The sequence below is a fragment of the Vigna unguiculata genome, chromosome 3, assembly GCF_037176805.1.
Source record: "Vigna unguiculata cultivar grain cowpea cultivar isolate G323 ecotype 2 chromosome 3, ASM3717680v1, whole genome shotgun sequence".
Classification (NCBI taxonomy): Eukaryota; Viridiplantae; Streptophyta; class Magnoliopsida; order Fabales; family Fabaceae; genus Vigna; species Vigna unguiculata.
The window spans coordinates 61432507-61563972 of record NC_140794.1 but is presented as its reverse complement, the minus strand read 5'-3'; the positions used below and the strand labels follow the sequence as shown (position 1 = coordinate 61563972).

General features: G+C 30.1%; 5 protein-coding genes, 3 long non-coding RNA genes, 1 other non-coding gene and 1 pseudogene across 27 annotated transcripts; 4 read left to right on the top strand and 6 right to left on the bottom strand.

Moving 5' to 3' along the window:
- Positions 1-6988: 6988 nt before the first annotated feature.
- Positions 6989-8685, top strand: LOC114178582 (Bifunctional inhibitor/lipid-transfer protein/seed storage 2S albumin superfamily protein). The gene is made up of 2 exons (XM_028064582.2): positions 6989-7745; positions 8455-8685. The coding sequence occupies exon 1, from the start codon at positions 7028-7030 to the stop codon at positions 7739-7741; it is 714 nt and encodes a 237-aa protein (XP_027920383.1). The 5' UTR covers positions 6989-7027; the 3' UTR covers positions 7742-7745; positions 8455-8685.
- A 15868-nt stretch (positions 8686-24553) lies between these two features.
- Positions 24554-31050, bottom strand: LOC114177591 (Tetratricopeptide repeat (TPR)-like superfamily protein). 3 transcript variants are annotated; one of them, XR_003603153.2, is made up of 7 exons: positions 30547-31050; positions 29507-29593; positions 28456-28647; positions 28258-28344; positions 28089-28160; positions 24846-26851; positions 24554-24737 (listed from the first exon to the last, which is right to left on the bottom strand). XR_003603153.2 is itself a non-coding variant. In XM_028062995.2 (6 exons), exons 1-6 carry the CDS (start codon positions 30748-30750, stop codon positions 24905-24907), a joined length of 2589 nt encoding a protein of 862 aa, XP_027918796.1. In that variant the 5' UTR covers positions 30751-31050; the 3' UTR covers positions 24554-24904. The 3 variants fall into 3 exon arrangements, 2 of the variants coding, with proteins under 2 accessions (XP_027918796.1, XP_027918797.1); XM_028062995.2 differs by having other exon boundaries at positions 24554-26851; XM_028062996.2 differs by having other exon boundaries at positions 24554-26851; positions 28456-28638; positions 30547-31049.
- A 10891-nt stretch (positions 31051-41941) lies between these two features.
- On the top strand, positions 41942-49499 carry LOC114176218 (uncharacterized). Of its 4 annotated transcripts, none has more exons than XM_028061177.2 (11): positions 41944-42045; positions 42196-42302; positions 42411-42478; positions 42554-42619; positions 42722-42871; positions 43547-43723; positions 45382-45594; positions 45965-47655; positions 48169-48243; positions 48332-48401; positions 48742-49499. In XM_028061177.2, the coding sequence occupies exons 5-11, from the start codon at positions 42836-42838 to the stop codon at positions 49423-49425; spliced, it is 2946 nt and encodes a 981-aa protein (XP_027916978.1). In that variant the 5' UTR covers positions 41944-42045; positions 42196-42302; positions 42411-42478; positions 42554-42619; positions 42722-42835; the 3' UTR covers positions 49426-49499. The 4 variants fall into 4 exon arrangements, 3 of the variants coding, with proteins under 3 accessions (XP_027916976.1, XP_027916978.1, XP_085526700.1); XM_085670574.1 differs by having other exon boundaries at positions 41955-42091; positions 42554-42615; XR_003602979.2 differs by having other exon boundaries at positions 41942-42302; positions 42554-42615; positions 48332-48612; positions 48742-48949.
- Positions 49500-51809: 2310 nt separating this feature from the next.
- Positions 51810-54188, bottom strand: LOC114178420 (uncharacterized). Its single transcript, XR_003603321.2, has 2 exons — positions 53292-54188; positions 51810-52148 (listed from the first exon to the last, which is right to left on the bottom strand). It is a non-coding gene; the product is annotated as an uncharacterized LOC114178420 (long non-coding RNA).
- A 72-nt stretch (positions 54189-54260) lies between these two features.
- Positions 54261-57192, top strand: DIN10 (Raffinose synthase family protein). 2 transcript variants are annotated; one of them, XM_085670413.1, is made up of 3 exons: positions 54261-54458; positions 54564-54617; positions 54701-57192. In XM_085670413.1, exons 1-3 carry the CDS (start codon positions 54273-54275, stop codon positions 56975-56977), a joined length of 2517 nt encoding a protein of 838 aa, XP_085526539.1. In that variant the 5' UTR covers positions 54261-54272; the 3' UTR covers positions 56978-57192. The 2 variants fall into 2 exon arrangements, with proteins under 2 accessions (XP_085526539.1, XP_027920101.1); XM_028064300.2 differs by having other exon boundaries at positions 54282-54456; positions 54578-54617.
- A 571-nt stretch (positions 57193-57763) lies between these two features.
- LOC114178419 (Small nuclear RNA activating complex (SNAPc), subunit SNAP43 protein) lies at positions 57764-66212 on the bottom strand. Of its 9 annotated transcripts, none has more exons than XM_028064306.2 (10): positions 66116-66207; positions 65948-66013; positions 63230-63499; positions 62771-62862; positions 62521-62647; positions 62142-62255; positions 59648-59846; positions 59489-59534; positions 58621-58696; positions 57764-58116 (listed from the first exon to the last, which is right to left on the bottom strand). In XM_028064306.2, exons 4-10 carry the CDS (start codon positions 62831-62833, stop codon positions 57899-57901), a joined length of 843 nt encoding a protein of 280 aa, XP_027920107.1. In that variant the 5' UTR covers positions 62834-62862; positions 63230-63499; positions 65948-66013; positions 66116-66207; the 3' UTR covers positions 57764-57898. The 9 variants fall into 9 exon arrangements, with proteins under 9 accessions (XP_027920107.1, XP_027920103.1, XP_027920102.1 ...); XM_028064302.2 differs by having other exon boundaries at positions 62771-62855; positions 63401-63499; XM_028064301.2 differs by having other exon boundaries at positions 62771-62855; positions 63401-63499; positions 65948-66212.
- Positions 66213-68750: 2538 nt separating this feature from the next.
- LOC114178113 (zinc finger BED domain-containing protein DAYSLEEPER pseudogene) lies at positions 68751-74125 on the bottom strand (annotated as a pseudogene). The gene is made up of 2 exons (XR_014993537.1): positions 73846-74125; positions 68751-72785 (listed from the first exon to the last, which is right to left on the bottom strand). The product of XR_014993537.1 is annotated as a zinc finger BED domain-containing protein DAYSLEEPER pseudogene (transcript).
- A 7869-nt stretch (positions 74126-81994) lies between these two features.
- On the bottom strand, positions 81995-82072 carry TRNAI-AAU (transfer RNA isoleucine (anticodon AAU)). The gene has a single exon. It is a non-coding gene; the product is annotated as a tRNA-Ile (tRNA).
- A 19356-nt stretch (positions 82073-101428) lies between these two features.
- LOC114177917 (uncharacterized) lies at positions 101429-102376 on the top strand. Its single transcript, XR_003603243.2, has 2 exons — positions 101429-101735; positions 101893-102376. It is a non-coding gene; the product is annotated as an uncharacterized LOC114177917 (long non-coding RNA).
- Positions 102377-105411: 3035 nt separating this feature from the next.
- LOC114177916 (uncharacterized) lies at positions 105412-109502 on the bottom strand. 4 transcript variants are annotated; one of them, XR_014993840.1, is made up of 3 exons: positions 107986-109493; positions 107095-107558; positions 105412-105657 (listed from the first exon to the last, which is right to left on the bottom strand). It is a non-coding gene; the product is annotated as an uncharacterized LOC114177916 (long non-coding RNA). The 4 variants fall into 4 exon arrangements; XR_014993839.1 differs by having other exon boundaries at positions 105412-105660; positions 107986-109492; XR_003603237.2 differs by lacking the exon at positions 105412-105657 and having other exon boundaries at positions 107205-107558; positions 107986-108106; positions 109092-109502.
- Between the last annotated feature and the right edge of the window lie 21964 nt (positions 109503-131466).

Sequence of the window (131466 nt, the reverse complement as noted above, 5' to 3'; positions counted from 1 at the left end):
TAAATAAGTTTACTTCTTTTTTTAAATACTCTCCACTTCTTCTTCTTTCGCTATCATACTTTCTCTCTCCATATTTATACTTATTTCGTTATTTGTTGATTGTCCATAAAACATGCAACGATAAAAAATTATCTTTTATAATATTTGTGTTTTTTATTTTTTGTGTTCTAATCATATAACTTTTATTAATTTAGTACCCCACATTTGTGGATCTGTCGGCTTCCGGTCCACTTATAATGCTTGAATTATTACAATATTAAATAAAAAAAGTTATGTCTTCACTAACAGTAATTTATGACCAAATTAATAATCTTTCAAGTCTTTTTTTTTTTTTTTTTAATTTTATCGGTAACTCACCTTATAACTCTGACATAAATTCACTTTATATATAACTTGACCACCGACAATCTTTATAGTTTCTTCATCCATTCTTAAGTTTTTTTTTTTTTTTTACTAAAAGGGTATATGTAGAAACTTAGTTATAAAAAGGATTGTAAGGAAGTTGGATTTAACAATAAAAGGATTGGGAGGAAAGTTACAGAAGAAGCTATACATTTTCTCTTCTCTTTCTGCTTAATTTCTTCATCAGTTAAAACTGAATACCTATTGAATTCCTCATACATATACCTATTTTTGCCTGTGAGCTACTTCTCTCTCTATATCATTCAACAACTTCAAATTTATTTTGTTAAATAAAGGTAGAAAACAACGATGGATCAGCATGCATGTGACAACTGATGACCCTTTTATAGCATTTTACTTTGTCATGCATATATAGTAACTCATTTGGTATTCGTAAAATTAGTGTAGGATTCACAAAAATAATTTAAAAAAGTTAATATATATGCATCACAAACTTCCACGACTCTGCCTCTTCAGAATGTGTATCCAATTAACTTTATCCTGAGCTGTGGTGGCTCTAATTCATCCATCCATCATAGGATGCTTTTTCAAGAATAAAAAAATAAATGTATATGGTTTTATGGTTATTTGATGTCATGATGATATAACAGGCTAACACATACAAATATAATGAATGCAATTGAAGTTTCACTTTCACTTCAAGACCACACTGTACTCTCTTTTTCTAAAACCCCTGAAGGTTTCAAGAACCTTTCGTGTACTTGTCACATTGTCTTGCCCTAAAAACAACGTTTTTAACTCTTTACTGTTTCTTTATGTTTATCAAACAACATTACAGAAGAGGTTATGAATGAATGAAGAAACTTGTCAGACATAGAAAAGAATGAATAATTATAAGTTGTAAAGAATCATCAACAATACTTGATAATGTTTTCTACTATGTCAGGACAGAATTACCACAGTTGTGTCTCTTCATTTACAACATGAATAAATACAAAATTAGTAAAAACAATGAAGAATAATAAAAAAAAAATTAGAAGAAAGTAAATGATAAAAAAACTACGTGAATGTGACACATCCCATGCAGTCTTCTTCACCTCCTCCAAGCCTTTACCTGTCACCATCACTTTGAATGTACTCGCAGCTTTGTATGATTAAGCATGCGCATGTGAATACAAAATGCATTTAACAAATACAAGTTTTATAAATAAATTTACCTTTCTACCAAAGTATTCAAATCCTTTGTTTGTTGGTGGTAAAGGGAAAGAAACAGTGTAAAACAAGGAAAATAATAACCAACTCCAACTAACTATTATCATTGTCAGTGAAAGTCCTATAATATATTAATTTACCGTTGGTGGTGATAGCATTTGAATTTGGAAGTAAAAGGGGCAAATGAATCAAATGTACTTGTCCAATTATTTAATTTGAAAAAGAATATTTTAAGTAACAATTATACTTTGAAAATTTACTTAGATAAATGCAAAATGCAAAACATTTCTTGTAGGCCCACCGATTAAAGGACACCCTTGCCAATAAAATCATCGGCAATATGAATCTTACAATATTCTAGTATTTTCTTTACCGTTATAGATATGTTTAATAAGATTAGTGGAATCATTACAAATGGTAATTTCATTTATTTTTAAGCAAGCATTGAAAATTACTTCAAAAATAGCAAATAATTAATTAAAGGGTTAAATATATTTTTTGTCTCTCAAGTTTCAGTGAATTTTGAAATTAGTCTCTCATCAAACCTTTATACCAATTTAGTCTTTCATCTTTCAAAATGCGTGAATTTAGTCCTTTTAACCAAATTTTGTTAAGTTTATCTGACGTTTCAAGCACATTTCATGATAGTATTTAAGTTAACATTGAAACAAAAATGTGTCAAACAATGTAAATAATTTAAATACTACCATGAAATGCGCTTGAAACGTCAGATAAATTTAACAAAATTTAGTTAAAAGAACTAAATTCACGCATTTTGAGAGATGAATGACTAAATTGATCAAAAGTTTTGATGATGGACTAATTCCAAATTTCGCTGAAACTTGAGAGACCAAAAACATATTTAACCCTTAATTAAATAACAGTATATAAATGAACCTCTAAACGTAATTTTTTTTTTTTGCTAAGTGAAAAACATGGTGAGCATCACCCATTTTCTCATTACAATATCATATATTGTAATTGTTTCATCAACTCCATTTTTTTCACCCTTCATAAACACTAGTTCACCCTACATAGAGGCCTCTGCCATTTATGTAGAGAGTTCGCGTCTCCATCATGTCTTTTCTTTATAGTGCAAAACAGATTTTTCCATATGGACTATTTTAGACAAATTATGTCATTTATTAAAATGACAAAAACATGGGATATGTAAAAAATAGATTATTCTATTTCGAATCATGATTATAACATGTATATGTAGAAGGGGTGAAATTCTAATATGTTATGTTTTTAATATATAATTTCTTTAATAGGTTATGTGATTATTCTATATGTCAGTTATAGTTGTAATTGAGGTAAACATGAGTTTTTTAATATATAATTTCTTTTTAGACTAAACTATAAAGTTGTTTGACGAATATATAAAATATCAGTCAAGAATAATATATTTAAATAATATTTTAAATCATTTCAAATATTAAAATGTCTATTTTAATTTAAATTGCCTAAAATATCGTACATGATATAACACTTAATATATCGTAGAAAAAAAAGTATCGATTCACATCCCAGAAAAGAGAAAACAAAACTATTAATCACCTGTGACTAAAAATAAGAAAGAGAGAGAGAAATTAATTGTTATATTAAAACGTTTAGTTGAAATTTAGTCCATATGTCTTGGAAATATCTCATGTTGGAAATATCTCATGTTGACTAAAAGTAAAATCATATTAATATATAATATGTATGATAAGTGTTAATAACAAATAAAGTTTTCATTTGAAATTGACACTTATCATATATCAAATTGTGTTATTTATGTATAAAACAAACTCATTTATCTTAAGATATAGAATTAAGAATGAGAGTTCATGAATTGTAATGATATTTTGTTATTTTACAGTGAATATAAAAGAAAGTATCAAGCGTCCTCACAATATTTGGCATTGAACCATAGAAATAAAGAAGATAGAACAACATATTTTGACTTTTTGACTGAGCGCCACAAATTATAGTTAGATCTCACGAAAATATCTTCTTTGCAAGAAAATATGGGTTTGCAACTTTCTACTTCATTTTGTACTGGAATATTCTAAATATATATCTTTTTAATATCTTTTGATACTCTATATATTTGATGATTTGTAACTGAAGTAACAACTTGATGAATAATTGATTTTGTTAATAATTTTCTTAAATTTAATATATTTTTATTTATTTACAAAATATAAATTAAATATTTATTTTTTCAAATTTATTAAATAAAACCTGAAATATTTTAAAAACATAATAATAAAAGATAAAAATAAACAAAAATAAAAATATAATAATGTTAATTATATATATATATATATTATATTATAGAAGGGTCTTTCTTTTATTTTTTAAGTTTAGGAAGTTGATGTAAGAGGAACGAGAGCTTTGTTTTGTTGCGAAACAAAAACAGGTCGTGAATATTGGTTTAGTTGACATTAGGGAGGGCAGGTTCCACCTCAAATGAATATGTATTGATATCACATTGATTACATAGCATAAATAATGGATATAGTTTTTTTTTTTTAACTGATACATAGTGTAGGAGTGTGTTATATACTTTTGTTTTAATTTTTAATTTTAATTTGTATCAAAAACTAATGTAAAAGATGTAAAATAATTATAACAATCTCATGTGTTTCCTTAAAAAAAAATTATAAAATAATGATATAGTTTTTCATTATTGCTTGTAAAGAAAACGGTGTGCAAGTTTACTTAAATTTTGTGAAAAGTTGTGCTCACACAACGTCCAACAACTGTTTGAAGATGACTAAAGTGGTTTTATTCTGCTATGATAGGATGTATTTTGGCCGGCGACTTTCAGAATAAATGCCACAAATTGTATTAATTGTGGTGCTTTCAATAATGGAATAAACTTCAAGATATTTTATAAGTTAAAGGACAAAAGTTGTAAGGAAAAAAAATCTTCAATAACAAAATTTGTGAAATTATAAAACTTTTGGTGGTAAAAAATATAAATAACTCTAAAATTTATAATTAAAACGTCATTATATTTACTAAAAGTTAATTTCATGGATACATATATGGTTGCTTGACAAAAAAAAAAGGCGAGGAACTAGAGAAAAATTGAAAAAGTGACTTAAGAGTTACGAATTACTAAAGAGGAGTAGAAATGCTTAGTTAAAAACAATTGTATTTAACTGATAAAATATTTTATATATTTATTATTCATAAACTAATTAATTCATTTGTAATTATATTTTTTCACATACGTATTCATAATTTAATTTTGTAATTATATCTTTAATATTTTCCAATCAGTTTTAAAGTAAAATAAAATAAATTTAGATAAATGTCATATGTTTTCAATATAGTGTAATTAATGTTTTGAAGTATAATGATACAAACAATTGAATAAATATATAAATAGTGTATTGGTTAAAATAAATAGTGAAATATAAAAAATACTAAAAAAAGTAAGACAAATTAAATAACTTATCACCTATTAATATCAATATCTTAAAATATAATTCTAAAACAAATATTATATTTAACATAATCTTTAAAATAAACAATGTAGTGTTGAACATCAAATAATTAAAAATGTAAGAATATATATAAATCGTATCTAGAATAGAAAATGATAAAAAAGAGTCTAGTCAATATTTTGAAATATATATATTCATAAGTCAAAAAATTAGAATTTTGTGAAGAAAAAAATAAGAGTTAGATGAAATTACGTCCTAAAACTTACCGAGATAATGAATGCAACATAACATATACTATCAATGCGTTAAATGTGAATATATTATCATATTATGCACATCAATTCAAAATATTTGGTTAGACAACGATCATTGTATAAAGATAATTTGAATTATTATATTTTTTATACCTATAAAATGAAATACAACTTTACTTTGCAAAAGTTTCTAAAGTTGACATTTCTCAAATCTTGACATATGACATGTTAAGACTAAGAGCTAGTGTGCTTTACAAGGTCATAGTGCCCCTATATATAGGGTACACAATTTAATTAAGTACATGTAGTTCTTCTAGGATGACATATAATCAAACTACACCAATGGATCAAGTCAAAATATTGTCATTCAGAACAACTAAATCCAAAATTAATCACGCTAATTTGATTATCAGGTAATTAAGTGACTTGGACCAAAATTCAACTAGGTAAGATCCATGAAATATAATATAAAAGATACATTTTACAAAGTATATTGATTGTGTATTTATTAGTATTTACACTCTGATACATTACACTAACTTTGACATTGAAGTATATTTTGCACAATAAATTTTTTAATTCATAACATTATAATTTTATTTTACATCAACCTTTTTTTTTCGTAATTGGATTGAGTTCATTATCTTGACATTTGATAAGTGGAATGACGAGATAGTACTTCCGGACGATGATAATAAAAAAACAGAAAGAGTAAATTTAGATCATACAGTAATATACGTAAATAACAGGAATAATTTTAAATTATATAACTTTTAGAAACGTCACTTAATTAGCATACATATTTTAATCTTAATCGTGTTGAAAGATTTAACAGTCAATTTTTATTTCTTAATATTTAAGAAAAAAATAAAGAAAATGTACGTGTCATGGAAGTATGAAACATATACCCCAAAGACAGACTATTTTTGTATGAGAAATAAAACGAAAACCGAGTTTTACAATTCCGTAGGTGTAATTTTTTTTTTATAAATTGATTAATTTAGACTTAAAACTCATTTTTTTTTTATGGATAAGTATTCCCGTACTAAATCCTCAGAGACAGAAAAAGCATGGTTTATTTGTTTGTAAAAAATGGTATTCGAGATTTAATGTCTAAATGAAATATTATATATTTCTCTGAGTTTTATATAGAATAGAAAAGGTCTTTTAGATGTATATATTCCCTGATATAATGATAAGATTTAAAAATTATTATATGATGAGTTTGATGATTGGGATATTATTGTAGAAGTGAGATTGGATTATCTTAAGTGTGAAGTCTGAAGCAGTATAGAAAGAAGAGAAAGATGGTAATAATGTGGCCTAGCCTAGGAAATATTTGACGTTAACGCGAAGGAAGTGGTGCGAATCCCCTGCGTAAGGAAGGTGAAGAAGGTACGGTAAGTTCTTGTACTTTAACGGGGGTTCTTCATAGTTTCCTTTTCCCTCACGCCCACGCTTGAGTGAACAGTCACAGAAACTGGAACCAGGGTTAAGTGTGTGCAGGGAGAGAGTGAAGTACCCTAGTTCTGGCACATGGTAGTTGATGGTTTTTGTGAACTCATTCTATGTTAATCATGGTGTGTGTGTGTGTGTGCCAGCTTGCAAAACTTGGCACTGCCTTTTGAGCCTAGCTAGCCCCATCTTCACGTGATCTGCTCTTACCCTCTTTTGTTTGCTTCTCCTTGTTTCTCTTCTTATATATCACTCTCTCTTCTTCTTCTGCACTCTCATCTTCTCTCTCTTTTTCCAACCATGGAGTCCTCAAAGATCCATGCTTATCTCTTCCTTTGCATGCTCTTCGTCTCCTCCGCCACTCCCATTCTAGGCTGTGGCTACTGCGGCAAACCCAAGAAGCAAAACCCAAGTAAAAAACCAAAGACCACACCCGTTGTTAAGCCCCCTGTCACCCTCCCTCCCATCTCTCTTCCTCCCGTCGTTAAGCCACCGGTCACCGTTCCTCCCGTCACCGTCCCTCCCATTCTCAAACCGCCCGTCCTCCTTCCCCCCGTCACTCTCCCTCCCATTGCGAAACCGCCAGTCACCGTTCCCCCCGTCACCGTCCCCCCAGTTTTGAAGCCACCCATTTCACTCCCCATTCCGCCGATAGTGAAGCCCCCGGTGATTCTCCCGCCCGTGCTTAACCCACCAAGCACTCCGGGGAAGGGAGGGTACAGTCCGTGCCCGCCACCCAAGTCTCCGGCACAGGCTACGTGCCCCATTGACACTCTCAAACTCGGTGCCTGCGTGGATCTGCTTGGCGGCTTGGTTCACGTTGGCCTCGGAGACCCGGTTACCAACCAGTGTTGTCCGGTGCTTCAAGGACTGGTTGAGGTTGAAGCTGCCGCCTGCCTCTGCACCACTCTTAAGCTCAAGCTTCTGAACCTCAACATTTATGTCCCTCTTGCCCTTCAGCTCCTTGTTGCTTGTGGCAAGTCCCCTCCCCCTGGTTACACCTGCTCCCTCTAAACCAGTTAAGTCCATCACCTTCTCCTTTCCTTTTCTTTCTGCAAATCCTCTTCATTTTTGGGATTCAATCATTTAACTTTCACCATGCAAGTATATTTGTTTTCGGAACTAATACCTTTATCTTATCACCATGCATGCTTATCTACTTTTCTCTTGTATTATTTTTCTCACAATCTCTACCTCGGGAAGCTAATCGTGACACCATGCATGTTATCAAGCCTGTCACCAAGAGCCTCAAGTTTTTTTTTTTTTCAAAGTAATGATCATGACTGGATGTCGTTTTCTGAAGTGTTTTTAGAGGTTGTTGACCTTGTCATGAGCAAGAAAAGTTTCCAATAATTCATATCCACCAAAGTAGAAATTGTTAAATTGATTAAAAGATTAATTTCGATGCTTGTGATTCTGTTTAAACAATTCTCAATAATGACATAAATCCGACATTAATTCTTTTCTCCAAATTTTCCAAGCAAAGTAATAACTTTTTAGAAAATATCTTCTTCTTTTTTTCTGTCTGTTCCTTTTTCTTGAAGCTGCTGCTATATATGTATGATTTATGATTGGTGTTGAGGAAGCACACTAAGTAGATCACATGAAATTATGGAATGGTGATTATTTTGATTTTTTATGAGTAAAGTAAACATATATGGTGGTATTTTGAACCCGTGAACTTGAAAAGTTTTGTCTCATTGTATGTCACGACCTATATTTTGCAGGTGAAAAAGGATTGAGGAATATATGGTCAAAATCGACATGAGAGGATGTCGAAGGAACCCGATTGGAATTGCTGTTGTTTGTTTTTCCTATTATTTGTAAAACCATTTGTTTTCTTCAATTCATATTGTTGCATGTATGTTTTAATCCTAGGCAAGTAGCAGTAAACATGCTCCTTTTTTTTTTGTGACATTTTCAATTATTAATTTATATCAACTGTGCTTTGTTGAGTATATCAGTTTCGTATTTCTCTCTATTCATGTATAGATTTTCTTCGATCACAATTGGGGATTTACCTCCTGTTCAATCTAAAATCTCTCTCGAAACATATAATAATAACCATATACATTTTTTTTTGTGGACATAGATCGTTTGCGGTTTTTTAGAAACTAAAAAATAGTTACCAATTAGTGTTTCATTTCATATTCGCATTGAAAATAAAGTACTCCATTTATTTTATTGTTATATATTAAAATGTTACGTATATTTTTAGTTCATGAAGTTTGACTCTAAATTGAAATTCATGACTATCTAGAGTTTGGATATATTTTTGTCCTAAAATTTAAAAAATAAATGGATATAATTTTTTTAATCCAATTATATTAAATTTTGTTGGTGTGTCAAACTCGTTTTTCAACTTATATTGAAGCAGAAATATTTTACCGGTATAAACAATTCAAACGACATAAAACATGTTTGATATGTTAAAAAAAGTTAATGTAATTGGGTTGAAAAAATTATATTCATTCATTTTTAAAGTTTAAGATATAAAATGTATTAAAATTTTGGACAAAAATAAATTTTAATATCGCATCAAAGTTCACCAACTGGATAGAAATTTAACCTTATATTAAATAATAAAAAGTGCACATTATTAAGTAATAAAATGTATAATTTGGAAGGGCATATAATTTCCCTATTCATTTTATATTATCTTATGCATCGTACAAACTTATAATTCCAAAAGCATTTATTTTAATCTCAATAATGTGACACTAAATTTATTACTCAATATATAAAAAAAATATTATTTAATGATATTTTATAAGGTCACTCATATTTTGGATTTTACACTTTTTTCCTCCATTCCATGGAAGCAAAAGTGACATCCTTTTACTTATTTTTCTCTTGCAATTTAGTGGGAGTCAAATAAGGTTAATTGAGCTTTGTTTAGGTTAAGGAGTAAAAGAAAAATAAATAAATAAAATACAAAGTTAAGTTGTTTAATTAAAAAAAAATGTGATGAGAAAAGAATAAAAAATTTGTGAATGATATGATTAATGTCATAAAATTAAAACAAATTATAAATTGATATGTATTTAAAAATTATATGTCTTTATGATAAAAATGCAATATGATCAAGGGAAAATTATACTTTGACTCTCATTTCTTTGACTTTCATCCTTTATTTAGTGACTTAGCTTAGTGTGAATCATTGACTTTTTTTCATTTTTTCAAAGAAAAAAATAGTGGTACATTAATCAATGACACACACTAAGTCACGTCAATAAATAAAGGATAGAGTCAACAAGTAGAAGTCATAGTATCATTGTTCATGATTAAATGTTAACAGATATTTAAATATCTATTGTTTCCATTAGATTAAATTCTTTGTCTCATTACTAATAAAATAAGGGAAAATGGTAACCAGTGCTCTAAGGGCACTCTTTAAGATGTAGTTAATGAACATTAAATTTTGTAAAAATTCATAAATAATTGTAATATTAAATAAATCACAACTTTAGTAATTATTTGGAGGACAAAAATATCCATGAATGTTATATATTTTATAATTGATAATTTATTTGAGAAAAAAATAAAAAATAATTAAATAATACAATAACTATATTTCAATATTTTTAAAAATTAAAATATAAATAAACACACATAAAAAATTAACAGAGAAAATAAAATATTGTTTATTTTTTTAAAACATACAATATTATGTTAATTATTTCCTTATTAAAAAACAAATAATATTTTATTTTTCTGTTAATTTAATTTTTGTGTGTTTAATTCTATTTTAATTTTTAACAATATTAAAATACATTTATTTTATTATTTAATTACTATTTAATTTTTTTATCAAATAAATTATCTATTACAAAATGAATAATACTTATGGATATTTTTGTCATCTAAATAAAATAAAAATAAAAGTATTCTCCTAATTGCTAAAGTTATGATTCGTTTAATATTAAAGTTATATATGAACTTTTACAAAATTCAATGTTCATTAATTGTACTTTAAACAGTGTTCTTAGGACACCGATTAGTATGACCCATAAAATAATCATCAATTATTTGATACTCATCCATGCCTTTAATTTTTTTGAAATAATTGAATATGGAAAATTAATTTTTAAAAATATAAATTGAAATAAATATTAAATTTAAATGGAAAAAAATTATAAAACTTAGCATTAGTAAATATTACAACACAGACGAACAAATTAAAACTAAGTTGCTTCGGCAAACTATCAAAATTTAAATTAAGTAATTTTATTTTGAATAAGTTAACATAATTGCACTATTTTAAAACGATAAACATGTAACTGTAACAGTTAACCGAATAAAAGTAATTTCACATCTAAAAACAATTCATGTAAATTATAAATTAACATCTTAAATAAGAGCAAGAACTAGAATAATGTATAAAAAAAAAAAAATAGTACATCAGAGACATTCAAAGAAAAAAAAACGAAGAAATATAACGTGTAAACATAAATTACATTACAAGAATTTAAATTAAAAAAAATAAAACAATAAAAAGAAGTCATAATTATTTAAAGGACTAATTAATTGAAGGTTTTTTCAAGCCTATCAATTTTTCTCTTCTGTGAATTCTTTCAAGACGTTGACGAAAATTTAAATTTAAAATATTTAAGTATTACTTAATTTTAGAGTTGTCAAAACGGGTCACCCGACCCAACCCGGCTCGACCCGCGACGGGTTGACCACTTAGTGGGTCAACCCAACCCGGTTCACTTATTAGCGAGCCAACAAAATTAGAACCCGACCCGACCCACCACGGGTTGGCGGGTTAAACGGGTTGGCTCACTGGTTCACTTAATTAAAAAAAAAAACACACACACAAATTTTTTTCTTCAATCTCAAAAAAACTAAATTATAATTCCGATTAAAATCTAAATAAACTTCAATACAATCCAAATAAAATCCCAAATTATGTTAAACTCCAAATACAAACCAAAATCACAAAAATATAAATTACTATCTAACATCAAATCATTATTGTCACTTATCAAACTATAATATTATAATCTTGAATGAATAAATTCACAATATTTTCATCTCTTGAAACATCTTCTTTATCCTCATCTATAATATATACATATATATATATATACATATATATATATATATATATATATATATATTATATATATAATATTATATATATTATGTATATTATATATATATATATTATATATATATATATAATATTATATATATTATGTATATTATATATATATATATATATATATATATATATTAATTTAATATTTAAAATTTATTGGCGGGTTGGCTCACCAACCCGGCTTATCACGGGTTCAACCCAAATGAGTCGGGTTCTTAGTGGGTTGGGTTCATTTTTAATTTGTACTGAAATTTGTAATTTTTGTTCAACCCAACCTGATCCGAACCCGTGATGAGCCGAGTTGACTCGCAGGTTATAACCCATTTTGACGGCTCTCCTTAATTTTTTAATATCACTTCAAATAGTAATTAACTATATGTTAACATCGTGGGTCTTCATCATCAAAATATTCTTAATGATATTGATTAATCTTACAATGTAGTAAAACACTCTTAACTTATATTAATGACATTCAATTTTTTTAATGATCTTCCATTAAATCAATTTACTATCCAGGGTGTGGTATGTGCATCAACAAGCAGGTTAAATGATAATACTCCTCCAAAATGCTAAGTACCTATAATAAGAATGTGGACAAGAAATTCAATCTTACTTTTTTACGGCGCATACTTGTAATGTGGAGCACTAACTAATTATGATTTGTTTGGTTTTGCATATTCACCGTAAAAAACCACAAATCTCATGCAAGGAGGGTTTGAGATACAATTGAGAAGGATTCCATTATTTCTAATTTAATAAATTTTGTAAAACTCTAGAAAATAGTTTCTAAAGTGATACTAAGTTAAAAATGATATCTCTATGATAATTTGAACTTGTTCTTCATCTATTATTTGATTAGAGGTCACCGTTGAACTCATTGTGGAGAATATTATTATTCTATCCGATCATATTTATAAATAGAGTAAGTTCTGTTTTTGTCATTTTTTAAAGTCAAATATGTTTTCTATCCCATGTAGGGGTATATTGGTTGCATGTAGCTCAATATACTCAGAGTGTGTCTTTGTATGTTTGTAGTCATAATGTTATGTTCATATTGTTGATTTGATTTTTCTATGTGTAGATAGAGTTACCTATGAGGGTAAGTACCTTAAGAACTATAAGAGCATCAACTTAAGTAAAGGAAAATAATATTAGTTATGACTTAATTGTTGTTGGATAGTGAGTTTATCCTTAGATTGTCTGATGATATAATTTGAGTTGCTTGATTGATCTAATTTGTGAAAACTATGTTACTTGAATCTGTTGTGAATGAGAATTATGTTAATTTGGGTGTATATGCTTAATGGTTGTTTGAATTTATGAAATGTTTGAATGTGATTATTGGAGTTTGAGCAATTGGTTTGTAATGGTACACTTTAAAATTGATTTGGCACCAATTATAATTTATAAAAAGGGTAAAAGTATCAATTAGAGTGAATTGAGCAAGTTGAGATGCTCAGATTCACTAGTCTTTTGATATAGGGTGGGATGATAAGTTGGTTGAGATTGATGTCACCTTTAAATTTGAAGTCATTGAGCTTTAGTGGCTATAGCATTGAGTGTCATCCTATTACCGTCAGGAACTCACTTAACAGTGAATTCTAGTGGTCCAGGATGTTGGGTGCCACGTTAAAACTGTTGGGCGTTGGGTGCTACCTTGGTGTCGTTAGGCACTACCTTGGTGTCGTCGAGTGTTCACTTGACAATGAGTCCTAAGGGTCCAGGGCGTTAGACGCCTTCTGTTACCGCTAGGCATTGTCCTGTATTTTGGTACTCTTTATTTTTTGTCTAATTTATGGGATTTGTGTATGTGTGCTGAGAAAATTGATAGTGTAGTTTGATATGAATTATATGAAATGAGAAAGTAGTGATTCCTAAGGTGGGAATACTACTATGTGTGGTGACGTGTGTAATGTATTGATGACAAAAATTAAAATGAGACCATCCTGATTCTACTAGTATTGGATTCATATAGAGGAGTAGAGGGATATCATATCTGGAGTTTTGACAAGAGATTGAACTCATGAGATATAGAATTTACCATATCACACTCTACGCATCAGGATGTGGCTCGAACATGATATAACTATAGCTCCTGATATGCATAAGTAAATGAGTAATGACGAATGTAGGATCTCATGATTCTAATTGATACATCATTCCTTTGGAGGTTATGATATCTACATGTGAAATAGTCATGAGAGCTTTTGGATAGGTGTTGCAAATTATATGATGGATGTTGAATTCAAAGTTTTATAAGTATTAAATTATCGCTAGCTTACTATGTGAGCTTGTTTATGATTTTGGTATTTGCTTACTATGATCAGAGAAAAATGTTGGAACTGGTGAGGAGCAACACTAAGATTGTTTGGATAGAACAAATGTTTAGTTTAATGTTAAATATGTAAATATATTTTGTATATTGTTAGTTCTTTGTAATTGTTTTAAAAAAAATATTTTGAAATATCTTGTCATATAGAATTTATAACTTAAAATAACCTACTAAGTAGATTTTCTCTACTATATTGGGTTTTTACAAATTTCAAGGTTTTTCCAATTTAGAATAATAATAATAAAGTCGGGATCACCTTGAATCATCTAAACAAGTAAAACTAAAAATCAGTATTTACATATGAAAGCATAAATTTTGATCACATTCACAATAAACGAATTGATGAATTAAAATAAAAAGATAGATGATGAATTACGAACTAAAATAAGAATGATGATTATATGTGATGAATTACGATTATTTTTGTTATTGAAGAAAAGAGAAAGATTTATGATTCAAATAAGTTAATTGTTGAAGAAAAAATAGTTTAAAGTTTGAATACTGTTGTTATTGAAAAAAGAAAGATTAAAAAAAATTAAATTTGTGAAGTTTAAAAGCAACTTACTATATCATTTGAAATTAAAACGAACACAGTAAATAATTTAATATAATAATTTTAAAATATACTTATTATGTGAATTGTAATTTTATTTGATATAAGAAATTTGAGATTTATTAAGACAATTGTAATCGCACTACTTTATATGTCGCATTATTATTATAATAATAATAAATTCCCATCATTTTTTATTTTTTATTAGTGTGAATAACAAAATTCATCCAAGTGAACAATCTCAATTGCAATTAAAAGTGTCAATTCATTCAAATTAAATTTTAACCCATTAAAATAGAAAAATAAGAAGAATTTATTTTCATCTGTTTCTTCAGACGTCAAAATATAAAGAAAACACAGAGAGCATGAAAGTGTGTGTGAATTTGTTGAATCCGTGAGTTTAGGACATGGAAGACATGGAATGACGTATGGTTCCATCTGATGGAGATAGAAAGGGGAAAGGGAACCTGGTTTTGCTTTTCAATGGGCTGTCAAAGATTCACCACATATTTTATACTTTTCCTACAAAATTCCTCATCAAATTTTTATAACACATTTTTTAATATTAACATTTTATTAGTTAAATATATATATATATATAAGTCTTTAAATTTGACACAAAATTCATATTCTCATAATTTTAACTAGTAAAAAAAATACATTGTCAAATTTTTTTTCATTTTTAATATACATAGAAACAAAGAAAAACAAGTAAGGAAAAGTAGGTAGTACTGCAGAATTCAGTGTGTGCCCCCACAATTTCACTACTCACACTCTTTGTCTCTCATCACTCATATCATCCCAACACTTCATGCAAAAGTCTGTGCAACTTTTTTAAGAAGCATTGTTCGGGATATTCTTGTCTCGATACAGTTTAAATATTCACTGTTCAAGTTTTTTATTTGGTTATAAATATGTAGTAAAGTTATTCATTGAAGTATACCATAATTATAAAACTATTGAAAAAAAATCTTAATATGATATTTTTATAGTTTTTAATTTATTTTATTAAAAATATATATTTTAGTGTATTTATGATTTTATTTTTGATTAATTTTGTATGAACTAAAAAAATAACTACAAGAAGTAATGTTTTACAAGACTATATTCAATTAGTTTATTATTATAAGTCAACCATAAATAAAATTTTCAATTAATTGAGATTCATTTTCTAATAAACATCATTTTTCTTAAATATATTTTAAACCTTTTATTTGCCTTTTTTTTAGATATTTGACTATATCCTTTATCTGTTTGGTCTGACATTAAGATTTACGATCCTAATAAGTAGTTTCTTAAATAGATTTAAATAGAGTAAGTTTATCTTTTGCCATCTTTTATCTTTTAAGAAATCTATTTGTATGTAGATGTCTATGCTCGGTTAAGATTGTTAGAGTGTGTTCTAATCATTGATCAAAGTTCTCTATGTGCACGTAGAGCAACCTGTATGAGGTGGAAGTGTGTGAAGCTTGTGAGAGTTGAACCTATTAAAACAACTTTTGGGAGTCTAAAAGCGTAGTGATTGCCTTGTTCTAAAATTGATGAATTTGAGCTATGATGTTATGATTTTAAAATGTTGATATGCTTGATTTTTGTTTGGATGAGTTGATTTGTTTGACTGTGGTTTGTGCTTGTGGAATTGGTTAGGTTGTGTTAGAATGTTAGTAAGGTGGGAATTTTACTATTTGAAACATGTGTGGAGTGTATTGATGTCAAAGTTTGTAGCAAGAGTATCCTAACTCTACTAAGTATTGGACTCATTCAGAGGAAGATACTTAGAGTGAGAGTTAAATGAGATATTCATCGATAGATTTGACAATGAAGGTTAAATCTACAAATGGGTGATTTACCTTGTTATACTCCTTTGTATGGGATGTGACCATGAGATGGCAAGAACCCTTGAAAAGTGAGGGTAAGTATAACAGGTGCAGGGTTTCAGATCTAATCAATATATTGAGTCCTGCGGAGGTCATGCTTGATGTATAATGGTGTATGAAAGAGCCATGAGGGCCTTTATGTTGTGATTTTCTTTGGATTTTAATTATTGAACATGATATCTGGATTGACAATAAGAAGTATTATTTGTAAAAACTTAATATTTTAAAATAGTGAATAGATTTAAATAACTCTTGCTTACCTTGTTGTTTATTGTGTTGTGGTTTGTCCACCTACAATAATCATGTTATATGTGAATAGAAGATAGTGCATGTGGGAGAGTGGTAAAGCAATAGAACTCTTAATCGTCTTCCTAGAGAAAGTGGTGGCTATTTAGATATATAATTTTTGTATTGTCAGATGGGTCACCAATTTATTGGGCTCATACTTATTTAATTAAAGGAAATAAAATAGGTATTTTTTATGGGTTCCCGCCCATTATGCAATTTAAATATGCAATCATTGCATCAGATTTGTTATGAGAAAAAAATAGAGTGAGAGACAAAAGTTGTGAGTGCCTCCTATGAGAAAAGAACCTATAAAAGAGAGTAAAGAAGAAAAGAGCAACCAATTATCTTGTACAAGCCTCTGCACAAGTTACCTTGGAGAAAAGGTTTTATTGCTCATCTCATGTATTGGGTTCCTTCTGTTGTTAATTTAAAGTACTAATTGGGGTTTGTTATTGATAAAGGTGAAGAGAATAGTGTTTTGTTGATCCTTAGAATCTCCAATAGAACTTGTAGTATACTCATTAATTATTATTAGTGGAAGATTTTACTAGATTAGTCTTGTGGTTTTTCCTCCATCATATCAAACGTTAAGAAATTTTTGTGTTTACTAGTTTCTCCTTTCTCTATTTTATGCATTTTATTATTTTGTATATTATTTATTTAGGAAAGATTTGATCTGAGTTTTGCTTCCGTTTATTTATATGTTAATTTTGATATCTTCTCAACATGTATATCATAGGTCCTCTGGTTAATAAAGTATTATTTATTTTTTAAAAATTTTATTTTATTTTTCTCGTGAAGGATTTGTATATACATATTATATACTTATTTGTTAATTTATTTTCTTTTTATCAATGCAATGCTTTAATCAGGTGAATCTCCTAATTTGGGTATTACAAATGTTAGTCTTTTCTAATTTGTATTCTTATTTTCATTACTTTAATTATATTTTTATTTTTAATTATGATATTTTTTATTATATATTCTACTATTCAACTTAGATTATTCTTGAATATTTTCAAAACATTTAAAATTAAGTAAAAGTAACATTTAAGTAATTGTATTTCTATTATTTCAATTAATTTAATGATTATAAAAGTGTTAATTTGAGATTTCATCGATTTTTTTTTTCTTTTTAGTATATATCTTAAAAATTCTAAAGTCTTTGTTTTCTAAAAATCTAAAAGGATATTTCTGTCTTTATAAAATTTGTTATGTGCATTTAATAAATGCACATAACAAATTTTAACTATTATACTTAATTATTTCAATTTTCAATGTAGAAATGATGATATCAATACACATTAATTATTCCTTAACCAGTATCCTAAGAGCACTGGTTGGCATTCTCCAATAATTATTAGAGGTAAATAAGATCAAATACTTACACTAACAAAAGATTAAAAAAAAAAAAAGCGGGCCAGCCCGTCGGCCCGCCCTAAAACGGAACAGATTATAATATTCAGCCTGTTTATTTGTGGCGGGCCAGACCAAAACGGGCCGAGCTGGCATGTTTTGCCACTCTTATGTTCTTCTGAACTATATTAATAAAATTCAATGTTCATATAAACTATGTTTAATCATACTCACTCCTAAAATAAATTAATCTGCTATTAACTAAAGTTACAGGTGATTTCCACCCATTGAGGGACAAGTAATAAGATACTACTAAATTATTACAGTAACATTTAATTTATTAATACTCAATTATGTATGATGATTAATCATTGTTCATTAATAAAGTCCAAATTAAGTTGTGGAAAAGTGTTTTCCTTTATGAAACGTAATAATAACCATGCCACCTTCAAAAGCAACACCTTAGCCCCACTCTTACTACAATTTTCTCGTAATTGACCGAAATTCTCGCACTTTCACACCATCTGATCCAATAAATACAGATACACCACACTTTTATTTATTTATGATTTAAATATATCTTTAGCTTTTAAATTTGGATATAAAAATTAAAAATTATTCTTATTTAAAATTTTAATATATTTGGATCTTTAAATTTTTAAAATAAATTAATATAATTATTTTAATTCAGTGGCTTTAACTTTTTTCTTATGTTACTGAAACATGTTAAATGATGTCTAACAATTCAAATATCAACTTAAAATACTATTTAATATATTAAAAAACATTTTATGCAATTGAATCAAAATAATTATATCTATTTAGTTTTATAGTTTGAAAATCAAATTATTTTGACTGTACCAAAATTAGAATTTGTTTCTAAACTTTGATAGATATATTATATCAAGTTATTCTAATTTTACATCAAAAATTAATACCTAAAATATATTTAACTTTTTATTTATTTATTTAAATATGACATGTAAATAACAATATTTTTTTACACAAAAACTGAGAAAGCTCGAAAAATGTATTATGAAACTGCATAACGTCTATCAACAAAATATATTAAAAATAAACTAAGTCGCAATCAACTTTTATATTATTAGAAAGATGAATTTTTAAAGTTATTCTTATCAAGTGACATATAGTTTGTCCAAATTTAATTTTTTTATTCATTTTACGTATATTTATTTTAATTGGTAAATTTATTTGGTTTAAATCTTAATGCATTGTATCAAATTGAGGATATTTTTAAACGTAAACTAAATTTTGATACTATTGTAATCCTAAAAAAATTGTTAATTATTCATAAATTATTGAACATATAATTGTAAAATGGTTTAATTATGATTTTAGTTTCGAAAAATTATTAATTTAGACACATTTTATTTTTTGAAGAATGGTTACAACTGATTACTGTAACGTTTTTTTTTTAACATGCTGTTTATTTAGAAATAACTGTTGAAGGATGTGATATCATATTATTTTGGAGTAAAAGAATTATTAGCGAAAGTGCGTTCAAAATGAAAAGTAGAATATATGAATACTCAATAATGGTTCTTACATAAAGATTACTTAGTGCTATTAAGTAGGGATGGCAACGGGGCGGAGCAGGGACGGGTTTCACTATTCCATACCCATTTTCGTAAAAAAAGTTCATCCCCATCTCCATACCCAAACCCAACGGGTATCAAACTTTTATCCCATCTCCATCCCCACCGGGTAACGGGTATAATCTTGTACCCGTACCCGTTTTCTTACTACTTTAATATTAATTTTAATTAATTTTTATAAAATAATAAAAAATTACGGTAAAGGAAACATAATATTATCAAATATTCAATATTAGGAGTATGGTTATTTTTTCGATATCAAATACTTTGAAATAAATTATAATTGTTTACATTTTATATTAGAATACCAAATAAAATTTAATGAGAACCAAAACATTTATTAAATTTGCAAACATTAATGAAACCTAGTTGATAAATTTTAAAAATATTTTTAAAAAAATATAAAAGGAAAAAAAATTCTTAAAAAAATATAAAAGGAAAAAAATATTTAAATTAAAATATATTTTAAATGTTTGTTTACTTCAGTTTTTTAAATTATAATGAATCTATTTTTTATACACTAATAAAAGTTATAATACATCACTTGATTAAAATAACGCAAAGAACAAATAATAAATATAATAATAAAATTTTAACATAAATCTTGTATATTTTAAACCACAATATATGTTGGATGGTGGTAAAAAAATATTCATGGCAATTACATTAAATTTTTATATTGTAGTAAATAAAAATTATTTATACAATTATAGTGAAAAAATTAAAGCATGATTGTAATGAGTTAGAAAATAAAAAATAATTAGATAAAATTTATCGAAATAGTATTCTACATGATGAAAATAAACAAAAAATAAAAATATAAAAAAATTAACAAATGTGTGTCTTATAAACAATTTGGAGACTATTGGAAGGAATCACACAAATGAAAATAAATATATAATTAAAGGTATGATAAGATGAAAATATCTTAGAGATCTAAGAAAACTTTTCAAATATCAACATATATACTCAATGTTTGATAAAAAAAATGACGCAAAGAACAAATAATAAACATAATAAAATTTTATCATAGATCTGGTATTTTTTAAACTCCAATATATGTTGGATGGTGATAAAAAAATATTTATGACAATTACATTAAATTTTTATATTGTAGTAAATAAAAATTATTTATACAATTATATTGAAAATATTAAAGTATGATTGTAATGAGTTAGAAAATAAAAAATAATTAGATAAAATTTATCGAAATAGTATTCTATATGATGAAAATAAACAAAAATAAAAATATTAAAAAATTAACAAATGTGTGTCTTATAAATAATTTGGAGATTATTGGAAGGAATTGCACAAAGAAAAACAAATGTATAATTAAGGGTATGATAAGACGAAAAACATCTTAGAGATCTAAGAAAACTTTTCAAATATCAACATATATACTCAATGGTCGAGAAATAACAAAAATTATTTTAGCGAAACAAAAGAGTTCTTCAAATGAAACAAAAATTAATAATAATAAGTAAATAATTTTTTTTATATTACCTAGTAAATGAAATGTTTATGCTATTAAACACTTAAAGTGAGAGTATTAAATATTCTCATGTGAAAGGAAAATATACAATAAAAAAAATATTAAAAAATAATAGAAATATTCAAATGTTAGACATAATTTTTTTTAATTGACATACATCATTTTAACATAATTACATAAATGTTGTGATAAAATAAAAAATATATTGGAGATGCGAAATGATTTTCATGACAAACCAAATATTTAAAAGAAATAAAAAATAAAAATCATCCTCATTTAAATTATTAAAATATTTACAATTAATTAAGTAACCCTATATATATATATATATAGGGTTACTTAATTAATTGTAAATATTTTAATAATTTAAATGAGGATGAGAATATGGCGGGGACGGGTATTATGGCGGGGATATATTCATCCTCATCCCCATCCCCATACCCAATTGAAAAAATCGGGGATTCCCCATACACATACCCATACCCAGTCAATGCGGGGATTCCCCGTCAAAACGGGGACGGGTTCGGACAATACCCACGGGGACGGGTTTGTTTGCCATCTCTACTATTAAGTAATAATTATTTTCTTTCTTTCTTATTATCTCACAAGAAAGCATGCCAAAAACCACTATCACGAAGAAAACAAGTTAGTTTTGTATTGATTCAGCTTGTATACAACACATTGGTTTTACTTATCTGGCTAAAAATGTGTTAGACAAATATGTTGTTACGTCCTTTAATAATTTCTAGTTATTATTTGTGGTAATTTAGAGATTATTTTTATCCATCATCACTATTTATGAAATCATTTTTATTATTTAACATATTTTTAATTAAAAAATAAAAAACTCATCGATTTATATTAAATATGATATTATTTTTGCATTATTAAGTAAGAAATTAAATATTGATCACATTATTAAATAAAAATGACATTATTCAATTAAGGCACAAACTAAATTATAAATATTAAAATAGAAAACATAAAAATTCTAATTATTTAATAAATAAATAAAAATTAATAAAAATATAATTAAAAAATATATAAATTTATGAAGAACTTACAACTTAATTAAGTTTAAATTAATATATATATATATATATATATATATATATATATATATATATATATATATATATATATATATATATATATATATATTATGTCAAATATTAGTAGATATTGTCTGGATACATATTCTCATTTTTTTAAGAGATTTGAGGACGGGTACATATGTATATATTTGTTCGATCTCTTGTATATAATCCTATACTCATCTTAATATACATCTTTTTCTTGTTTAAATTACTAAATTTCTCATTATTATTATTATAATATATATATATATACTCTTCTAATTGTTTGACTTATATAAAAAAATTCACTTACATGTAGAAGACCTTTTCCCTCTCAATGAATCAAATAATTTGTAAGTTGTACATTTGATTACTTTTACTCCTTCTAAATTTTTTATTTATTTTTTATTTGTTAGCATAAAAATATTTAGCACTTAAATTCAAGTATTCAATTGCATTGTAATATAATATAAAAAATTTATCCTTTTTATTATTTTTATCCTTAATTTTTGTTTTATTCAAAAAAAAAAAATCTCACTAAAATAATTTTTATTATTTTCAGTAGTTCAACTATTTGAAAAACTTTCTTAAATTTTCAAGATAAATTTCATAAATATACAATATAATTTCCATCTTATATACATTTAATTGTACAATTTTTTTTCTTTGATCACGGAATGAAATAAGAAAAGTTTATTAATAAACATAATAAATATTTTTCGTCAATAAAAAAAAAACTATTCATTAAACATATATGCTTAGGTATTACTTTTAGTATTTATGTGCATATCTCTAGCTGTCCATCTACACCAGGAACATTCATTATTTATAATTAAATTCATAAATACTGTATAAAATTTTTGACCACACAACCGCATAGTTCCTTTAAACATTCATTAATAAACGTGCAAATAAAAAATTGTATATACTATTTTTATTTGAAATCAATATAAGAATTTTATATATATATATATATATATATATATATATATATATATATAAAAGTTTTTTACAACTATCACGTCATTAATTTCATATCTCACTATAAACTTTTATATAATTATATTAAAATATATATACACGTAATCAAATTTTATGTTGGTATATTTTATCGTGGCCTAATATATAATTATTTGTAGATTAAAATCATATTATTTAAATTTTATAACGGCCAAATTGACGTTTATTTCATCTTGAGTTTAATGTTAATCTTGAAAGCAAATGCATCTATAAATAAACAGGCGACCAAGTAATTTTAGCAACCGAAAAATTGACAAGATCTTAAATCAATTATTTAAATTACTCTATATTACACGAATTGAGAGACACAGGAGCATGATGGAATATGTAAATCACTACAATAAGAACTAGTATTTAACTAGTAACATTTGCGGATAAAAATACTTACTCATGAAGTGATTATTTGAAATTGAATTACTAATACAGTATAGGTAGTTATCAATATCTTCTAAAAAATACAAAACAATAAGATAGAATGACAAAAAAATAGGGGTTACAATGTTTTACTAAGATGAGAATAAAAACACCGAAGGGATATTTGCTGACATGTACCGAGGTTTAAGATATAAATTTCTTATATGATGTGTATGAACTTGTCTCGTTAGTAAGAATCAATAAACAATCGATATAAAAGTGTTAATAAAATAATTTGATTGCAAATCCAATGATTTGTAATCTTTAAAATTTCAATATCAAATTGTAAAAGAAAAAGACTACTAAAAAGCAAATAAATTATACTTAACTAAACACGGGAAAAAAAACCAATTATCTCGACAACAAGATTAAGAATTTTGCTCAAGGTATATTTTAACATAAGCAAAAGAAAAAAACAACTACTATCAAAAATAAAATATTAATTTAAAAACATCATTAATCATCTTCATAATAAATAATTATAAAAAACCAATGGGGTACCAAGGGTACCTGGTCCTACTAATCAAGTAATAAAAAGAACACATTCTATACAAATAATCGTTGCCATGTTAAAATACGAGTCACCAGCCAGTACATAACATATATACATTAGCAAAAAGCACAAGACACGATCAAATTCATCTGGATAATAACACCCGCGGAGTGAATGAGAACGAGAAAGAACGAACTCCATAGGATTGAAAATGGAATTCCGAAATAACTATCAACCTTTCAGTTTTTTCAATATAAGCACAAGGACATGACCTCTATTCTTGAATATAAACCAAATTAGCCTCTAAAAAGTAAAAACACAATCCGAATCTGATCTACACCTCAAATTTCAAAGGTGGGCACCAGCACTAACCAAAACACAGCCACCACCTGTAAGTGAACCCTAAATTTGAGAATTATAAGGAAAATGAATCATAAAAAATTATTCTCTGAATTGAACTTATATATGTTACAAATGCTATGGAAGGATTAAACTACCTGCTAACTAACGCTGAGACGTTGGCCAGGCACAATGACAAAACCCAAGCATACAACACTCAAGAAGATTTATTCAATGTTACTCCACTAGGAAGGAACCTAATACGGCTACAACGTTTTAATTTGGTCAGAGCTTCCTGTGGCTTACCGAGCAAAAGATCCAAATAGACTGCAGTAAGTGTGGCTTCTGGACTGTTGGGTAATATGGACAACGCCTGTGTAATCAAAATACTGGATTTCTCAAACTCACCCTGCATTGCGGACATTACAGCAAAATTTGCATAAATTGTTGCTCGCGCCTCCTCTGGCTTGAGGAAAACAATACTCTGAGCGCCTTCAAGAGAAGAATTCTTGGCAGCAACGGATCCTACATTCAACTCTTCAAATTCGGCAGTCCTCTCTGGTTGCCATTTCTCACAGTCCTCAAGGCTGAAAGGCAAGTCAACATTGTTTCCCCCAGACAAATAAAATGACAAATGCTCAGCCGCTTCCTTTGGTCTGTTCAGCAAGCAGAGAGCCTCTGCTGCATAAACATGGCCTAGAAAGATGTAAATTCTGGAACATTCTGGAAGTTCTAAGAGAGATCTTGCAACTGATAGTGCCTTCAAAGGGTTGTCCAATTCCAGCTCCACATAAGCTAAATTAGCAAGAACAGCTTGTTTAACCAGTTGATTTTCTCTTTTACGGACATTCTCATAATAGGATAGGGAGTTCTGAACAAGCTCCTGACTATTTCCTCCCTTTTGCTCCTTAGTGTCCCCGTTTGCATTGACCTGACCTAAACCTACTCCTACTGAAAATGCCTTTGAATCAATGCCATGTAAGGTTTTAAGATTTGAATTCTTTGAAGGTGACACTTCACTTCCATCATTTTCCTCCACGGAAGAGTTAGAGGGCAAACCAGATTTCAAGCAATTTGCACTGTTGGAATCCAGCAAGTTCAGAGCATTCAAGAGGCATTGCCGGGCAAGGGACATCGATAACTTGAGTCGCCCATCTTCACTTGGACAAGAATCATCCTCTTCAGATGAGTCCATATGTCCCTTTCCTGGAATCTGATCTTCCACGACTAGTTGCCTCCATTTTCCAATTCCAACAACACACACTCCTACCCCCAACTTATCTGATGGGACCCGACTTGATTTGATGAGGCCCTTTTCTAAAGCCATCAAACAGCATTCTGAGAGTCTGAGCCACAAGAGAGGTTGTTTGTAAAAGACCAGACTTGCCTTCTGGAAACATCGAGCAGCAAGTATTGGCTTCCCACATGCTAAGTACTGCACACCACAATTATAAATTATAAGGAGAGAATTGTCCTGTGAGAAAGTGGGTAGCTTTAAAGATTGATCCTTTCGCAGTGATGAGCAATTGGTTAATGCCTTTGAGAAAAATAAAGAGGACGTCTGATATTTTCCAAGCTGATAATAAATGCAACCAAGATTGTTGTTGAAAATGCTTGAAAATGCTGTGTCTGTTCTATTATTTGATGCCATCAATAGCTTTACAGCTTTGCGGTGGTTACCACGGGCATATTCAAGCTGGGATTTCAAAAGAAGAGCCATTGATGAATCTCTTCCACGTGCAATGTTCATGGCCAGCTTGACTTCTCGTTTTGCCAGCTTCAAGTTCCTAGTAAGAAGTAGAAACCTAACCTTGTAAAGTTGCAATTTAAGCTTTAAATCAACAGTAGAAAACCTGTCAACCAAAGCCCTTGAAATGTCATTTGAAGATGGGCCCATTGGCCTTGCTAAATTTTGTCCACCCATATCCAAAATCATGGCTTCATAATCAAGTGTATCCTCAGACAAAGCTCTGGATAGATGATTTTCAGATGCATTTGCACTTGACCCTAAGTCAGAACTGGATGCATCAGTAGCTGACGCACTAATGGCAACAGGTGCAGACTTGGTAACTAAATTTGCAGCTTGTTGCTGTGCTGTGTTCCCACTGTCACCTTGACTCACACTACTAACACCAAATGCTTTTTCCAGATAAGTCAACACATCCTAAACAATAACAGATTCCAGCTCAGAATAGTGCACTTGTACAATTAGAGAAACTAAAAAGATGCTTACGTCAAATTTTTAGGCCGCTCACAAAACAAATCATTCAGGATAAACATATACTACAACTAGCAGGGTAAGAGTTCAATAAATTATGCCAAGAAAGTTTAACATAGTATTTTATAAAAGAAAACCATCAAAAGCAAGTAAACTAAATCTTAATTTTTTCAGTTTGACCCAAGTTAAATAGAGATAATGGGGTATGGCTCTCGAATTAAAATTAGATCATCTCAGTTTAGTTCAAAATACGACCTCCTTATTGTGACCAATGTTATCAATTGCAGATTGTTAAATATGGCAGAATGTTAATAATCTGCTATATCATATAGCATAAGTAACATAATGGTTTAAATATATGATATACACACACATATCAATTATATATGTACAAAACACTAAGTTGTATGCAAATAAAGATAACATGCATAGAAGAAATTGGTATAACATTAACTCAAAAGTTCACTTCATTGAAGACTTGTCAAAGATGACAATAGGATCAGGACAAATGTTACAACCACAACAACTATAGTGGCCACAAGAGCACCCAGTGTTGCAATTATGGATTCAAGAAATTCCACTACACACTAGCGGCTACACAATAGTGCCACCGTAGTGGCTTTTTAACACTGGTTGAGATAAGCAGTAAAATATACCACCACCTACATGAAATGCACATTTTCTACATAAGGACCAAATGTCATGTCAGCCATGCCTAGAGTGATAGAGGTGTTATGTTACAAACTGAAATCCTAATAACCGATGTTATGGTTAATTTTGCAATCTGTAAATTAATTTCCTACCTCAGATGACCAAGCATTACACATTTAAGTATATATTCAAGCATAATAAAGAAAACATCGAAATAGCTACAGATAAAGGATTGAGACAGATCAAATGGACAGATGACCATTGAAAACATTCAGTGGGCATACCCAACACTGACTTGAGAAGAAAGATTTAGTTATCAACAGAGAAACGAGAGGTTCATGGTTGAACTGACCAATTATAAAATATGTAATAACACTCACAATATTCGGTTAACAAGTAACTAGCAGCACTAATATGTAAGTGAAAAAGAATAATACATTCATGCGACATGATAGAGAACAATGCATTAGGCAACAAGACTTGCAATAGTTAAAAAGTAAACAAACTAATCACAGTATCAAATAGAACTTACAGCTGATTTTGATGCATCATGGCAAGCAAGGCTAGCATCAAGCAGCAGAAGACAAATATGAAGAGCCGTTGTCTGCTTTAGAAAAGAAAACACAGTAGAGAAAAACAAAGCAATCAACATATCAGGGTAAAATTAAAACCAAAATCAAATCAAATCATCTATGACATACCTCATCTATAGGTTCAATATTTTGAAAGAGAGGTTCCAACACAGACAATGTCTTTGCATAGTCATGGAGATGGAACCAAATGATGGCCTAAAGATAATGAAATAAAAAAATACGTTAACATAGGTAATTAAAAGCATACATTAAAAGAAACAAAATGGGAAATAAATAAAATTAATATAAGGAGAAAAATGAACATACAATATTTAGCATTGCCACGGAAGAGTCAAATTCATCTGAATAGATGGTGCCAGTGCTGTTTGAACCTGAAAACTGATGTGCTGAAGCATTACTTCCTTTGGATCCCAAAACAACTTTATTTCCAACATTGTTAACTGACTCCCCTTGATCTCCCAAAGCTAGAGCAAGCTCATCATTTTTCCTCTGAATCAACTCCAGCAATAAAAAAGAATAAGTATAAAATTACAAATAAGTTGAGCTAAGGCTTCGAGCTACAATTACTTGATCGAAAACAAAATAAATCAATTTTGAGAGTAAAAATAAAACCTTCTGTTTCAACGTGATCCCCACCTGACCACTTCACCAGGGGGCAAACACGAGAGAAATGAGAACTTAAAGCCAACATAAAAAAAGTCTGAAGCTTAAACAACACTCCTGATTTCTACACTGAACTTCATCCGATAAAGTTATTCAACAAGGAAAACCTATTCAATATCCAAACACTTTGCACCACCGTTTCCTAACTCGTAATATTATTGTTGAGGTGGTGGGTGATATGTATGTCCAGTTTCCTCCTTTAAGAATATCATAAATAAGATACCCAAAAGAAGGAAGTTAGGAAACAAAACTATCCCCAACTATACATACCAGGTTCGAAAGGAAGTTAAATCTTGCCCACATCCTTATTCCAATGGAGACTTCTTTCGTTCAGAAAATTCATCTGAAATTATCAGTATCCAATAGGGCCTCCACGATCTTAAACACTCATTTCACTGATTCAAGCCAAATGCCAAGACAGCATTTCACTGACCCAGAAATACTTAAATGAGCCAGCATAAAGGCTCAGAAAAAAAATATAAAAGAGCCCAAACTATTTAGACCCAACTTCATTTTAATATTGCAAACTTAATATTGGGGTTAGTGTCATGCAATTCCAGTTTTTAAATCCATAAAGGTAAAAAGAAGTGGAAATGGTTTCCTTCAAATACATCCATGAAAAATAAAAGCTACTGACCATAAAAAATGTCAGTTAGCAGAAATAAAAAACAATGTCGAATTTAAAATAGCATACCTTGACACCATTTATTACTTCAAGCAACCGTTTGGGATCTGAACAACCGTCTCGGAAGAATTCCGCAATTGCAATATTATGAAGTACCTGAAATATTAGGATTTAAAACCTTAAACACTAAGATGTGGAAATAAAGGTTGCCTTACACAGTATCAAAAAAACAACATAAAGATAAGACAGCATTTGGCAGGTTACATTAAGTTGTTAACCCACCAAAGCAAGTCTTCCCTTGCTCATAACAGGCCTCAATAGGGTTAGCAGAGAATTTTATTGCTCAACAAACATTATTGCATTCTCAAATGCAATCCACAAAATAACAATATGCGTTGACTTAGTGTCGTTTGTACCACCAGTAGCTATCCCGCTTATCATGTTACCGTTAAGAACCAAAATTACACATCATGCTACTGGTATCTATCCGGCAAATCAGGTTACCACCAAAGAAACCAAACCAAAGTTAACAAAGTGACAAACAAATGTTGAACAAAGAAATATTTCCTTATCCATAAAATGAGCTAAAAACCCCTATCTCCGTTCAAACTTCCCATGTTGGAACCACTACAACAATTCCTTCTACAAGCCTTACAAATTTCTCCAAACGCCCGGCACTCTAAGTAGATACACACATCACATAGCGCAAATGCATTCTCATCAACGTCCACTGCAAGAAGCTCGCAACACAACTTAATCAGCTCATTCACTTTCTAATAGAGGAAATCCAAACAAACCAGGACGCAAATTCACATCTACAATCACAGTCGTTACACTGCATCTGCAAGTGCTCACTAGCTATAGTTCCAGCTAGGTACCGAAATTGAAATTCAGCTCATAAAATAAAGAACCGAACAAACAGATCAATCACCTGACGCATATTAATTAGTGTAAAGTAAACAGTAGCACCGAGCAAAGAAGCAAGAAAAAACAAACACCAAAGAAGGAGCGTCAATCAATAACTACGAGCACGGAGCAGCAGATAAAGAAATGAAAAGATGCCGGTTAGATCACTATCGAGGGGGAAATGGTAAAGAAAATTCAAGTACCTTGGGATCATCCTGCTTCTTCTGCAGGAGCTGGTTCAAGACCTCGGCGCACTCGGCGAACTTGCCAGACTGGAAATGCAACGCGGCATCTTTGGCGAGTGCCACGGCGACGGTGAAAACGCCGTCCTCGGTCTCGGTGCCGGAGGAGGCGTCGCGGTTGGCGGTGGACGACGGGGAAGACGACGGTAAATCTCGGGATTCCATGTCGAGATCGAGTAATCGGATTGCAAATCGTTATGGGAGAGGGTTTTGGGGAAGAAAGAGATGAAAAGCCCTAAAGTTGAGTGAAGAGATGCGAAGTGAGATGAATCTGAATTACATTCAAAATCAAAGTAAAGAGAGAACTATAGTTGACAATTTTGAAGTGAGAAACCCTAGGATTTGCTTGCTTCGATGGTATCTGGTTTTGCTGTGATAGAGAGAGGAAAGAGTGATACAAGGAAATGAAAACCTATTCGCCGAATCGGGGGAGGTTCAGATAGAAAGAGAGTGGAAGGTTTTTTTAACATTTTTTTCTTGTGACATATAAATGGGTTAAATTAAAATCAGCACATCATCATATCCGTTTATCTTCTTCAACTGACGTCCCCAATCCCTAATGGACTATTTTACTTCTTTTTTCTAAAACGTAGATAAAAGTAAAAAGTTTTTTCTTATACTTAATATTTTGTTTTTTTATACCTAATATTTTGTATTAATATAGTATACAATGTTTAAGAACTTTTATCTTCAAGAACAAACTACAGAACTCTCACAACAAATTATTTTCATCAATAACTCGAAGAAAGTAAGAAAAAAATAGTTATAACATAATAAATTTATAAATTATCCTAATTAATTACTATTAAGTTGATTCTATTAATTTGAAAAGTGCAATGATTATGATCTTACACATCATATTATTTTTTTATTTTATTGATTTTTAAAAGTCTTTTACAAGTTAAATACAAAAAAATAATCTTCTCGATCATGTTTTCTTGACGCAATTTATTGGTATTATTTTCTCGCTATTGTCTTTTTAATATTTTCTTATCAATCAAATTTCTCGATTTTATCTTCTCAACCTTTTTACATTTTTATCGAAAACCAAATCATCACTTAACATAACTAAATGGATATTAAACATAACTAAATAGATATTAAACACAAAGCAAAATCTAAGAGTTTGTTCTTTTATAAAGATGAATTTGAAGAAGATGATTGAATGAATTTGAGTTAATTTGGAAATAAAACTTTTATGTTTCTTTTAAATGATTTGGAGGTGAGAGTGGGTAGATTTAGAAGTAATTTTACTTATGTGATAGATAAAAAATAAAATTTTAATAGATTAAAATATAAAATTACTATTTTACCTTTATATTTAAATTTAATATATTATTACTGTTATTATTATTATTATTATTTATTTTTACTAATTATTATTATATATTATTAATATGGTTATTATTTATTATTATTTTTATTTATTACTATATCTATGTATATATATTCAATCACGTTAAAAATAGTGGTAAATAAATGTTTCACGTCAAAAGCAACGCTTCATGGAGGGATATCAAAGTAAATAAACACTTCACCCTCACAAATCTCTTCTCCTCGTTGGGATGAAAAATGAACCAAATCCTGCAAATCCATCATCCCTCTTATGTTCAAATCCCTGAAAGATAACACACTAAATCCCTTCAAATCCATGTTTTCTATTCCCCTCACACAGGAAATCATTCGAAAGGAACACAACATGGTTTAATTTAGTTGTGATCGAGTTATCCCTAATCACCTAAATGACAAAAGTTCAATAAAAAACTCTATAAATGGGTAAATAATTTATTAAAAATGGTTAAAGTGTGAGTTAATGTCTCACATTAAATAAAATAGATAAAATTAAATACTATATAAGAATTAAGACTCATAAAATTATTATTTTAAAATTTTGAGATTAAAGTGGTTTATATATATATAATTATAAATCATATATATTTATCTATCTGATGACAAACTATGGACACAGCAAACTATGGACACAGCAACTGAGGTTGACAACCGAAAATCAGAGTAAATGACAGTATATTGGTTTTGTGAGGTTGATTCGACCTTATAGAAACATTATCTAAAAATCTAAAAATATTAATTAAAAAATTTCCATATATTTTAGATTAAAACACATTTTTATTCCTATATTTCCATTTTAATATTTTCTTACGACTATATTATTCAGCTTATCACCTTGAGTTTTGATTGTTTTGTTTTGTATAGGTATAATATTTTTATTAACCCAAACTATTAAAAACTTTGTAAAATACAACTCGTTTAATTTCAAAACTAAATAATTAAATTAAGTTTTTTATAAAAAATATGATAACTGGATTTTTTAAAGAATAATAAATTTTCAATATCATTAATCGTAAGTTACTTGAGATAACATCGTTGCTGGAACTTAGAAAAAAAGTTCAGATGTTAAATTAGATTTTTTTTTTAAATTTATTATATCTAATTATAATAATTTTTGAAAGTTGTTGTTCACTATCTTTGATCAGTGGATTCACATTAAATATTTAAAGTTTAATTGTATTTTTCTCATCTTCATCCCAAGTCTTCTTTTTGAAAAATAAATAATCAATTCTTTTACTCTTTATTATAATCTTTATAATATAAATTTTATTACTATTCACCTAATTAGAAAGAGGTAAATTTATCACTTTTAAGTGATACACAATATACAAATTTACCACATACAAGAAAAAAACATGTTACTTTAAAAAAAGTAGAGAATGAATTTATTCAACAGAAAAAATTAATCGGTCAAAAATGTTTATTAACTTCTCGATTCCACCTTAATGTAATTTTATTTTAAAAATGATACGAGATTAAGAGTGAAAATTAAAATAAAAAGGGAAAAAGAGAAAAGAAGTGAAAGTAAATAAGAAAGAAAAAAAAACTTTGTATGAAATTTAAAAAGAAATTAAAAAGTTAATATGAATAATATAATATATAAAAATAAATTTTAAATAAAAAAAATTGAATAAATAAAAAATGTGGGAACCGTCCCCTATATCATGTTCAAGGTCTGATATTGATTGTCATTATGTTTGTGTTTCATTATCTTAATTAAAAATTATTGAAGAGGTATTGTTCATTTTAAGATCGAAATTTTGTAATGATTTTGTCTTTAAAACTTTTAAGTAATATAAGACTTTTAGTAATATCAAAATCAAAAAAATATCATTTTTTTATGAAATTAAATTTATTATATTCTATCTCTATTTTCCTTTGGAGAAAGTAGTATCTGTGCTCACTACCTCAAATTTGTTCCATTAGAAATTGGGAAAGAAAAGTCAACCTATAAAACTCATCATTTTCACTCCAAAAATAACCTTTGCCTTTGTTGTTTTCAACCAACTTAAAACTAAGTTTCAAAAATTTAAATTCATTAACATATATACTCAACCAAAATAAATTACTTAAACATCAAATCTCAAGTTTTACCAAGTAAATGATGAATTTTGTGTGGAAGACATATTATCAATCTGAAAGAATTTATAGTAGGTACAAAGATAAATAAATGGATATATTTACCTCTTAAATTATTGCAAACACGAATAATTTAATTAAGACAAACGTTATTTTTTTCTTTACCTTAAGTTTTCCTATCATGAAAGGTATTTATACTTTGAAAGAAAATATATGGAGGAAAGAATAGGGAATGACAATATATCACTTAAAATAATCTAAACCTAACATACAAACACACCATAGCAAACTCGAACTCACATGGAAAATTTTCCACTATGCAAGTCTTAGTAGGAAGAAAAGAGCTTGAAATTTTAGGAAAAAAGAAATATCCCAAAAAAATGTTCTTACTGAATTATGTAAGTAAAATTTATAAGAAGTAAGAAAAAACTTTAGTTTTATATATATATATATCAAAATTCTTTGATTTAAAAAAATCAAAATTTGAAACATAAATATCATTATTTATTTTATTTTGAAACGTTTTCACCGGGACGGAAAAATACCAGCCCTTAAAAAAAAACCCAAAGATAATATTTTATTTGAAAATATATAGAGTACGAGGATAGTTTAGTATGATACGAAAGAAGAAGACTAACTATAAAAAAAAAACGTATAACAACAAATATATACGATTATAATAATTGTAATATAATAAGTGAATTTTTTTATAAATGTTTTGAATTTATTAAATATAATCTATAACGATATATAAAAATGATTTTTTCTTTTGTGTCTACATTTCAAAATACTAATTTTACCTTTTAAAATATAATTATTTATTAAATTTTTTAAAATTGACCATTATATTTACAAGTTTTTTATAAAATTGTTTATCTTTGCTTCTTCTTTTTTTCTCTATTTATCAACAATTATTCTCTCATATTTTCTTATATAATTCACTTTATTTTAATAAATATTATTTTATTTTATATATTAACTTAATTACATTACATTATCATCATTTACTAATATAATATCATACATATTAAAATGCGTACACACATGCGCGACACTAGTATATTTAATATTAGTTCACGAAAACATTTCATTTGTTATGTATAATTTTTAAATCACAAATTTTAACTTAAAACCTTTGATATTTTTTTATTCTCGACATCACACTTATTTTTACTATCATTTAACATGGCTCTTCATTACTATTCACTTTTTATTTCTTTTATAATATAAAAAATATTTTTTGTTAAGACTATTTTATTTTTATAAGAATTATTAAATGGTCGGAGTAAAAAAATCTTTTTCCTTCTATTTTTTCACTCGAACAAAACATGTAAACTTTAGAAGTCATCTTTGACCTTTTAAAAGTACGTGGATGTACTCGTTGTTGTTTTAGAATAGGGTGTTACATCATAGGTTGTCCTAACTTTTATGACATGTGTTTGTATTTATTGTTACCTTGTATTTGGATGAAAGATTTCCATAATGTCAAAAAATTAGAATACTTAGTAAATGAATTATCTTAATTTCTTAAACAATAGTCATGATGGAGTAATTTAAATATTTTTATTTTTATTTTTTTTTGTTTGGATAAAATAATTTAATTTTTATTTTACGGTGAACTCAACTTTATCTTCAGTTAGGGGTGACTCAGCTCAAAATCATTGTATGGATCTTCAACCTGAACTAACTAGACTCGACCTACGGTTCAAATTGACTTGAATCGACTTGCGATACAGGTCGATTAGACTTAACCTTTGGTCCAAACTGACTTAGTTTATAACCATCTCGTCTCGACCTTCGACCAGAGCTTACTTGGTTCGACCTCTAGACTAGACCGATTTAATTGTCATTCAGTGTTGATTTGACTCGATCTATGCATATTTTAGTTTTTAGGTATATGATTAACCTTGTATCGTAGAATGTGTAAAGTTTATGATAAAGATATTATATATCTTTTGCTTTTATTTATATTGATAGATATATCATATATTTAATTCTCTTTTATTATTATCAAATATTTTGTTTTAGTAGGTTTTAGTTTTCCCTTTATATGATGAGGTATTGTACTCTATATATTGAACAAAAGTTCTAATAAATCAATAAGTAAGCAAACTCTCTTTGAGTTGTTTTTCACCAAACATTTATTGTGCATTTATGTACGCATTCTTGTATGCATAATTTCTTCTTTCTCTCATGGCTTATACATATCTAACATGGTATTAGATTTAAATCGCCTTCAATGTTTTCTCCTTTCTTGTTGATTTCCTGCCATGGCCAATACTACATTATCCTCTTGTTCTCCCGCAAATCTCGTGCACCATAACCCATGTTTTGATCATCTCACAAACCCCGCCCATCCCCTGTTTCTTCATTTCGGTGAGAATCCTGCTCTTGTCTTGGTGTCGCCTCTTATTTTCGATAACAACTATCCGCAATGGCGACATGATATGCTCGTTGTGTTGGAAACCAAAAACAATAATTGTTTTGTTATCAGCACCCTTCCATGTCCACCTTTTAATGATCCCTTGCATGAAGCTTGGAAACACTGTAACAAGATGGTAATTTTGTGGCTCACTCGCTAAATGATGCTCGCTATTAAACAATCCGTTATGTGGATGGAGTTTGCGTCTGATATATGGATCGATCTTCTTCAACGGTTCTCTCATGGGGATAAGTTTCGCATTGTCGATTTACATGAGGAAATTTAGAGTTGTCGACAAGGTGATTCCACAATTTCTCAATATTCCACACGACTTCAGATCCTTTGGAAATAACTCTTTTTGTATTGCACAATTCTTGTCTGTACCTGTGCTTCTCCTTGCACATATGGCTTGATTTCTAAGATTCAAAAAGAGCATAATGATGATTGTGTCATCAAATTTCTTCGTGGCCTGAATGATGAATTCTCTCAAGTTCAGTCCCAAATTATGCTTATGGAACCTATGCCTATTATGGTGAAAACTTTATCTTTGATTCTTCAATAATAACGGGAATTTAAGGCTACTTTTCATTATAATTCTCAAGATTCTATGGCCAATATTGTCTTTCACGAGGGACATGATAAAAATTTTCGCAGTGGTTTCTCTGGCAATCGTAGACGAGGACGCTTTCCTCGGTCTGGTGGCCGTAATCCCAGATATTGTGACCATTTTCACCGAACCAATCACACCTATAATTCTTGTTAGATTAAGCATGGTCTACTTCAAGGCTCTAACCTACACACTAAAGTCCACCTCCTCCTTCCAAGCCCTCTACTCGTGCTAGTATGATTGATATCGTCTCCTCTACTATCGATCTGTGTTGGGAAGGATGACAAAGCTGAAGTTCAGTTTGGTTTCTCTAAAGAGCAGTATGAAGCTCTTCTCGCCTTGATCTAAAAATTTCAAAATGATTCTTCTCCCACAACTACTGTTATTCATCAATTTACTACCAAACCCACATATTTTGTTTTTCCTTTTTCTTATAGGATTTTAGATAGTGGTGCTACTGACCATATTTGTCCTTTTAAATCTTTATTTCAAAATCTCAAACCTATTTCTCCTATTTCTATATGATTACCAACCAAAATTCTGTCATTGTTAAATTCTCGAGTACCATTGTCTTGGCCAATCTTATCCTTAACAACACCCTTTTTGTTCCTAAATTTTCTGTTCAACTCATCTCTATTCCTAAATTGCTTAATTCTACTAATTATCTTATGGTTTTCTCTTAAAATACTTGTCTTATTATGCAGACAGATACCTTCCAGACAATTGGAACAATTAGAAAACATCAAGACATGTTTTATCTCTTAGATAGTTCTCAAGACAAACATAACTTGAGTATATCTGACACACATATTTCTTTACCACATTTTGCTCTCATTAATAATGTTAGTCCTTGTAACTTGTGGCATATGAAATGTGGTCATCCATCTAATAAAATTTTACAACTTCTTATTTCTGATCATTCTGATATTTTTTTCCTTATGTTATTGCTTGTGATGCTTGTGCTTTTGTCAACAAAAATGTCTGAAATATTCTTCCATCACTAGTAAATATCTTCAATTTTTTGAACTTATCCATGTTGATATTTAGGGCCTGATTTTAGTCTCTTCCATTGATGGATACAATTGTTTTTTTTTTTTACTATGGTTGATGATTATAACATATTTACTTGGTTTCTTTTTCTTTTTAAATAAAATTGAAGTCAAATCTCTTCTTCAAGACTTTATTAATTTGACAAAAAACCAGTTTTATTGCAAGCTTAAAAAAATACGTTTTGATAATGGCAAAAAGTTTCTTCTTAATGATTCTTATATTAGTAAGGGTATTTTTCATGAAACTTTTGTATTGCAACTCCTCAACAAAACGAGATTGTTGAGAGGAAGCTTCAACATCTCCTTAATGTGTGTCATGCTCTTCTTTTTCAAGCAAAAATACCAAACATTTTCTTGTTCTATTCCCTTAAATTGGTTGTTCATCTAATTAATAGGTTACCCACTCCCATCAATTTCCTTATGAATTGGTCAATTCTACTAAACCCGATTTTTCCAATCTAAAAGTTTTTTGTTGTTTGGTTTACGTCAGTTCTGCCATTACTGGAAGAACTAAATTGTATTCTCGAAGCTTAAAATGTGTTTTCCTTGGTTATGAATCTAGAACAAAAGGATATATTTTGTGTGATCTTCACTCAAAGTCTATTTTGTGACTAGGAATGTTAGCTTTCATGAAAATATTTTTCCTTTACTCATTCTCTTTGTCATCTGATACTCTAGTGCTTCAATTGATGATTCTCCTAACTGTGATATTAGTCTGTATGATTTTCTAGCTTTACCTGTTTCACATGCCACTAACCTTACTATGGACCTTGTTACTAACATTGTTTCTGATAATGCTGAAGTTTCACATGCCACTGACCTTACTACGGACCATGTCATTGAAGTTATTGATCTTGATCTTAGAACTTCTCATAGAGTGAAAAACAGGCCTTCATACTTATATCAATATTATTGTAGTGTTGCTTCCACTTCATGTTCTACTTTTTCCACACCTTATCCAATACATTCATTTTGTTTCTCATGATAATTGTTCTTTTGACCATACTGCTTTTTGTCATAATATTTCTGCCCAAGCTTAACTTTTCTCCTTTGAAGAAGTTGCTCAACATGACTACTGGAAACATGCTATGGATGCTGAGTTACATGCTCTTGATAGAAACTAAAATTGGACTTTAGTTCCTCCTCCTTCTAGCATCAAGCCAATTGGTTGTCGTTGGGTTTACAAAATCAAACATAAACCAGATGGCACAATTGATAGGTTTAAAGCATGGTTGATAGCTAAGGGTTTTACTCAAACCGAAGGGCTTGATTATTTCAAAACTTTATCTCCTATTGTCAAACCTACTACTGTTTGCATCCTTATAGCCTTGGCCACTACCACTGCTATTGATTGGATTATTCATCAGTTGGATGTTGATAATGCTTTCCTTTATAAAGACTTACATGAAGAGATCTGTATTAAGCCTCCACCTGACTTTCTCTTCCTTGGCCAAATCTTGTTTGTAAGCTTAAATAGTCTCTACATGGTTTAAAACAAATCAGTCGTAATTAGAATAAAAAATTAACTTCAGAGCTACTTCTTCTTGGTTACACACAAAGCTCTGCTAACCACTCTCTTGTTGTGAAGAAATTTGCCTCTGTTATTATTGTTTTATTGGTTTATGTCGATGATGTGGTTCTCAATGGCAATAACATTGTTGAAATTAATGTTATAGAAACTCATCTTCATTATAGATTTCATATTAAAGATCTTGGCCCTATCGAATATTTTTTGGGCCTTTAAGTTTCTTGTTCTCTTGATGAATTAGTTTTGAATAAAAGGAAATATTGTTTGGACCTCATTTCAGAGGCAAAAATGCTCTGATGTAAACCTGCACTAATGCCATCTGATCCTTCTATAAAACTTCATGCTGACAAGGAAGCTCTTCTACCAAATCCTTCTTCATTTCAGCATCTGATTGGACGATTACTTTACATGACTAACACCAAGCCTGATATTTCTTTTGCTGTCCAACAACTCAGTCAATTTGTTTCTTCTCTCGTGAACCACACATGCAACAGGTTTTACGAATCATTCGATACTTGAAAAATGCTCATAGATATGGTCTTTTGTATAAATCAAACACCTTTCTTCTTTCTTAAAATTCAGGCGTTTTCTGATTCTGATTGGGCAACATGTGCCACTACCCGAGGTTCTGTTTCTAAATATTGTGTTTTCTTAAGCACCTCTTTGGTTGCTTGGAAGTCTAAGAAATAAACCCTTGTTTCACGATCTTCTTTTGAGGCTGAGTATCGCGCCTTGGCATCCCTGACATGTGAACTACAATGGATTCAATACCTTCTTTAGGATTTGCATTTTTTTGTTCCCACTCCCTACATTGCTTTTTGTGACAACAATTCTTCTATTCACATTGTCAAGAATCTCACTTTTCATGAGAGAACCAAACATATAGAACTTGATTGCCACATTATTTGATAAAAGCTTGTTGATGACCTTATTCATCTTCTCCATGTTTCTTCTAGAAGTCAAGTCAACTTGCTGATATGTTTACTAAGTCCTTATATCCTTCTACTTTCCTGTTGCTACTTTCACGTTGGGCCTTTCCTATCTTCATGCCCACTTTGAGAGGGGTGATAAAGATATTATATGTATTCTGCTTTTATTTATATTGATAGAGATATCATATATTTGATTCTTTTTTATTATTATCAAATATTCTATTTTATTAGATTTTATTTTTCTCTTTATATGATGAGACATTGTATTCTATATATTAAACAAAAGTCGTAATATATCAATAAGTAAGCAGCCTCTTTCTGAATTGTTTTTCACCAAACATTTCTTGTGTGTTTCTATACGTATTTTTGTACGCATCATTTCTTCTTGCTTATACATATCTAACAATTTAATATTTTGTAATCCATGTCCATTACTTTTGTCATCGTAATGGAGTGCCTTTAAATAACATTACTTGCATAAGTTAAGATATTCACATAACATATACAAAATATTTTGTGAATTATGTATTTTATACTTTTTAGTTTAGTTCACCGATGGGGTCTACTTTTTGAGAAGTAAAATAACACTGGTTATAAGTATTGGAAAAGCAAAACCCATGTTACAACAAGTCATTTGTTATTAAAATAAGGATTAAATATGTTTTTAGTACCTTAACTTTCAGTGAATTTTAGAATTAGTCCATTTCGAAACTTTAGATCAATCTAGTCATTTATTTTTCGAAATACGTGGATTTAGTCTTTTAATCAATTTTATTAGGTTTATTTGATGTTTCGTACGCATTTCAAGATTGTATTTGAATTGTTTATACTTTTTGACCCATTTTTGCTTTAATGTTGAGTCAAATATTATTATGAAACACGCTTGAAATGTCAAATAAATTTAAAAAAGTTTAATTAAAATGACTAAATCTACGTATTTCGAAAGATGAATGACTAAGTTGGTCTAAAATTTCGAAATAAACTAATTCCAAAATTTACTGAAAGTTAAGGGACCAAAAACATATTTAACCCTTAAAATAAACTATTAAATGACAATATATGAAAAAAAATTAATCACTATATTAATTAATTTAAATATTTAATAATAAATTAAAATTTATTAATCTTTCAAATAATTTATACTATAAATAAAAAAATATTTAGAATCGTTTTTAAAATAACAATTCATATTAACTCGTCCAAAATTCTCAAATTATTTTTATTCATCAGTCATATTTTTTTACATAATTTAAGAAACAGATAATCAAATATCCATTTAAAAATATTTATTACATAGAACTACACACTTCATTTATATAATAAAAAACTAAAAATATCAATAAAAGAGGGTCAGTACCACATTTTTAAAGTACTTATTCTCTCAGAAGACTGATTATTCTGATAGCATTTTTCCCGCACGAGGGGTTTACCGCGAAACCGGGTTTTGGCGCGAAGGATTGGTTTCTGGCATCTTTCTCCGTCGCGCCGACGAGGTAGTGTGAGACTGCAACTGAGTTGTTTCTTCCTTCAGAAATCTTTGTAAGAAAACGATGTCAGAAGAGATTCAAGAAATCCGCAGTTTAATTTCTTCAAATGACAAGTTCAACAAATCCTCAGGCTATTCTTCCCTCTTGCAATTTCAGCAACATTCTTGCGTCAACGCTTCTTCGCTCCAATTCCTCGCTCACTCCGCCCAATCCATAATCTCCTCCATTGTTTCCGACATCGTCGACGACCACGACGAAGAAATGTGAGCACCAACTTCCACTTTCTCACCATTCAATCGTTTTGACTTCTTTCTTTGTTCTCTCTGTAGAATTAGGATTTCCATTAATTAATCTATTTACTTATCTGTCAGTGCCACTCAAGCGTTGAAGTGTTTGGGGTTCATGCTTTATCATCCATCCATTGTTTCCGTCCTTCGAGGTATCTAGTTTCGCTGTTGTTTTTCAATCTATCGATTTGGTTTTGTGCAAAGCTGATTTTTGCTTGCTTTTGCAGTGGATGATGTCAATTTGGTTCTGAGTACATTGCCCAAACTTATTACAACCACAAAATTAAAGGCTCGTATGATATTCTTTTTACTCTTGATTAGTGTTTTCAGTTTTAGTTGGGTTTTTATGTATTATGTTTAGTTGTTTACATAATCTGTCTTGACTGTTGCTACAGTCTGCTTGTAATTTAGGGGTATGGTGCTTGTCTGTCCAACAGTTGGATGCAACGTTTCTTGTTACTCACTTTCATTATTTGTTACGGGCAATTGTTCATGCCCTGGACAATCCCATGGGTTCTTTGTCCACAACATTTGAAGCTACGCAGGTACAGTTCCCTTTCTTTATTGTTGGTGCTTTACGAGGTCAAATAATATTTGAAATAACTTATATGTAGTTCCTTAGTTGTTTTTGCTGTTTCCCAATTAGTATATTTAAACTTCAATAATTCCATAATAAAAATTGTATTTAAAGTCACCACAGTTGCATGATTCACTAAGATGAAACTTTAATTTGTTTTATAGAATAGCTTTAAACGAACCTAAAGAACTGCTTTTAGGTTTTTGTCAAATAAAATTAGGAACAAAATAAACGAACTCCACACTTTTTAGTGATTTTAAAATGTTTATAGATCAACCAATTCCCCCTTGTGCTTTTCAACAATGCTTACCAAGTTGATGAGCATTTTTCCCTTAAAATATATTGCAGCGAGGATAAAAATAATCAGTGTTTTTACTCAGCGCTAAATATATATCTTGTCAGTATCACAAGTTACTACAACCTTGAAAACAAAACTGTGCCCTTGTACCTTATTTCAAATTTTTTAATGTTATATTAGCTTCTTGATCATTTTTTTCAAACACTCACTTAATAAGAGATGATGTTCTTTTATGCATGCCTGGTGATTTTAGTGGTCTGGTTCTCGTTGCATATTTATTCTTGAAAGTCGTCTTTAGGTTAGCAGTTTTCTAATGAAACTGATATTTTAACCTTTCAATTACAGGCTATAATGAAGCTATCAGGTCAACTAAGCGAGCAAATGAAAGGCTCATCCCATGTATGGGCTCCTCCAATATACAGAAGACTTCTCAGCACAGATAAAAGGGAGAGGGATGCCTCAGAAAGGTGCCTGTTGAAGATCAGATCCACAGTCATTCCTCCCTCTCTGGATCTTTCTAAGGTACCAAAACAATTTTGTGATTTCAATATAAAGTGATGGATTCGTACTCTAGTGGCATGGCCATGATTATATTATAGCTATTTAAGCTGTCAATACTACTGTTGCTTTTGTGCTTATGCAAAGGATGCCAAACTACAATGTTTTATCTTGGCAAGTTTGTCTCGTTGTGGGTAGTTGTAATCCCTGCAGCCTATATTTTAGGTGTGTACAAAAAATCCAAATATTGAAATTGAATTCATATCACTGATATAAATCACTTTAAGTCAATATTAATGGATCTGATTCAAATTCAAATCCATATCTTTGGGTTTTTAATTCACTCCAGTTAATTGGATTTGGATTTAAAAAGAACTAAGATCAATGTTCATCCTAAGAAATCCTTTGGTCAAGATAATTTTAAGCTGGTTTTGCCTGATATTTTTTTTACTCTATGCAAACTGTTTCTTTGGTTTAGAACATAGTTGGGGTGTTGATGAGTTGACCTTGGATGGGACATCTTTGGCACGGTTTCGGCCAATACGTCCTTAACTCAGCCTTGACCGAAGTATTATTGGTACCACCTCAGGTGGGCTTTTGTTGGCCAGGCCTCCATTGGGACATTATTGGCTCGGCCTCAACTGAAGCATCATTGACACAGTCTCATTGAAGATGTCCTCAACCTTGGCCAGGGTATCATTGACCTATTTACCTATAGCAAGCCTCTTTCAAAGCCTAAGAATGATCGTTGACAGTCTCATTCAAGGCGTCCTCAACCTTGACCTGGACATCATTGATTTATTTACCAATTAGAAAGCTCTTTTTAAAGTTTGTTAACATGACCTGAGTTATAGAAAAACCTATACCCGAGCAAATAAGCTGAATTAGGCCAACCAACTTATAAAGGCCTCTGGCTCTTGTTCATCAGATAAATTTGTATATTTCAAAAGACTGATATTAAAGGGAATAAGAAATTTTCTGCAAGGAAAAGTCATTATATTAAAATTAGATAGACGTATAGAGCATATATAAGTGCTCATCATATTTCCACATGATCAAAATATGTGAAAATTTTTTAATGTAAAAATAATTAAACAGTGAGAAAAAGTAACACAGGAAAAAAATGAAAAACTTCAATTAGAATCACCAAATACATGTATCTTTTTGTTGAGTCATCGTGCTAATAACACCTCTATATGATCACTCTCTTTCCCAAAATTACCAATTTAATTTTGAAAAATATCTTCTTTATTTAGTAAAAGAAAACCTAAATTAATTTAAATAAAACTGAAATTGAATCCATGAACTAAATTACCTGGTTTTGATGCCACTTCTATTCAAATTAAATGGATATGAATTTAAATTAATTTAAATCCAAATATAAATTATATTAAATAAATCATAATCAATTTTGTCCAACTAAATAGATTTGGATTTCAATCCAATCAATTTTATTGGATTTGGATTGGATGTAGATTAGTTTTATTTTTATTTATTTTTTAAATCTAATGCCCATCCGTACGATATTTTTATATAGATTATTTTATGGTAGTGCAAAATGGAAATAAAATTTGTATTGTCCGTGACATATCATGCTTGGTCTGTAAGGTTCACATAGTGGTTTGAAGTTTAAAGTCGTTGTCTTTGGTGTCATTGTCAACTTACCTTATTTTTTCCATTAGGTTATTATCAAAGATATGAAGATAAAATTGCTCAGTGGGATGAAGGTTTTGCTAGAAAATGGTATGAAGACGCAAGCTGTTTGTGCATGGGGATGGTTTGTCCGAATGCTTGGATCCCATGCTTTGAAGAGTAGGCACCTCGTTAATGATATGCTAAAAATTCCTGAACGTACATTTACAGATCTTGACCCTCAAGTTCAAATTGCTACGCTGGTATTATATGAGCTACTGGTTTGCTTTTATCTCATCCATGATTCACAAAGATGAACTATTATTTGGGGTGTAAACCTGTTCAATATTTAAAGGGACATGATAGAAAGTGGCTTAAAGAATTATGGTTGACATTCATGCTGTATTTGTTTTTGAGGAAATGAAAATAGAGAAGAATTAAGTTGAGAAAAGGGAAATAAATAAGAAATAAAATTGAATATTTAGTTTGATAGAGTAGAAATGAATTATTTTTTCTCTTCTCTCCCTCTCCATGCTCCCCCCTTCACTCTACCAATGCACAGAACACTTACTAGGTGTTAACGTCATTTACTTATTGTTGCTTATGTAACCCTTTCATGTACCTTATGGGCAGGTTGCTTGGGAAGGTCTTATTGACGCTCTTGTTCACGGTCCAATGTTGGTTTCTGAGAAAAACGCATCAGCAGAGGAGAATTCTCTATCAGGAAGGAAAATTTGTGATGATCAAGCAAATGGCCTTTCGAAAAGCATAAAGCTAATAATGACGCCACTGATTGGCATCATGTCCAGTAAATGTGATGTATCAGTTCATTCATCCTGCTTAAACACATGGTGTTATTTGCTGCATAAGCTTGATATCTCTGTCAATGAACCATCAATGATAAAAATAGTTTTAGAGCCTATACTTAAATCAATATTTCAGAATGGACCTGATAGCAAGAACATCTGCTTATGGAGCCTGGGCCTTGATCTGCTCACTGATAGTATTTCACAGAAGAGTAGGGAGGTCCTCTTCCAGTCAACTGGCCTGGTAAGCCACAGAAACTCTGAAAACGGACATTCTCAATCTGGAAAATGCTCTTGGAAGCAACACCAAATTAGATGGATGCCCTGGAATATTAATCAATTGGACTTTTATCTGAGTACGATTTTTCATGTTTTTCATCAAGCATCTCTGCCAACTGTCACTTATGATCATAGAAGTCATGTTTATGATGCAGCTTTGAAGTTATTTATACATACTCTGAAAGGAGTCAAACTGCATGTTGAAAGTCCATCTACTAATTATGGAGGTATTATGCAGTGCTTGACCTCATTAATAACATTCATCAAGAAAGTATGTGAAGATTCGTGCTCGGATGTTGGAGAAAATTATGATATTTATTGTACTTCCGTTCAGTTCGTAGATGCTATCACAAAGGAGTTAGGTCCTTCTATCTTGGGATCTCCTCTGTATAAAATTTCTTTAGATCTGAAGTACTTTGAAGACACGCAATCAGTTGATAATAATAAACATCTAAAATTTCTTAGTGTCACTAGTGTTTCTTATATGGATAAGGTTTCTCCATTGGTTTATTTGATAGCACTGTACTTCTACATGATGGTTCAGTTAACCATGAAATCCCATCAAACTGATCACGTATCACAAGGGATGTGTGAATATTTTAAATTTATGTTTTCTTCAAGTGATCCCCTGGAAGATCTCCTCACCAGCATTATTTTCTTGTATAGACACGTTCAACCAATTTACTTGAACATATGGGTAGCATTAGCTCAAGGTCTGAACTACTGTGTATCTGATCCAAACTGCAAGTCATTACAGGAAGCCTTGTCTGACAGCACTGTATATTCCTCCATATGCCATCTTTTAATTTACCCCATCCTGGCACTTTCTGAAGTTCCAAGAATGACCGTGACAGCTAGTGGCTCTTTGGACAAATATTTTGTATCACCAGAAAGAAAGCCGAGATTTGAACTGGTTATTCAGACGTGGAAAGCACTTCATGGATCTCTTTGTACTTTGTTCATTCGATGTTCATCAACCACCAATTTCTCTGGGGACCTGTGTTTGTTGTTAAGCAGCTACCTTGATGAAAATAGTGGCATGGTTGAGAGTGGTGCTGATTTTGACTTAACACGCAATGATGTGGATCTTGGTTTCCTTCATTTATCTGGCAATTTCTTGATTTGCATTCTAGAACAGATTCAGACTTTGGAATTAGTTTCTGAATTGGACAGAAGTAAATTTGACCGTGATAGGAAAATATTGTTCTGTATAACGAACTGCTTAAAATTTGTTACCAAGTAAGTTTCAACATGCTTTGTAAGGATATGATGAGCCTTTCTAGTTGTTTAATACGTGATTGCCATGTCTCTTTTTGATTGTGTGGGGTATCTGTTTCATATCTTCAGATGATAAAAGTTGAATGGTAGAAACAGTGCATCTTCAGAATGGATGTCTTTTATTAGCCTGACATTTCTATCGTTCTGTGTTGAGTTGGGGATGTAAAAGCAATATCACTGGCATTTCGACATATGCTAGTGTTTTTGTTTTAATTTTATAAATAGGCATCTATTCTATTTCTTGCGTGAAGTTATTAGCAATTTTAGATATTGTCATAACTTATTCAAGTAATTGACTTGCTAATTTGTATTTTGCTGCTTTACTTAGCTTGTATAAGTATTATTTTGATTGTAACACGACCTTTGAGTATTACCTAACCTACTCTAATTGCTGTAAATGGATGTGTCAAGCATGTGCAAAATGAAGATTCGTGTATCTAAGTTTCTACTGATAATTTTTATGTCACATTTCAGGTATATGAATTTATTGAGAACAAAAATGGTGCGAGACCCGGTGCCTGAACTGCCTGGATTTGTTGGGACCTCAAGGTAAGTAATATAAGTTGTCTCCTGTAATGCATTCTTTGTTGTTCAATTAGTAACTAACTCTACTTGACTTTCACTTCATAAATATCAGGCTATATTCTGCGTTGGCATGCTTTATTAGTTGCCTTCACGGGAAGCAAGATATTCTTCATTTTCTAAAGGTTGTTCCTTCTATTCCTACTTAGTTCGTTGAAGTAGCTTTTATGAAACATGTGTATTTACTTATATGCTGCAACTGGAAGGGTGAGGGTTTACTTCACTACTACTACTAATTAGTCCATGATAGAAGGTTCAACTCAGTTATGATACCGGCTAAAGAATAAAGAGTCTTATCACATTCTGTTTGCATTTTCATCCGAAAACTGCACAAAGGTGAATGCCTTAAAAACAATTAGTTTGTGCTGATGACTTTCATTATGCTTTATTATACCAAATTGACAATTACATGATAATTTTCGTTTCATCAAACTAGCCTTTAATATTCCTTATACTTTTCTGCAGATTGTTTCCTTCCCACTGCTTGAATGGCTATCAAATATGGGAATGCAGGATGATAAAACAAACAACCAACTCCAACTTCTATGGACCGAAATTCTAAGCTGCTTAAGAAGAAGTCAACCTCCTATAAACTTTGGTTCCGCTTTGCTCAAACTTCATGAACCTCTATTGGAAAAAACTCTCAATCACCCATATCCCTCTATTTCAGAACCAACCATCAACTTTTGGAATTCTACATTTGGTGAGCAAATTATTTTGGATTTCCCCTCGAATCTTCTTTGTGTCTTGGACAGGTTATCCAGAAATGGAAGATTAAAGCTCCAGAAGAGAAGCCTACCATGTCTTGAGAAATGTCAATCTCCTGAGGAAGCCATTGATGCTCCACAGGGATATAAGGTCTCTGCCAAACATAACAGCACTTCTAAGAGGGTGGAACTAGTGTTGGATACACTACAAGAGGCACCTCCTTTAAGTTGTAAAAAGAGGAGGCTAGAGCTGACCGAACATCAAAGGGAAGTTAGGCGAGCTCAGCTAGGAAGGGAGAGGGATACTGGAGGACATGGCCCAGGTATTAGAACTTACACTAGTGCTGACTTTACACAAGGTAACGATGATTCGCAAGAAAGCCAGGAGGAGATAGTAAGAGATCCTGAAGCTATATTGCAGATGCTGCTAAAAACTATTTGACTTGCTTTGAATGCTGCTTATAGATGGTATTATACATCGAAGCCTGAATTATTATCAGGTGAAATTTATTTTAACCTGTCTTGATTACCAAATTCTAAATCGCAAAATATTTAGGAATGTCAAAATATAATAACTTCTAGTAACTAATCAATTACATATGTGGGAGTTAGGCTATTCACCACTCCGAGGGATCAGTTTTCTTATATTTACATATCTATACCGAGTAGTTGGCTTTAAAGACCGATGAAGGAAATGTTATTATATCAACTAAAATTAATTTAACAATTTGTTTTTATCGATCGAAAAACACATCACGTACTAGAAAAAAAATGCATGAAATTAGTTTAATTAATGTCATAACTAAGAATTTTTTCATTCTAAGAATTGTAATTCTAAAACTTACGCGTTATAAAAATGTTGTATTACAAGATTATTATATTAAACAACATAAAGGAAAATTATTGATCACAAAAATAAAATAACATTATTATATTAAATATTTCTATCAAAATATGTTCAATTTACAAAGATATAATAATAACATCCACATGATATTTTGATTATCCATTAATATATTTTATGAGATGTATGATAATATTTATGTGATATAAATACAATCTACTCATAATTGGGGATGACAAAAAAATTTGTACTTGCGGGTATTCGCGGATAAAACCCGCAACGGGTAGGAAATGAATATTAAAAATGGATACCCGTTACCCGTGGGTATGAGTATTTTTGATACCCGTATGTTAATGGGGCGGGTACGGGTATCATAGTACCCGCTAAACTTTACCTTATATATATATATATATATATATATATATATATATATATATATATATATATATTAGTAAACAACATTTTGAGTTTTCATCCAATAATGGTGGTCAGATTCTTACTTCACGAATGAGTAAATTACTTCCATATATTGTGGAGGTATTGATGTGTCTCTAAGACTGGTTATGGACCAACATGGAAGGTAATGAAATTAATACTTTTACTTAGATATTTTAATTAAGTGATTGTTAGAAATTTTTACTCAACTTCTTATGTTCTAAGGCTCTTCTAGATTAAAATTGGACAACATGAAACTTTATACAATGTTGCAAGAGGTGGACATTGATGAAGTTAGTAATTTCTTTAATATTTTATTCAAAAATAAACTACAATATAAATTAGTAGTGATTTTTTATTTGTTTGTTTTTCTAGAATCAATCGGAGAAAGGGGACTTGTTGATCTAAGCACTAATTATGGTTAAATATTTATTTTTTTAAATATTTTTGTAAATACCCGCGGATACTCGCGGATATGAAAAAAATATACGGGTACCCGCATAACAGATACCCGACGGATATGGGTACGGGTACGAGGGAGCTACTACCTGTACCCTACTCGTCCCGTTGACATCCTTACTCATAACTAACAATATGTATGTATCATGTATTATGTCTGTTTTATACTATGTATATCAGTATGTCTCCAAAAACATATTATCACAAGCATTACATTATCTTATAATTATCTTTATTTACAAATAATGCTCTTTTTACTTAAGCGTTAGAATCTTTGCCTATTATTATATTAAATATTTTTATATTGTATAACTTTATTTTAAAAATAATATAACATTACAATTCATAAAAAATAAATTAAAAACCCTATGATGGAGATATCATTATATGATTATTTAATGTCCCTTGACATGTCTTTTGGCTATGGCCAGGTATAAGTTACCATTATCTCTCTCACGACTCTAGGCTTATCCACAATTCCACAACCATCAATCAATCCATGAGGTCCTAAATGAAAGTTTTGGACCACAAAAGAAAATTATTTTACGTTCAAGATAGCAACATTTTATTTTAATGAAATTAAATTAATTTTAAAGAACTTAATCCCCTGTATTCCTCTATCTTAAATTTGTTGTGAGCCTCTTTCAGAAAAAAAAAAAAAAACTGGTAAAAATTGGAGGAGCATTTGAATATTAAAGGTCCAAAGAAAAAAAAGAATTTTTGACACCACAAACAATGCTAGTTTATATTTATTCCATTTTTATAAGGAAAATTGCATATTAAAATATTTATTTCACTGGTTTTATAATGTAAAAAATGATATAAAATCTCATTAGTGATGATTGTAATAAAGTTATGCATAAATATCATTTAGCCAGGGAATAGTCCAATTATGAGTCAGAAGTCTCACTTGGATAAAATAGACAAAGTTAAACACTATATAAGAATAAAGTCTTATAACACCATTACCTTAAAGTTAAAAGTGGTGTTAAATGTCTTATATGTGTAAGACTAATGTCATATATATCTAGAACCATAGTCTCTCAATAACCATAACTCATATGATAAAATATAAACCCAATTAGTGGTATCAGAACCATAACTCATGTGATAAAATATAAACCCATCAAAAGTCACATGGATCCAATCGGTCAATATTACATTACTGTTTTATCACATGGATCCAATCCAAGGTCCAAAAGACCTATAAATACATATAGTATTCCCAAGTAATATAGACACTCTCTCATACTCATTCTCTCTTAATCTAAAGATTCAAACTCTCTTACTAACCTGAGCGTCGAATAGTCTTTTGCAGGTAGATATTTTCCCTGTGTTCCAGCCCTTAGGAGCTTACATTAGGATTCTTCAATCCATTCAAATATTGTCACATGTCCAAAGGTCCACACGTTGAATTTCACTAAGAACTATAGATAAACATTAACGGTGAATAATAGAGACAAATAAGTGAAATGGGTTAAGATAAATAAAGAATAACGACTATAAATGATGAAGATAAAATAGAAAAAGATGCACCACCGTCATGACCTATTTAAGAGTGTCTAGGTTATGCTAACTGTAAGTAAATGACAAACAAACATAAGAAGAGTTAAAATATTTTACTGGATTTGTTGTTGTTATTTCCTGTAGAGCATTAAAATACTTTGATATTGGTACTTTAAAAATCTTCTTAAATTTTAAAACATCAAAATTAGCATCCATCAATTTATTTTAAGAAACAATACAAAACAAAAAAGAACTCGAGAAAATTCAAATTCACATAAAAATGTGTCTTAGATTTATCTTGAGTAACTCATGAAAAATATTATCTAACCTATATAAAAGTATGTTAATTTGAATTGAATCAAATTTGATTCAATCATAAATAAAGTCAATATAATTTAAAATCTGATTAAGTCATCAAATAACCAACTCAATTAACCAACTCAATGAATACTTTTGTTTTAGATATAAAGTTGAAAATGTTGTAATTAATGCAATAGAAAAGTTCTAACAATGATACCTTTAACCTGTATTTTTTTTTTCCTGACCCGTGATTAGAATTAACCTAATCAAGACTCAATCACTTTTAATTTTAATTACTAACTTGTTTAAGCTAACTAAATGTTAGGTTTCAGAGTCATCGACCGACTGACTCAACCACATAATTTGTATAAAAAACCTAGGTAAAATTTTGTGTACCAATCAATTGACATCAACTGAGGAGGCCGTTCGATGTTGTCGAACAACCCACATTGTAGTTCCCATTTAAGCCAAGGGTGGTGAGAAACTGGGTAAGATGTTGTCGGACACTCAATACTATATCTAAAAATCTTCTTCAGAAGTAATCTCCACAATTGATTTTTGTTAAGTTGATTGATCGAATTGATCTTTGTCGACAGACCCATGACTGACCCATACAGAACAACTCTTGTACTAAGTTATTTTGAGAATTTATTATTAAAAATATAAGATTTCAACAAGAACCAAATAAATATATTGTGTGCGGACAATATATAAACTCTTTAAAAGAAAAAAAACAGTGGATTAGAAAATGAAAGAGTAAGTACCTTGCATCTAGTTATTTTCTACACTGTCTCCCACATCCATTGATCCTTGAAGTAGAATATGTAGAAATGGCTTGAACCTACTCTCATCAACAAGCCACAAAATCTTATCCTCCCTGGCAAATCCAACATGCAGGAATAATTTATTCAAATGATTGAGTAAAAAAAAATCATAACAAAATCGAAAGCCCGTTTTATATAACTAAAAACGATGAAATGGTTTAGTGAGTGTGGAACTTGTGCCCGTATCCAATATCCAACCACTAGCCACTTGGCCAAGTGGATGGACCTTTTCCATCTTCCCAAGTTATTTGCAATTATGTTCTGCAAAATCACGTCAGTTCCACCTAGCTAAACTATGATAATGTACTTTTTTAAATCCAAAATACGTAACAATCAATGGGCTCTCGTGACGTACATACTCCAATTATGGACACTGAGCCAATAGGAATTGGTCACTTACAATCATTTTTTTCCAATAATAGGAGTATATGGGAACTTATGTCAAATTAGTGTGTTAAATTAAACCTAATAGCTTGACTACCACGACAAGACAAGAAAATTTAAAAACCAATTATAAAATTCTTATACTTAACCCATAAATTAAACACTAACATATCAGGCCAAGTAACGCGGTTGTGTATTTGAGCTTCACAATACAAAGGGTAGGCGTAAACAACAGAGATGAATAGCCCTAAAAACCATTTTCTTTTGGAAATTTTAGTTTTACCCAACGAAAATCGCACAGGTGTGCAACATAAGAAACATCGTGTCGTATCACGTTTTCCAGTTTTACTTGGTTTTATTTATTTCTTAATTATTAAGTGGTATTGTGAGGGCGTGGATCCAACGTGGCGACCCCATCCAATGTCAAAAAAGAGCAAGTTGGACCAGCTACAGTTATTTTGTTTTTCTGTTTTTTTTTTTTTTTTTTGCAAAAAGATATTATATTATTTAAGATAGTTAACAATAAGTAAAGAGAGGATGATGTTCGTTGGTTATTTGACGAGAGTGATAAGGAAGAAGATGTTAACAATGGTTTCCAATCTATGTCACACTACATCCTTTCCTATAAATACCGAATCCCGATCTCTTCCAACTCATCCAAACACTATTCTTTCAGGCATTCATCTAAGATCGCCAAATAAGAAGCAACTCCCAACTTCTGGTATATGATTCATCGTCACATTAATCTTGTTTTTTTTTTTTTTGATGCCGTTTTATCTGTTCAGTTGTTTTTTATGTTGCTAACGGCAATGGTTTCCATCTCCATGTTTTCGAATTCGCAGACATTTCTTGAATCGAGTGTTTCCAGTGGTGTCATTCAAGGTATGAATTAATAAAACCCCTAAATTCCAAATTTCATTTCAGTTCGATTGGGTTGATGAAAAATTGGTTTGATTTAATTGCAGAGGAGCGTAAAGGGAGCTGAAGAGATGACGATAAAACCTGGTGTTCGCGTTTCGGAGGGGAAGCTGGTGGTGAAGGAGCGAACGATTCTGACAGGAATACCGGAGAACGTGGTGGAGACATCCACGGTAGAAGGATTGTTTCTGGGAGTGGATATGGAGAAGGAAGATAGCAGGCACGTGGTTTCGTTGGGAACCTTGAGGGATGTGAGGTTCATGGCGTGCTTCCGGTTCAAGCTGTGGTGGATGGCGCAGAAAATGGGGGACAGAGGGAGCCAAATTCCTTTGGAGACTCAGTTTCTATTGGTGGAAACCAAAGACGGGTCCCACCTCGAATCGGAAAACGACACCAACAGCCAGAATCAGATCGTGTACACAGTTTTTCTCCCTCTTGTAGAAGGCTCCTTCAGAGCGTGTCTACAGGGGAATTCCAACGATCACCTTCAACTATGTCTCGAGAGTGGTGATGCAGACACCAAAGCCTCGTCGTTTAGCCATGCAATCTTCATTAGCGCCGGCACCGACCCCTTCGCCACCATTCATCATGCTTTCCGTGCCGTCAGGAACCACCTCAACACCTTCCGCCTCCGCGATGAGAAGAAGCTCCCCGGCATCGTGGACTGCTTCGGCTGGTGCACTTGGGACGCGTTCTACCAGCAAGTTACTCAGGAAGGAGTGGAGACCGGAATCCAATCACTCCGCAGCGGTGGCACGCCGCCGAAGTTCGTCATCATCGACGACGGTTGGCAATCCGTCGGCGGCGACGACGACGACGGGAAGGTGAAAGAATACTCGAACTCGTTGCAGAGGCTGACGGGGATAAAAGAGAACGCGAAATTTCAGAAGGAGGAACCGGGATTAGGTATTAAGAATATCGTGGACATAGCGAAGAAGAAGCACGAGGTGAAGCACGTGTATGTGTGGCACGCAATCACGGGTTACTGGGGCGGGGTTCGTCCAGGAGTGAAGGAGATGGAGGAGTACGGTTCGGTGATGAAGTACCCGAAGGTGTCGAGTGGAGTGACGGAGAACGAGCCTACGTGGAAAAGCGACATTCTGGCGGTTCAGGGTTTGGGACTTGTGAACCCTAAGAAGGTATTCACGTTTTACGATGAGTTGCACAGTTATCTGGCGTCGGCGGGTATAGACGGCGTTAAGGTGGATGTGCAGTGCATTTTGGAGACTCTGGCTGCGGGTCTTGGGGGAAGGGTGGAACTGACCAGACAGTATCATCAGGCACTTGACGCTTCGATTTCTAGAAACTTCCCTGACAACGGGTGTATCGCCTGCATGAGCCACAATACGGACGCGCTCTACTGCTCCAAACAGACGGCGGTGGTGAGAGCTTCGGATGATTTCTACCCGCGTGATCCGGTGTCGCACACTATCCACATTGCGTCAGTGGCGTACAATAGCGTCTTCCTCGGGGAGATCATGTTACCCGATTGGGATATGTTTCATTCGCTTCATCCTGCCGCCGAGTACCACGGCTCTGCCAGGGCCATCAGCGGTGGGCCGCTCTATGTGAGCGACGCGCCGGGGAAGCATGATTTTGATCTGCTTAAGAAGATGGTTTTGCCCGATGGGTCGGTGCTTCGGGCCCGTCTTCCCGGGAGGCCCACTAAGGACTGCTTGTTCAGTGACCCGGCCCGTGACGGAGTGAGTTTGTTGAAAATATGGAACATGAACAAGTTCGGAGGGGTGTTGGGAGTTTATAACTGCCAAGGGGCTGCGTGGAGTGCCGCTGAGAGGAAGAATGCGTTTCATGACACGGTTTCCGGTGCCATAACAGGGTTTGTGAGAGGTGGTGATGTGCATCTCATTGCGGAGGCTGCTGGTGATGACGATTGGAACGGTGATTGCGCGCTCTACGCGCATCACTCTGGGCAGCTCATTGTGCTTCCGCGCAATGTGGCTCTGCCGGTGTCCCTTAAGGTGTTGGAACACGAGGTGTTTGCTGTTGCGCCTGTGAAGGTTTTGGGTCCTGGGTACAGCTTTTCCCCTCTTGGACTTTTGAACATGTTCAATGCTGGTGGTGCCGTTGAAGGGCTGGTGTATGAAGTGGGGGATACCCAGGGGTTGGTTCGTGTTGAGATCAAGGGGTGTGGCAAGTTCGGGGCTTATTCGTCGGCAAGACCAACTAGGTGTCTGCTGCAAAATAACGAGGTTGATTTCAATCACGATGTCAATTCTGGCTTGCTAACCTTCAACATAGATCATTTGCCGTCAGAGGGACACAGGTTTCACGTGATTGAGTTACTTTATAGTCTATCTAGTTAGTTAGTTAGTTAGTTATTACATAATACCTCATTGAATTTGAATCAGAGGGAAAGGGGACAAGAAAATGGGCATATTGTGGTATTTCTTTAGATAGAGTAGAGGGTGGTCTTGAAAACTTTCCCTTTGTACTAGATTTAACGTTTATTATACCAGCCAGCTACTTGTTTTTGAAATTTGACTGCAAAATGAATACACGTTTCTACCATTTTCCCTTTCGTTTTAGAGTTATTTAAACACGTTTCAATCTTTTGTTGCTTACAATAATATAAAATATAAATATTATTATTAGTATACGGTATGTTTACCATAACCAAAACCGAATTGATACAAGTCCATGCACTTTCCAAAATTGTGGCGAGTCACGTTACCTCTTCTTCTCGAGATTGAAGTTCGCTTTGCCATTGCAGAGGTCGTTTTTTTAGATGAATTAAGATAAGAAGCTATCAAATGACCTTTTCCGTGTATGCCTGGCACTTGTTTGTTTATTACTAATTGAACAGGATCTGCATATGTGCGTTCAAGATAGAACACTTTAACAGAAGAGTTTCCTCCATGTAAAAGGTCATTTCTGCCGAAACCAGTGCCTGAGCTCATGCCAGTGTATTCGACGGATCATATATTGCACAGCGCATATAGGCAACGTTAGGATATTTAATTTAATAATAAATCAATCTAGTGTATTCCTACTATATGGACATTTCATAATGTAAGTAGCTCTTTGTGAAATCATTTGAGAAGGGAGCGGACGAAATCAAACCAGTGATCAATCTCCAAATAAACATGGAATAATGAAATGAAACATTATATTATCAAATTTTGTTTCATTCGATTACAGGAAAAAGTAAAACACATCACTTCTTTGAGAGTCCCTATGAATCCCCTAACCATAAGTAACTCCTCTTACGACTCAGATTGTTGTGTTCAATCTTGGTTAGAATCTCCATTATGTGGATGATGATCTAGAAGTAATTGCTCCAGTTCCTTCTCATATTCATCGTCCTCCCCCAATCCTGTTTGTTTATAAAATGCTTGTTTCTGGGCATGCCAGTCATTAGCAACCTTCTCTACTACATCTCCAATCAGTTGCTTATCTTCTTGTATGTGCTTTATGTTTTCAACGTCTAAAATACTGCTTGCCTCTAATGAAAAACGAGGACATAGAATTAGATAATTGACAGCATTAATGATATCATGTATTGCCAAATTCAAACAGCCAGACAATAACAACCAAAACATCCCCAGCCTCCCCTTAAGGTCAAGAATTCCACAAGTCTTGAGGGCAGCATTTTGTCCTTGTATAAAAAATGGGAAGCAATTCACAATTTGGAAAACCGTGAACCCCCCAATGATATAAGTGGTCATTCTTTAAAAAAATATGACTGCACTTAAAATAGGAAGACAGGATCTTTCTAGTTTTAAAAATCAGAAAAACCAACAGCTTAACAAGTCGTGGTAAAAAGAAAAAAACAAAAAAAAACTCAGGACAAGCGTTCTTCTTGGTTGCCCCGCACTAGTCTTTTCGGATAACAAGAAAAAGGCAAAAAAAAAAAAAAACTTGCTTTACACCAGCAACCACTCCAAAAATTGAAAAGTATTTTAACCGGCAGGCACCTCGTTATGTAAAATAGGATAGGAATAAATACCTTGAATGGCCATATTCTTGGCTGCAGCATATCCCAATGACTTGTTCTTGAGCAAATCGAGTTCAACTTCCAAGCCCTGGCATGTGGAAAAGAGAAAGGGAGTTAAATGCAACAAAATCACAAACAATTAAAAATACAGTCTTTTTTTCTATCAACAAATGTTAGTTGTTAGTTCTTTGTTAATAAGGAGAGTTGAACCCATAACCTCTCTCACCCTCCTTTCTAAACTCAGCAAACCAACCATATTTCTTTAAATTGTTAGCAAGGAGATCCAACCCACGTACCTTTCCCTCCCTTCCATCTAATCATAAGTCACCTTATCACTCCTAAAAATAATATACAGTCTATAGTAGGAGTTTGCGTGAAATACATCTCAAGAAAGATATTAGCATCTGAAAGTATAGATATCAAAATATACCCAGAGCCAGACGAAAGCAAGGATTGAATGGCATTTTGCACGAGTGTTTAATTTACAGAAGTTGCGTGGATCTTACAGGCATTCCTTCATATTCAAAATAAGCAAATAATATAAAGTACCAAAACCCCTCCAAGTTAATAGGCACGAGATATAAGCCCCAAGCGGCCTTCCCCCGCTAAAAAAGAAAACAAAGAAATATGATAACTAGAAACATAAAATTGAGTAATACGTAAAATATTTTTTATTGGAGCCTTTAGGTGGTTCCAGAAGGCATGTTATAATTTACATAACAACCTTCATGTTTATAATACCATCATCAGAGCCCTTGTAAATGCAAAAGAGTAATATATTTTTCATATAAACTTATCATTAAGAAATCTGACGGCAAATTAGTGTAATTAGCAGAATAAACAAATCATTTTGTAAGTCACAGAGCATTAAGGTGCTTACAAGGTCCATCTGAATATATTTATCAATTGAAGAGCTCTCAAATAACCTGTCATTCACAGTGAACAGATGAAAACAATAAGCTGTTGAGCAAACTACATTATCATGGCAACATGTGAAGGAAAGAAGGATCTTGGATATAAATGTAATTTGGTGGTTTACTTTTCGTATGCAACTTGAATACGGGCATTCTGTAATTGTTGGAGTTGGTTTACAGTCTCTGCAACACAGCCTTCAATCAAGTCGACAGAGCCAAAAAGGAAAACATTTCTTTCAAGCATTCTCTTCACTAAAGCAGGTACCACTTTAATATCATTGGCTTTGGCATCAGCAACAAGGATTCTAAGTTTCTTTAATTCCTCTGTACGAACACATAAATTTAGGTTTTCATGTGGACCATCATTACATTCGGACAAATATGAAGCATCAAAGTGGGATGAAACATAAAATGAAAATAAAAAAGAAGATATTTTCAGGAATAACTACTCTAGTGACACACTATGAAGCAGGTCAAGGAGTAACACTGCACAACACATTAAGCAAGATAAAGTTTTCCTCTGTCATGCATCATAGTAACTATCTTCTGAAAAGCCAGTTTACGTAACATATGCATGTCTGGTGCCAAGCACTAAACAATAAACATGAAGATGTTTGACCAATATATTATTTCACCACATTTGGAAGAACCAACACATGCAAAACACGTATTTTCCAAACAGAAGTTGACAGAAAAAAAAAATGCAGTCACTAAAGCACAACATTGTTGAGGTACAAATGCTGTAATCTGGAATATCTAAGTTCTGTATGATGTAGGATGTTTCCCTACGCGGGAAATGCAAGAGAAAAAACGTGTATATGCCATTCTACCAACCTAGCTATTAGAGATGGGCATGTATATGCCATTCTACAAACCATTGAAGTACCAATTCCTTTATACAATTTTTGAAAATTAATAAGACAACACCTCAAAGGATGAAGCACCTAATATTTGTTCATAACTGTCTTTCTTTTCTCTCAAGAAACCCCTCAAAAAACAATGAAGAAACAACTAAATTGTGATTCATTTTTTGAAAATTAATAAGACAACACCTCAAAGGATGAAGCATCTAATATTTATTCATAACAGTCTTTCTTTTCTCTCAAGAAACCCCTCAAAAAACAATGAAGAAACAACTAAATTGTGAGATATTACATATGACTTTTCATTGGATGACAATGAGATTCTTGAGATAGCTAGTTTATCTCTTGAAACATGACATTTTACATAAAATTTTCTTTTGTTAGACACTTTTATAATTGTTTCTATTGATTTTTTAGGTCAGTAGTTACTAATAGACCCATATATAAATATATATATATATATATATATATATATATATATATATATATATAAAGTGTCCTATGTCCTATATTTTTTAATTTAGTCGTATCTTCGTACATGTATCTTTGTCATCTTTGTGTTCGTATCTATGTGTCCATTCCTTCTTAGGTGATCATATAGAGTGGTTAATAGCATAATGGTTCAACAGGAGAATAGAAGTGTTCCATGATTCTAATTGAAGTTTTTCCCATTTTTTCCTTTATGCATGATTTTTTCAATACTAAATTGTGTCTTTTTTGTATGACTTTCTCTAACTATTTTACCCTGTGGCAATATGAACACTTATATGCTCTACGCGTCTGTCCACTTTTAATATAATAGTGTGTTGCTTACTTCCTTAATATTAGTCTTCAGAAAACAAAGAATAATTTATTTGATATGAACAACACTCATTGACCTTTCTAGCCTCATTAGCCAAGTTAAACTGATTGACTTGTTTCTAGGTCTTTCTAAAAATCAAGCCATGTAAACAAGTTTCAGGTTAGGTTAGGATTTTAAACCGGTAATTCTTGGGCTTAGAAGAGATATATAATAGATAAGTAGGCTAATGACAGCTTGCTAGAAGCCAAACAACATCGAAAAGCCGAACAACATCCCAACTCAGGACGTGTCGATGGTATTCTGATCAAGGTCGAATCCAGGACACCTCAGCCAAAGCCAAGCCAAGGCTGACCTAACAATGCTCTGGCCATAGTTCAAACTAAAGAGGTGTTTTGTAGATAAGAGTAAAATATGTCTCAGCCAAAACCAACACAAAATTGTGTTGTGCAAACTATTTCTTAGGATGAACATTGATTTTGAATTTTTTTTAAATCCAAAAAAATAACTAATCCATATGCAATACATTAATTAGATTGGATTTGAGACAGATACGTTAAATAGACTTAAAAGTGATTTGGATTAGTATGATTTAGAATTGGATTTGAATAATTAGATTTTTTGCACACCCATTCTAGCTATAAAATCTAAATTTTAAAAACATGAAAGAATACTTACTTTATTGTATGATAAGGGCACATTATGGATTGCAACTATTGAATCACAAATTAGTGAGGTGCGCCGATGGAGCACATACTCAAACAGAAATATACAGGTATAGGGTTAAAAGGCTAAATTGATTCAAGGAAAAATCAAAATTAAAGCAATTATGAACAATGAATCTAGTTCCCTCCACACACCCAAACTATTGATAAGATGTAAGCATGACAATGCAAAAATTATCCAATAACTGTATAGTTAAACATAGTTGTTTTATCAAGTGGAAAATTGTTATACCAAGAGATAGGTAGACCTTAAAAGAAGGATTAAAGGGTTGAGTCTCGTAAAGACAGTAGAGGCAATAAAAGCCGCCTAATCTGTGTGATAAAGAAGCAGTACCAACAATGTAACCTGCATAGGAAGATGAAGGAGTTTTTATACTGAAATAAAGATATAAAGGCCAGTAAAATAAAACTTCAATGGCATACTACATACTCATCAGATACAGGAAAATTTTAAAAAATATTATAAGCTTTTCAGATTGGACCACTGCTTCTATAATTTTGGAAATATTTTTTAGCATGAATAAACCATTCAACATGCAAATTGCCCACAAAAAATAAATCTAAACTCAATTGAGTAATGATCAAACCTGCATATACCAGCTATACATTACCTATACAATGAGCATACACTGATTGCATAAAGAAAGCCAGGTTGGTAGAAGGACAAGCTTCATAAATGTAGGAGAACTTCCTCGAAAGCCATACTCTTTTCATATCAGCCAAAGTTGTTGACTCATTCTGTCAGTCACCAAAATTGAACATCAAATATGGACTGTTAATATCCAAACAATGGCAAGCATGCTCCTTGAATTAAAAAAATACAGAATGAGGAAAATCATTGGACATCGATGTTATTGATACCTGAGTGAATTCACCAATAAGTTCATCAATGTCCAACTTGAAATAATCAATATCGATATTCATGATTAAGAACCCTAATTTGCACCTGAGAACTTGGGACAAATCAAGTTGTCAAAGAAAACATAAAAGTTCACCTCGTAACGATGAAAAAACAAGAAAAAAGGACATTAATCTAAATATGGATAATTCAAGATTTCTCTAATGAAAACTGAAGAAAATAAAACCCAAGTATTTTACCACAAAGTCATTGAACAAATAAGACCCATTCAATTTTATTTCCTTATTTCTTCAAATGATTCACAGTAATGAATTCATGGAATTTTGATTCGGGAGTGATAACCTCAGGGCAAGGAGATAGATGGATTTAAAATTTCAGATATGAATAAGAAAACTCAAACCGAGGAACAGAAGGATGACAATTGAATCAAAAACATACAGGCAACACACCTATGTACGTACCTTTTCCAATCCTGGCTTAATACATGGGGGATAATCTAGATTTGGTTTTATCCAAACCCAACCTAATACTTTAAACCATGACCCGACTAAGACTAACTGATTCAGTAGTTTGTACTGAGTGAGCATCTGTGGCCAGTCAGTGTTTATAGGTAGCGAGCAATGTCACCATACCTTCTCCCATTTCTTATTCGTCCAAACATAACCAATATAAAGTGATACTGTGTGGGTGTAGATCGAATGTGGCAGCCCCATCTGAAGACAGAGCCAAACCTAGAAGGTAGAGGTTGACAAACCAAAAAAATTAAAATTAATCCTAAAAATACAAGTATCAAATTTAAAAAAAATAAAATAATCATAACTATGTGGTTTTAAAAACGACTCAACATACAGTACAAAATGCATTTACACAAAAGACTCAGTATTTAGATTAAAGATTTCAATCATTGATTTTACATGCCACATAGAACTTTTCATGAATTTATAATAAAAATTGGTACCTATGTTTGATAGAACAATTGGGCTCTAGAAGGGGGTTGAATAGAGGCTATAGACACTTTTTGCACAACACTAGACTAGACCGTTTAGTTCACCAAGAACAAGCATAGAGAAAATTTTATACTGGTTCATCTAAACTTACAGGCTACCACACCCGTATCAGCATAAACAAATACTGCTGCAACCAATGGCTTTTGAGGTGGCCAATTGATTCAACACTACTTCTCACCCTAAAACTTTTGAAGAGATGGTATTTTTCTTCAGTACCTTGGCATTACTTCAGAATTTTTTTGATGAGTTACGGGTAAGTGGTTTGCAGCTCCAGAAAGAAATTGCTAAACCACACTTCTCCTTTGGAGTTTTTACCATTCTACCCTTTCTTCTCTGATACGTTTTTAATGGAGGTCTAGTTGGCTTAGACCCAACAGAACCACAGGTCTTTCTTTCATCCATTACCTTTAAACTTGAAGCAGTAGCTAAGAAGAGAGAAGAAGCTGAAGCTAAGCAACAAGAAGTTGAAGCAGAACAACAAGCATCAGAGGACTCAAGGATAAAGGAAGCAGAAGCTGTTTCTCTAGACGCCTCTAGGCAAGTGACTGAGTCTAATCCTTCAATTTTAGAAATTTTGATTAGACTCTCTGATGTTGTGAACACAGTACAAGCAATGATACAGGATGCCTCAGGGAAGAACATCTTGCCACTGCTGAACTGCTTAGAGCTATGGAGGAATGACAGGCTCAACGAATTGAACAGGTAGCGTCTACCTTTGCTGCTCAAATTAAAAGCTCCTTTGTTTAGTTGCTGCAACAGCTTACCCCTTCCTAACCTCATCTGCGAGACCACCTACACCTCCCTCACAGCAATGGCGCTATCTTTTAATTTCCACCTTTTTGGATGCTGACAAAAAAAGGGGGAGAAGTACACTGCTCTGTTAATACCTGTTATTTGCTTTGTTTTTGTTGATTTCTTTGCTTTTGAATTTTGATTTTCATGTATTTTCTTCTAAGAACTTTACTCTCTTGTACGCTCTGATATTGTTTGCTAAAGTGCTTCTTATTCATTCAGTTGCTATGCATATATTTGTTCTGATGTGCTATGTATTCTATGATTACTTTGATTGTGTTTGTGTTTAAATGTGAACACCTATACACCTATACATATATATATTGGCGAAAGGCCAAAACTCCTCCATATGAACACACCATTGTGGTCTATGACACCAACATAGTGGGGCTCCCTTCAGAAATTGCCCATGGCGGTTGGCAAGCAACCAGCCGCCATTCCACCATGGCACTTTCATTTAACAAGAATTCCAAGAAGTGTTTTGCATTTAGTTGAATTTTCAAAATAATAAAAGACTTAGGGCTAAAAATCAGGGACCCTATTTGAGTTTAGAATCCTGATTCAGCGAACAAAGATTGTGATTTCAAATGAGATTTGGGAATATGAAACAAGGTGAGTGTGATGGAGGAAGGGTGTGGTTTCCAATTGCGTGATACCAAAGATAAGAATCTAAGAAAAGGTAGCGACTATAACACTATCCATTTTACCTATAACTCTCCCTCCATTTCTTTTTAATTTTCCCCTCAAATCAGCTCCTAACCTTGAACATACCCCCCAACTGATGAAAATCAGACCGCTCAAATGTAAAAGGCACTGTTTGAAAATAAAGAAAACTGGATACGGTAGCATCGACTGCATTCGGTGACTAACAACTTCTAGAAATAGCAATTAAATAATTTCTCAATATTAGTCAGCTTTTAAATAAACTTTATCTGGATTTGGAACTTCTCCGAGTGCAGGTGCAGGAGAGAAATGAAAGGAGAGCTCCGTAATCAATATGTGAATTTCAGTGCGATACAGAGAAATATAACTTATAAGTGATAGCTACAGTGTACAAAACGAACATACAATGTTTCAGAAAATGTCCTACACCAATAAATTTGCAGAACTTTCTTCTTATGCTTCGATAAATATATCGGTTCAAGCTTTTTCCCGAACACCTGGCACTCGTGTACAACCAACAAATCTCAATCTTGACCGAGTGAACCATACCATTATTTGAACTCATCTTAAACACTACCTACGATTTCAAGCATTTCAACGAGTCCTTTTCTTATTTTATTTCAATATGACGAAACTTTTGAAGAAAAAAAGAACGAAACGACGCCCACAAACGTTCTATCATGAAGCTAAGATTTTGAATAGGAAAACGAAACTCACCTGAGAGCAAATGACTACAATCGCATCAAGATCATCCCCGAACTCGTCCTCGTCCACCGAACGCTTCTGAAAGAGTTCAGTTTAGAACTTTGGGGTCTCTTGCGATATATATTCCCTTTATAGAATCAATATAAGGAAAATAATCACAGCAAAAAGGCATGCACTAACTGATTCTGCAAATTCGGTAATTGGGTCTTGTTACATGTGCTTGTAGTTGGACAAAAATGAGACCCGAGTTTCTTGAAATGTGTTTATTTAGTAAGTAGTTTGGAAAAAAGAAGTTCAAACAAAATCTTAAATACTCTGTAAAAATATTCTCGAAATGTAGGTTTTAATTTCAGTTCTCTAAAAGAAAAGTTATTTATTTAAAATTTAAAACTACCATATTTTGATCCAAGCATTACAAATAATGAACTATGTATTAAAAAATAAATAATAAATCAAAAATAGTATACATCGTCAGGAGTTTTTATATTCACTTATATTATTAGGGGTGTAAAGTTACTCGATCTAGCTCGTACGAATTGATTTATTATAAGTTAAAAAAAGAGTTAGTTTAATCTTTTGATGAATTGAAAATTTTATAATATAACGTAACTTACCAAAGAATAATGGATTGACTTACAATTTTTTTTATTTTTTATATATTTATTATATAATAATAATAATGTAAGTGAGTTGATTTGTTTTATTTTTTATAATAATGGAATTAAAGTGTTTTTCTACTTTCAAAATATTATTATAAAAATAATAAAGATCAAAATATCAATCATTCAAATTATTTAAGTATTATTGATTAACATTCTAATATTTAAAAATATCAAATTATGAACTTATACAACTAAAAGTAGTAAATAAATATAATAAAAAAATTAATAATGTTGTTGTTAATGGGTTATAGATAACCCATCTCATTCAAGCTCACGTACTAAGTAAGTCGGTTCAATCCACTCTTACAAAAATTGAAAATTTCTCAATCTAATCCGATTGAAGCACGTTGGTGAGCCGAATTGGTTTAAAGGATAAAATTCATTTTGATATATTTAATTTTAATATTTATGCTATTAATAAAGAAATTTCTATTTGATACAATTATTTTTTTAAAAATAATTGTTTTCTAAATCAAAATATTATTTTATTATTTTTATCTTTTTAAATGATTATTTATTTAAACTTAATTATTTTGTAAAGGTAAAATATGTATTTAAGTAAAAAAATGTGAACATGATTTTTCTTCTTTCCTACTATTATTATTACTAAAATATCTCTCTCACTCCACCTGATCACGGCCGCCTTCGTTATTATGTCACTAGCCCGATATAAAGTAGTCTGTTCTCACCCAGTTAATTTTCTTCGCGCACCCCATGAAGGTTTCTGGAAAATTTTATCTGAAGGTTTCTGGAAAATTTTATCTGGAATTTGAAGTGGGTTAGTATCTTCTGTAAAATGAGTGAATGTGTTTCGAAAAGAATGTTTTCGCAAAATAAAATCCAAAATAATGGAATGCAGGAGAAATTTGATGGAATACAGAGCCGAACCGAAAACTACGGGGAAGAAAGGACCTGTAAATAAAAGGGGAGTGTAATGGCCCGGTTAGAGTCCAGTTTGTGGTTAATCAATTTTTTTTGGCTGTTTCTTCCCATACTCTATCTATTTTCTTCCCCCGCCTCAATAAAGATTTCGGAAAATTTTATCCAGAACTAGAGTTGGTGAGTGTCTTTCAGAAAAAAAAAAAAAAAAAGTGTGTCAGTATCTTCAGAAAAAATATATCTGGAGTTCATTTAGAACCAGAAAATAAAATCTGAAATGATGGGTGCAGGAAAATTTTGACATGGTGCAGGAAGAAACAACCATTATTTTTTATTTGATTTGAATGGGCATTTCTCCGGTGTGGGTCTGGTCGTTTTTGATTTTGTGTTGCATATGGAACTATATTTACAATATTAAAAAAATATCATATTCAATATGTAATTATCCCATATTCAAACTTTCCCTTTTCATCAAGAAGTTTTATAGTTTATCATTAATTTAAAAAAAAAAACAAAAATCAGTGTACTAAGTGACTCTAAGTTACCTTGGGCCAGTTTTAGAATTAATTCTAATTCGAATAAATTTTTCAATAAACACCTACTCGTAAGAAAAAAAAAGTACTATTAGATGGTTTGGCCCTGTAAATCAGAATTATATATAAGTATACAAGCCTTCCACAAAACGTAAAATAAAATCAAATATTTTGAACTTACAGAATAATATTCATTTCATTTTATATGTTTATTTTCTTTTCTGATAAATACTAAGTAATTAACATTAAAACTATTTAAATTAAACCTTTATTCAAAAAAATCATTAAGTCAAAATTATATCACAGCTTTACTTTTTCTGTCTCTAACCATGTATTTCAATTATCATATTACATATTTATTCTCTGCATAAATTAATAAACAAATATTTACAAACAAGAGTTGCAAACCATTACAGCTTTTGATGACTAAAGCAAAGCAAAAGTTATACGCACAAAAACATTAACTTGATCCAAAATCGTTACCTGCAGACACCAAGGTTCCCGAGTTCAATCGAGTAGTGCATACGCTGTGATGAACTACACAGTTCCCGCGTCTTTGCTTATCTCTAATACCATCACATAACATTATACATCAGCTGACTGACAGTGACAATTTTCAAGTGGTCTTTTTCACTTTTCATAAATGGCTTGGACGAATACATGTTTCAGAAAAGGAAAAAAAAAAGGAACATACTTAAGAAGTGAAATTGAATCTAACTATAAGCGACAGGCCAGAGCAAGTGGAGCTCCTGAATAGCAGTGATTGAATATTGAGTTAAATTATTACATCAACAAATCACCTTGAGGAGGGCATCTGTTCTAGCATCTAGTCCAGGGAAGTAAACTAGAATATAGGCATTCACGTCCAAATCTACACATCAAATGTCATCAACATAGCCTAACATATAACTAAGAACTACAAGTAAAATACAAGAACCTACCATCATAGAGAGTACCTAAATGAGAACGTGTAGGTTCATCAAATATCGCGATGCATGATGCGGTCTTTCTTTCACACCCTCTACGTAAACCAAAATTACATGAATAAAATCTAGAACTCCATTTTCACCAGCGCGTTGGAAGCTTCGGCTGCTCCATACTGCATCCAGTCTTTCGCACATACAATGGCCTCAACTGTCTCTGGCCGCAAGGAACTTCGATACTGATCCATCTCTTTCACTTTTGTATCAAAAACAGATTCTGGAGGAACGCTTGAGACCGGAACAGACAATATATCCCTGGCCATTTTTGAAAGCGTAGGGTACTTGAGTTTGTTTAGCTTCCACCAGCCCAAAACGTCAAAGTCCGGAACACGTGGCAACAGTGATTCTTCCAGATACTGGTCCAGTTCAGACTTCGTCTGATGGCTACTAGTTTCCATGATGTAGACATCAAAATCTGTTAATCCATTATCTGACAACAGAGTTCCTCCTGGAGACCCCTCTGTCTTCATATGGCTTCCAGCACTTCCTTCATCTGCATAAGCAGGGGTCAGTGGCAGGGGAAGGGTCACGTACTCGTGGAACAGCTCATGAATCCCGTCATCCACAATCTTGACATATACATGGGCATCCTCGCCATATATTTTTGTGAAACTAAACTCCACAAGCTTCATCTTGAAACGAGGATCCATAACTACTGCAATTGCCAAAACCAGACTACAATCTTTCCAGTATTTGTCAATTTTATGTTGCATGGGTTTAGTAAGGTTGCTGATAAAAGGATCCTCATTCACAACAGCTCGAGACAGATCCAACTGCAGTTTCCAAACTTCATGGAAAAAGGTGATAATAGTGGGATGAGTTGCCGTGGTAAGAATGTTTGCTGCATCAAAAAGGGGCTTTAAGTACGTGCAGAGGGTCTCAACCAACTTCCAATCTTGCATTGATGGGGCTCCCTTGTAATCAGGATCAGAAGTGTCCAAACAAGAAAACACTTCCTTAAGTTCAGAAGCTGCCACCAGCATCTGATATGTAGTATTCCACTGGGTTTGGTCATCAATAAAAAGGTTCCTTTCGCTGGGGACCTGAAGATGCTGCTTGAGCTCCAAGAATTTTTCCTCATGTGATTCTGAAGTCTTCACATATTTTACACTGTCTCTGATCTTTTTTACAACAAGATGTACCGAACCCAATAGTTCATTTGCAACATTGCTGAAGGTTCGGGCAATGCAATTTCCTACCAGCAACTGACCATCAAGGATAAGTGGATTCTTTACAGAGAGTAATGGTCTGAGATTCCCAAGGGAAACTTCACTCGGAGTCTGATCACAAGTGATAGAAAACACCCTGCCCTCCAAATTCCAATCAGAAATGCAAACAGATACAGCATGGCTGAGAGCAGAATCAGAATTAGGGTATGGTTCCATCACAACGTTAAGAACTCTTCTCTGCAACTTCCAATCACTATCGACGAAATGTCCAGTTATAAACACATATCCTACAGACTGGCTTGAGGTCCAAACATCCAGTGTCAAACACAAACGTCCAGGTAATCCCTCAAAATACTTCATAACACACTGCTTTTCCATCAGGTAAGTTGCAACACAATCTCCTTGAACTGTGTTAAATGTAACCATATTGAACTGGGGCTGCAGATTTTGGACAAATGCAACAAATCCCGGATGCTCAACCATGTGAAGGGGGTAATCATGCATAATGATCATCCTAGCAATCTCGTGACGGCAACGATCTTGATCAAATATTATGTAAGGAGTATTAGGGGACCTATAGCGTCGCTTGGGGGCACTGCTAGCATTGCCAGCATCACTTCCCCTTGACCGTGGAGTATATGGACTGAACTGGTTATGATCTTGGCTACGCAAAAGAGCTGGGCATGTCCCCTTGGCTATGTGGCGTTTGAGGTGACTAGTACCAGCAACCTTTGAACCAGTACTGTAAGCGAAACTTTGCTTGCATTGCTTGCAGCATGCTCTTCTACATCCAGGACTGACTGTTTCTATAGTAAAGTGTTCCCAGACGATAGACTTCTTTTTTCTCCTCTTGCTTGGCTGAGTTTCAGGAGTAGGTTCCTCACTGTTCAATGGAGTTTCAGCATTGACTATCTCATAGCTGGGAATGTTGCTAGCGTTGACTATCTCATAGTGTGGTTGAGAATTGACTAACTGATTGTCGAGCAGCGTTTCACTGTTTTGCAGCCCATAGTGTGGCAACAAATGAGAGTTGGCTATGTGTTCATGGGACAACGCCTCAGAGTGAGGTACTAGTTCATGGTTGGCCACTGCCTCGGAATGGTGCATATGACTGTTGGGTAGTGTATCATACTGTGCAAGATGATTATGAGATATTGGTTTGATGTCTGTGAGATGACTGTCTGGCAGTGGTTCAGAAGCAGGCAGTGGATCAGAATTGGGCAGTGATTCAGGTTGAGGCAGCTGATCTTCAGGAATCATGTGTAGATTAGTATAATGATGATTCTGAGAAAGAGAGTCAGAATTAGAGAGCTGATTATTAGGATCAGCTGCAGAATGTACAGTCTCGTTTTCAGGCAATGCTTCAGACATTATCACATCATTGCTGGTCTGTGACTCATGTACAATAGTCTCATTGCTGAGCTGTCTCTCAGGCACGACTATATCACTGCTGGGCAGTGAGCCAGACACCAGTGGCTCACTGTTGGGTTGTGCATCTGACATGACTACATCATTGCTGGGCTGGGTTTCAGAAGTAAGCATCTCATTGTTTTGCTGTGTTTCAGATAAAAATGCCTCATTACTTTGCTGTGTTTCAGATAAAACCACCTCCTGTGTTTCCGATAAAACCACCTCCTGTGTTTCAGTTAAAACCACCTCCTGTGTTTCAGATAAAACCACCTCCTGTGTTTCAGATAAATCTGCCCCATTGATTTGCTGCGTTTCAGATAAAACAACCCCATTAATTTGCTGTCTTTCAGATAAAACTGCCCCGTTGGTTTGCTGTGTTTCAGATAAAACCGTCTCCTGGCTTTGCTGTGTTTCAGATAAAACCGTCTCCTGGCTTTGCTGTGTTTCAGATAAAACTGCCTCCTGGCTTTGCTGTTTTTCTGATAAAACTGCCTCATCGCCTCGTTGTGTTTCAGATAAAACTGTCTCATCTCTTTGCTGTGTTTCAGATAAAACCACCTCCTCGCTTTCGACAGTTGCAGGTAAAACCACCTCATTGTTTTGCTCTGCTACCACCTCATCGCTGTGCTGCGTTTCAGATACAACCACATCATTACTGGTCTGATGTTCAGAATCTACCACGCCATTATCTGGAAGTGTCTCGGAATTGACCAACTGATCGCTTGATGGTGCCTCAGACACAGGCTTCTGGTCAAGAGGAGCTCCGGAACTAACAAGCTTATCATCAGCTACATCTTCAGAGCTTTCTGATGGATTCTTGAATGATGCCACAGAATCAACATGCTGATTGTTGAGTGGGCCCTCATCATTATTTGATTGGTTGTTGGGTGGTGTCTCAAGATTCTCCAACTCACTGCTAGGAGGTTCTTCGGCATTGGGCAACGTACCTTCAGTGTTATTTCCACTGGGATCCTGGACTTCAGATGCTGCAAGTACTTTGTTAGGCTCTGCCTGGAAATTGGAGAGATCGTTATCAGGCTGAGGCTCGGATATTTCCACACTATGGTCGGACTGATTTTCCGAATTTACCAGATCATTGCTGGGTTGAAAACCAGTACTGACAGGCGCATTTTTCACATCAGGGGTCGCAACCACTTTATCTTCTTCAACAGTAACCACCATATTTTATTTTGATATGTACCTTCCTGCTTCACCTAGAAATAAAATTGCTAATTAATGGTAACTTCCCACCAGGAAATGTCCTCCAAACAGATACATTAACACTCTCGTTCAAATATACAGGATATAAACAATAAAACAAAATATACATTACAATTGTATGCATAAGTGACATCTTAGAGAGCCAAAGAGCAAGAAAAAAGAATTAGAAGACAATAAAGTATATAGCATTCTTTTAGGTAGCGCAGTTATGAAAGAGAGAAGTGAAGACCAAATCAAACACCTGTTTAACAGAAATTTGTGCATATAAGATTGAGTTGTGGATACAAGACATGGTATAAAGAACTAACTTTCAAAGTGAATATTGAAAAGAGGGTTGTAGACTAGTGCCAGTAACATCAGAATGGATGGACCAGCATGTCAGTATTGCAACCAGCATCCTATTTTGCTGGCAGGATCATGGTTTAAGACTTTCTGTTAGACCCTTCACCTTACTATTGGTTTGCATCCTACTTTTTTTATGAATCAAAGACCCAACAGGCTGTCCTCGGCCATCCTAGTACATACAACCCTTTAATATTCAGTGAGCCTTTAGGCCAAGGCTAAATCAACAACTGTCCACAAACTCAAAGAAGGCACTGGCTCCACAAACGGGTCAGATCAGCCCACTCAATCACAACAGTACAAAGTGAAGTGAACAAAATTCATCAGTGAAAGACGCTCCTAGAATATTCCCTCCATCAACCACAACTCTCAGAGCTCACAAACTATTTACAAGGTCAACCTCAAAAGTCAAAGATGGGAAATCAGATCTTCAATGGTATACCACTGCAAAAACAGCTAAGGATAACATACAAAATCAAAAAACAAAAACACAGTCCAGATCAAGCATTCCAGCACACAAACAGCCAATTCACTGACACGAAACTGAAGAGCGACCACCGAGATCGACAAATCAAAGCACAAAACGCAAAAAAGGAAACCTAATCACGATAAAAAAACAACTTGCTAACAATAAAAGCGAGATTAAAAGAGTTTAACCGGAAGAAAATTAAGAAAAACGGAGAAATCAAAGAGTTAGGGTTTGGGAGGCACCAGATATATATACGTGAAGAGGATTGGAGTGTGAAAAGCGGATCCGAAGCGGAAAACGAGGCCTGAGCCTCACCGGAGTGAGATCTAGGGCTTTGCAGAGAGGAGAGAGAAAGATGGAGGGCTCACCGGAGAGAGAGATGGAGATTGGGCCTGGGAACGAACCCGAGGAGCTAATTGGACCTTCGAGTTCGAGGGTTTCTGATATTTGGAACGTAGTTCGTACAGGTTCGGGAGATAAGGTTTTTCTCAAACACATTTAAAATAGGGCAAATCTGTTGGATTTGGAGTTTGGACCTTGAGGTCCATTATTATTATTTATCGAATTCAATTCATTTTATTATTTTTTTTTTTTGGAGATTCTCTTTCCTTTGTTACTTACTTTCTGATCATGTCACCACGCCACACACACCACACCACCCCGTTTGATATAAAATATGAGAATGGGAACGGACCACAAAAGGGTTGGCTAAAGGTCGTAGCCCACCCCTTAAAGAATAAGAGAAAAAGTTGTTTTTATATTTACTTGGTTATTGGGGTTTTGATGAGATAGGACCGTACGTGTAGGGCGTGCGTGCGATTGAATAGCCCACCGAACGAAGTGGACTATTAATCAGGTGCGGGCCCCTCCTCTGTTTGGTTTAGCCCAATCATCTTTTCTCACCCTTCATCGCATTTCCTTTGCACTCATCATCCCAATTCAATTTGATCCAACTACCAATCTGACTAGGATTGCATTCTTATTTTTTTCCATTGTGCTTTTTGGAATACCAAACAACTCCTTCATTTCAATTTTATTTTTTTATTTATCTGATTTTTAATTTCTGAATTAAATTTTGAGTTTGATTTTGGAAACTGAAACACTTTAGAAGTTAGGCTGCCAAAGATAGGTGAGGGATGATAAAGAAACATGGGCCTTGCAACTGGTGTGGATGGGATACAATCAACAACTAACTTTTCTCACTCAACATTTTTGGTATTTTTTTTAGAAATAATTTTCTGACAAATATTTTTTTGATAAAATTGACAAAATTATCTAATAGAATATTTTTTATTTTTTATAAGTTATAAAAATAAAATAATAAAGTTTTAAGATATTTTTTATCATAAAAATTATTATTTGTCAAAATTTGTCAAATAAAACTTTGTTAAAGTATTATTTTCTCTTTTTCTCATTTAAATGACTATTCCATACACTACTCTTGGGTTATTAAAAATATTTTTTTCATCAATTACAATTATTTTATTTAGCTCTGAGTAAATAATAGGCAGTCTTCATTTTTATTTATTTTTTTAAAAATAGTAGTTACGTAATAAATAATATATAATAATTTGTGGTGTATTATATTGTTTGAGGATGTGAGTGATTTAAACAACGTGATCAAATTGTGAGAAGGAAATAATAGTATAATTAAATTAAATTTCAATTAAAAGCTAATTTTTTTAGAAACAAAAGCTGTCATTTTTAGAAATGATAGTATTTAAATGATACAGGATGAATAATTCGTTTTAAATTTTAAATATATTCTATATATTCGAATGTTATTGTTTGCTTTAATGCTTATTTTATATAACTAAAATTTGTCGGTACACAGCCGTTTAAAACTGCACACAAATTAATTAACGAACTTTATCAAATTTAATATTTTAAATAACTTTAATTAATAATGCATAAATGTCATTTTTTAATTTAATTTGATCACTCAAAATTCAAAATATCCTGCTATTCAATTTTAAGTTGACCTTATAAAAATTATTTAGTTATAAGATGTTTGTTCTCACTTATATTTATAATTTTATTTTATTTTAAGTTTTTGTGAGATTTTCAAGAAAAATTTTAAATATAACATACAATATCTTAAATTAATATTTTTACTATTTTCACGGCATTTTAAAAGTAACTTATTGTTTCATTTTCGATCAATCTTGAATCAAAAGACTAATTATAATTCAAGTATCATAATTGGGCCATAAAAAAAATTACTTTACTTTTATAGGCAATGACGTCACTTCTAACTCAATAACATTCTTCTTCAAACCTAACATCTAACTTTTATCTCATTCATACATGAAATTTCTTAATTCAATCAAATCTCAACAATATACTATTTCACTAGTAATTCACTGTCAATAAATCCAAAGTTTAATAACATTCCAAAGATGACTCCTCTTACCTTGAGAAAAGTTAGAAAAGTAATTTGTTTTAAGGATATCTGATTCACAAACCAATATTTATTCTACCATATATATTCATTTATTTGGTTTTGATCTCACACACAATTACATAAACTATTTAAGACTGTATTTATTTATTGGTCATAATTGATATTGTATTATCAATTCACTAACACTCTTTGATCGGAAAAAGAATAATAATTTGTTACAAAGAACTCTAAGAGAAGTCAAGAAATAAAAAATAAAGATAAATGGTTTAGAGAGATATTAAAATATAGAAAATGATAATTAAATAATAAAACTATATTTTATATATTCAAATAAAAATAAAACTATAACTATAACTCTTGTTTTTTAAAAGAAACATTCATAGGAGCTAAAACGGGGTTTCACAAATAAATAAAATAAAAATAAAGTAAATTAAAAATAGAAATATATATTCTATAAAAAAAATCAACATATTAATATTATTTGTAACATGTAGTAGAACTAACAAAATTGTGGTCCATGCAAATTTTCGATATATATTATCACATATTAAAGTGTTTCAAAACATATTATAACTTATGCATATAAGTTTATCTTTTTCTCAAAAATGTAAAAAAGAAGAATCTAATAATATATCATTATTGTTCATCTGCATTTTTCCAATATCTACTCTTGTGTAAAAATGTTAAAAAGAAGAATCTAATAATATATCATTTTTGTTCATCTGCATTTTTTCAATATCTACTTGTGTGTATGGTACAATCATAATAGGTCATTAAACAAAACAATAAATAAATGTCAGACTATTTTAAGTTATAAAATGATGTTATAAACAAAGAAAACCTGTAGAATCTTATTACATATTATAGTAAGATATTCTCACAAACAATAATAAGTCACATCAATAATACTATAAACAAAACTATGAATATTTCACTACAATAAGTTTGTCCAATGATTATATGACCATTTAATGACCAAACCTCTTAAATTTACAAGTAAACAAAATTTACTTAGTGAAAAAAATTCCCTTGACTATGTAGAAACCAGTTATGCAAATATTCATATATTGTACCAAAACTTACAATTTTAACTAGTTTTAAATGTTTATCTTCATTAAACTGAAATTTTACTTTCATAAACATGTCATTTCACCAACATAAACTATATAAAATATGATTTACAATTAAAAATGAATATTGTCACAAAGAATGAGTACATAACACCAAGATTCAATTGATGCACATTGATGAAATCTAATACTCTTAGAAATCACAATCCTCCCCTCGTCGTTAAATGATTGTCCAATCATTTTAAACAACTATAACTCAACTTTATGTTCAAACTCTTAATATATCCTTTACTTCAAATTCCTCCATTAATTACTCCATATTTTCAAACCAATTTCAAACTTATTTCAATCTCTATTCCAATTTTTATCTATAGATCAATCTTATAACTGCCTAATTATCACTACAAAAATTATAGTTGATAATTTAGAGTTATGGGCCTGTTTATTGAATTGAATGTTTTTTTTTTTTGTAAAATCATCGTTTAAAATAACTAAATTGACAAAAAAAATTGTTTATATTAATCAAAATAATTTTTTTAAATAACTAAATATATTATATATTAAATTGAATTTTACTACTCAAAATTATATTTCAGTGCTTATGATTTATTTTTCATTTATTTTTAAACTCCTATTATTCATACTCGTATATGAAAATTATATTAATTATATTGATTAATTTCAATATTATATTTTTATGGTATTGCATAATCTACTACTAATCTTATATCTCCAAATATTTCAATCAAGTTTAAAACATAAGAAAAACCTTGCTAAATAAAACAATGTTAATAATTTTTGTTTTAGTATTTATTATTTGTTTTCTTATTTCATTTTAAATTATTGTAATCTCATTCATAGACAATACTTTAGTTACATTGTTTAATCTCAAGGATATTCGTATTGCATATTCTAGTATTAATCTCATTGTGCGATATTTTCAAATATTTCAATCAAGCATAAGAAAAACATACTTAAGTAAATCTAATATTGTGATCGTGCTGGATTTTGTAATGTTTAAAATTGAATAAAATAAAATATACTTTATTTGTAAAGGGTTAACTATATTTATTATAAGTATCATAGAGAAACACATAATATAAGAAGTTATAAACGGCCAATGTTTTTTTTATAAAATGTTACTCGAAATATCATTTTAAGACACAGGACAAACTATTAAAAAAAATGTATCTATCACACTTTTTATAATATCAAGATTTGTTTTGCTAATAAAAATATAAAAAAATGACCTTATTTTATTTTTATTTCAAATCATAGCAAAAATATGCGTTGCTTAAATTTAGTAAATTTATAATAACAATATTTTTGGTTGCGATCCTTCTTTTAAATCATGCTTCTCTTACATATTAAAAATCCGAACTGTTTGATTTAGAGAAAAATATCCAAATAAATTAAAACAGTATGTAATTACACAGTCCTAGTGCATCCACATTTAAAATCCTCTAAAATTCTTACAAGACCAATTCATAAACTTATAACTATTTCACGAAAAAAAACTAAAGAAATTAAGAAACTAAAATTAGAGAGAAAAATTATAAAGCAAAAATAAATACCAAATATTAAAAATTATTTTAAATCAAGAAAATATGGTTCAACACTAGCATGTTATATTCACAGGAGAAAGGGTAGAATTGAAGTTGTTTACGATTTCTATCTGATATCTGGGCTGTATTAAAATAAGTCTGTAGTTGGCCTAGGAATATGAAATTGGGCTTCGTTGATTTTGGGCCTCACGATTTCAAAGACAGACCCTATAAACAAATTTTGAAACATTTTTTTAATATAGGAAAAACAAAAATAGTCTCTATCAGTTCATTTTTATTCTTTACAAAATTTGGCAGGATCAATCAAACAAACCCAAAACATGCAAATTTTGGTTCACATGGAATCTCAAAGACAAACACAAAAAGGGATCATGTCAACTATATTCAAATATTATAATTAAATTTACATAACTTTTATTTTTAAATTTAATTCAAAAAATCTATATACAAAATTAATAAATAAATGACATAATATTTCATAAGAAAAAATACGTATGCACGGATCTCTTTTTGATATTGAGTTGAGCTGACATATTTTGACACCATTAAATTTATAATGAAAAATATTAAAATCTTTTTTAAATAAAAAGCTATTTTAATGTATATTAGTTTAGTTAAAAATTAATAATATATAAATGTATAATTTGTTTAAAAAAATAGACATTCCATAAAATTATTTTTCTTTTTTTAAAATAAAACTTGAATATAATTTCTTGGATGCTTTTATCTTATTTTTAATTAAATAAAGTCTCGCTTTGATATTGTATATTTCTTTATAATTTTTTTGTTATGTGAATTATCAAAATAAATTTGTAATACCAATTTAAGAACAATTCAAATAGCACTTGCAAATTTATATCTAAATTTTAAGATCCTTCTAACAGAAAAACAGAGGAAAAACCAAAGCCAACTCCAACTTCTCCGATTTCATGCCTAAACTTTTTGTTATGAGAGACTGGGGTTCCTCCATTATGCTGAACCATCGAGTATTTGAAAATATGCAGAAGCATATGCAGGTTTTTATTTTAAAATATGAAGTAAAAAATAATAATATCATGGGTAATGATTGGAAAATTATTTTCAACTTTCGTTCTTAGGTCAATGCATGACTCAAGGTTGATCATGGACTTAACGTGGTACTACCGTTGATCAACCAATGAAAATTCACCAACACGTGCACCATTCATTTCTTTTTTCTTTTTTTTAATATTCTGACAGCTAAGCCATTGAGCAAGCCAATTTAACTTTGAAGTATGATTTTACATCACATTTCTAAGGCTCCTCTACCTAAGATGAAGCTACTTGAAAATCTCCTATAAAATTATCAATTAAAGAATGTAGGGTTTTTCACCCAATATATGAATTAAAAAAGGTCTTGATATGTGTTAGAACTCCTACATTTATTAGATACAAATACAATATTATAATATATAATTAGTGAATACAAATCTCACCTTACGAACCGATTTGATGAGACTGAGTTAGATTTATAAGTCGACTTTTTAATAATCGTCTTAAAGGTAAAAACTATCCATGGATCATGTCATCATTCACAAGGATTATCAAAAGAAGAACTCTAAACATGCATCAATTCAATTTGAAAGGTTAGAGATAACCTACCAACTAAAGATAGACGACCAAATGTGATGCAAACTCAAGTTTTAAGGAAGAACTCATGATTGGATCTTGGAAGGATTTTTTGTTGATTTGTGATTTTTTATTTTGCTGAAACCATTAAAAGGAAAAAAACTCAAGAAAATATTAGGAATTTTGAACCATGTTGCAATAAAAAAAGGCTTTTCACATCAATTATTTTTTAATTTTAAATTGATTAAAGACTCAATGTTGAAATTATCAATGTAAAAATGAAGGTGATCACATATGGTGTTCATAAAAAACTAGTTCCAAGAGCCCTAGTTGATTATTATCTCAAACAAAGGTATTCAAATTCAAGCTAATAAAAAAATATGAATATATATGGTTAATATTCCATTTTAAAATCACATCACATTATCTTATCAAGGATTCGGTTGACATTTAACGCTTTGGGAGAATTATTTTACGGAAGATGATAGTTTAACAAAAAAATTTGACAAACTTTTTGACAAATTACCTTTTGAAGTAAAAAAGTATTACAATTATTATTTTATTTTGATTAAAAAATAAAAAAATAATCTATTTAATTCTATTTATAGAAACTTTGTCAAAAGTTTGTTAAAAAAATTTGTCAAAAAATAATTTTCCTTATTTTACTACTTTATGTGAGAAAATCGATTTTGGTCGATAGAGAAGCTAAAAAAAATTATTTATGTTTGATGTGAACTTTTCATCTTCAATTGATTTTAAAAATTGATTCTGATTTTCTCTAAACAATTTATTAACATGAATTGATTTTTAAAATTGATTCAGAACGTTTCCGATACGAAACCAAACACAATGTGTGAACATTTTCTTAATCTCTTTCACTTACTATTTTTTGAAATACTCATATATAAACACTCACAAGTAAAAAGAAAATCAATCAGAATATCGATCAATGTGTGAACTCTTTAGTGATATCCAAACTATGTTATATTTTGTATCATTCTGTTAGCTAGGTATTTTTAGTTAAGAAACTTGAGTAAATTGTTTTGTTTAGGTTTGTAATGACTCTTCACTAATCTTGGGATTGTATACAAAGTTGAAAGAGTTTATTTGAAAAAACAATGTTTGAGTGTTGGTCCAAAAGTTACTGTGAAAAATATTTGTTGTGAGTTGATTTGATTGAAACATTGGGTTTCTCAGAACAAAACATAGTTTCAATGGTTATTACAAGATAGTAATGAAGTTATAGTAAGTTTGCGAATGTTTAATAAAAAATGATGAATGAGGGAGAAGGAGTGGGAATAAGAAGAGAGAAGGGTAATTGGATAATGGGGAAATGGGAAAGACAAAGTTGTGGGTTAAATCAAATTGACAAACTTTCTTTCATGGTGTCGGGCATGTGTGTTTGGTAGAAGGTGTCAGTGATACACTGACAAAAGAGTACATGCATTTCCATGCAATTGTCGCAAAAACTGTACACGTGCATCACTCCTCTCACCCTCGACAAAACAAAACCACCCACAACGCTGTTGCTAAATTCCAACCAAAACACAACTAATCTTCTTCTGTCTTCCTATTCCTCCTCACATTATACCAGTAATGTCTTTCACTTTTCATTCATTATTCCATTATTCTATGCTAATCTCACATGTTGCTACCTGGATCACTGTGGCTTTATGTGCTTTCATGCTTCTCATTTCGAATACAACTTCATTTTCTTCTCATTTCTTAATTGCAGCAGTAAATCCATAAAATATAACATAAAACGTGAAAATTCCATGCAGGTTTCGAACCTTCGACCTTCGCGTTATTAGCACGACGCTCTAACCAGCTGAGCTAATGGACCTGTTTGATATATATGCATATAGAATTTTTATAAACGTAAAGTTCATTGTCGATGTTGTTAATTTTAACTTGTATACCTTAAAATATGATTTATAAACAATCAGAATTAGGAGTAAGAATATATGAGTTTTATATTATACGAAAATAATATTATTAGTTATGTATATTTATTTGTATTAGATATATTTAAATTCATAAAAAAATATTACTAGTTTTTATTAATTAATTAAATATATCTAGGTATAATAAGTGACAAGTACAATAGGTTTTACATATTCAACTAATAAAAAAAATAACTAACTATTATATCAATATGAAATTTCGAAGGACTTTAGCAAAAAGAGCTATGTGTCCTAATAATTTGTAGAACTTCTACAAATAAATAAATAAAACTTATATGCGCAAACTCAATCTAGTCAATGTTAAAGGGATATTTACGTTTATTAACTAAGATAACTTCTAATTTGAATTGAAAGAGAAAAAAGCTTGTAGCTTGAATTAGCTCTAAACTAAACAACTTTTATCATTATGCATTTCTTTTATCGCATGAAAGTTTTTTTTTTAAGTTAAACTGGTCTAATCTAATGTTATACTGGTTAAAACTATGTTCCTTTACTTTTAAAATATACACTTATTTTTTTTAAAATTCAATAAAATATACCCCCCTTAATTTGTTAATTATATTCATTTCTATTATGTTTTTACTAAAGTAATATCTGTATTTTATATTTTTAATAAAACAATATTTTCCTCTCTCAATATATAAAGTAAAAATAAAAATTTTAAAAACCCAAAATAGGTAATTTTCTTTTATAAAAGTTAAATGATTTTATTATTATATAGTACCATCATTAAAAATATTATTTTAACTCAATTGTAAATTGTCCTATAAAAATATTTTCTTAAGAAAACGTTGTCTTAATATAAAATTAAGTAAATACTAATAAAATATGCGACTAAATTTATTAATTTATTATTACATTGAAATAGAATTTTAATAATGTTGAGTGTTATTTTATTAATAATGTTTTAGAATTAGAAAAAAAAAAGTGACATTTAAATACATCGTGATGTATATTCTTATAATTGCATCTTTTAATTTTTTATACGTCTGATTTTAATTTTAAATTCATAGTTTTAACCAAGTTGTAGCCAATATTTTATTTTTAAAATAAATAACAAAAGTGCAAGAATCAGTTTTTCTTATAATTTATACCGTCATGTAATACTTCTGTTGTCAAACGTTACCTAGTTAAAAATCAAACGCATGTTTTAGTCAAGAGGATAATAATCGAAACGTAAGATAAGTAATGTAACCAACATTTTGTTACGACATAAAATAAAGAAATTGTAAAAATATTGGATTTAAAAAAAGATGGTTGATTAATTTAGGATTAGCAAAAGTGTTTAGAATGAGTGAAGTAATAATTGAGTAGTGTGAAGTAGTGATAAGAGGAGAGAAAGTGGAAGAATAATGATAATGAGAAAAAAAAAAAGTGTAAAGTAAATGGATGGCATAATAATGAGATTTATGAGATGAAAGGAGGAAAAGGAAAAGCAGGGAAAGTAAGATTGGGCAAAAGGAGTGATTGCCAGCTAATTAGATGTACTTAAGCAAACAAGAGGAACCCACCACACTAACCACTCTCATTCAAAATCTCTAATCTAATCAATCACTGCCAACTCAACACACTCAAAATTAATTAAGCTTCAAATTCATTTTTATTTTATTTTATGTAAATTTTTAATTCAAAAAATTATAGGTTTACAAAAATTGAAATTTAATAAAAGAATATATAAATTCTCATCATTTTTAAATTTAAACCTTTCGGATATTTTGAGGATAGGAACAAAGAGAGTCTAGCCTCATTTTATTATCATGTCTATTTTATTTATTTTTTGTTAAATTAGTGAATTAGCATCCTATAGTGATAGAATTAAAAATCATCGAAGAATGGGGTAGATAAAAATAAGGGTTAAATATGTTTTTAGTCTTTGAACTTTGGTCAAAAATTGAAATTCGTTCCTGGTCGAAACTTTGAAAAATTTTAGTCCTTACACTTTAAAAATAAATGAATATAGTCCTTTTAACCCAATTATGTTGACTTCTTTCAACATGTAGAATGTGTTTCATGTTAATATTGTAGTTGTTTACGCCGTTTAACATATTTTTAGCTCAATATTTAATGAGAAATGCATTCGAAACCTAAAGAATAATTAACAAAAAAATTGGGTTAAAATGACTATATTCATTCATTTTTAAAGTTTAGGGACCAAAATTTATCAAAGTTTTAACCAGGGACGAATTCCAATTTTGGATCAAAGTTGAGGGACTAAAAAGATATTTAACCCTAAAAATAAATATGTAACTATAATAAGAGGAGAAAAAAAAATTTCGTCACTAACATAAATTATCGTTCCTAATTTATTGTGGAATATTTTGAAAGCTTTATCAGAAAAAAAAATACCAATGGGTTATAAATAATTTATATAAGAAATTATAATTCTATTTCTAAACAAAAATCCTAAGAATTTGTCAATTTTTTTTATATATATTTTTCAATTTTCTCATATTTACTTAATAAAAAAACATTTAAACTTATTCTTTATGTAAAAATTTACTACAATTAGCTATTATTTAAAAGCATGGTTAGTCTTTTGCAACGTATGAGACTAATGTTTGTAATTTTTGAAGATATACATGGAAGGAAGGGTATGCCGTAATAGAGAACAACGGATAAAAAGTTATATGCCTTTCTAAAAAATTTTAAATTATTTTATTCGTTTAATATAACAAATATAAGTTGTAGGTTTATTTTGTAACACATATATATATATATATATATTTTTTTTTTTTTTCGATCAGACTCAAGTTACTCAGATCATTATGAATAATGACTATCGCGTTCTTAAAATATTATTTATTTTAAAGCGTAAATTTCTGTCACACATATTTTAAAATAAAAGAAGTAAGGAATATCTAGACTTTTAAGTTATATGAAATTTATTAAGTTTACAAAAACAATGTATATAAAATAATTTTTTATTTCAAAAATAAATTAATTATATAATTTTATTTCCGTTCTATTTCACTTAAATAATTTTGCCGTACATGGAGTTGATGAAAAAAATTGTTATTTAATAGGTCAGCAGGACTAAATGCTTTTTGGATGATAATAATAACATAGTTTTGAATAAAAGGTCAAATGGTCAATATTTGACTGTTTACGCGAAAAAAAAAAAAGAGAAGAAAATAATGATTGAATTTGAAATTACTTATTCAAGCACATCATAAGTTCAAAATGCGACGGACTACACTGGTTAAGCATAACATATTACCATCATAGTAGTATATTCTTTCATATAAGAATTTTCTATACCAATAAATGAAACTATGTCTTTTAAATATTATTAATATACTAAATTAACTTTGAACTTTTAAATTATTTTCTTGTTATTCATTAATCAAATCATAAGTATATATAATATTTCACTAATAATAAATAAAGAAAAATTAAATTGCACAAAAATTATAAAATTAACTAATATATATTTTTTAAAGGAAAATGATATTTTAACCCACTTTTTTCTGAACCACTTTTAACCTATTACTTCCATCACCATTAGATCATTTATTTTAATGCTTTTTAGTGATATGATGTGATGATCTAATGATAATTGAAATGGTAGATTAAAAGTGGATAAAAAAATGGATTAAAGTATTATTGTCCTTTTGTAAATCATGCAGATAGGAAATAATATTTTGGGGATTAAGTGGGCCTTTATATTCCTTACATTTATTTTTTTTCATGCATAGTTTAGTAGATCCACATTATCTTTCCAATTTATTTCCCCACTAGCTACATAGACATGAAAGAAAAATTAAGTTAATAATAATAAAAATGTAATATGTTAAATACATTTCTATTTAATAAATTCTTATTTACATGTATAACTAATTGCCAATCCCTTTCAACATATTATCTTTATTTCGATCCCCATATTAAATCTCAATTAAAAAAATAAATTCCTAGTATTTTAAAATACATTTCTATTTAATAAATTCTTATTTACATGTATAATTAATTGCCAATCCCTTTCAACATATTATCTTTATTTCGATCCCCATATTAAATCTCAATTAAAAAATAAATTCCTAGTATTTTAAAATATATTATATTATTTACAAGCATTTATATCCTGTTTTTTATTTACTCAATCATATATGTTAAATATTAACGAAGATGGTTATATTGGATTTAACTTCGGAATCTTTAAGTAATAATCCCTAGATAAAAAAGAAGAGTTTAAAAGCTATTAAAAAATAGATATTTTCTAAAGAAAAAATTAATGAACATTTTTTTAACTAGGAACGTTAAAATGAGTTAATTATCTCATCACATGTAAGCTTAAAATGAGTCAAAACGTCATACTTTTTAATGAGTAAAATATTGTAATCCATGACCATTCATTTGATAGATTAGTATGTTGACTCACTTAAGAATGTTTTTTTCTATCAGCTTATCTTACATGTTTATTATAAATTAAGGAGAATTAACGTGTTTTATCTGTTAATAATAGTCCAATCAAAGTCCATCTATTTCACCAAACAATATAATAAGATAATACTTAAAAATTAAACTCTCAACCTACATAACTTAACTTGTCAAACAAATAGCTTAAATATTTAAATTATTCAAACATTAATTAACAATATTATAATATTTAAAAAGATTAAATTGTCAAAATAAATAATTAAAAATATTAAATAAATGTAATAAAAAAACTCATAAAAGATGGTAAAAAAATAATAAAGAGTTGTTGTTGATAAGGTACGAATCACCTACCATCAACCTCATTCGAACCTATTCAATCCGAAGGCTAATTGAGTTGAATTAAATTTAACCCACGTTTTAAAAAATTGATTTTTTTTCAATCCAACCCAATTCGAACCTATAATATGTGAGATTGACGCATGAGTTAGAGCCCATCTTACCATAAAATAATGTGCACAAATGCTCACTCAAAGACTAAAATCTAATGTGTCATACTTTTTTTTACTCAATGAGTTACGTTGAAACTTATGTACTATAATTACACCTCCATTTTAAATAAGCTTATCCATGATGACAAATTCCATTTTCCTTCTTAGTGTCCTATATATGATTAGACGTTTATTCAACCAAAATTACCCCACCAAATACATTTCAAGGCAACACTATAAATTTGATGAAATGTATTGATGTTTTGGTTTCTAATGTATAGTTATTTCTAACATCCTTCAAATTGAAACATGTAAATTTTCAATGTCCAATTTGTGGAGTAAATTTCAAAATTATTGATTGCCCATGTATTTGTAAAAGTGTCTAAGAAATTGTAAATAAGTTGAAGTATATATCTAGACTTGTCAACTTGGTTCATGGTCCAAGGGTAATCTCTAACCTACACTTAGATAGGTCTCCTTTTGGGGGGGGGGGGGGGGGGGGGCAATTGAGGGGGCAACAAAGAACCTCAATCGCTAAAGCTTGATCTCAAGTTGGTAAGGATAGGAGTTAAGGTGTGTTTTGCTCCATTACAATACTTTAATTAACTCTTAAAAACAATAACTTTAGCTTGGGTCATATATCGAGTCAGACGGACTTGGGCCAGAAGGTCAAGACAGGTTGGCCTAGGTCAAAGGTCAAGACGAGACATTTTGAAAGAAGGTTTAAGACAGACTGTCTCGCACTGAGGGTCAAGTTGGGTTGACCCGGGACCAAGGTGGAGACGGGCCAAAAATTAAGACAGGTCGAATCGGGCCTAAGGTCGAGAAGGGTCATCCCGAGCCAAACCGAAAGTTAAAATAGGTTGGTCATGACTGAAGGTCAATATAGGTCAACTCGAACCAAAGGTTATGACAGACCAGTCTGGACTAAGTCAACCTTGATCGAAATTCGATTGAGTCGACTCTTCAATGAGAAGCTTTCTAACCCTTGAACTTTTTTGGTCCCAATTCACGTGAGTCAGAGTCAAGTCATATGGAGTGAGCTAAATTGACAACTATACATATAATTTTCAAATATAAATATTTGTTCTTATGTATTTTAAAGTAAAGAGTCCATTTTAAATTTAATCACGAACGAAAAGAAAGTTAAGTTCGACGTGTATGCTTATTTGACTATGACATTATAAATTAAGTTGTCGCAAATTTATATATGTTAAGCTAACTTCTAAATGTTCTTCTTCCGTTAAACTACTCAACACTGACATAGGTATTTTCTTCATAAAATTTTAAAAACTCAATGATAAGTCAATTTTGAATACATTGATGATGCGGTCATCGTGTTCGATTCTTTTTTGTTATGCAACAAAGGTATAGGTGAAGAAAAGAATAAGCATTTGATTAAATATATCAATTTTTTTTTCCTATGTTGAATTGGAAAAACATTAAAATTGGTGCTTAATGGGAGATCTTGTCATCTCTCTTTCAAATAGAGATATTCTTATATAAAAACTTTAACAAGTTACAATATTTGTGAATAAGTAAATGTATAATTTAAAAGTTAGTGTCAACACACAAGTTCGTCAAATGAATAAATTTATTTTAAAATAAAATTTTAAAAAAATGATTTTTAGTTAATGATAATTAAAAAAAAGATGAAATGAAATTTTCTTCCAAGATTTTCAAACTTTAATTTTAGCAAAAAAGAAGAAGAATAGTTGAAAAAAAGAAAGAAAGGAAAGCCAATTTATTTTTAATTACCACACACTCTTCTAATAATTAGAAGTAATATTTTTTCTAATAATTAGAATCAATAGTACTGATGATTATTGATATTGTGTATTGATATTGCAAGGTGTGAATATAAATATAAAGTTTGTCATACGAAAAAAAGGATTGAAAAAAAATATATTCTCTACACTTCCTCTCTACTTCTCGTTACCCCCCACACAAACACACATCCTTTTTATCTCCCTTGACAAAAATAAAAATAGAAAAGGAGGCAAGAAAAAAAGAAGAAGAGAAAAGGTAGTTATAATACAAAATGAGAGAGTGAGATTGATACAAGAGAAGAGGATTTGAGAGGTGGAGAAGATACGTCAGTGTCATTATTATTTTTATTTATTCATTCCTTTTTTCTTATATTATATTTTAATATCGAACAGGTTTTTGTTTTACACCTAACTATGACCTTTTGCTTAAGCGATATGATTTTCTATTGTACATAAATATTTTATTCTAAAAATTATAAAGAATAATTTTCTTCATTTCTTGTAGTGTTTGTCCGATCGCTCGCGTCGTGTGGCACCAATTTTTTAATTTTTTTTTCTAAAAAATATAAAAATATATACAGAATTAAAAAAAAATTATTTTCTTTGTTTCATTTTTGTGTTTATGCGGTTCGCTTGCGTCGCATGACAATCATCTCTAAATAATTAAAAATACCAAAAAAACATAATTTTTTTTAAAATTTACCAAATAAAAATCAAATCTATTCTCAAATAGTTTTTTTTTTTACGGAATCTAATTCTCCATTGTGAATGGAGATACGTAGGAGCAATATGAGCGATGATTAATCCTGGTTGGACCCAAAAAATATTGTTTCTTTTGTAAATTCATTTATTTTTATTTTTGAAAAAATAAATATTTTAAAAAATTACATCTTTTTTGCACTTTTACTAAAAGGTATGTTTTAAGAAGGACTTTTTGGATGCTAATACCTGACACATGCTTAACCGATTTCGAATCCAAAATCTGATTTTTTTTTCCTACATTGTCTTATTTTGTGATTTTTTCGTAATTATTCAAAATAAACTATCATAACAAATTCAGACTATTTTTCTAAAATTATATTTTTTGTTTGCTGTCCGTCGACGGTTAGGAGCAGAGACAGAGAAAAAGGAGAGTGTGAAGGTGCGGGAAAAGTGGAGTGTGGTAGATATGGCAAAAACAAGGGAAAGAGATGAAAAAAAAAGTTGATTTGGGTCCAAAAAAGAAACACGCGTACTTGTGTTTTATTTTAGTTCTCCCTGGGGTTGGGGTTGGGTGGTTGTTTTAGGCTGAGACGGAGTCATGGCTGGTGGAGGTGTGTGCAGCAACACGCAGACGCAGTGGAGTGGGGTTATACCCCATGTGCCGCCATATGATCCCGAAATTTTTGTTCCTCGTTTCAGGCCTTATTTCCTCTCCTTTTCCATTTCTTTATAACTGTCTTCCCCCTCCTATACCCGCACCCACTTCACGTCTTTTCCACGCGCCTCTTCAAATTTCATATCTTTCAGGTAATCTTGAGAGGGACACCGGAGAACAACATCTCCATGTCAAGAAAGAATTCTAAATTAGTAGCAAAGGTCTTCAGAATTAATTTATAGACTTTGTTACAAAATAATAATAATTAATATCATTAAGGATTGATGCATGCAGATTATGATTCTTATAGAGAGAAAGGAGTCTATTGTACTCTTAATTGGTGTAAAATTACATTTTGTATCATATTTACAGAAAAATAATGAAAAAACATGTGCCACACTATTTTTGTAAACAATTTCTTTTTTATGTCATATTGTTAGGAATCCAATATAAAACTTGATATTTATATCGAATTAACAGAGAATATAATTAAATGTTGAATTTTATGTCAAATCTATAATACTTTAATATAAAATTGTTTAAATTAGGATTCTCGCATTTTTTTTCCTGTGATTTCTCCTACTTTTCTTTCTCATTTCTTTGTTGAGGACAACGACAACTATGATGATGTTGTTGTATGAGTGTTTGTAAACATTTATGAGATCATTTTTGTGATTTGAATTAGTGGTTATGAGTGTTTGACAGTGATTGTGATCTTTTTCCAATTGTATTGAAACTTTTTGGGTTTAAATGCATTTGTCGATAGGTGGTTAGATATTTACAATACCATTTAAATTAAACGTTATTATTTTTTGAATCTCAATCACAATAATACATGAATGTCTCATAATTAATTACATATAAATCAACACTAATATTTTGCTATATTTTAAGTTTTAAATTAAAACAAAGTCAATTAAATTTTAAAAAACTAACGAATACACAGACGTTGTATATTCACATTTTTTAATTTTCAAGAAATTTAAGTTAAGATCAATAACAAATATATAATTTTTAAAATAGTTGTTAAATATAAAATTAAAAAAAATAAGATATGTAAAAAGAAAATTTAAATAATAGTTTAAGACAAAATAAATTTCTAGAAAAATATCAAAAGTAAATTATTTATAAAATAATTATTTTTTAAAATAATTAAGGGTAAAACGGGTATTATGAAATATGGACACAAAAAAAAAATTATTTTATTTATAAAATAATTAAGGATAAAACGGATATTATGAAATGTGGATAAAAAAGAGGAATCCTCTTTATTATTATAGATAGAAGATATAGATAGATAGATAATGCGAAAATGATATCGCATATACAAATTTAAGTTGGATATTTTATCTAATGTGAATCATAAATTTAAGTTTTGAATCTACATGTACCTACGTTCACATTGAACTACTAAAAAATCATAAATATACGTAAAAATCATGTTTTGTATGTTTTGTAATAATGCTAAGATAAAATAACTCATCACATCAAATTTAGTATAGAAAAAAATAATTTTTAAATCTTGTGAACATTAAAGCTTTTGAAAGAGTATAAAAATAAGGAAAGAATTAAAGATATTTTTTTTAATATCTTTTTTGTTTTTCAAGAACTAATATTTATAAATAATAATATGACACAATATCATGTGTTGCTTCTTTCACACCCACCTTAAATCGCGTAATTGCATAGCAGATATGAACAAGAAACGGTTACCAAAGGTAAATAAAGTAGTATGTGTTATTACTTATAAGATAGTATATAGAGATGGCAAATAAATCCGTCCCCGTGAGTATTACCCGAACCCGTCTCCATTTTGACGGGGAATTCCGCATTAACTGGGTATGGGTATGGGGAATCTCCGATTTTTTCGATTGGGTATGGGGATGGGGATGAGGATGAATATATCCCCACCATAATACTCGTCCCCGCTATATCTCCATCCTCCTTTAAATTATTAAAATATTCACAATTAATTAAGTAACCCTATATATATATATATATATATATATATATATATATATTCTTTCTATTTTTTTATTTCTTCTAAATATTTGGTTTGTCATGAAACTCATTCGCATCTCCAATATATTTTTTATCTTATCATAACCTTTATGTAATTATGTTAAAATGATGTATGTCAATTAAAAAAAAATTATGTCTAACATTTGAATATTTCTATTATTTTTTAATATTTTTATTTATTGTATATTTTCCTTTCACATGAGAATGTTTAATACTCTAAATTTAAGTGTTTAATAGGATAAACATTTCATTTACTAGGCAATATAGAAAAAAAAGTCTTTACTTATTATTATTAATTTTTGTTTTCATTTGAAGAACTCTTTTATTTCGCTAAAACAATTTTTGTTATTTCTCAACCATTGAGTATATATGTTGATATTTGAAAAATTTTCTTAGATCTCTAAGATATTTTTCGTCTTATCATCCCTTAATTGTACATTTGTTTTTCTTTGTGCAATTCCTTCCAATAGTCTCCAAATTGTTTATAAGACACACACTTGTTATTTTTTTTAATATTTCTATTTTTGTTTATTTTCATCATGTAGAATATTATTTCGATAAATTTTATCTAATTATTTTTTATTTTCTAACTCATTACAATCATAATTTAATTTTTTCACTATAGTTGTATAAATAATTTTTATTTACTACAATATACAAATTTAATGTAATTGCCATGAATATTCTTTTACCACCATCCAACATATATTGTGATTCAAAAGATACAATATCTATATTAAAATTTTATTATTATGTTTATTATTTATTTTTTGCGTCATTTTAATCAAGTGATGTATTATAACTTTTATTAGTGTATAAAAAATAGATTCATTATAATTTAAAAAATTGAAGTAAACAAACATTTAAAATATATTTTAATTTAAATATTTTTTTCCTTTTATATTTTTTTAAAAATATTTTTTTCCTTTTATATTTTTAAAATTTATCAACTATGTTTCATTAATGTTTTCAAATTTAATAAATGTTTTGATTCTCATCAAATTTTATTTGGTATTATAATCTAAAATGTAAACAATTATAATTTATTTCAAAGTGTTTGATATCGAAGAAACAACCATACTCCTAATATTAAATATTTAATAATATTATGTTTCATTTACCGTAATATTTTATAAAAATTAACTAAAATTAATATTAAAGTAGTAAGAAAACGGGGTATGGGTATAGGTACGAGATTACACCCGCTACCCGATGGGGATGAGGATAGGACAAAAGTTTGATACCCGTTGGGTTTGGGTATGGGGATGGGGATGAATATTTTTTACGGGGATGGGTATGGGATAGTGAAACCCGTCCCCGCCCGCCCCGTTGCCATTCCTAATAGTACACGGATACGATACATATACATGTATCGCAGATATCGAATTTATTTTAAGAATATTATGATATGACACGTGATATATGAATATTAAAAGGTGTATAATAATTTTTAAAAATAAGATAAATATATGATTGTTACTTTGTGAATTCAAATTAAAATCTTTGTAACTAATGTTAGTGAACAATCTAGAAACCAATTCATAATAGAAATTATTATCGTTATCAATTTAGGGACCAATTATAATTTTTTCAACTATTTTAGTTGTCGATAATGTTTAGTTTATAAAATTGTCACTATAATAACTAATTATTTTTTGTCATTAAAATTAGTCATTATTCAAAATAAAAATTGTAGTCTATTGAGATTTCATAAATTAGATATTTTATTGATAAGTATCGATAAAATATTTTAAAGTATCGGTGCACCATAAGTTGTTATTTTGTTTTATTTGCACGATATAAAATAAGAATTAAATAGACAATATATGATAGGAAAAAAGAGTTTCGAAAAGAAAAAAACTGATTTAAAATAATCTACAATAAACAATTTAAGATTTTGTAAAGTTATATTAAAATATTTATCAACATACTTTTGTTAAAGTATTTAATGTGTAGCTAACATACTCAATCTGTTTTTTTTTTTTTCAATTCATCGATTTGGGTAATTTTATTATTATTGATGAGTTTGGAAACTCTAGACTAGATTATCACTAACTGATAAGTAATTTTCTTTATCAATTTGTGTTTTTTTTATTAACCTTATAAAATGTTAGCTGAACCGATACAATAATTTTATTTATTTTTAAATAACTTTAAAAGATGTCATTTTTTAGGTGGGTTAAACCGCCGTTTTTTTGTGTGTTTAAAAGTCCATCTTTAAATAGGTTAAACCATCATTTTTTTGAATCCGTTGTTTTTGTACACGCAAAAGTTGGATAACTTCAATGTATATGGAATGGGTTAAAATTTGATGCACATTAGAAACATTAGAGTCGATCTTCTCATTTTTTGTGTATTTAAGTGGAACTATGATCACATGATTTCTTGTAGTGACCTGAGAATAATGTTAGGCACACTCCTAAATTATAACAAAGGATAGTTATGAATAGTTATGAAAGTAAATTGAAGATGCTAAACAAAGGGCTAATTAGTCCTTAATGGGTTCAAGAAGAATGGTAGATGGAAGATGAAGAGTCTACATAGGGTGTGGATGACTCTTTTAAGATTAAAAAAAAAAAGTTTAGCAAATAAGGAAGAACTATAGCAATCCTTTGAAAGCACAAATGAACATTTTCAAAAGGACTTAAGTTGAGTCATTATTGAAGTAATCAGATTTTAAGTTATGAATTAATTAATTTTGGTTCGTACAAGGAAGGAGAAATGACTTGGAATTCCATTATGATACACATGGACTAATGAAGTTTTAAAGACAAGGTGTCCATTGCTTAAGCAAAATAACTATATATTTTACTTACTTTAAATGTGATACAAAAATGTTAAAAAATAGTTAGAATGATATGAGAAAAAAATCAATGCTTCAGAAAATAAACAAAATAATTATTATGATAAGTGAAGAAGAGTGTCGGACATTAAAGCTATAAATCATATTTTGTTGAAGGTTTTATCGATTACAAAAATTGGTAGAACCTTAAAGTTTAGGTCATTATCACACAAATCTGTGGAATCTTTTGAACTCCCGAAGAAGATTAGACCTATCACCAATCCTATTCAAACTCAAAATAACTATGTCTATGATGTATTTCCTATAAAGATTATCGATCAAAGAATCAAATAGTTATGTTGTAAAATCATATGAACCCAATAAACCATATATATTGGCAGACTTTAGAAGGTCAGCAAAAGCCATGACCCTCCTAAGTTATTTTAATTTTTTTTGAAATATTTTTAAAATTGATTTTTATTTTTTTATAAAATATAATATTAATAAAAAACAAAGAATAATAAAATTTATTGAGATACTTTTGTTGTATTCTCATCTTAAGTCTCTCACATATTGTATTCATTTATTATTCTTGCATCTCTTCTTTTTGTTCTTTGTTTTAAAAAAGAAATAGAAAGTTATATATAAATTCAATCTCTCGCTCTTAGTTCTTATCCGTTGTCTTCTAAGATAAAAAAATTAACTCTCAACCTTCTCCTGATAGAAAAATATTAGTTTGATATTTAGATTTTTTTTCATCTTATGAGTTTTTTTTATATTTATTTTTTTATGAATATAAAAAAATTATGTATTATATGTTTTTTCATAACTATTTCTTATTTGTTACTTGATTATCATATTCTTTTTAGTAATTATGTCTCTTAATTTTTTATTAGATTTTGATAAATTATTTTTCGGTCTTAATTTTTGTTTAAAAAGATATATTGATGAAAAATAAAATAGTAGATTCAGTTTTTGTAAAGTGATAAAAGGAAATATATCCTTTAGGATAACAAAAATACAAAATTACTTTTTCATTTGTTTTCATATTAATTCTTTTAAATTATAGGTGAAATATTTCATATTAATTTTTTAGAACTTATTATAAGAGATGATATTAGAAAAACTAATTTAAACTCAGTTTCATATCAAATACAATTTTAAAACTATAATTTTTATAAGGAAAAACATTCAAGAATTTGAATACTAAATTATATATATATATATATATATATTATTAATAATAATAATTAAATATATAAAATTTTAGTACTTATCCGAAATTTTAGTCCAATTTAGTCTCTTATCTTTAATAAATGGTTGAATTTAATTCTTTTAACCAAATTTAACCAAATCTTGTTAAGTTCATTTGACGTTTTAAACGCGTTTTTAAGTAAACAATAAAGCGAAAGTGAGTTAAACCACGTAAACAACTCAAATACTATCATGAAATACGTTTAAAACGTTAAATAAACTTAAAAAAGTTTGGTTAAAATGACCAAATACAAGTATTTTCAAAGTTGATGGACTAAATCAGTCTACAATTTCGAGAAGGAATTATTTCCAATTTCCACCGAGAGTTAAAGAATAAAAAACATATTTAACTATATATATATATATATATATAAATTTAATATCGTTAACTATATCTATATTACCTATAATGCACACAATTCTTTTTCCACTTTTATCCTTTAAATAACAATTTTTTTTTAAATTACAATAATTACTTTATCAATTTTATTCTTTTAAGTAATTTTTTTTAAATTTAATTATATTTTTATTTGACAATTTTTTAAATTTATTTTAGTAAAATTATATAAATCATCATAACAAAAGGTGAACATGCTTACGTATGTATTTTTACTAATATTAATTGTCCGATAATGTGTCACTTGGAAAATTTGTTAACTGTATGAGTAAGCAAATTTGCAAAAAAAAAAATATATTTCTTTGTTTCAAATGATATTTTGAACGTAAAATTATATTATTTAAATGTGAATAAAATATATTTACGTTAATAGGGAAAAATAAAAAAGTATTGGCATAAAAAAATAAAAATGAATGGTTAACTAGCATGCAAATGAAGCATTAGTAGAGACGGTCAGAAAATAATGACGGCAAGTTGTAAGAGTAAGTTTGTAGTTTGGTGTAACAATTAGCAAGAAATGGGTCTGCTATGCACACGCCTATACAATACAAGTCCAAACTTTTCTCATCTTTCTTCTCACTCTCTCACTCATTTTCAGCCAAGGGTTAAATGAGCTTCACATATTTTAGCTCAAGAGAGAAGAAAACCCAAGGTAATTTTCTTCTCAGTATTTCCCCTCATTATTTTCTTATGTAGTTTTCTAGCCTTTGTTCAATTAGTTTAATTTAAGTTTACGTTGACAAAATATTATCTTCATTTTTTTTAGTTCAAGTATTGTGTAACCAATGATCACAATCTACCGTATCTCAAAGTGAATATTTTTTATCTATAATATATATATATATATATATATATATATATTTTTTTTTTTTTATATTAATATTTTATTATTTTAATTTCATCTTTAATTATTATTTTATAAATATTTTATTTTTCTAATTTTACATTTAACAACTATTTTAAAAATTAATTATATATATTTTATTGATGTTAACTCAAATTTTTATTTTTATGAAAATTAAAATATTTTTGTCCCGCCTTTCTTTTTGCTAACAAATCATAAAATAGATTCATTATTTAAGTTTAAAACTCATTCGAACAAAATTTTATACAAAAGAATTAGAAATGAAACAAAAATATTTTTTCAATTACTTAGATAATATAAAGTTAACAAATTCTCAAACTGACTTTTCATAATGAAAATGTGAAGGCGTAAGAGTTGTAAGTCAATTTTTTTGGAAATTTAAAATAATAAAAAAAACAACACAAACATCCAATATAATCAATAATTTCAATTTATAATCTCCAATCAAATATTGTGTAGGTCGATCATTTTTATGCTTATGGTCAATCTTGACTATTAATTTTTTTTGGAGTTTATATACTTTGAATTTTAATATTTTATCATAATTACTAACACAACAAAAATAAGTATATAATTACAACTATAAAATAAATTATATATATTTAATGGATTGTTATTTATTTTTTCAAATTATTGTATTGATCAATAATTAAATAAAATCTACAATTTTTATCCGTTTTTTTAATGTGAATAATGTGTGCAACAAAATTTATATCTCATTTTATTTTACAATCTTGTTTTAATAAATTATTGCATGAAAAAAGATCGTTTCATGTAAATGTACTTCCTATTATTGTTAAAGGTTGACATTTTCAAGGCTAGTTGATAAATTCTTTAAATTTAGATGATTAAGAGTATCTCAAAAGTAAAATAATAAAAAGTTAAAATTTTAAAAACATTTTCTCTTAACAAATGTTATCAACATTCTTCATCATATATTTATTCATACTAATTAGAGATGACAACTACGGATAATGCTTACCCACTATCTAACTTGTGAAAAAAAACAAATCCACACGTTTAAAAAATATTCACATATTTTTTTAAAACTTGCGGGTACCCGTACATGCTCGCATACTCATGGATATTTAAATATATATATATATATATATATATATATATTATAATTTTATAAAATATAATTATAAAAAATATAATATAATATAAATTAAATTTTAATTTTAATTAAATTTAACTTAATAAAATATAAATGAAATTTTAATTTTAATGTTTTGCGGATAATGGATACCCGTTGGTACCAGTAGTATGATACCCACACTCGACATGTTTATAAATAAATATTAAAATACCCGCTACTCGCGGATAATAAATACTCGCAGTACTCAGTGACGAGCAAATCTTGATACAAAATTTTGAAGGGACCAAAATAATATACTTAAATTTTATATATTTAATTATTGTCACTAATGTAACAAAAGTATATATAATTTAGTATTAAAATCTCCATAAATTTTCACAATTTCATCTCTTTCCACGGATATTCCCATAATGTTTTCTCATAATAAATTCCGATTAATTAATATGAATCTTTTTCCACTTATAATTCAAAAGAATTAATATGATGCTTTCCACTTATAGTTCTTATAAAATATTAAGAAAGGGTTCCTCTCATCCAATAATTGAATCCTTAGTATCTTGAAAACAGGTGAAGAAATAAATTTGTATTGTTTTCATCTTCACTGATATATTTCCTTTTATCACTTAAAAAAATGAATATATTATTTTATTTTTCATCAATATACCTATTTTTAAAAAAATTAAGACTAATTAATATGAAACTTCCCACTTATAATTTAAAAGAAGGGTTAAGTATGTTTTTAGTCCTTGAACTTTGAGCCAAAATTGGAATTCGTCCCTGGTCGAAACTTTGATAAATTTTGGTCCTAAAATTTAAAAATGAATGAATATAGTCCTTTTAACCAAATTTTCTTAACTTTTTTTTAGGTTTCGAACACATTTCTCAGTAAATATTAAGCCGAGAATGTGTCAAACGGCATAAACAACTCTAATATTAACATGAAACACAATTCACATGTTGAAAAAAGTCAACGTAATTGGGTTAAAAATAATTATATTCATTCATTTTTAAAGTTTAGGGACCAAAATTTATCAAAGTTTCGACCCGGGACGAATTCCAATTTTTGACCAAAGTTCAGGGACTAAACCCTTAAAAGAATTAATATGAAATTTGCCATTTATAATTCTTTGAATATTAAGTAAGGGTCCTCTAGTTCAACCATATTGATTCCTTAGTATCCTGCTGGAAAAGAGAAAGATGAAAAAGTAAATTTATATTATTTTCATTTTCACATTTATCTTTCTTTCTATCACTTAAAAAAATGAATATATTATTTTATTCTCCATCAATATACCTATTTTTTTTAAACAAAATTTAAGACTAAAAAATAATTTATCAAAATCTAATAAAAAATTAAGTGACGTAATTATTACAAAAAATCTATGATAATCAAGTCGCATCTAAAAAATAGTTACGAAAAAACATATAATACATCATTTTTTTTTTCTATATTGATAAAAAAATAAATATATAAAAAACTCATAAAAAAAAACTAAATATCAAACTATTTTTTTTCTTCGTTTAAATTCGATTCCTTAATCCATTATGTATTTTTATCTGTACTTTTCTGCTATATTATTTGAACATGAAGGTACCGTGTGATTTTTTTGAGATATTAGCAAACAAAGAAAATTAAAATAAAATTTCCTTAATGTCCATCAAACTAACGCTAAACTGCTTTAAGTAAAAAGTTAATTTGTAAATTAGTGATAACTTAACATTAGTTAAGCCGACACTAATTAGAGTTTATCTTTAAAAGCTAGAACTAACGAATTAACATCCATAGTTATAGCCATAACTTTTATTTGTTAACCTCCGTTTTTAGCCAACACTGGATGAGTCTAAATATTTTCTTTTATTTTAAAATATTGTTAGTATTAGTAAATCCCCTCTTGAATAATACAGCTAACATATTATATGTGCAAAGTTTTTAGTGATATGGGATGTTACGATCCTTATGAATGGAATGTATTTTGATTTTTGGTTTCTATAAAAAATTAAAAGCTAATATATTGAAAAATCCTACAAATTATTAAAAGAATTGTTTTTGTCAAATGTTAAGTAGTGGAATGACACAAGCTTTCCTAATTAAAAAAAAAAAAATAGAAATGAAAATCGTATGAAACATGACCAATACGTTTGTTGTTTATTAGCGTTGGGTTGGGTGAAAGAAGCACTTGGTAGTAAAAAAAGAAAACTTTCATACACTCATTATAGTTGCATGGCTCACAAATCTTGAATTTAGTATAATAATTTAGTGAGAGGAAAATGTGTGATTATTTGTCTGGTGGGCATTTGATGTTGGAAAATGGTTTGGATTATTGATTGATTATTAAGATGACAGCTTTGGGAAGTGTGGTTTGATTTTATACGTTGTTTTGTCCGTTAATCACGAATTAGTTTGCTTAATAAACTATTAATTTGGGCGGCTTATATTATTGAACAGTGAAGGGAGCGCGTGGAGTTGGGATAAACTGGACAGATCTAGAGGTGGGCCCAGGGTGTGCCCCCCATAAATGCAACAACCACCGTTAGATCCGGAAAGGTGCATCATAGCCGCATAAATATTAAATGCCATTTTACGCCAGTAAAAGGAAAACTTTACACAGCTTTCTTGATTATAATTGTTATATTTTAGGGGTCTAATCTCCAATGGGATCAAATTAGTCAGCTTTTTAATTAGGGTTCAGTAATGTGTAGTCTCTTGGGCCAGATATTCTTCTAGGGATTGGTGGAAAAACAAAATTAAATTAAAATAAAAAAACCTCATAAAAACTCCTAAATTCTCCTATAAATACCACACCATCTCCTCCCCTACACCTACATCTTTTCTCTCTCTTAGCTTACCCTCTCCTATTCTCTTCTCTCTCTCTTTCCCTTCATTAGGGTTCTGATTATGTTATGAACCTACCTTCCATGCTGCTTCAATTTTTCTTTTCTTTTTTTTTTCTTTTGAAAAAACCTTTATACACTGTCTTGTGGGGCATCTTCACTCTTCAATATCATGGTCCTCTTTGTATTCTTCCACAGCTTTCTTGAACTGCATCCATAGAGTTCCTTTGCATGCATGCCATGGCACTCTTGCTCCCACACCTTGTTTTGCGGTTCAATAAAGCTGTGGGAAGATACAGATAGGTCCAACAACGAATTCACTACCTTATTATCTCAAACTCCAGATTCTTCTCTAAGGCTTTCTGCCAAATTATATTATTATATACATAGGGATAAGATTATATTGATGTATTAGTTTCTCCTTTTTCTTCTGATTTGACTTGATTTAAATCTTTTTCAGATTTAAAGCATTGACTTTTCAGATCATAATAACTCTGTTATGTCACCAGAATTCTGAGATGCAGTCATATGAGAGAATAAACTCGTAAGATTTGTGACGACGATTCCTCAACAACTCGGCTTCTTCCCCCGGAATTAAACCGATCAGGTATTGATTCGATCGATCCAAAATCAAGGTTCCATAGATGCGGAATCACTATGCACACTTTGTCTCCAGATCTTACTCTAATTAATTTGTTCCAAGTCCGTTATATTTGTTTTCCTTAAATTCATGCCCCTATTTAATTTCCTCTTAATTAAATTTGTGGAGCAATCCAAGGCTCAAACTTGAGGAATTTGTGCATCAACATTATTGATTTGTGATGATGCATCGCGTAGGCATAGCCGTTTGATTTGAAAATATTTTTCCTTTTAGTTTTGGTGTTGTAGCTAGCTCTAGTGCTGTCTCCGGTGAATATAATAATTATAATAATTTGAGCTTGTAAGCTGCTTGTGCTTTTGTCTTGACCTCACTCGCTCGCTCACTCAGTCACTCAGTCACTCAGTCACTCAGTCACTCACTCACGCACCTTATTAGCCTTTTTCTTTTTGTTTTGAAATGGTGTATTGTGTAGCCTCCAATGCAGGCAGAAGTTAGAAGTTACAGTGTTGAGATTTGTCCATAGAACATGTCTCACTCAATTCATTAAACCTTTGATCTGTGCTTGTACTGTTTTAGTCGGCAAAGTCACAGATGGTGGAGTAATTTAATACACATATTCCAGGCTGCAGATTCAGCATAAGCAGGAGTTATAGTATGCATTAATTAATCAGGATTATTGTTACTTATATTATATTAGGAAGCTAGGAACAATTATACGGTTGTTATCTTGACTAACAAAAATAAAAGAGAATATATATATAGATATATCTAGATTCATCCTAGCTTGGTAGATCAAGATATTCTTTTTAAAAAAAATATCTGCAAGTCACAACAAACAATTTTTGTTTTGGGTGCACGGGACTAACTAGAAGGAACATTTTCAGTTACAGATTGTTAGACAATGGACCACAGAGAGGTGACCATACTGCCTTTATCTCTCGTATGGAACTTCCAACAACTTATGAATGCTTTAAAGCCATTGGTTGGTGACCCTAGGAAGAGGTTAGATGAAAGCTTTTATGGAAAATATTAACCATAGAATTCTCAAAAATTAACCTCCACCACTGTATTATGGTGATTCTTGCTATAGAACCAACAAGGCTACCTAAAACCAACGCAGGAGGAGAAGCTTGTGAAGGAAACTAGGGTTTTCCTTTTCCCAATTAAGTCAGGGACAACCATGCTGCGGGAAATGGGAATTTTAGACCACCTGCGAGTACTGTTTCTTTCTTTATCTTGCTTCCCTGTGCCCAGAATCAGTTCGAATGAGAACCCCTTTTGTTTCTCCCGAAAGATTTTGAAATTAGAAACGGTAAAAGCAATTTCAAGTTATAGATAAAGCAATCGATCTTGCATGGCCTAGAAAAAGAAGTGGCCGATCCCGATATTAATATCAATTTTCCACAAGGGGTTATTCCTTTTCCTTCATTTTGTGTCTCTCACTGTTAAATCCGACAAAATGGTGAGCTTCAGCGCCATCAACTTTACTAGGACTTTTAGTTGGTGCATTCACGAGCACTATGACTCCCTCCAATAAACAACTCCGTTTTTTTTTTCCTTTTCCAAAAGACATTGTAAAAGTCGTGTGAGCATGCCACTTTATTTGCAAAATCTATATCCTAATCCTACTGTAACCCACTAATCTAACATACATATTCTAACTTGTTCCTCATTCTATGGCTTTGTTTGTTTGTTTTTGTTTTTCTTTAAGCATATGATAAATAACTTTAAACTGATTGAACATGATGTCCTGCTTTTGCTCGTTTGGATCTATACTGTTCTTAAAATATGCCTTTTCACTCATGGTTATCCTTCCTATTATTTCCTTTAATTTAATCCCTTGTGATGGATCTGATGTGTGGTAGTCAAATGATGTGGATTGCGGGATTTCTTTGTCTGATTTAATTAATGTTTCACTAGCTAGTTTTCACTTCAGAGAAATATTAAACCGAAAAAGTTAGATTTCATTGTGTTCCGCGATGTGCAAGAGTGGAAGATTGGTGAATAGAGTTAAACGATGGAGAGGCAATAAACTAATAGACAATTCTCTTGATCTTGCTGTCTTAGCAGTGCCCCTTTTGTCTTGTGGCTAACAACTATCTCATTTTTAAATTATTCAAAATATTATTATAACCCTTGATGACCTTTTTAGCTTATCACGTTGCCTTCATCCAGCTATATAGAATAACAACAACAAGTCTTTATTTCGATCATAACCTTTTCTGGGATATTTGAAAAAACAGATATGCAACAAGAATGAATGTGTACATACATGTGTTCACAGTATTTATTAAGCGTATATATATATATATATATATATATATATATATATATATATATATATATATATATTTATGTATGCATTCGCTGTTAATTATTAATTTCTGGTTTTTTGGTAAGATTTTTCCATTATGTGTTGGGAAAGTAATAGGAAGAAAGAATGTAAGAAATTAATTGGCATGGCATGATAGAGGGTGAGAGGCATAATACCGAAGTTGAAAGTTATATATAGTTGATGATGATTGTTGTGGCGATGTGTACGATTTATAATTTCCCATCACGGGTCAACATAGTTTCCTTTTATTGTTATTTTGGCACTTTCACATCAGAAAGGGGGAAAGTGTTATTATTTTGATTGGGCGTCCTCTATTTTGATCACCAAGTTACAGTTACTTACGTCAATACCATACCCTACCATGGATGTATTGTTATTGTTGCCACTTCATCACTCACTCTCATTCATGTCACTGTAAAATAACACTCATTTTTTCAATCTTCTTTCACGGGGCGTGTAATGTGAATACACACACACCCAATTCTAACGGATCCTGCCGACATTATTATGCTTAATATCACAATCCTACATACACACTTGATTGCAACCCCTTTTATCCTCTAATGAATATGAGGCTCACAATGGATCAGCACAAAAATACTCTTTCATTTTGTACTCCATTTACTTAAGAACTCTTATTAGTGCAATGGATATTCATGCTTAATTGCAACAACTACTACCTACTTTTGCACTTGAAATTCAACCATGTAAACATCTTACCTTCCTCTTCCATTATAAGCACCTTGACGTTGATTGGAGTACAAAATACGTACAATTTCTTTTTTCGTTGATAAAGTTATCGTATAGGTGCAAAATTTTGTGTGGAAAGTGGTGGTGAGAGTGAGAGAGAAAAAGAGGCGATTGATGTGATAGAGAATTGTGAAAAAGTAAAATTAAGTTATTGAAATGTTGTGTGAGTTTGTTTTATGAATGAGTGATTTTATGTATAACCTACCGTTTTCCATTAAATTATATTCCAAAACATGTACGGATCCGAAGGATGTGTTGCCTTTTGGCATGCTAAATCCGTTTGCTCATGAATATTCCAATTTTTCGAATTATTATTTTATTGATTATAAAGTATGATGGAACCGTTCGAATGTTGCAGTTTGCTACCAGACATTTTCTTTTGATTCCATTCTCTAGGTAAGATGAAAAGCATTTGAGGAGAAAAGAGAAGGATTTTTTACAACACACTTTTTATTCATTTTTTTTTCTCTCTCACACGACTTATTTATTTCCCACTCCTCTTCTATCTTCCTCTTCCATCTCATTTAACTGCTGAAGAACTTCTACAAAACATGGAAAACAATAGAATTTCTTAAAAAAACTGGTGATTATTTATATGGTATAATAAATTAAAACTAGTATATTAGTCTATTAACATGTACATAATTAAAATTTTTATAGATATTTAAAGTCATAATAAGTATATGTAATATTGTATTAAAATTAAAACATAAGCTAAATGAATTTTTAAGGTACAATTATTATTAATACGTAACGTATTTTAACGTAATATTTGTCATTAATATTTTTGCTAACATTTAATTTTAAAAAAATATGAATAGGTAAATTGTAACATATAATACGTTTAAAAAATTTAATATATGAATAGAGTAAAAGGAGAGTGATTTGAGAAAGAAACTTTTGGACTAGTTGGCAAGTTAATTAAATTGAAATTGAAATAGAAATAAAATTAATGATAGTCAATTTAAATAAATAAAAATAAATAATGCTCAGCTTACAAGCCTAGGTAGGATAAAGAAAATGGATGAATGATATTGACAATAACTTGAAAAAAAAAAACATTGATGTGTAGGAAGAATTCCTAAAAGAAATTTCATTAAAAAAATAAAAATTTAAAATTATGGCATAGGAGTTGGTAAATAATTGTCACTTCTTATATGTAGTCAATTTCTTCGTTATTTTAGTAAGAGTGATATATTTCTTTCTCTTTCTTAACTATACGTGATTAACTTCTGAATTGAATGCGACAATTAGGTTAAATCTCTCAAAATTTCTAACACTAAGTGTGAAATTCATATAAACATACCTTTCATTATCTATGTGTGCTTAGAATGAAAGTGAAAAAGAGAGAAAAATAACAATTGAGCAAAAACATAAAAAAAGGAATGAAAAATAGAGTGGATATATAATATGAATTTTGAATGATTAGTAAAATGGGAAAAAGTGAACAGATTTCTCTTTCTTTATTTGAATAAGTGGAAGAGAAAATAAAAATACATAAAAAATAAATCGTCTGAAAATAAATTCAAACACTAATTTAAAAAATTCTTTTCAATCCAAAATAAAATTCTACTTTATTATTTTCTCCATAAATGATTGATTATCTTTTCTGATATTCTATACTATAAAATGTGGTGAATTTTTAAAAACCTGAAATCTAACATACTCTTTGTTTTTTGTTTGAGTGTGAGTGGAATAAGATAACCTACATATATGCAAAAGCTTTAAGTGAGTGAATACCATGAATAAGCATGTGAACTTCTTTATTGTTAAAAAAAAAAAAAAAGAGGAGAGAATCTGTGCTCTTTTTAAAAATGTTTGTGTCTAGTAGAATGTCTTTCTAATTTCTCATAAACGACAAATCATTGGGTAAACAGATATTTTTGTTGAAAAGCAAAAGGGAAAACCATTATTTTGGGGTTTTAATTACAATAATATTTGGTTAGGTGCATGAATCGGAACATTCCCATATATACCTTTGTTGAGGTGGGGAAACCTTGCCATCAAAGCTAGAGGCCCATTGCCATGGCCGATGATTTAAATTTTCTGAATTGAAATTTAGGTTAACATATTAAGAACCTGTAGCAGCACTGCAACAACGAGTAACAAGTTACACTGCATGGCAACTGACACGTTCCTGTTTAGCTTCATACATAAGAAAAATAAACAAAGTGAAATACCACAATTATTTTTCTTGCTTCTAAAATAAATATATAAATATATATTGCACAGTAGTCTCTAAAACACGAATAATTCCGTACTAGGAAATTTAACTGAGGATTCAGTTCATGTCATTGAAGGCTTCACTGTGCATCCATGATCAGTTGTAGCTCTGTGTCTCTGCTAACTCACACACGATGTCGTGTCACGATTCACAAATCTGTTTCATGGAATACTCAATGGGTTTCGTGTTCCCGTGTTCAAAATTTTCACTATTTCCCTGAACGCAGTGAAAAAAATAAAAGGAAATAAAGAGAGAAATGGAGATGTGTATGCATTGTTGCTGAATTATATAAATAAAATATATATATATATATATATATATATATATATATATATATATATATATATATATATATATATTTGGTAGTAGCAGGAGACACACTGGGTAGGTGTTGTTGATGATGAATATAGTTATGATATCCATTTTATAGGAAGATGCAGAGAAATGCCATGCGTCCGTGTTTGTCTGAATTAATCTGATTTTTGGTGGTCCTACTTCTGTGCACAAGTTGTGGCATTCTCTTAAGCTAAAGGTTCCAAGTGTATGAAAACATGTGCCTTATATTTGGTAAAGGTTGTCCGTTTTATCTTACACAATAGCAATACTATAATTAATCCTTCTCACTAGGCTAACAATTACGCACCTAGATTCTGCCATGCCCAGAAGCTTATTTGGGTGAAAATTGAATTGATTTTCAGATTCGCATGCCAAATTGGGTGTCTTTAGCTGTTTACAACAATGCAGTCTGCAACATAGACAGTGATCTAGACAGAGTTTGTGAGCATGTCATGTGAGCTTTGTAAAACTGTAAGTGCGATAAATTTCATTTAATTATTAGATTAATAAATTACCCAAGATTTCAGCACCAACTTGGGTTTCTAGAGAGAAAGAGACAGGTAGCCAGAGGAGGAGGAGGGTGAAAGAGAAAACGATAGAGAGAGAGAGAATTGAAAATCAATAGGCCAAATGATGTCAGGAGAGAGGAGTGGTTAAAAAAATGATGTCACGTAGTGACAAAGGTTAACCTTTTTCACAGAAATGTAGGAGAAGATGTGGATCACTAAACTAAAAGGGCAACAGGAAGAACTATCATCATTAATGATAAAAAGGAAAGGTGGGGAATCTTCTCTGCAACCATTACCTTTTCTTTTTCACCATTTCATTGAATCAATCAGATTTTTAGAGGTAAATTAGTTAATGCCAAACTTCACCTAATTCCACAGACAACTAGGAAACATTAGTTTTTTATCTACAAAATCAAATAAAATAAAATTAATTTAATTTTCTACTGCCCCTCACCTTGCATGGCTCAAACGTGTAGTTAGTAGTAGCATCAGATTTAACACACATATATATTTATATTCTCTTTGCTTTTCAACCCTATCATCTGAGGGTAATTAAAGAAACCCCACCCCACATTGTCATTGTTCACAGGAGCGGTAAATTGGGATAATAATAATAAATAAAAAATGAACATTTTCCCATTGTTTCCGTAAAGGAAATTGAACAGAGAGAAAATGAAAGAATTTGAGCGGATCAGGATACAGAATTACGCAGCAAGAGTATTATAAAAGCAGTTAAAGCGAATCTGAGAGATAAGAAAGCTATAAAATGTGTAGATTAGGAGATGATTAAGGAGATGATTAAGCACATAACAGTGAAAAGTGTATATAAACATCAACATCACACAGAGAGAGAGGCCGGGTAGAAGATAATTAAGAAGAAAGAGAGTTGTTGCGAGAGAGTTACCGTGGATGAATTGAAGAAGCTTGTGTGGCCTCCGTGAATCTTGAAAGATGCCAGAGAATTAGGAAAGGAAAAAAGAAGCCTGAATTGCCATATTCTCCCACAGCTTTCTTGAGCTTCTAGGGCTTAAAATGGCGAAGGTGCAGAAGAAGTTCAAGAAAGCTGTGGAAAAGCATGACCAGGACTTGAGAATTGAGGTCAGATCTGTTTGAAAGAAGAAGAAGAAGAAGAAAGAAAGAAAGAATGAGGAAAAAAAAAGTGTGGGGGTAGTGGAGATATAGTGAAGAAGGAAAGTAAAGAGGGGTGAGAAGTGAGAAATAAGCATGCCCATACAAAGTTATCGTGGACCACTCTACCATTTATAATATGAATGTACCAGCTTTATAGAGAGAGGAGAGGAGAGAGTTGGAGGGTTCACTTGACTTACAAAGGTGCAATTTACCCTCAAAATGGCTTACTTTCCCGGTGAGTGCGCAGTGGGTCACATACAAACACGTCAGATGGGTAAACAACAATAATCTTTCCAAAAAAGACAAATCAAGAAAAGAAATGTAATTCACACCCAAATCAGATTTTAAGCAACAAAAGAACACAAACAAAAAAAAATTAAATTAAATATTAAATTTTTCATTTCCCATTCCCATTCCCCCCCTCACATGCCACCATGTGACCAGGATCTCTTTTTTATTTTCTCTAGATTTAAAGTATGGGTTGTTTATGGTCCCCAATCTTTGTATCTATGCCTATTACTTTTTTTTTTTTCCTTCCCTCTCTAAATCATCATTTTCCTCTAATCAATTAATCTAATAATTAGTGTTGTTAATATTTTGTTATAGAGGGAAAAAGTGTTTCTATTTTTACACTTGTATGAGTATAAATCCTGGAGCTATTCCAGCTATGCGCTACACATCTACAACTAGCTACTTACACAAATCAAGGTGTACTACACTACAAAGTGGTTGAGTTTTTAATGCCAAATGTTGGCTCAAATTTAAAAATGCGCCCACTTTTATCTGCACTTTTCCTACTTGAGATCTATAAAAAAATTAATATGTCTAAACTCTCTCCACCATTAATTCACCTATTTAATAACCTTCCTATTTTTTTCATTTTTTTTATCTTTACCATCCCTCTTCTGCTCAATTCATAATCTTTTGTTTTTCTTCCTTTCATAGCACCAATCTCTCAACCAGTAAACAATGTAAGGACAAATATCAACAATAAGCTAGAAAAAAAATAATGATACACACCAAGTGAAAATATATAAGAAAAAAATTTACCAGGAAACATGAACGGACCAAGTGCAATGAGTACGTTTTTTGTATTTTTTTTTTGTTTTTCGATTGCTTTTTAAATTGTGGGATAAAGTTCAAAATAAATCAAGAAAATCAGCTATGCTAAATTATTTTATAACTTATTAGTTTTTGAGTAAATGATGTGTTGTGTAAGGAGTTGTTACATTATCGCCTAATTATAAACTACCATATACAATGAAATTTGTTGTTACTTATAATAATTATTTTAGAAAAAATACCCAATAATAGTTTTAAAATATTTAACCTTTACATTAAACTTAAAAACTCTCTCTCTCTATATATATATATATATATATATATATAAATCCACATAGAAGAAATTGTTAGAAATGACTATGTTGATTTAAGTTGAATTTAAGCATTATTTGCCCATTCTATATTACTATTTCTTTATATTTCTTGACACTTCTCAAATGATATTATTGTAATTTTGTCTCTTTAATGCATATCATATGTTTAAATCTTTCTTTCTAATAATTTCTCTTATTAAAATTATATTTGATTGTAACTATTTGAAGTCATAATTAACTAATATTAAAATTTGACTAAAACTTTAAAAAATGATTTTTCATTCCGAAAAATGGTAAGAAACAATTTGGAAGTTCTAGAAAAAACTTAAAATTGTTTAAACAATAAGCAAACAACAAGTATATTTTTAGGAAAGAACCAAACATATTGCAAAAAAAAAAATGTAAATTGTATGTATGAGTTCAGTCACTATATTTTACTATATAAAAATGAAGATAAAGATAAAACCAAGTCAAATAACCATTTTATGAAATTTTATATTATATTATTTTAACCTATATAGGAATAAAATGTAAATTTATGTTTTATTTCATAATTTTCTGAATCCATAATGACTTAATCTAATCACTATAACATTCTCGTACACATATGTTCAAAACCTTATCTGTATGAGTTTTGTAAAAATGATTAAAGTTTTCAACTTCTTAGGAAAAAACTTGAACTTAGGAGAATGTATAACGGTAAAAAAAATAATTATGAATAAATAAATGAAATAAGTTATAGGTAAATGATGTCTATACTATCTTTTTCTGATAAATGTTTCTTAATTTAAAATAATTTAGGGTTTAGTTTTGCAAATTATTTTTAAAACATATCTTAAAGAAACTAAAACCTAATGATAGCATATATGTTCTCTTCAAACACTTTGTTCAATTGTTCTACAAACTAACCATTTAAAAAGATGCACACTTTTGAATATATTTGAAAGACACCAATAAATTTCTAGAAACAGAAAAACATTTTGTTTCAAACAAGAAACAATGTCTGAACTTTTAAGGTTTTTCATTAATGTAAAGGAAAATAAGTAAAAATTTAATTTATTTTATCCTTTAAAAAAGATCTCTTCTTTGATTAGCAAACAAAAGGAGAAAAAAAATAGCTTGAAAATTTGTCATTCTTATTAACTGGCAACTACAATTATAGTTTCCAAACAGACAAATTTATGTTAAACTGAAAAAATATATATATTTCTATCTTCTTCTCTCCTAAGATAAAATTTTATACGAGAAATATTTGTGTGTTTTTATTCAACTTTTTGTACGGATGTCTTGAAGCTATCACTAAGAAAAATAGAGTTTTATCTCCATTGTGAAGCTGTACAAGATAATTCTGAAGCTAATACGACAAAAAGGAAATTGAATTGTTGTGAAAAATTTTATGTGAGGAATAAAGAAAAATACTCTAATACATGGTGGATAAATGTTATTACATGTTCTTGATGAAACTTCTTGATGCAGCTTCTTCGAAGATTTAGTGCACTTTCTATATAAGACTTAGATTATCTTTTATAGGATTTTTCTGCAATTACGGAGTTGAGTAGATATATTTCTGAGTTGCTGAGTTGACATGTAGGTTTGGAGGAAAATATAATTTAAAGACATGTTACTATTATTCCTGTTGTAAATATATATATATATATATATATATATATATATATATATATTTTGATAAAAAAACATACATAATTTTTTTTGTAATTTACGTAAGTGTCAACAACTAAATAATTGTTTGGTGAAATCATTAAATTTTGAATCTCTAATTACATTGAGAACTGAAACAAATATTTTGATAAAAAAATAAATAAACCAATCTAGTTACATTTAAAATTTACAAATACCTATTGGAAAAAACATTTGAGAAAATATAAAGTTTTTAATAACCGTATTAATAATTTTATAATGACTTAAGGTTTACTGTTGTCATTTAGTCATTACATTTGTCTAAGTTTTTTGCTTTGAACCCTACACAAGCGAACTCTACGTCTTTATTTTTTTTATCCCAATTTTGTTTGTTTTAATATCTATACTTACAAACTGTATTTTGTATTCTTCATGAGTTTTGACTGTTAGTTGTGAAACTATGCATCTTTTGCACTCGTCACGGAATGAAAACAGAGAATGTAAACTTGGTTTTAAACTTTTTCTTTAGTTTCTAACACACACTGTTGTCCAAGGTGAATTCTTATGTTCCATATATATTACGTATCTCAAAATTCAACAGTAACTGAACATGTATACAGTGAAAATTTTTGTGTAGGCTTACAGAAAATTTTGAAATTTGTGTATGGAAAATTTAATTATATGCGTAAAAAATCGGGAAAATGACAAGATAAAAGAAGCATAAGAATAAAAAAAAAAACAAAAAAACAGAGCAAATAAAGAGCCAGATTCTGCAATCTAAATTGTCTTTGACAGTGGTGTATGACAAAACCATAATTGTTTATTCTGTTTTCAAAATTTTATTATTTTACAATCACCAAAATAGTTTTTGACAAATTTACATAATTAGTTTTCATTCTTGTGAAATTTTTGCAGGCCCCATACTGAAGAAACATGAACTGTAGTAGGGTGAGGTGATGAATAGATGGAATAAAAACAGACACACACTAAATTTGTAGTTAATTTAGTTGCATTATTATGGCATCATAACATAAAATATGACGATCGGATAACATAAGATATTATCATCACATCATCATCATGTGCGTGCTTCCATCTTAATGTGCACTGTGGGTCCTCGTAATCACCTCACATTATTTATTTAAGTTTGAGGATCCGAATGAATTAAAAGAAAAAAGTTGAATAAAGTAAAAATGTAAAAATAGTAATATAAAGAAAAAAAAAGAAAAAAAAAATGAGAGGTGTTAGTGTAAGGTCCACCTCATGAGCAGCAGACACCAGTTATATCAGTTTGATATTCAGTTTGTTTTTCTTTTGTAGCGTACGGAGCAAGTGGGTTGGTTTGTTTCCGTTCGCATGGAAGTGAAAGATTTTACCGTCTCTTTCTACTTATTCTCTATCTATATAATATACCAATCATTACCCTTAAACTACAAAATCAACACTTTACCGTAACATTATTTTTACGTACTTCTATCACTACCAATTATATTTAAAAATAACTCAAACATTTTTTTTATAATTTTAATTAAAATTTAATTATTACATAATATTTTTGTATTAAAATTTAATTGAGAGTTGTAAAATGTAAATTAGTTGTATTGTTGGTGGACATTGCTCCCTTGTGCAGTCAGTGGCGGGCACATGTCATACAGTGTTTGTTGGTGGCAGGTAAGTGCTAGCTGGTAATTTCATACGTGCTCACCAATCATAAGATGCATATCCAATAAATTTAATCCAAATTTATTCATTATTCCTTAATTTCCAACTATCATTTTAGTTAATGTATTTTTCATATTTCTAAAAGGTTTTCGTAACATACGCAACTTAAATATTATTTAATTAATACAGTATATATATATATATATATATATATATATATATATATATATATATATATTAAGAAAATATTATAGTTAAGAATTACATAATAACAAAATATCAAATTAGTTTTTGAACAATATCAATTTGAGTTAGTTAAGTAAATTTTAGTGTGACAGAAAAAAAGTTAATTTTTTTAATACGGTTAAATAATATAAAATTATTTTAAATTAAATTTAATGTTACGTAAAACATATGTTGGTTAAGATGATATAAAAAGATGACTTAGTTGTCAAGTAAATGACATCTATTAGACATTAACAAAGTGACTCACTATAATTTAAAGTTAAGATTTAAATATATGTCAAAATGTTTGTAATCTTGTAAATTTAATTTAAGTTGTCAGAAAACACATTTTTAATCTTCTACTGTACTAACATAATTTTTTATGTTAATTTAATATTTCATCTCTCAAGTGTTATTCACTATCATTTGAGTCATGAAGGAAGTACTTACTATCATGAAAGAAGTTTGATCTCAAAACAGATATTCACCAACTTATTTTGTTTTGTTGTATTTTTGTTTTTTATACTTTATTTGTTGAAAATGAAAAATGAGGTAGTTTCATTTATTAAAGATTACTCTTATTATCAATACAAATTAAATTAATATTAAATGTAAATTTCATTTAGCATTACAGTTTGGTTGAATTAACGCTAATTTCACCATCATTAAACTTTTTAATTAAAAATAAATTTAAGAATTAAAAGAATTAGTGATAAATTAGCGCTACATAAATTAATATTGCTTAAGTTATTACTTTCTTACAGTTGACTTCTCTTCCTTGGCGTCGTTTTTTTTTTTTATCAATACTAAATATCTATTATATTGTAGTGATAAAAATAAAATATTTTTTTTAAAATTTAGTTTTATACATTTTTGCATTATTTTTTTCAGGAAACTATACTAAATTAAAAATAATGAAAAGCAGGATTAAAAAGGATAAAATTAACAAAAATACAATTAATGCTATTTAAATATAAGTTATTCGCAAAATTGGAAATCAATTGTTAATTATAGTTAAGATTTGGCCTAAAACAAATTTAGAAAAATATTTATAAAATTCCTTAAATCACCTATGCTCAAATAAATGTTTAACTCAAACAAATTTAGCTTGATTTGTTTTACTATATATTGGCCTGTCTATATTAGAAATTTGGTCTATCAGATTCAATTTTAACCTTGACAGGAGACTAAATGATTAATAGTTAAATTACGCATACTATTTTTATTTAAATTTATATTAATGTCTATGATATTATAGATGAAAATTCTTTATTACTATACAGATTACTTTTATCTAAATATATTTTTCATCTATAAACTTGAATGTAATATTTGAATTCGTTCATATAACAACTTTTGATGTATTTTTGATTATTAAATTTTAAAAATAATGGATGTAATCTCTTAATTTAACAATTTTAAATTTTTTTAGTATTAAACGATATTCTAAACTAACATTTAAATTTAAACGTGTGAATCAGTGTAAACAGCGTAATAAAAGTAATGAAAGTCTGAAATGTAATATATATATATATATATATATATATATATATATATATATATATATATATATATATATATATATATATATATATTTCTCATTTTTATAAAAAAAAACGATCTAAAATAAATCTTCACAAATGATGAATTGGTAATAATGGAAGAGTATTAAAATTAAGAACTCTAGGCTTTCATAAAAATAAAATTATCATAATATGTTTGTTTCCCATAAGCATGCTTGAGAGAATTTTCACAATAACCCTAACAGAAAGTTCAGAACTATACAAATGTTCCTCCTCCCAAAAACACTCTTTCTAGTGAAAAAAAAAATTAAAATTTTTAATATATAAACTTTCTTATATCTTATATTTATCAAAAAGAGAATATTTATTATTCTAAATATATTTTGTTACTTCTTAATTAAGAAAAATATACACATATTTTTCTTAATTATCATACAATCCAAGTTAATCCAATCGTAATGGAACTTCTAAGGATTTTAATTTCATAATCGACCCCTTTAATGATCAAATTATAATAATTGATTGAAGAACATGGATTTATCCCACTAATCATTATAAATCTAGTCCTAACAATCAATGTCATTTTAATATTTATGAATCAACATCTAAATATCAAAACATAAAAAATGTGTAATCAAATAATCTCTTGAAGATAATATTATAGTGCAGAGATCGAACTCTATTTACACAAAAAATACAAAAAGGTAAAACGAAAAACAATAACCTTTCGTCATCCACCTTTTCCTTTTTATTGCCTCTTTCTCTCTCCAATCTTCCTTTTATCTAAGACAACTTTCAAACAAAGTGTAACTTAAGTTACTCATTTCACTTAGACATTGCTAATCTTTCTTAGTCAAATATAATAATTATTCCTATTAAAGAAAACTTTATTCATTGAGCAATTTAGCACTTTCCTCAACCATTTTCTCTTGTAAGCATGCATTAATTTTGCCTTAAACTCCTTAAATTATTTCTGTCTATGCTATGAAAAATATGGTTAGTGTTGTTTCTAAGATTTGAATAGTTTTTCTCAGTCATTCCTAGCTTCACTGAGAAAAATAATCACTTCACTGAGCATTGATGCATCCAAGATTTTTTTGTGTTGTTTTATAGACAGAAATGCATATTAGCTCAATGCATTCGATTATTTTTATAAGATATTAGAAACTTAGTTTAGACTCTGAAAAGAAGAAAAAGAGAAAAAGAACTTATAAGCTAAAAAAATATGGCAGCTGATCTTCTAATATAATAAAATGTACATCACCTTTTGTTTTATAGAAAATATTTGGCTAAGAATAAATCTCTAAAGGAAAAAACAAAGTTGATAAGTGTATAGAAGCTTAATTTTTAACTTTTAATGTAAAAAGAACATTTATATAATATTTGCAATATCTTCCTCTAAAATATTAGACAAGTCATTACATATCTTTAAATATTTTTTTAATGTTAATTGATCCTAACTGGTTGGTTGAATTAGAAAATGAAATTGTCATTATATTATCTCGAGTGGAGTTTCTTCCTTATTTTTTTCACATCTTGGTATATTTAATAATTCATATATACTATGGGAGATTATACATTATGTGGTCTTGAGATTGCAAATCATTCACGCATACATTGAAACTACAAATTATTGATCTCATTTTTTTTTTTTAAATTAAAGTTACCAATAGAAATATCTCGATAATAAAAAATTCTAAAATTCGTTAGCAAATCTATTTTAATGAGGAATTACTATTCATCATCTTTACTTTGTTGATAAATATATAATTTTTTGTAGTATTTTATAATACATTGTTTAAAAATATTCAAATGTCTTTCACGTTCTATTTATGCACAACAAAGGAGGAAGAAAATATTAAGAAATCTAACCAAAGAACATTACCTTCCCCATATTCTCCCTTAGAGATATGATTTATATGGTAGAAAAGAAAACAAAGACAAGATAAAGAAACTCAAATTTTGTTCAAGGAGGGCACATTAAAAATAGAAGTTGGCCTACATTAGCCATTAAGTAAAATGGCATATGAGAGATTAAAACAAATTATATACAAAAGTGTAAGTTTGTTAAAACACTATTTTTGAAGTAGTATGTTACATTCACAATGATATTGTCATTAATCCAAACATTGTTATTTATGGAAGGTTTTTTAGTTGACTACAACATACAATTTTATTTATTTATTTTTTCTCTCTCATGGATATGAAACATATTAGCATTACACAACACTAGATCATGTGTATACTACTATTTTTGGTGTGGATGCCTAAGAAGACTTCAAAGCACCTCGTTATAACTATTTTGAAAGATTTGTGAGAGAGGTGGTAAATAAAGTAGTTAATTGCAATCTCGAAAGAGAGATTGATGTCTCATATATATATATATATATATATATATATATATATATATATATATATATATATATATATATATATATATATATATATATATATATATATATATATATATATATATATATATATATATATAACCCAACATATAACAAATTTATTTTTAGAAAATTGAGAAAATTGTTGGTCCATCTAGTGTCCATGTTATCACAAAAAGTATTACAGAAATATACTAACACAAACAAAAAGTGACAATTTTATCTTTAAACAACAAACAATTGTGTTTATCTAAATAAATTACACATGAAGTGCACATAATTGGAATACACATAATTGATACTTTTTTTTTATTTGTAGACACATTATTTAAGTATAGGTGTAATTATTTTTAGGCTCTTAACAAGAGGAATGAAAGGGATAAAACAAAAATGTGAAGTCTTGCTTGAAAAACGAATATTGTGATACCTAATGAGTACAAGTTTCACAATAAGTGATAACAAAAGGATGCAAACAATGAGATGCCACTAAAAGATATTAATGAACTATGAGAAAACGATATTTTTTTTTATCTAATAATGTATCTATAAATTGGTATGACATGTTCTATGAGTAGAAAGATAATTGTTTCAGCATGAATAATTTGATCCAAGAAGGAATATGCGCACATGGTTCATTCATCCATCCTTACACAAAAGGCATAACGGGTTTACTCTTATCAATAAATGTGCACAAGATATTTATGATTGATTTTGCGACTAGGACTATAAATTGTCTTATCAAGTCAATGAAATTTCCCTCATTCTACCAATTTCAGAAATTTAAGTCGTAAATGCGAACCAACCCACACATATGTATGTTAATTAATAACAATTCAATATAGATGAAGATTAATCAAGAGATGACACAGATGTGAAGTAGATATACTTGAAAACATCCCATAAACTAAATTAAAAGTTAATCCAAATTTATGATTTGTCTTTATGAGGATTAATTTTGAAGATATTGGCGAGGACTGAGGAGACTCTTTTATTTAGAACTGTGGCTTTAGGCGTGGATGATTACAAAATTTACCATGGGAAGCAAAAATTTCAAAAATAGAATGGGAAGAGGAAAGAGCACGAACACTCTCGCAGAGGTAAAAGAAAAGGATTGTTACAAGACACGTCCATTAGAATAATCCAAGCCACTAGTTGACAATTTTTCAAAGTCACATCTTTCACTTCTTGATTCCCACAAGTATGAATCTTTCCAGTTTTCCACACTCTTTTGTGGTTATATTCATTTTATTAATTAGCCATTGTTCCGTATTAGGTGTCAGTTTCTTAATCCAATGCCCTACCACACAGCCACACCCCTAATGATTTACACTCAAAAGAGAGAGAGAGAGGCACATGCAAACACTAGGTCTAATTACGCTTTGAGCTTCTTCTTTTTATCGGTATAAACATAATATATATGTCTCACGTGGTGGAGGATACTATCGTTGAATGGGGCAGAAGCCACAAGAATTTCTGTCATATGCCACCAACACCACTCTGCTCCGGGATCACCGCGGTTCAATGAATGTCTTCCAAATTTTGTTTTTCTTGATGTCGTTTAGGTTATGAATAAATAGGTATATAATTAAATAGAAACATGTGTTCGGAAAGTGTTTAAGTTAATCAAAACTAATATTGCTGATACGATGATATATATCAGTGATTTGTTGTGAGTTTCTTTGAAGCAAGCCCACCTGAATTAGGTTGGGCCTTCTCATGAATTGAACCTCCTCTATGATCATAATCATATAATCATCATGGAAACTCTAAAGTACTCAGAATCTGATTGATTTCACGCTTAAACTTGATGCTTGCGTCGTACATTTTATTTTTTTTTTGCAGTTACCGATTAAATTAAACTTACATTTTATAGTTACTGGAGTAGGTGCACGCTTCAAAATGTGTACTTATTTGTAGAAAGCTCAAAATTTCCAGGTAGGGTCTTCTTCTTACCCTACCTACCTTAATAGATTATAAACGACTGGAAATTTCATCGCAGCGACTATCAGTGTTTGGACAGAGAATTTACAAGGTAAACTGTAATAATTTTTTAAGTTTTAGCAAAATAGTTTAGGTTTGAACATTTTTGTTTCAAAATGGAAGTATGAAGTGAAAGGCGAAAAATATTTTACCCGGTTAAAAACAAATCATAACTTTTATACCCTCCTTTGAATTTCCAACCTTAAATGTGTATGACATAAAAAAAAGTTACTGGGTGAGAGTTTTAGCAAAGATGATTAATTGGTGGCTTATAAATTTTTGTTGAGACTTGTGGTTGGTGTGGGAAGGTGGAGATGTGAAATCGCCCTACCCTCAAACTTTTGATGAAAGACATTAGAAATTGGATGATTTGGCCTTCATGATGAATTTGGAGAAGGGTTTTGAAGGCAGTGGGGGCCTGCAATGGTCTCAATTATGGATGGCAGCAGTGACATCAGATGAGAGAGGGAAAAAAGAAAGAAAGAGAAGGGTGGTTATGTATTGAGAAAAATAAAAAATGAAGTTTGGGACAGTAAATATGAAATAGAAGTGTGGTTTGATCTTAGTGGGGACAAGGTTGGACTCAGCATTCAGCTGGAGCTTGTCCTGTTGTCCATCTGCATGGAACCAAATTCTGCACTTGAAGCTTGTCACAGACTAAAAGTAGAGAGAGTTCTTAGGCTTTAGGGTTGCATGGGGACAACCTAGCTAGGGTTGAATTTCAATTCAATTGAATGAATGACCTTAGGGTCACACTCTCACTCTCACTCTCATTCATTCGCCATTTTCTGCATAATGAACATCTTTTTTTACCTAAATTAAGTTCAACACAGCCAATCCAAATAAAACCCACGTAAAATAATGGGTACGTGATGGATCTTACAATATACGTAGTTTGTAAACTGTATAATAATGATTGTGAAAAATGAAGAGTCTCGTTTGGTTGCAGTTGCACATGTATAAAGCAGAGAGAGGGTTGAGGTATGTAAGGTCTATTCAAGCACTCATGATAATGGGTAGTTCTGTAAAGGTTATGAGGTGAAGACAATTAGAGAGGCCCAAGAGGCAGGGCAATATACTATAATCTGCATGGAAAGTTAATGTTTGAACATGGTTGGCATTTTGGATGATAAACAAAGATGCTTAGTATTTGAAGTTGATGTTATAGTTCAGGACTCAGGGGCCAGAGAAATCATTCAGCAGGGGTACCATATGTATGCAATGTCCCTATTCTTATACTATTCATCTAATTCTCTTTCGTCACTAACTTGTACCATCTCTCTTTCTATAGCATGCCAAGGGGTCCATTCGCCACAACACATCCAATTGCTTCATCTCAGATCTCATGCCATATATATATATATATATATATATATATGCTCTCACAAATATGTTTTTTTTCTTCTCAAATTTAAAAACAATTTTGTTGTGTAATTAATAACTTTTACAGAATCCTGCATGTTATCACCAAACACATACTTCCTGCGTTTTGATGCAATGGCTAGCTTCAGACATATCTGGTGCTAGCTACGTGCCTAGGTCCATAGTTATCTCTTATCTCTCGGACACAGATTAAAGGAGCCAATTTTGTGTATATAATTGTCATTTCAGTAGAATCGTATTAACCATATGTGCAGTACGAGTCGTACCCCTATTTAATTAGATAAATATTATTGAATAAAAATATGTTTGAGGAAAATTAGGTTGGCTTGTTTTGCGTAATAGTATTAGACTAAAATTTCCTGCAATAGATTCCTATTGCAAATATAACTTGAATTGGTAGCACTGCCTATATATTCTAGATTAATTGAGGTTTTGGCATTGCAAATATTTTTATTCATATTTTTTGTATTTAATGAAATATTAAAACTTTTATTCTGATTGCACCACATAATATTTAATATATTTATTTTTAGTGATAAAAGCAACTTTGATGTGATGAAATCTTAAATTTCAAAACAACATGGAATGGAGGGAACATATTACAAGATTGCAGTTGGTAATGTATGATTTAACATCTAAAGAGATTTTGCGTGTTCAAAAAATATTTTAATGATTATATAAGGTGATAATCAATTTTTTTTACACAATCCAGCAATTCAATTTATTATTGATATGAATTTTAAGACTGCTATTGTAAAAGTGGACAAACTTATCATGTTTCTCTTTATATTTGACAGTCTTTTATTAAGATATTTTTAATTAATTTAAAGTTTTGTTGTCAGTAAATGATAAATGTTATACATTACTAATTGTCTTCCAAAATAACCGGAATTCTATTAGTTACATGAATTATAAATTGACTTCTCAGTTTTCAGTGGAATATCAATTATTGAGAGAGTAATGATACTTTAGTAAAATTGGTTCAGTAAATGAAGTATTTAATGGTTCTTTTAATGTACATCTATAAGGAAAAAAACTACAAACTATGATCATTAAGGCATTAATTAGATTAAAGTAATTAAGCAAAGAGAATAAATTATGAATGGAGTATATTTTTAACATTATAAAATTAATTTCTGATTTAGTGGAAGAATGAAAATACATGACTGAATAATTATTAAAATTATAAACAGTGGATTGAATTATTACTTAGTAGTGTAAAAATATGAAAGATGGCATTATTAAGATTAGAGAAAAGCATAAACCTAAAAGGAAGAAGGTGAAAAGTAGAAGTTGAGGGATATAATAAGCACCACAAAAACAATAGCAAGAACGAAAGGCGATAAGAAGTAGCACATGAGAATCTCTTGAATCGCAGAGTATGATTGGCCACAAACATTCTCCTTTTGAAATGTATCTGAATTCATTCACCCATAATTTACCTGTATGAATTGCCACAAGAAGGCCTCAATTCTTATTCAGTAATTAATATTTATAATATAAAAAATTAGAAAGAAAAAAAGAATTGATGAGAAAGGATAAATGCAGTGGGAAAGCCAAGCGTGTGGCAGCAGAGTGATCAGTGAAGACAGACAGAGCCACACACTCACTCAGAAAGAAATGAGGACAAATGGCAGCACTGCCAACTGCACACAACAAAGAGAGGACTACCTACACATGCATACATAAAATTACATGGGGAATGAAAATATATATATATTTTTTATTTTTTATTTCCATTCTCATGATAATTGAAGGGATGAATTCAAAGTTTTGTTGGTCCCACTCCACACCCAAATCATGCCCATGCATGTAATGTATTTCTCTTTATAATAAAATAATAGTATGAGTAAATGAATAACACACACGTTCACTCACTCACTCACTCACTGTCAATTTTTTATGCTTTGACAAGTCAGGTGCACGAGCACTTGCAGCATCTAATCATATGCATTTCGGTAAGGATCCCTGTTCTCTCTTATCGATCCATATTTCTTTTTAAATATTACATAAACGTATAATAATTCGCCATGATGTAGAAATAAGAAATAGTAGGATCCCTGTTCTTTCTTATCAATCCATATTTTTTCTTTTCTTTTTAAATATTAGAATTAAATATGATTTTGTCCCTCAATTTTCAGTAAAAATTATAATTAGTTTCTTTTCAAAATTTTGATTTAATTTAGTCCTCAAATGTTAGAACTGTATGAATTTAGTCTTTTTAACCAATTTTGTTAAGTTAATTTGACGTTTTAAATGTGCTTCATAATAGTTTCTTAATTAACATTAAAGCGAAAATGTGTCAAACCGAGTAAATAACTCAAATGTTATCATGAAATATGTTTGAAATGTTAAATAAACTTAACAAAGTTTAGTTGAAATGACTAAATCTACGTAATTTTAAAGTTAAGAGACTAAATTAGACAAAAATTTCAAAGAGAGACTAATTCCAATTTTCATTAAAAGTTGAGGAACTAAAAACATATTTAACCATAAATGTTACATAACCTTATAATAATTCACCATGATATAGAAATAGTATTTACTTTTAATCATGTAGTAGTATTATGTAATCTTATGTTTTTATATTTACAAATATATATATATATATATATATATATATATATATATATATATATCAAATATTTTGGTTTTCTTTATATAAACAAATAGCATTAATTTATGTACCAAAAATAGCATGTAATTAGGTGAAGAACAAAGATTCATCTTAAGATTATATACACAACAATAATAAGTATAATAAGAATATGAATAATAATGTATATAAATTTTTACATCAATTAATACATGTAATCAATAGTGATTATTTACAATATACGGATTAAATACATAGATAATGGAATATTTATTAATTTTAATTATACAAACTTTATAAACTAATTCTATTTATAAAAAAATTTATATTAATAGTTGAATAGATTAAATTTATTTACAATAAAATTATTGAAAGCATCTTGTTGTGATTCATCTTCTCACTATGTTCAGATGTTAAATGCAAGAGGCTACTTGTAGGGTGCTCAAGTTCCTTATGTGCTTTGTTATCAAGACTTTGTTATTGATCATGAAATTTTGATGACCTTTTATGTGAAATATATTCGGCAGAATATTTAACAATATAATTTAATAAAATTTACTTTTTCAAGGGATAATGACTTTAGGTTTAGTAGAGATATTTATAGAAAAGGAGTTCAAAATTTATTTTATATATTAAGCATCTAGATTAGAATATTAAGTAATTTTTTATTTTTAAAAATTACAAAATTTTTCTAAATTATTTTCTTAAGTCATCTTTGATTTCTTTTTAAGATTTTAAAGTTTTTTTTAATCCTATAATGCCTTTAAGAAGGTGATAAAGGACCACTAATAATATTAGACTCTAGAGTAACTTAATTTATACTATGTAATATATTTTCTAGTGTTTTATGAGTTAATCACTAGTGCAGGAAGGCCTTTTGGCAGCGGTTACTTTTCATATTCTGCACCGGTTCCCGGACCGAGGCATATTGGGGCGAGGCCAAAGGAGGATAGCCTTTGGCCTCGTTCGCAACCCGAGGCCATAGAGACCCTCTTCTTCCTCGGTTCCCATCTACCTGAGGCCATATGTCACCTTTTTGCCTCGGTTCTGGTATGAACTGAGGCCTAATCCTCTATCTCATAATTAGGGTTTCCTTGTTCTACAGTTTAGGGTTGTCGTCGCCGCAAGGGGCTGCAATGTCAGGAGGGTTTCGCGTTGGAGATGTGCGCTGCGGTTTCTCGTTTAAGCGCGACGATGATGGTTACTGCGTTTTGGCTTGATTCGCGGTGGTTTAACGTTTCGATCTGCTTCATGAGTTTTGTGGTGCGCGATTTAGGTTCAAAGTGCAGGTGGCTTCTTTTTGCTCCAATGGTTGCGATTTGCTTCGCATCTTCGTGTGCCTGGTGGCAACGTGATGGAGACGTGAAGACGTGGGTGGACGCAGATGCTGGCAGCGTTGAGGGTGGTGGACGGCGGCAGGGGACTTGTGCGGTGGTCTCGCGTGGTGGTGGACGGATGCGAGACGAGACGTCGGTAGGGGGCTCGCGTGGTGGTCTCGCGTGGTGGGCTCGCCGGAAGTCGCGGAGAGAAGAGGAGACAGCGACTGGCCGGGATTTGCAGAGAGAAATGCAGGAGCAGCTGACGCGCGCGATAGGAAGAAAAGGGTTCTGTTTTTGAGCCCTAATTAAACCATATGGCCTCGGTTCAATTTAGAACCGAGGCATATAACACCTATTTGGCCCCGGTTGCCTAAAACCCGAGGCATATAACACCTTTGGCACCGGCTTTTCCCCAACCGAAGCCTATAGGTCCCAACGTCAATGGCATTTTTGAAATTTCTGGCAACCTTTTTGGCTTCGAGCCTCCTTAACCGAGGCCTATAACAGCTTTTGGCACTGGTTTTTTTTGAACCGAGACCTATAACTACGTTTGACACCGGTTTTTGTGTGAACCGAGGCCTATAAGTTGCCTTTAATTTCAAAATTGCCACCGCACCGTTATATGCTTCGGTTCCTCGCCAACCAAGGCCTATAAGACGTGGTAAAAATGCAATTCTGCACTAGTAAATGGTGATCCAATAATATACCATATTATATTAATCTCTTTTCATTAATTTGATGTAATCTTAAAAGTTCTTAAATTATTCAATGAATAGATTACTAAGTCACATCTTATATATAAAATATTTAATTGTAATATATATCTGAAATTTTAAGGTAGTGAATTTGTTTATATAGTTAATGGCGAAACTTTTATGTGATAAAGGAGTTATAACCCCAACATTTTTTTATATCTTATGTAATTTTAAATATATTTTTTTAAATTTTAATATTTTAAATATCATTTAATATTTTAAAATTTTGTTTATATCTATATCTATATTTAAATGAACTTTTTTTATTAATAATCATTTTATTAATATTATCTTTTAAGTGATTATTTGTTCAATTTAACCATTTTCTGGATTTGATTATTTTTTTAAACTTAATCATTATTGATGAAAATTAATTATATTAAAATCATAAAAAATATTTGTATTTAATTTAATAATGATAATCATAACAATAATTATAATTTTATTATCATAAAAAAAATTCAATACAATGTTTTTACTAGTTTTAAAAAATGTTGGAATTACACTTTTTGTTCATATTTTCGTTCAAAAATATCAAACTGGTCCTGCAATTTTTTTTTAATCTGAATTTGGTCATGAATTTTGAAAAAAAAATGATGTAATTAATTTGGTTCTTTTTCGTTAAATATTTTGAATCAGATCAAGGTTTTTTCATCAAAATTAAATATGGTTTGTTTTGTTGGTTTAATTGACATAATTCTAATGTTAATTTTGATGAATTTTTTTTGCTATGCTTTAAGAAATTTAACAAAATGATCTAATTACATTAATTTTTAAAAAATGGGACCAAATTGAGACTAAAAAACTACAGAACTAACTTGATATTTTTGAATAAAAAAAAAACGAACCAAAGGAGTAATTCAACCAACATTTTGGCTCCCCCAAAATTTTGGTTGAAAATCTGCGGCTTTATATAGTTCAATATGTTTTTAGTTTGTAAACTTGGACACAAATACTTTGATACTTTTTTTGTCTCAAACTTTAAAAGTGAATTGATATAATCCTTTAAATCTAACAATTTTTTTATGTAATAACTAACATTCTAAAAATGAAATGTATCAAATGGTATAAACACATCAAACACTAGTCTAAAACTTTTTTTGACACGTCAAAAATTTTCCAAACGATTAAGTTAAAAAGTCTATTATATATATATATATATATATATATATATATATATATATATATATATTATTTTTTAAGTTGAAAGATTAAATTGTATTAAAGTTTGAGATAAAAATAAATTTTAATTTTGTGTCAAAGTTTCTAAAAAGGTATTTAACACTATTTCTTATTACATACTATTTATAGGTGACTCATAATTTCATATTTTTATTTTATTTTATTTTTAATTAAAATTACTTTTACCACAATTCTAATATAAAAAAGTGAAATTGTACTTACAAGTACAACTTTGATGAAAAAAGAAGAAGTTATATTTGAAAATGTAGTTTTAGTTCAACTAAAAATAACAACAAAGTTATGCATTGGAACAAATTTGATAACGAAAAATATCATATTTCTAAATACAACATAGGAATAAAATTTCCCACTTATGAAAAAATTACATAAATATAAGATTTCTCCATAAACATTCCAATCACACTTCTCGCTATGATCGTAAGGTCCTATTCTTTTTATAACTCTTTAATAAAAAGGTTGTCCCAAATCTGATGGGCCAAAGAACTGGTCCAAAGGATATAGCTTCTCCGAAATTGCCCTAACATTTTCACTCTCACTCTTTCACAGATCCAACTGTCACCTCTCTTTTCCCTCTCACAGAAAGTTATGCTAGGGTTTAGGTTTCTGCCATCTTTAAGCTAGCTCAAAGCCAATTTCTACTCCATGTAAGTATTGTTGCTAGCCCATACTAGTCTCCATTGTTCCTTTTCGCATTTTCCAGTAAGGGTTTCCAAGTAACCCATCTCGTGTTTTTGCTTCTTTATCCTTTCAGCTCCTTCGTTCGTTCCTTGAGCTGCTGTGTTCTCCACGCTTGGCTGCCAAAGCCCCTTTTAATCCCTTTCCAGGTAAGGGAAGCTAGAACCCCTTTTAACGCCTTTTCGCTCTTGTGCTGTTAACTTATGGTTGATATGATGTTCTGGATGTTTGGTTGGTTCTAGCTTGTGGTTTTGGTTTGGTTTGAGTGGTTGTCGCAGGGAAACAGCGGCGAGGTCTGATAATCTCGCCCAAGCGAGTCCACCTCGCCTAGGCGAGATGAGCAGAGGTTCGCCCAAACTTTTTGCGCGAAGGGTCGCTCAGGCGACCCGCTCAGGTTTTGAGCAAGCGAACGCCTCGCTCAGGCGAGGGAAGTCTCGCCTAAGCGAGAATGCGCGAAGGGCCCCTGTTTTGTGTGTCGAGCTCTCGCCTAGGCGAAGGGAGCTCGCCTGAGCGAGAGTCGTTCTCGCCTAGGCGAGGCCTTTCAGCCTGAGCGACGAGTTGGGCGAGACTGCATGTTGGTTTGGCAATTTCTCTATTCTTGAACGTATGACTTACATTAAATATGTTTATTTTATGATGGTATGAGGGAAAGGATTATGCATGTGTGGGAGGGTGTATGAGTTATGAGTGGTGAACTTGAATGACTCTTGGCATGTGATGAATATGAAATGATTGGTTATGAAAATGGCACGATGATGAGGGAAATTTATATAACTGTATATAAGTATGGATTTTGAGGAACTGGCATGGGTTTGGTCTGGAACACGAAAGGAATTGGCTATAAAGGTTGATACTTTATATATATGTTGTATGAGAAATGTTAGTTGGCTGTTTGGATATTCTTGGTCCGTGTCAATGCGTAATTCCTTGGGATCTCTAGGTGAGATCTCCAGGGTCGCGCTTCAGTGGTCGGGACGTAATTCCATGGCCCCTGTTAGTGGGTGTCCATGGTGGTGCCCCATCTATATGGTCTGGTAAGGATTCAAGGTAAAGTTGCATCCTGACACTCTAAGGAGTCAGTTAGTCTCACTTAGTGGGTGTCCGCTCTAAGTGAGACTAACTGACTCCTGTGGTGAGAGTAGCAGGAGGCCCGAAATTCTTTAAGGGTTAACCTTGTGGTGAAGGAAAATTGATTCATTATAACACTTGTAACACATAGCTCGAGGGTGAGCAGAGGTATCCACCACAAGTGCGAGCATCCGCTGAATCCGACCAGGCTATATGTATCCGGATGAGTCGAGTCGAGTCTTAGTGTATTGATTGAAGAGTCATAACATGCTTGGATGATGTATGTATATTGGATGGTGAAAGTATATTTGATTGTATGATAAAAACATTGTTGGCTCTAGCTTACCCTTTTCTTGTTGGTTGCTTTGTATGTTGTGTTTCTATCTTTGCGATGATCATCAATTTATTGATAGGAGCAGATGCGAGGGATAATCGTGGTCATCAGGGGAGAGACGACTCTGCAACTTAGTTTTCTTGGGATATATTTAGGGCTACGGCCTATGTACTCGTCAGTCTTTACATTTCTTTATGGTTCCAGCAGACTGTTTATCATGTTCCTTTATTTTTGTTGGCACTGTGGTGTGCCTTGGTTGTAAGGCTTTATGTTCAAACTCTAGGACTGCGCTCCTATATTATAATTAATTATGTAACGTTTTCTTTTAATTACGCTCATTAATTAATTGGGACGTTACAATGACATCTTATGCTAAGCTCCATTCCGGGTAATTTTAATTGTAAGTTTTCAAAGAAATTAGAATCAGTTTCGAAGTTTTAAAATTTTTAGTTTGAAGGTTTTTTTGGGTTTTGGCTTTTAGAAATTAGAAATACTATAATAAAAAATATTGAAGAAAAAATAACCGTAAACAAAAAAATCTCTGAAGACTATTAACAAATTCCCGAGTTAGTGATTTTGCAAAAATATAAAAGAAAAATTGCAACTCATCTAATAGCGTAAACCCTTTCAATTCCAGAAAATGTAAAGAGAGACAGAGGAAGAGAAAGTCAAAGCTACATAACAAAGACAATAAGAAAGGTCAGAAAACATAGAGCCACAAAGGAGGAATAGATGTAACCCAAGTTCAGAGGTATAGAGGGTCATGCCTAAAAAGTATACACTTCTTATCACTTAAAACTCAAAATAAACTAAAAAAATTAAACTGTAATATATTTAATAAACGATATTCATATCTCTAAATAAAATGCTATCGAAATTAAAACATTTAAATTTCAAAATATAAACATGAAATGTTCTATAAACAAATGAACACAAATAAAAAGGTGTTATTAAAATATAAGAGATAATAATATTATTTATTTAAAATACAGTAAAGATAAACGTCTGATCAAGAGAATATAACTATTATTTTCTTAAAATTATGAAGAAAATATTGTTTATTTTAAAAATAGTGGACGCAGTTGTTATTTAATATAATATAAAAGAAGATAAATGCAAAATATTAAAATAATTTCCAAACTCTTTTTAAAATACTTTAACTCTTGTTTTCCAAAAAACAGATTTTTGTTTTAAAATTGAAATTTGCATAAAAAAAAATAACTCACAACAATCATCATAAGTTATAGTTTAATTTGTTCAGCGTGTGTGAATATAATTGATATATATTCATTTGAGTAATTATATTATTTATTCAGTTAATTTAGATAATCTAGATAATCCAAATAAGATCATATTAAATATCATTATGAACTTTGACATCTCAACTCTGATTAGATTCTAAAATTCATTAATTATTTGTTATGACATGAAAAATTATTCAAAAATAAATAAATAAATAAATACAAAGCAAAGGATCACACCAAACTCAAGATAAAAATTAAATTTCACAAAACATAGACAGATTATATTTATTATGAAAAAAATCTAAATAAAAACATTAAAATAAAACATCAAACCACTTATAATATTTTTTATGAATGAAAACTAAATTAATTAAATAAATCTGCAAAATAATTTCCTTCACAAATAACATGAGAAACTTTGAATTAGAACATGATTACAAAAATGCAAACATCACATCATCTCCTTCTAAGACTTCAATCAAATAATCATTTATAAATTCAATATATTTAACTTCCACTTATATTAATGAGTGTATTTTTAACTTCCAAGTATATTAACGAGCGCATTTTCTATTTAAAATAATAATAATAATAATAATAATAATAATAATAGAAAGATTATAAAATAAAATTATTTTTGGATAAAAATTAAAATAAACAGCATTATTTTTTGGTGTATTATATAAAAATATTTAAAAGTTAAAAGAAAAATGACATTAAGTGTTAAGTTTATAGAGTATATTTTTTTAGCTAAAATAAATATATTAAATAAAGATA

Bases quoted from the DNA above. Each gene is read 5' to 3' on its own strand.
- LOC114178582 (XM_028064582.2), top strand. From the start codon at position 7,028: ATGGAGTCCTCAAAGATCCATGCTTATCTCTTCCTTTGCATGCTCTTC.
- LOC114177591 (XM_028062995.2), bottom strand. From the start codon at position 30,750: ATGGAATCCCGAGATTTACCGTCGTCTTCCCCGTCGTCCACCGCCAAC. The intron at 28,648-29,506 runs GTATGCTATTTT...TTATTGCTGGAG, and splicing joins AAGTAATAAATGGTGTCAAG to TTGATTCAGAGGAAAAATGA. The intron at 28,345-28,455 runs GTATGTTCATTT...CATTATCTTTAG, and splicing joins CCGTGGCAATGCTAAATATT to GCCATCATTTGGTTCCATCT.
- LOC114176218 (XM_028061175.2), top strand. From the start codon at position 42,103: ATGTCAGAAGAGATTCAAGAAATCCGCAGTTTAATTTCTTCAAATGAC. The intron at 42,616-42,721 runs GCTCGTATGATA...CTGTTGCTACAG, and splicing joins TTACAACCACAAAATTAAAG to TCTGCTTGTAATTTAGGGGT. The intron at 48,402-48,741 runs GTTGTTCCTTCT...ACTTTTCTGCAG, and splicing joins ATATTCTTCATTTTCTAAAG to ATTGTTTCCTTCCCACTGCT.
- DIN10 (XM_085670413.1), top strand. From the start codon at position 54,273: ATGATGTTCGTTGGTTATTTGACGAGAGTGATAAGGAAGAAGATGTTA. The intron at 54,459-54,563 runs ATATGATTCATC...CCATCTCCATGT, and splicing joins AGCAACTCCCAACTTCTGGT to TTTCGAATTCGCAGACATTT. The intron at 54,618-54,700 runs GTATGAATTAAT...ATTTAATTGCAG, and splicing joins TTCCAGTGGTGTCATTCAAG to AGGAGCGTAAAGGGAGCTGA.
- LOC114178419 (XM_028064301.2), bottom strand. From the start codon at position 63,429: ATGTTTGGACGAATAAGAAATGGGAGAAG. The intron at 62,648-62,770 runs GTATCAATAACA...GGTGACTGACAG, and splicing joins TTATTGGTGAATTCACTCAG to AATGAGTCAACAACTTTGGC. The intron at 59,535-59,647 runs GTAAACCACCAA...TGTGAATGACAG, and splicing joins ATTCAAGTTGCATACGAAAA to GTTATTTGAGAGCTCTTCAA.